We start from the raw sequence: 136,467 nt of genomic DNA, 5'->3' as shown, positions 1-136,467 counted from the left end.
AAAAAATTTTGAAAAATAGTCCATTTTTGACAAAGAATAATTTGAAAAATTTTGACCCATGCTCTGCACAGCCCAGCACAGGTAGTTCAGCTCCTTGAAACTACAGGTGTCCATGGGCTTTCTCCATCAGATCTCAAAGCATCTGTGGACCACCCCCATGGAAACTGCTCACTCAGGAGCTGTGCTACAGTGCATTTCCCAGTGCGAGCTGGTCCATATTCACTTTCACAGGGATTTCCTTGTATAGAGGGGGCTCACCATTAAAGTAACATTAGCCCACGCAGAGGAATCCCTTTGGGTTGTGGGGGGATGCTGCTATAAAGAGACACCCATCCTCTCCCTTTCCCAACCTGCACAGGGATTTCCATAGGACGGGGGAAGGGAAAGGAGCATGTCCCAGAGCAATGGCTCCCCTGACCACACTTACTCTTGATCCAGCTCCACTCTCCAGCTTTTTTCTCTACATAGTCTTCCCCCCCACCCCGCGCCCCATCTTGTTTTGTCTGTTAATCCCTCTTCCAACTGTTAGCTCCTTACCAGTCCCAGGTCTCTCTCCTCTCTTCTTTCTCTCCTCCCTGCCCCCCTCCCCCCCAATCCCTATCACCATGTGCTCTCTTGCATATTCTGGCAGGCCACTGACCACTCCTGTTTACATGTTATATCCATCTTCTGTGTTAAGCAGTGCTTCTCCAGATGGTGCTGCCCAGTACCATAGACCCATCAGGAACTATTGCTGGATGATCTGTCCCATCTATGTATTTGTCAAATACCTGAGCGAATGAGAGAGGAGGCTGGATGTGGTACCTGTAGCCAGCCATGGCTGCCTAGCAGCTCTTCCAGGGAAGCTTGTACCATGTTCTGGAGAAGTCTTGTGCCAAATAGGCTTATATGCAATATGAAATTATTGTAATGTGAAAACATCTCATTCATTTCAATAGGGCTTTGTAGAATAAATCACTGTCTTTGGGAGGGAAAAAAGGGCCCCAAGTTCATTCTACTAATACAATGGATCGTATCTTCATTATAAGACTGAGCTGCACCTAATTTAGTCAAAAACATAAAAATGCAAACCCCATACAGCAGTTATTAGTCACTTGAATAATTCACCTGAATCCAGTGGGGCTACTTGTCAGTAAGGACTGCCAGATCAGACCTGCTGGGAACACAGAAGCTAATTCAGATCACCATGCTTTGCTAGTTGCCCCTGCCAACCAGTCTTGTAAACTGAGACTGTCAATAAAAAAGGTCCATTTTGGGTAATGGAGGAAATTGGGTTTTATTGCTAGAGCTGAGCAGCTTGTTTTATAAATGTTAATATCAGTGCTACCCTCTGAATGCTTTTTCTTTACTAAGATTTTTGGCCCTATAGTGTATTTACCTGAGTCAAATTTCAGTGGGCCACATCCTCTACTCCAGCTGAGTGTTGCAGGAGAAGCCCAAATGGTCTTAGGACCTGGCACAGTAATGTACTTTAGCACATGCCTCACTCTGAGCCTGATCCAAACCTTATTGAATTCAATGGGACGGCTCCTTTTGACTTCAAAGGGCCTGCTCCAAGCACACAAGTAAATCCCATTGACTGCAGTGAGACAATTCTTGCTTAAAATGAGGCATGTGCTTCAGTACCTTACTCAGGGCCTTGGAGATGTTTGGACAGCTCTATGCCACTGGAGGATTCTCTTATCAGGAAGCCAGATGCACTGCGTTTACAGCTTCATTGCACCACCCAGCTGTGCAGAGAAGGCAGAGAGGAGACAATCATTGGGTCTGCTATGGGTATACCAAGTCACGGGTGATCTAGGATGTTGATGCAAATGGGAACCCTTCATCTTTGATTGTGGCTACTAGTAGCGGGTGGAGTTAATACAAAAAAATTTTCAGGGAGGTTTCTTGCCAAATTGTCGTCATATCCCTTACAACTAGAGCTGTGTGAAATATTCAGTAAGGGCCTTGAAAATTGTAGGGTTGTGATCACTGTTCCCTCTAAGCTGTGTGCATGTGCATGCGCACACAGATCCTAAACCCCATGCACATGGCAAAACACCACATGCACAAAAATTTGCACAGAAGAAATTTTTTGCACACACAGCTTGTCAAAAATTAGAGGGAACATTGGTTGTGATGGGGGTGTATTTGCCACACTGGCCCTTGAAAATAAGTTAGGCCAGGTGAGCCTAATTGGCAAATTAACAATGGGGGGAGAGGCTACAAGGATGCCACTAATTAGAGGCAGGTACAGCTGGGCAGGAACAGGAGAGGCCTGTAGAAAGCCTAGGAGCTGCAAGGAGGGCTTCAGGAAAGGTAGGCTGAAGTTGTTTCCTGAGAGGAGGGAGTTGAGAGATGGGTGTACCTAGACAGGGTGGGAGCCAGTGATGTAGGAAGAACCCCAGGGAGACAGCAGCAATGGTTAAGACAGTACAGGTCTTTGCTGCATGCCATAGGATCCCTGGGCTGGAACCCAGTGTAGGGGATGGGCCTGGGTTCCTTTATCAGTCCCTGGGTAGTGGCATAGGGCACTGGAGAGATCAGATGGTGTAGAGGGACTGTGATTTACCCAGAAGGGGAAGAACTTTGTTACCTGGCTGGAGGGCCAAGCTATAAACCAGAAGCTGCCTCTCTGAGAGGGGGAGAGAGACTGCAGACAGGAAAGAAGGAGGAAGCAGCTGATGGAGCTTATCCCCAGGATGGCCAGGAGGAGGTGACACAAGCAGTGAGGGAACCTTGTCACAAGGGTGTTGCTTGTTTTGCAGAAAAACCTGCAAAAGTTCACTAAGAAAAAAATTTCAAGTAACTGAATCTGAATTTTGAGATTAAAATTTTAATCTGAAATATTTATTTTAACATGAAACATGACAATTTTACTTTGTTTTGTAAAAACATTGTAAAATGTTTCAGGGGAGAGTAGGTGCCTTTCTATATAAGGAAGAGGCTATGCTATGTATGTGATTTTTCTATTGCTGATATTTGTATGCATTATCAGCCATTTCATGAACATTTCCTGGGAAGCAAAAAACTGATACTGTAAAATTGCATAGAATGAAGGAGAATATTTTTTCCTTGTGGAAAAAGATATATATGCACACATTTTCTAATAGCCCTATTTGAAAACTTTCACAGATGCAGCTGCCTATACCTATTGTCCCAGCAAAGCCAGGACTGACTAAATTAGCCTTCCTACTGCATTTAACTACAGTTACTCATAGCTTCTCAGGGTATTTCTGCTTGGGAAGCAGGAGAGCTTTATGGATCAACTCCCTCTGTGTCCTGGCTCTCATAAATTAAACACCAATAGTCATTAAGAATATAGGGCAAAATTTTCAAAATTGCCTTAGGGCAAGATGTTAAGGTGTCTAAATATGTAGATAGGCACCTAATGGGATTTTTCAAAAATGCCTAAGCAGGTTAATCACCTAATTCCCATTGATTTCATGATCTGGAAGGTGATAGCATAGGCTGAGCTTTCTGAGGACTCTAATTACCTTGCAGGATCAAGCCCTCGCTGGAGTTTCCCAGTGAGCTGTTGCATTAATAATAATAATAATTAATAATAATGATCTCTAATGCTGCCAGGGCCAAAGATGCAAAATTCAATGAGGTAGAATGAGTTGTCTCAAAGTAGTGCACAAATGGAAGGGCAGTAAGATACCATGGCAGAGATGCCAGCAAGGCCAGTGCTCTGCCAAGCCTTGAAGGCCAGTATGAGCAGCCTGAACCTGAGGTGGAATGAGATTAAGCCAGTGGAGGAATTTGAGGGTGAGTGTGTTGTTGTGATCAGGACAAATGGCAAGGAATATGATTTTGGCTGCTGAGTACTGAATGGATGGGAGAAGTGACAGGGGTAGACAGAAAAGTCAGAGCCATGGAGACTGCAGTAACCTGGTGAATGAGAACACAGATTAATGTTGTTAGTATGGGGATTAGAGAAGAATGTGTGGAAGGAGCGGCTACAGACCTGGGGAGGATTCTGGATGTGAGGAGAAAAGGAAATGCAGGATACTAGATAATCACAAGACTGAAGGGTCTTGTGGTTATTGGCCTTTTCACTTATGATAAGCGTGAATGGGTTTTGGAGGAAAGATGAGGAGTTTAGGCTTCACACCATACCTGAAAGATTCACCAATACTCTACTGTTTAGTAAATATTACTGATGTACAATTTTTACTGTCCCAGTAGCAGATGTGCAGAGGACTTCAGAGAAATACAAGCTCCATAACTCTTCCAATGTTCTAATCTTGCCAATGCTTAAAAAGAAATAGCACAAATAGACCAACTGTTAGGATCTCATGGGTCTCCCAAAAGCTGTTCTAGCCTTCAGCGCAATACTAATTAAGCAATCCACCTGCTCTTTCCTTTACCATGGTCCTCATCCATCCAAAGAGACTCATTGATGTCTGTGGTCATCAGATCAGGTCCCATATGACTGTCTGGAGCATGATGATGATTTGTGGTCACGATCTTGATTTTGAAATATTCATAGGAAGGATGCAGTTTACAATGCTTATCTTTTCTATCAAACCACCTAGACCATACAGAATGCTATACAGTTACCACTAAATTTCACATAACGTATGAATGAATCTAAAAGTTTCCTGCGTTGATAGCACATATGACTTGTGACACATTTTTGGAAGGTGAAATAAGACCACTTTGGAAGAGATGAATTCTGTTTACATATGAACTGAGACTTTCTAAAATTCCAGCATGGTTTTTTTCTGGAGGAAGAGGTCCGGGGGGGGGTGGAGGAGAATTATGGTTAAATTTTGGAAAGTGACCAAGACACAAAAGTTAAAGCAGATGTTACATTGAACAGTGTTAGCATGGTAAGATTTCAGTATCATAGACTTTATTGTCCGCTTATAAGTTATAAATGGATGCATGTAAGAGATCAATAGCTCATCATGGAAGAATACCAGCAACTTTTTGGGAAACAAGTATTTCTAAACTGTTCACTTGGGCCAGTTTTTGATATGGATTTTCAACAGCAAGTCGTAATGCATTCTGGCCTCCATATAGGACTGGGTATTTTTGTTAATATATAATGAGATACTGTGTGTTTTATGGCTGAATATGAGCAGGAGACATTGGTTTAATTCACTAATTTGGGAAATCTAGATTGTTACAACTGAAATTTTTTTCTCAACTGATACTATAGTACACTGTTCGGGGGGGGGACCACATTACTGAAACCCACTGAATAAAACACTTTGTTTAAAATAAAATCAATGCATGCTAAGCTTTGCTTCACCTAAAGATGGAAGTGTGGGGAACTTTTCTATTAGACACAGCTGATTATTGGTTGAATATTCTCAAGTTCAGGAAAGATGCAGAATCCCCACAAGAGTACAGTGGCCATTTCAGACTGTGGTATAAATGAACTATTTTTTTTGTTATGACTGCTCATTAGGCATTGTTTCCGATTGGTCACCTAGCTCATATGAAGATTGATTCTGCTCCCTGCGTGGATAACTGAAACTTTTACAAAGGGAAGGGAGCAGAGGGAACTCAGATTTCAAAAGGGCTGAATGAACACTCCATCCTGGTTCTGACATTACACCATCAACATAGTGTCTGAGCACCTCACAAAGTTATAACCTCTATGCACAAACACGCACTTCTTTCTCTTCCCTGCGGTAAGCTGGGACCAGGCTTGAGTTTTCATAAGACTTATGCTTTCTGTCAATGTTTTGGCAAATCAACAAACTCACATGAATCAGGGAAAATGAATAACCAGTTTGTGAATACCATCAAAGTGAGTTTGGGATTTTTATCTGAACAGGAGTGCTCTAACAGGGGTCTACATTTGGAATTCAGATTTATTTTGATAAACACCCAACATTTCAGATGTGCAAGCCAGATATGTTCTAAGCTCTCCAAACCTCATCAGCCTACAAGCATGATGTGGAACTCCCACAGAACAGGCTTTCAGATGAAAGTAATGTCAAGCTGTCTTGTTCTGGCCTCTTTATTTCTGTGAAGCACTTAGAAACCATGATATAGGAATTCTACAGAAACTAGAGATTGGATTAGACTGATGGGATGGAAATACAGTTGGAATAATCCTCATGGCATTTCAGTATTTCTCATACTAGTTTCAACTAGCCTCAGAACCAGAAATGTACAAAAATGAAAGACAGACAAAAAACTCAACAGGACGTTTCGGAACCTCAAAGAACTTTGGCTTGAATTACATTTGCATTTTGGCTGAATTTCGAAGTGGGTGTGTAGGAGAGGAGAATTGAATATTCTATCTGAACCCATTTCCAGTTTCTAACATTTATATCATGTCAGGTTTTATGCAGTTATAATTTTTTGACTGCCACTATCCATTCTTAAGATCAAGCAGGTCATCTCACAAATGGAATAAAGAAGTTTATTCGATATCCCTAGGGCTGAATCTTGAGCTGATGTAATTCAGCACAGCTACCCTGACTTCCCTGGAGCTTCTCCAATTTACACAATCTGTGGAGCTGGCTCGTTGTGAACTTTTAGCTCAGAGAAAATAAACACTGAATGTTATAGTTCAAGTTGAACACATTCTACAAATCTCATTGAAACCTTCTACGCCAGGGAGAGCAAAATGCCAAGGAGGGAAGAGTTAGTCTTATCGGCTCCAATACTGTATTGGTCATCTAGAAGCATCATTAGCCCAGACCAGGATAACCAATGCCAAATAATTCCTGCCTTATCCATTTTACATGTTGTATGAACAGTAACCGATCACTGTACTTTTGTACTAAATGCTGTAAGTGAATTCTAGTCAGACTGGCTATCTTCACATGCGAGAGCTCTGGGCTTGTATCTAGTGCTCATGAATTTTCTTCACAATGAGAGAGGACCCTAAATCCCTTTTCTGCTCTGTGTAAAAGCCCCCTCTGTTAGGCCAGCCTGAAGCATAAGTAATGCATGCAACTACTTGGGGCTTTTGGTGGGCTTGCAACTCCTAGATCAACTCAGTCTCTTCCCCAAACAGAGGGACAGTATGGGAGGCAAGCCTCTATCCTATCCTCCCATCAAAGATTGGGACTGACACCACACAAAATGTAAAGCCAGCCTGGATCTTTTGGGCCTGATTTTCTAAAAGCAGCCTGCACTGGTGCGCCATGTCCCTTGGCACTCTCACAGATCTGTGCAGGTATTTTGTAGATTATCGCCCACACCCAGAGGCGATAGACTCTACCACTGCACAGGCAGATGCTAGAACGTTCATAATCAAAACCAAGATGGACTGAGGAGGGAGGGAGGCAGAGTAGAAGCAGAGAGATGAAAAGGGAAGTGTGCCCAAGGAGTACAGGATTTGGGAGAAGAAGCCCCTGAGTGATGGAAGGTTGGTGAGGAAGATAAACTTGCCCCTCCTTGGAGGCTTTTAACAGGAGAAGATACTCGGGGCCTAGGGAAGGAATTAGAGAGAGGCAAGGCCCCCCCCCCCCCCCCGGCTTGGGAGGATTGAGGGAAGAGGGAGGGAAGAGCACCTGAGAAAGTGGGGGAGGGAAGACCTCCTGTAGTGTGTGAGGATCAAGGGGGAAGAGTGAAAGACAAAATGGGGAAGGAGAGCATCAAGGTGTCAGAAAGAGGGCATAAAGACTAATCACTGAGGATGGGAGAGGTAGAATAGGCAAGGATAGTGAATTAAGGGATTAGAGACTCGTGAAGGGGTGGGAGAAATGAGTCATATCCAGAAGGGAAGGGAATAAGGCTCTGTGGGAATGGAGTGGACAGGAGAGCTGTTCAGACCATTCATTATGAAACATTTATTCAACAAGTTGGGGACACAGAAGCAGCCCAGAGAATTTCAGGACACTTAAAGTCTTTGCCTGATCAGAGTTTACATTTTGAGGGGTTTTTTAGTTTGTTCTTTAAACATTTCTCTGTTTTCCTGATGTGGAATAATCCAGAGATGTAATGGGAATCCTGTAATTTTGGCTGGCAAACTACCAGTTGTATAGTTTAGTTTTGGCTTTGAAATATCTAAAATTCTAAAATGCTGACCATTTCATCTTGTATTTCACAATGTTTGGAGGACCACCCTGGGTGGGTAGTAGTTGGAGTGGATATGTGTATTTTACCTCCCGACAGCTTTTCACAACCCCCCACTTTTATTTATAGGCCTGGAAAGAAAGAAAGCTTTCCAGTTTCTTACCTGTGTTTTAAAACCCTGTAAATTTCCTAATCTGTATCCTGTCCTGTATTCCTCTACTGCAGTTAGAAACTATATGTCAAAGAAGCAAGTGTATACTTAGCCTTCCCTTTATAATTCCCACAGGATTCAATCCTGCACCCCTGAAGTCAATGGGAGTGTTGCCAGTGACTTCAGTGGATATAGGATCAGACTGCTAATGAACACAAAACACAAGGCTCAATCACCTTAAGAACACAATAAATGCACAAGAGAAGGAAGAACTTCACAGCACAACCATAAGTGTCTAGCTACAGTATAAACAGTCTTACATCAGAGCAACTTGGGAGTGGTCAGCCATAACATTTCATTTCAATAAATCCCCATAGAGAAGTAGTGATGGGTGAACTTGAAAAGATTTGGAGGTACAATCTGGATCAGCCACTAAAGTTCAGGTGCTTATCAAAACTTATTTGAATATGTGAATTATTTGAGGCAACAACATTGATGCAAATTTGGAAAACCCAGCAACTGCTTCTAACAGCACTGAGGTAGTATGGACATATTACAATGGAAGACCAATGCATTCCAAAGTACATTTACCATGGAATGCTGCTACATGGCTGACGATCACATGGGGCCAAAAGCTTCTGTGGTGCAGTAAGATTGCTAGTGACAGATCTAAACTGATGATACAGCCAGACTATCTTAAGCATTTTACCAGAGATTAATCCAGGTGGTCCTTGATCTGCAAGGAGACCAAATCTTTTTGGCATTTGCCATGACGATTACCTAGGGCTTGGTTCAGGCACCTTATTCGTGTTGAGTCACCTTAGTATGTGAGTAGCCCCAGTGTAATGAATGGGACTGGCTGAGGGGGACCATACTATTCAGTATGGGAAAGGCCCATAAAACTTTAGGGGAAATTGTGAACCCCTTTTTTATAGACTGTGAACCCCTTACACAAACTGGTGAGCAGCTACTTACAGGATTAGTCCCATTGAAGCAATTGTTCATGATGGCTCTGTATGTACTAATTATTCAGGTGTCAGTCCAGCTCCACCTGAAGTCAAAAATAAAATTCCCATTGTTTTAAGTAGGTACAGGATCAGTCTCTGGATCATTTGTTCCCTGTGGATAAATTTGTTTAATTGGCATAAAGCCTGAGTAATGAGGCTCTATGCAGAACTACAGTGGGGCAAGGGAGGTGAATTTTACATGTCCTATAGGAGCCAGAGCAGTTTCCCACCTGTAAAATGGAGATCACAATACACAACTTTTTGCAGAGTTCTGAGATCTATAGATGTAAAGTTTTTTATTAGTGGACACAGCCCCATAAAAGCTCTGTTACAGCCTTTAGGCTGAAGTAAGAGTTACTGCACCTCCACATTATTTGTATGGATGGTGTGTTGGGGACACTATATCCAAGTAAAAGCAGATCTGTTAGCCTATCTCCTTGCTGGTGTATGCAGCACTTGCACAGAGAACCTTTCTGCTGTGCACAGGGAAGTTTGGTGGCCCCACTGCAGATTCACTTATGGCCCCCTACATACCTCCAGAAAGGAGCTTAAGTAGAGCAGAGATAGAAAGGAAGAACGGTCTACTGAGTCAGGTGGGACTTGCTAGACCTAAGTTCAATTCTCTGCCCAGCTACAGACTTCTTGTGTGACGTTTGGCAAGTCACTTAATGTTTTGGTGACTCATTTCCCCAGCTGTAGAATGGGAATAACACCTCCTGTGAGGTAGGGAATGCTGTGAGAATAAATACAAGAAAGATTGGAAGGCACTCAGGTACCATGGCAGTTTGTAAGTACCTAAAATAGATAGTCCTTAGCTGGTCTTCAGCAGCACAAATGACTTACAACCCTACATGGATTTAGGAAGATGAAATGTACTTTTTTCTGGTGTTCCGGTCAATTTCTCTCCTTATCTGCCTGCTCTCAGAACCCTTCTGAAAAACAAGCAGACCATTAAAACCTGCTTCAAAGTGTGCTTTTAAAGCTGACCAACCTTGACAGGAAAAAAAAATCACAATAAAAAATATTCAATGCCATGTCTTTTCCTGAGCTTTGTTAGAATTCCTTTCAATCAGAGATGAGCAAAACAGTCCAGGTAAAAGAGTAGCTGACCCAGCCTTTCACCCAAACTTGACCTGAACCCCAAAACCATTTCTTGAAGTTTGAAGCTGTGCAGTTAACTTTATTATTTTATCTTTTCCTTTCTATGTGCTCTGCAAATTCTACAGTTGTATTCCCTCAGGGCATTTGTTCTGAACAAGATTATGTAAAAGGGATCCCATTCTAAATTATCTCAATTCAGCTGTGTGGAAGTAGCTCCCTTTCAGTCCCCAGCTTTTAACCATGAATTCTGAAAGTCAGTTATAACTCTGTACAATTTGCAACCAATTTAAGTCTCATATTTCATCCATATCTAAAGCTGAACAAATAATTCCCAATAAATAGCATGTCCAAAATAATTAGCTTTTTTCTGCTTCCAGATAAGTTTCCTCAAATGTATTCATTATTCTACCATTTTAAAAAAGAATTATTCTATGGAGTGATAGTAACAGGTTTTGCTGTCAGGCCCTCATCCTGCTAACATTACATAAGTGCTTAGATTTACTCACAGGCATAGTCCCAGTGACCTTCAAAGAGCATGTGCATAAGTGTTTGTAGACTCAGGTCCTGAATAAGAATTTGATATTCTAAATTTAAACTTGTTTTAGCTATGATTGGTCACACATGGGATTGTTTCTATTCCTTGACTGGTGATCAAATACCAGCATGAAGTGTGTGTTACAAATGTACAGTTTGGTTTTGTTGAATACTTATGAATGTGATTTTGAAGTTCAATTTTGCAACCATTTGTGTCAGTAAATGATGTTCGTTCGAATGCTTGTGGAAAGTGAACACAAAAGGAGGGTGAGCCTAACTGCCAAAACTTCATTTAAATACTCTAGTATTCATGGAAAATATTTTTGCAATATCCAGAACATAGGGCCTAAATCATTGCCCACAGACTCATTGACTCGGGAAGGATCATACCCTATGAACAAATGACAGTGGATTTATGAGCCTTCTCCAGCAAGGATGGAAAGGTTTGTTCACTGGCTCTTGACTCCTTGGTGAGCAGGTCACTCTAATGGGCTATCTACATGTACATACATTACATGTACACGAGTAAATGGATTTGATTTTATTTGTGTGTGGGGAAATCAAGTGGGAGTCACTATTCTCCCTGTTTATGAAATGGACCCTGGACAGCTACTGGAATTTAATATCAAATATATGTGATGCATGGCCAGAAAGGGTTAAGCATCCTGCACAATGAATGACTCAAGTTCAACCCTTAAAGACACATGGGGAGATAGTTTGTGGTTTTGTGTATTTACATATATATGGGGAGTGGTCAACAATGTAATCTACAATCCCTATCTATACTGTATTCTGTTAATTCAGAGATCAGAAGAACTTCTTCACATTTAAATAAACTATAAACATAGGATATAGCTGTATTCATCTCTCTTTGAAATGTATAGCAAATCATCTGTGAATGGTGAAAAAGCAGGCAATTGACTTATGTTAATTAATGACAGTGCTTAGGAAATGAGGGCCTATTGTTCCCCAAGGGACTCCAACTTGTCAAAGATCTATAAAAGATCCTTGGGTCCTGATCCTTTTTATTTCAGATCCACTTAAGTTTCATCTTGGGAAGTTTGAGTTGCCAGATTGAGATCCCAGTTATGCCGGTACTCCCAAATATGATATTGGCCATTGGACTATAACCGTTGGACTAAATTCTAAAAACTCTTTGCAACTACAAAGCTGCTCATCTCTGCTATGAATCTGAACCTAAAGAATTGAACTCATATCTGTATGTATACTGATCTTTTAACCATACTTTCTTTTGCTTTTTAATAAATTTTAGGTTAGTTAATAAGAATTGGCTGTATGCGTGTATTTGGGTGAGATCTGGAATATTCAGTAGCCTGGCAGGTAATGTGTCCGATCCTTTGGGATTGAAATAATAATTTCAGAAATCTTAAATCAAATATGATGAAGTACCTGAATGGAGGCCTCAGGCTGGGTTACTTCAAGGGAACTGTTGTCAGCTTCTGGGCAACCAGTGAGGTAATAAAGAAGCTGTTTTATGCTGTCTTGGTAAATCTAAGTGTTGAAAATATCCACCATCTTTGGGGATTATCTGACCATTCTTTGCAGTTCACCCTAACTGAGTGACCTCAGCAGGCCCCCCCTGGGATCCTGGTCACAATATATATTGTTTCATTGAAGACAAATGTGCATGTTAATCCGCTTACAGCATTTGCCATAATCAAGAACACGGAAAACTATCATGATTGGTATCCTACAAAATTGGCCATAACATTTATCCAAAATGACAACCCCCCTGGATATATATGGATTGATCATATTCAGTTCATTTTTTATTTATTGATCTTTAACAGCAGAACAGAAGAGACGAAAAAACCCTAACATAATATAAAATCCCTTCTTCTGGCTCATTTAATTAATGAAATGAAGTGCAATATTGGCTCTGAAGATGAATTCTGCAAAACTTTGTATGCCACTCCCTTATCAACAAACTCTACACATTTGCCACATCAAAGTTACAATTCAAATTCTTTGACCTATGTGCAAGATTTTCTTCCTCTTAGAGGCACTGAATGCTTGGAGCAGTTGCTACTAAGTGTGTTTTTTTTTGTTTGTTTTTAAGATAACTTTATTAGAGCTGGTTGAAAAATTTCAAGTTTTGGATTAAAAGAATCATTTTTCCCAAAAAAATCCCATATTTTGACCAGCTCAGCCTTCATTCTAGAAGTTTACTCTTCTTTCTCCTTCATCCTCACACCATCCACCTAAACATTTGAGAAAAGGAGTACTTGTGGCACCGAAAGCTTATGCTCAAATAAATTTGTTAGTCTCTAAGGTTCCACAAGTACTCCTTTTCTTTTTGCAGATACAGACTAACACGGCTGCTACTCTGAAACCTAAACATTTCTGGATCTGTTTTCTTTCCCCTTTGGGTACATACCATTTAATTCCCACACTAGCCTTTCAACTTGCTTTAGGAGACCATTCTCTGTTTTATGAATGTACTGCTTCACCAGATATGTAGCTGTAATATGAGAAAATTATATGCTATCCTCACCCAACCTATAATTATCCATGCCTTTGTCACCTCTCAGATGGACTACAGCAATGCGATATACCCAGGCATGACCTGCAGTGCTTAGGAAACGCCGGCTGGTACATAACACTGAAGCACATCTACTTGGTAACACAGGTTAGCACCAGTCCAGTCTTCTGTTCTCTACAGTAGTGTCTCATAGAATACTGAGTCAAGTCCAAGGTCTCCATCCTGATCTTCAAGGTGCTCAATGGCCTGATCCCAGGATATCTAAAAGATTAACAAAAGCTTTGCCATGGTCAACATCTTTGCTCCTCTAGCACTATAGAACTTTCTAAGTAAGGGTAAAGCTCATCTGTGCAGGAGACAGAGCTTTCTTCAGGGCCATACCAAGACCTTGGAATGAATTTCCCTAACAACTGAAAACCCTCACAAACCTTAGCACCTTCTGCATCAACTGCGAGGTTTGTTTCTTTGATCTTGTCTTTTCTAACATATAGCAACATGTGTATATATCTATATTAAAAAAAACCCAAACCAAAACATTCTATTGCACACTTCCCCCTTCCTCTCTCGGGGGGGGGGGGGGGGAGAAGAGAGAACAAATGTGTGACAAACATTACTTACATTGCTTACAGTGCTACTGGAAGGTGCTCCGACACCACAGTGATGAGCATGATACAAGAGCTTTTTTGAATAGAACAAAGTGCAATATCTCCAATTATGTAGGAATCAGAGTTGGCATTTGCTCCTAAAGTCCGCATTCTCCTTACTGGACAGTGTGATTGCATTAATAGTCTGCCACTTACATGATCCCATACTATTTTTCCCCAGGTTCCATATTTCATTCAGTTCATAAACTTGTTTCAGAGCCTGTTAGTCAGATTAAATAAAACAACTGAATTGGTTCACCTTTTGAAAATTGGGGAGAGGAAATATGAGCTATTAAAAATTCTCGTTTGTGAGAGCCACTGAGACTTACAAGACACACACTACAGTTTTTTCCTTTAATTTCACCCTACCCTTTTAGATCTGACAGATAATTCATGGCTTGTTTAATACATAGCCATAGTACAGTAGGTAACAATGGCTTACATTCCTGCCTTCTGATAGGATTAATACTTGTACATGGGTCTGACCCCACAAAGGATAGATACCATGGGCCAAATTTACTAAGGGGTTTCAAACTGGCCTCCAATTGGGTACCTGCAATTTTTTTCATCCTATCATTTATGCATCCGAATGATAGAATTTACATATCCAAACCCATGTCTATGGACTCAATTTTGCACCGTTTCAGTCAACAGGAGTTTTTAACCAACTGCAGTGAAAACATGACCAACGGTTTTTAAAACTTAATTGACATTAAGCCCCAAGAATGTTTTAGAACATCCTTTTAAAAAAAAAATCTTCACACACAAGAGAAGGAGAAAATGATTTTCTTACCACTTTTATTTCAAAAGTGGGAGGCCTCAATGTATTTGCCCCAAATACAATATTTGGCTTCCTGAAAGTTTTTCTTTATTTACCTTTTCCCTCTTGATACAACTTAAACATGGTCGTCATATTTAACTGAAATGTTCCATTTGATTTGCCCTTTTTGGTAGTTCATAGGGGTTTAGATGAAGTGATGGGTGAAATATGAGGAGGTTCAGTTCAGACTAGTGCCTAAAAAAACTTCTCTATCTGATTTGAATAAACCTGTAAAGCTGGGCTAGAAATCCTGGCCCCAACCCATCCATCATCCACTGAAGTCAATGGGAGTTGGATTAGGGCCCTTTTTAAAAAGCTCCATTCCCAAGACTGGACCGTTGGGTGAAAGCAGCCCAGACAATGTTTCAGCTAATGAACAAAATTCTACCACAAACACCCTTAGCATCTCAGAGCTGTTCACATACGTGTTTGTTTTGAAGTTATCAAGTTATTTTAAAACATGAGAAAGGGTTCAGTTTCAGCTTTGGGAGAATTTTTTGTTTTTATTTTACCTGAGCCAATTCACATAACTCTCTAAATGGCAGGACCTGGCAACAGCTACAATGGCTGCCATTTAAACATTCAGCATTTACCACGAGTGCTTTGGAGATCGGAAATAACTCTGCTATCTTAAGTAGGGGGAAACTGGGATGCATCAGGTAGCACCATGTGGCAACTCTTGGCAAATACAGGGGTTTTTCATGGTATATTATTTTACAGCTTCACAAGAAATATAACCACCAAGTTTTGGAACCTAGGTCCTTCAGCTCTGAGAAATTGGTTGTCGCTCCCATGAACGTTTATTGCCTAGTCACATTGAAAGAAAAAGTACAAGGGAAAATTGGTTTCTAGTATCTAAGCTCCACTCTGGCTAATTGAAAACTCACCTGATCTTCCACTATCTTAAACGGAGCAGGTTGCTGCTTCAAAGCAATCCCTCCCAGCTTGAAGAGGTTCCCCAAGTGTAAATAATGAAGCAGTAATCCCAGAACCAGGGATTTAAAGAAAAGAGGAAGCCTTGAGAAGAGCCAGTGGTGTGAAAATTATTTTTCTTTGGCGTGATCTCAAGAGAATTCTTTACATTCTCTACAAATTTCCTTTGAGATTTGCAATAGCACCAGTACTCAGGAAATTCCTGAGCCCCTTTGTGAGCACTGCTCACCGATACGGTCACTTGCCTCTCCCTGTGCATCAGCTAACAAAGGATAGAGTTTCCTCAAAATGTGTGCAGAGGAAGGAATAAAGAAAGAAAGAGACACATTGGCTTGCGGAACAAACGCCGCTTCAGCAGGCTCCTATGTAGGGACTCTCACATAGCACAATTTCCCTTTCTTTTGACATGTCTGTTTCTGCTCGTTCTATCCCAGCCAGCAATAATCTGTGCATAGGGCCCCACCAAATTCACGGCCATGAAAAACGTGTCATGGACCATGAAATCTGGTCTCCCCCCCGTGAAATCTATCCTTTTTTGTGCTTTTACCCTATACTATTGTTGGATCATATTAAAGAAGTTCTGTATTAAAATCACAAATGAGTTTGATTCCCCATAGTTTAAATTCCAGGGTATTACTAATTAAGAGGTCTCTTGGGTTTTGGTACTGTTTCTCTCCCTCTATGTGTGAAACTTGCAAGCTGCTAATTGTGTTAGTACATTCTAAGACAGAGTCTGTTCTCAAAGCAATTCACAGAGACTCAAAGCAATACTCTAACAACAGAAACAGCACCCAGAGACTCCCCGCCCTTTTGTTGTATTAACAATTGTGATTAAAATAGAGATAGAGGATGTATGTGGATGGATGCTTGGTGTGGATAATAACTGAATGATCAGGGAGGTGCCAGCCTAAGAATCCAGTGTCCATCGGCTGAAGAAGGCGTCAAGTGGAAATAACCAGAGGACCCCCGGAGGGCAGACTGGAATCCACCCAACAGCCTCAAGAATGGGAGAACCAAAGAACAAGATAACATCTAGCAGCACGGAGCCGTCAGGAATGTGCCATCTGCTGATTGATTCAGCAACAGCATGATGAAGCAATTCCCACAGACTGGCCTAGGAAGAAATTCCTATAAAAAGAGACTCTAAAAAGTGAGAACTTTGGGGTCTGATTCTGCAAACCAACTTCCAGGAGCATCAGATGAGCATCTGACAAGGCCCTGCTCCCTCCTCATGTCCAGGCCACCTGGCCAGTGGCTTGGCATGAGCAACTCTAAGGCTGGTAACTATGATAACAACCTTGCAGAACCTGTGTGTGTGTGTGTGTGTATGAATGAATGAATGAATGAATGAATGTGTGAATAAATATGAGATTGAATGGAATGTTATAGCTATAACTAACTGCTTACTATGATAACAACCTTGCAGAACCTGTGTGTGTGTGTGTGTGTGTGTGTTTGTATGAATGAATGAGTGAATAAAGATGAGATTGAATGGAATGTTACAGCTGTAACTAACTGCTTACTATGATTCTTTCTGTATTCACAATAAATGTGGTATTTTGCCTTTTTCCCTTTAATAAGATCCTGCTGGTTTTTAATTTATTGGTACAACACTATACCGATTTCATGGGGAAGACCAGAGTTTCTCAAAATGGGGGTCCTGACCCAAAAGGCAGTTGTAGGGGGGTTGCAAGGTTATTTTAGGGGGAATGGCGGTATTGCTATCCTTCCTTCTGCGCTGCCTTTAGAGCTGGATAGCGGGAGAGTGGGGACTGTTGGCTGGGCAGCCAGCTTTGAAGGTGGTGCCCAGCCAGGAGCAGCGCAGAAGTAAGGGTGGCAATACCGTACCATGCCCAGCTCTGAAGGTAGCACCACCACCTGCAGCAGTGCAGTAAGGGTAGCAGTGCCACAACTCCCTCTACACTAACCTTGCAACCTCCCCTCCCCCCGCCTCCCCGGCACAATTCCTTTATGGGTCAGGATCCCTACAATTATAACACTGTGACATTTCAGATTTAAATCGCTGAAATCACGAAATTTACTATTTTAAAAATCCTATGACCGTGAAATTGACCAAAATGGACGGTGAATTTCATAGGGCCCTACCTATACACTTTTCTTAGCACCCAAAATGTGCTAGAACTTCACAGAAGACCTAGAAAGACATACTCCCTGCTCTGAAAGCACTTACCATCTAAGTCTGAGGTGCAATGCAAGTGAAGGACGAGAAGCAGTGTGGAGAGGATGAGGAAGGATGGACAAAGGTTAATGACAGCGAGATCCCCTGATTGCTCAGGTTGGGTGTATGCACATCTTGGGGATTCCGCTGGGGTTTTTGTTGATGTTTAAAGGAAGACAAGGATGATGATGTGGAATATTAATGACTCACTATGTGTCTTGTGGAAGAAAAGAGTCTCAGCTGGATTCAGTGGGAGCAGTGCCTTCCCAAATTCTCTGCCCGTCTCAAGAGCAGGTTAGAGCAGCCAGATTCTAACCTATGTTCACTGGCTATGATCCCTAAGGGGCCATCTGCCAGCTGGGGACTGCTAAAATGCACAGTGCTCTGGCCCCACCCTCTCCCAAACCCCAACACGCTCCCTAAAACCAGGGCTGCAGAGAGGGAGGTATAAGAGCCGGCTGTATGCCTGCTGGGGATTCATCCATGCTGGGAGGTTTGGGGTCAGTCTCTGACCCCTGGTTTCTCTTTCTGGCTCTGCAAATGACTAACTGTTACCATAGGAAAATGACAATCTCTCTGTGCCTCAGGTTACCCATTTGTAAAACAAAGAAAACACACATCAGGTGAGGTCTGTGGGGTCAGTCTTTGCAGTCATGCCTGCAAAGCACTTAGCACCTTCCATCTGAGGATGTTATCTCTATACTTATAAATTGCAGGCCAATTATAGCCCTCTGAGAATTTACTGTTCCTTTAACAAACTTAAGTAGTGAGCTGGAGAATTCTGGGAAGAGTTTAGATGTTTCCAGAAATGTCTAGAGGGGTTAGTTAGTGGAGGATATGAGCTGGCACCTGTCCTTTAGTAAAAGCAATTTCTCATATTAACCAGTCAAGTTACCTGATGGAATTTTCCAAGGCAACAATGGACAAGCAGGCCTAGGTTTTGATTTTGATCATTAATAATGAATAAATGAATAGCCCTGACCATCTGAGGATCTTTACAAATGTGCTAAAGGAAACAGCACTGGTAGGTGAGAACTATTAGCATTTTTACAATACTTTATATGTTCAACGCACAGACATTAATCAATTAATCTTCACAACATCACTGTGAGATAAGTAGTATTTCTCCCAGTTTATGGAGATCCTGATCCTACAAGGAACTCCATGTGGATGGACCCCAGAGCCCACATAAAGCCTCTGCAGCACCTTAGACAGAATGGTGAACTGACATGCTCAGAGTAGCACGGTGGGTGACGTTTTAGCCCCACTCGCATCAATGACTTCAACCAGGCCAGGATTTCACCAAGTGAATCAATGGCAGAGCAAGGATTAAGAACTAAGACTCTCCAGATTCCCAACCCTGTACTTGTTCCTCCAGACCTGATAGTCACTGTAAAGCTATACTAGTTTTCCTGACTCCTAAACAAAGTTCTGTTTCCTTATGCAAAATAAAACTCCAATAGTTTTTTAAAAAACTAAATAAAACTTTAGTGTGCCCTCTGGTGGTAGAAAGTGGTCAAAAGACTCCCGTCTTCGCTCATACTGTGTTTCCCTTTCAATTAAAACACTGATTAGCAATACAATCATGTCACCCTTCCCAACTCACCCTATCCAGAATAACTGCCAATCAGCCCCCACGTTGAGAATGGCACGTGCATATTGCTGTAGTTAAGACTATGTTCCTTTACTTAAACTTCTGTTGTACCAACTTTGCGCTCTAGCTTCCAGCTCATTATAAATGCACTATGGATTAAACCTTGCTATAAAATGTCACAATGTGAAAGTGATGTTTTCTCTGTCAAATTAATGTTTAACCCCCTTTTAAAAACTCTATTAGCCAATTTCAATGTGACAAATGCTACAAAAAATTGTTTGACAAAATGTAGGAAATCCTTCCCCTTGGAAATACAAAAAAAGTTCCTTTCAACACAAAATAAATACATAAAAATAAAAATGCTTTTTCAAATAAATTACCTCTGACCACTTTGCTTTGTTGTGTACTTTAAACAATACACTTGGCCATTTCTCATAAAGAAAGGAATATTTCATGTTGGATTTTTTTTCCACAGAACACACTTAATTTTTGCCCAATAAGTCTAACTGGAACCAGCTGGATCAATAATACACATTTATAAATATCTTAATCACAAATTCATGTTGGACAGACAATTGTAATGAATTCTAAGAGAAGTTTAAAATAAACATTTCAAAAAATAACTAACTACTTAACTACTGGTGCCAGGATTTCACCCAATTAAAATGAATGGTAAAACTCCCAATGACTTCAATGGGGTCAGGATTTCAACCAATGTGTATTTAACTGATAGATAAAATAATGTGTGTTATGATCGAAATTAGCCAAAAATAGAATCATTTGTCTAAAGCTCTAAACTTAGACGGCCACTCCGGGATTTTTGCTATTTTACCTATATCTGCTTTAGAGCCTGAGATGGTGGAAGATGGTGAAGGGAATTTTTTTAAAATTAAATTGAATAAAGTTTGACTGTACCGCTACCAAACAGGAGTAATTAGCAAAGTGCATTCAGATACCCTCTTTCAGAAGCAACTCAAGATAAGCCAAATCCAAAACCTCATATTCAAACCCCTTCAAGGTTTCAGGGGTGGGGTTTCAAAAATGAAAGTCCCCCAGTGGTTTTTGTTCCTGACCAGATCCAAAACAGAAAGGATAAGACTTCTTGTGTTATTTGAGATCAAGCTGAAAAATCAAAAGAGCATCTGACTGGGGAGATTCACACTATTGAAGGCAATATCTCGCATGCACAGCTCACAAGATTTCACTGCCATTGAATCAGGAATTGAACCCAAGCCCTAGCCCTGGTTTGGCTGCAAATCCAGTTGCCTAGCTATAGCCTAAATCTGATCTAGAAGGAAACTCCTACCCCTTGGTCCATCTTTGGAAGCAATGACATTTCCATATTTGCAACAGATGTATCAGATGCTCTAAGGGTATGTCTACACTACGAAATTAGGTCGAATTTATAGACGTTGGTTTTTTAGAAATCGGTTTTATATATTGGAGTGTGTGTGTCCCCACAGAAAATGCTCTAAGTGCATTAACTCGGCGGAGTGCTTCCACAGTACTGAGGCTAGAGTCGACTTCCGGAGCATTGCACTGTGGGTAGCTATCCCACAGTTCCCGCAGTCTCCGCTGCCCATTGGAATTCTGGGTTGAGATCCCAGTGCCTGATGGGGCTAAAACATTGTCGCGGGTGGTTCTGGCCTTTCTTACCTCTTTTCTCATCTAAAGTTAATTGTTTATACCAACTGTTTCAGCCATCCCCAGCAGTCACTTTTTGGCAAACTGGAATCCGTCAGGATTGAGTTTGGTGTGAAATGGAGAGAGGAGCTCTCATTTTATGTTTTTGGTGGGCAGGTATTACTGTGGTTTTATATCACAAGGCTGCATATCTATAATATGCATTTGGTGGATTTTACTCCTTGTTCTGTATATATGTAAAAGCAGGATTAGAGTGAAGGCTAATTGCTTAAAAGTCACAATAAATAAACTTGTCTTTGCTTTCTCTCTCCTCACTATTCTTTCTTCTCCTAAAAATCATCTCAGAGATACTGACTCTGCTCAGACCTAGTCAGATGCTTAACTTTATGCACTGTGGATACTTGCTTTGAAGTCAGTGGGACTACTCGTAGTGTATAAAGTTAAGCATGTGCATAAATCTGTGCAAGACCAGGACCTAAGTCATTTTTTCTGTTGTTCTACCAGTTGGTTTGTCTGTTGCACTACTCTGGATGTACTGACAGGGCTTGAGGGTGCCACAACTCCGCATGGCCAGTACTTCAGAGCGCTGGAGATTTGCAGTAAGGTGCTCCGATACTGCAGTGATGAGGGCAGTATAAAGAACCTATATAAAATAGATTAGAATAGACTTGTGATATTTTCTACCACCTGCACTTTGTTATTTAACTAATGCAACATAAGCAGTATAAAGAAAAGCTACCAAAAATATTTTATTGAAACATGCTCAGTTCTTAACAGGGCCCCACATGTAAAGAGATGAAAGTGCCCAGCAACCTGTCTCCTCAGGCCAAGCACTGTCTTCCTTGTCTCGCAGGCTTATTCAGAACATTGTTTATGCATCACCATTGCTTGTCTACACTGGCACTTTACAGCGCTGCAACTTTCTTGCTCAGGGGTGTGAAAAAACACACCCCTGAGCGCTGCAAGTTTCGGTGCTGTAACGTGCCAGCTGCCAGTATAGACAGTGAGCTGGTTGTTATGCCCATCAGTTCAGGAGGTTCATTACCAGATAGCATTAGACAAGAGAAACAAACTACAAGGACATCAGGAAAGTTGCATTTTATGCTGCTCCTAAGCTGGACTGAGAGCCCCCTTGCTTAGTGTAGTATACAAACCCTATTAATTACAAATGTATATGCAGTGCAACACTTTACTAACCTGAGTTTCCCATTTGCACCACTCTTTTGCAGATGCCATTAATCTTTGTAATGCAAAGAGGAGGGGTGAAATTCAGATCTGGTGTAAGCAAGTCTAACTCCATTGAAGTCAACAGTTTCACCCACTTACACCAACCCTGAATTTGGCCTGGAGTTTGGAGCAATGTGAGAGAGCTTTTCCTGCTCCTGTCTGCACTCTGCATAAGCTCTGGATAAACCTTAGCCATTGGTGATTAACCTCTCGATCACCTTTCAAGGGCACCATGTTCATTATTCAGGAAAACATAAAATATTTTGATCCATTAAACCCTCATTATCTATAATTATTCTCCAGGGCACAGGAGATGTTGAGTCAGCTAGCACAGATTTAATTATCAATTTTTACTGTAAGAAGGCTGTTTATTGATATCATTATGAGGCAGACACTAAAATGAAGCAGATGCTAATCTGAGGTTAAGCTCCAGGAGGCGCCTAGCAGTCTGACCAAAGAGACTAATGATGTTCATCAGATAGTAAAAAGAGGAAAATCCCCACCCCCACCCCGAATGTCTGTATAGAAAGCAGGAAATGGCCTCCTTTTGGATATCCCTTCTAGTACAATTTAAAATCTATTAGAGAAAGGGGATCCCATTGCATTTTGAAAATTTTGCCTTAACAAGTAATCAGTTTTATTAGACATCTTAACATCCAATTTTCTTAATTTTTTTTAACAATTTTTTTCAACAAGTACTGGAGCAGAAAGACTTTATAATGTTTAAGGGTTTGGTCCTATGCCACTGATATCAAATTGAGATTTGACATTGACTTCAATGAGCTCATAGTCAGACCTTCAGTGAATCCATGACATTGCAAATCTCTGCTCTCAGTTCAAATACAACAGTATAACTAAAGGGACATTTAGAAACAAAACTGAAATTTCATCTGCCTTCTGGTTTCTGTAGTGAGCTGTCACTTTCTAGTGTTGATAGCAACTAAATTACTCTATATGATCCCTCTGCAAAAGTATGCTGTCAAACTGTATCCACTGATATATAGTAGCATGACTGTTATCCATGACACAGTGAACAAGGCCTCAGATTTACCTAATAAGTCAATGAAAATGATCATTTGAATTTATAATTTTCCACATCATATTTTCAATTTTATTCTGTATTTTTCTCTTAAGAAGTTGTGAACATAATTGGCTAGAGGATGAGTAGGAAATCTGCATGCTATGGTAATATATAATTATCAAGATTATATTTTACAGTAGCATAGATCAGAGTTGGGGCCTCCTTATGCTAGGTGCAGGACAAACACCTGCAAAGATACAGTCCAGGCCCTGACAAGTTTACAATAGATATATTCTATTTTCCCATTCAACCCCTGCCAAAATACATAGTGATATCTATTACTGTATTATGTGATCTGAGACTTGAGAATGAGGTAGGAGATTATTATCTTTCTGGAAGGTAATCCCTAGCCTTTAGATTATAATTTTAATAATAATAAATATTACTACATATTTTATAAAAATATTACTAATATGTAATGCTGCTCTAAGAGTCTAATCCAAAGCCCGCTGATATGAATGGAAGGACTTCAATGGGCTTTGGAGCAGGCTTTTCTCTAATAAAGATTGGGATCATTTGGTTGATGTGTAGATGAACAAAAGAACAAACGTAATTCGCTGATTAATATTCACTCACCTTTTTCTTTTCTTAAATCTGGCCCAGTCCAATGTATTCTAAAGTCATTGTCATCTCATTGGACAGTAACCCAGATAATGTACAGAATTTTATTAATATTGTTTGTTGTTCCCATAATGTAAACTAGCAGTCCCATTTGTGCTGGGCAGTGTACAAACACACTGTAAGAGAGTCACGGATTCGAAGAGCCTCTAAGCTAAATAAGCATTACAAACAAACTGTGGGAGGAGAAACAATGGTGAAGTAGTGATTTGGCCAAGGTCACAGAAAAGATCGGTGACAGAGATGGGAATGGAACCCAACTCTTCAGGGTCACCAGCTAACATGCAACCCAGTGGGCCGTATTTCCTCTGTTGGCCTGAGAGTTGAAAACTACTTGACACAACACTAATTATTCATTCCTTCAGGCCCTACCCCTATAACCACCAGTGCAAACTTGACAGAAACAGAACCCTCATAAAGTGGCATCAGTACATGTTTGATTTTAAAAACCATTTTAATAAAAAAGAAAGCTTCAATACCATTCAGACTTCAAAGAGTTAATGAGTTTTCAGGGAAAATAATCTGCTCCCCCCACCCGGAATTTCAAATTGCAAGAGAACATTGTGCCAGTCACATTTAATCCCTGAGCCTAACTGAACTGACTTTGTGGTTTCATTTCAGGTGATATTGATCTGTTTTTCATGTCAAAATTACATATTTGCTACAATATGTCTCTATTCCAAGATTTGCTGAAACAAAGGAAACATTTGAATGAAATTTGAGACTGAACCTACTGTCTCAGTCTTCAGGAAGGTAATCCTCAGTCTTTAGATAAATGCAGGCATTTGGCTTCCATAATTCTCTCAATCTGACTTCACAGTCACCACATGGATCTAATTTAACATGGACAATTTTTCCCCAGATCAAAAGGTTACAGTGATGAATCTTACCTAGTAAGATATGGTCTTTGGTCCATATCATGTCCTCACTTGCATTTCCACATATTGATACTTGGCCTAGAAGTCGGGAGGCATGGTTTTAGTTCCAACTCATTCAACTGTTTGTGCCTCAGTTATCTCATCTGTACAATGGGGATAATAATAGATTTTGTCCAATCTGGCAATTATTTTGAATTCAACAGATGAGAATCTATGTAAATACAAACTATGATTATTAACACTATAAAGCCCAAGTGAGAAAGCTATATTGATACCTGGCTGTTTTTTCTTTTAAGTTATAGGAAATCTCTCTCTTCTGCCAGCCACAAAATCATGTAAATCTTGTCTTCAGGAAAATTCCATTAAGCAGGGGTGGTCAGGCCAAATGTCACCTTTCAGTAGGGTTGGGAGGCACAATGAAGAGAGGGGGACTTAGGCAAGGTCTATACGAGGCGTGCTTTGCCAGTATAGATATACTGGATATATTATACTGGCAAAGCGCTCCCAGTGTGGACGCATTTTATACCAGGAAAATGGCACTTCTGCCAGCATAGCTTATTCCAGCCCCCCTGAGTGGAATGAACTGTATCAGCAAAAGGGCAGTTTTGTCAGTACAATTACATCTACACTCGGGTCTCTTCCTGGCACGGCTATGTTAGTCACAAATCACACCCATGACCAGCACAGCTATGCTGGCAAAAACTTGTAATATAGACCTGGCCTTATTATACAGCATCAGCACAGTTTATTTCTGTTGAAGAAAGGAAGTCAGATTGGAAACCAGAGGTGCCCAACTCTAAGCTGGCCATGGATAATGGGTAATGAGGCCAGCCCTAGTTCATACAAAGATTGTCAGCGCTGGGGGTAACATGACCTAGTGGTTAGACCAGAGGAATTACAATTGAGGCATCATCTAGCATAGATTCTTGACTGTCATGGACTTGGAATATGACCTTGAGTTAGACACTTAACCTTACTGTTACTCCTACTATGTGGGGCCAAATCAGTCCTCCGAGCAGGGGAGGAATTCTCCTTTCATAACAGTCTCCCACTAGATGTCTCCAAGTACATTATTTCACTTTCATTCCTTGAAAGGTTGTGAAACTGACAGTATTTTCCTTGACATTTCATTGAAGCGACACCTCAGAGAGCTCTGCTGGCTCCATGTAGTGTAAGTCTGAAAAGCCTCGGAAGTTCATTCGTGCTATGAGGGGGCTAGAGGTATGCATAATGCAATGGTACAAATGATGACAGAATCTCACAAGAATGTTTACATATATATTTTTGGGGCCATGAGAAACAAACATCCGTAAGGTGGTCCCATTAGAGATTACACTTGGCCCTTAAATGTCATCCTGAAAAACTGACCTATGTTTTTTCCACATCTCGTACATATTTATAGAGGGCAGTAGCATGTGGATTTGCACCTCAATTGTGTCTTGTGCAAGGTATTCCTATTGTTTTAATATACTGTGTTGGGGCACTGAAATATCAATATTGCAAAGTATTACTTTACAGTTCCCATTAGATTCATTTTAAAGGACAGATTTATTAAATAAAATATTGCTGTATTTACCCCTAAAACTCTGTTAGAACAGTAGTAAGCATCTGGTTTCAGGCAGAAGTCAGGAAATTCACAGTTAGAGCTGAAACTCCACCCTATCCTAATGCCATAGTGTGTGAATGTTGCGACTTACACATAGGGTGACCCTGCAGATTTTATTCAGGGAAGAGTCCATTGACTTTAATGGAAGTTTTGCCTCAGTATGTAGTTCAAAGGAGTGTAGGGTTGGGGCTATGCTATATAGAGTAGATCTTCCATTATTCTGAGTCCTCCTAACAGAGAACTTTATCAAAGTGAGAACAACAGGGCAAAAGACACAGCTCCAGTCATTACTTTATAGTTTCCTGAATTACGCTGATGTTGTGAAAGTATAAAAGTTTGAGAAGTAGACCCAAGCCATGAGGTTCCTGTCCAGATTAGAACTCTCCTGAAGTTTCAGATCCAAGGGTCAGTTCAAGTGCATCTCATAGACTTTAAGGTAAGACGAGATCATCAAGTCTGACCTCCTGCACATTGCAGGCCACAGAACCTCATCCACCCCTCCTACCCTCTGACTGAGTTACTGAAGTCCTCAAATCATGGTTTAGAGACTTAAAGTTACAGAGAATCCATCATTTACGCTAGTTTAAACCTCTAAGTGACTCATGCTGCAGAGGAAGTCCGGGGTATCTGCCAAGCTGGACCAGGGGAAAATTCCTTCTCAACCCAAAATATGGTGATGTGGTCAAGACCCCCCAGCCAGACACCTGGCAAAGAATTCTCTTTAGGAACTTAGAGCCCTCCCCATCTAGTGTCCCATCCCCACCCATTGGAGATATTTTCTGCTAGAAGTCGTAGATTGGCTACATGCCATTGCAGGCAGTATAGGAGCCAACTCTCTGGATGCTCCAGCCCTGGAGCACCTCCCACTCTCTCCCAGCACCTCTTGCCCATCACAATCAGCTGTTCTGTGGCTTGTAGGAAGTGCTGGGGGGAGGGGTGGCAGAGTGAGGGTGGGGCATGCTCGAGGGAGGGGGCAGAATGGGGCAGGAAGAGGTGGAGTAGGCGTGGGAAGAGGCAGGGGGGTGGATGGGGACAGAGCCTGGGGCGGGAGCACCCCTGGCACATTAGAAAGTCGGTGCCTCATAAACTTATCAAGATCAGTCTTGAAGCCAGCTAGGTTTCTCCCCTGCCCCATTCCCTTTGGAAGGCTGTTCCAGAACTTCACTCCTCTGATGGTTAGAAACCTTCATCTAATTTCAAGCCTAAACTTGTTGATGGCCAGTTTATATCCATTTGTTCTTGTGTCCACATTGGTGCATAACTTAAGTAATTCCTCTCCCTCCCTGGTCTTTATCCCTCTAATGTATTTATAGAGAGCAATCATAGCTCCCCTGAGCCTTCTTTTGGTTAGGCCAAACAAGCCAAGCTCTTTGAATCTCCTCTCATAACATAGGTTTTCCATTCCTCGGATCATCCAAGTAGCCCTTCTCTGTACCTGTTCCAGCTTCTTAAATATAGGAGACCAAAATTGCACACAGTATTTCAGATAAGGTCTCACCCATGCTGTGTATAATGGTACTAACACTTCCCTGTCTCTTGTGGAAATACCTTGCCTGATGCAGCCTCAGGCTGCATTAGCCTTTTTCATGGCTGTATAATATTGGCGGCACATAGTCATCCTGTGATCAGCCAATACACCCAGGTTTTTTTCCTCCTCTGTCACTTCCAGCTGATACATACCCAGTTTATACACTGCAAGTAGAATACTACTCAAACATTTGGACCCAGATTTTTAAAGGTATTTAGGTGTTGCTGCAATCAGCACTGCAATGCTAACTGATTTAGGAGCCTAAATCTCATTTTCAAAAGGGGTCAAGGCAATTAGGAGCCAAAATTCCTCTGACTATAGATGGGCTTTTTGCTCCTAAACTCCAAAATCCCCTTTGAAAATTAGATTTAAGCTTCTACATCAGTTAAGTTTGCAATGCTGAGTGCAGCAACAACTAAATATGTTTAAAAACCTGGGTCCTATGCACCAAATTCACTGTTGATGCAACTCAGTGAAATCAGTCCTGTATAGTGAATGGAGCACGGGTACCGGTGGAAGGAAAAATTGTTTGTAAGCATATAACTGAAGATCCTATCATAATGCATATGCACAAAAGGGCTAAATTAAGGTTGGATGAGCTAACTTATTTCTGACATTTCCTAACTCCTGAGTGCTTGAATTATGCAAGTAAAAACTCGTAACGTGGGGGAGGGGGGGCTATGTTATACCACATATTTGGCACTCATTTGTGCCAATGTAGCTTTTGGAGGATTCATCTATCCTTAACATGATGCAGCACAGACTTCCCGTAACTAGAAAAAAAAGTAACAATATTGACTCCTGCATGACCCCACTACCTCCAGCCTTGTTCTCTAAGACCCCCTGTGACCCAATACTTGAGGTGTTGCTCTCATTGACCCCTTTGTGAGGCTGATTGCCTCCAAATTATTCCCTATTGACCCCCTCAATCACCTCCACTACCTCCAGCCTTGATCTTCATGACCCCATGTGAACCCACTGCCTGAAAATTTGCTCTAAGTGACCCAGCCTGCATCCAAGTTTTTCATGGCTAACCCTTGCCTAACCTGACTATATCCTCCCTTGCAATCTATGAGTTCATTTGGACCACCTGCCTTGCTATGCCATGCGTTGACTCCTCTGTGACCCAGACTGGTCCAAATCTATGCTCAAATGCATGACCCCACACCCTTAAGCACAATAACTTTGTGTAAACCACACCCCCTTGATATGACACCCTCAGGGTCAAAAGGGGTCAATGAGAGCAATCCTGCAGGCAGTGGGTTCACATGGGATTATGGAGAGCAAGGCTGGCGCTAGGAGGCCATTCTTTCATCAATGGCTACATATTTGGAGGCAATCAGGGACACAGAGGGGTGATTCGGGGCGGGGGAATATCAAGGCTGTGGGGTCACACTAGGTCATGGGTTGCAGCTGAGGAGACAGAGAGTTGATGGGGCGGGGGTCAATCAGGCAAAACTTGGATTTAATCAGTGTCACAGAGTGGTGAAGGAGGGCAAGCCTGAAAGCAGTGGGGTTATTCAAGGTCAATGAGGATAAAATTGGGGGCAATCAGGGTCACAGAATGGTTAAGGAGGGCAAGTCTTAAGGCTGTGGGGGGTCAAGCGAGGTTAATGAGAATGAATTTGGAGGCAATCAGGGTCAGAGACAGGTCAATGAGTGCAACTCTGCCAGCAGTGGGTTCACATATGGTCATAAAGAACAAGGTGGAAGGTTGAGGGGGTCATGCAGGGTTCAATGAGGAAACCTTGCAGGCAATCAGGGTCATAGAAGGGTCACTGAGAGCATATATCAAGACTCTGGGGGGTCACATAAGGTCATGCATTGCAAGTGAGTATGTAGTGGGGTTATGCATGGGTCAATCTGGAACAATTTAAAGGCAAGCGGGGTCACAGAAAGGTCAATGAGGTGGGTGAATCAACACACTGGGGGTCAGATGAGGTCATGCATTACAAGTGCGTATGTAGTGGGGTTATGCATGGGTCAATCTGGAACTATTTAAAGGCAATTAAGGTCACAGAGTGGTCAAGGAGTGCGAGTCTGAAGGCTGTGGGGTTATTCAAGGTCAATGAGGATAAATTTGGGGGCAATCAGGGTCACAGAGTGATTAAGGAGGGCAAGTCTGAAGGCTGTGGGGGTCATGCGAGGTTAATGTGAATGAATTTGGAGGCAATCAGGGTCAGAGACAGATCAATGAGTGCAACTCTGCAGGCAGTGGGTTCTCATGGGGCCAGGAATAAGAAACTGGGAGGCTGAGGGGGTCATACAGGGGTCAATGAGGAAACTTTGCAGGCAATCAGGGTCATAGATGGGTCACTGAGCGCATATATCAAGACACTGGGGGTCACATGAGGTCATGCATTATAAGTGTGTATGTAGTGGGGTTATGCATGGGTCAATCTGGAACAATTTAAAGACAATTAGGGTCACAGAGTGGTCAAGGAGTGCATGTCTGAAGGCTGTGGGGGGTCATGCGAGGTTAATGAGAATGAATTTGGAGGCAATCAGGGTCAGAGACAGATCAATGAGTGCAACTCTGCAGGCAGTGGGTTCACATGTGCTCATAAAGAACAAGGTGGGAGGTTGAGGGGGTCATGCAGGGGTCAATGAGGAAAATCTGGAGTCATTCCAACTCACAGAAGGGTCAATGAGAGGGTAAGTCAACACACTGGGTTCACATGAGGTCATGCTTTGCAAATGGGTATGTAGTGGGGGGTCATGTATGGGTTAAGCTGGAACAATTTAAAGGCAATCAGGGTCATATGGTGGTCAAGTATGGCTAGTCTGAAGGCTGTGGGGTCATGAGAGGTTAATGAGAATGAATTTGGAAGCAATCAGGGTCAGAGACAGGTCAATGAGTGCAACTCTGTCAGCAGTGGGTTCACATATGGTCATAAAGAACAAGGTGGGAAGCTGAGGGTCGAGGAAAATTTAGAGGTAATCTGGGTCAGAGAAGGGTCAATGAGCGAGTATATCAGGACACTGGGGGTCGCATGACATCATGCATAGCAAGTGAGGAGGTCATGGGGTCATGCATGGGTCAAGCTGGAACAATTTAAAGGCACTCAGGATCACAGAGTGATCAAGGAGGGCAACTCTGAAGGCTGTGCGGTCATGCAAGATTCATGAGTGAATCTGGAGGCAATCATGGTTAGACACATGAGAACAACACTGTCCCATCTCACTGCCATGCTCTCTTCTTCCAGATAGAGACATGATTCGTGGTGCCTGGTATTGTGCATCAATAGCCAATGCATCTGACAGACCCCTAAAGTAGTTTGTTTCTGCATCTCTAATGGAAATGGGACCTTGATTTTTTTTTGGCACTTTTATGACTTGCATAATGAGCCCTCTGTATCTATCCCCGATAGCAGCACAGATTTATTGACAGATCACAAATACAATTTCACCATGAAACAGCCCAGGAGTTCTTGTGAGCATTTTCTGATATTCCCAAGATGGAGCCTGAGGCAAAAATCTTTTTATTAATATAAACATTGGAGGAAGACAAGTAAGAACAATGTTAGAATTAACAAACATGTCGGTTTGTAAAACCTCTTCAGCCTCCCTATGCCTTTGCTTTACCAACCAGATCAGTGGTTCTGCATCATTTCTGCTGTGTGACCAGCAAAATACATAGAAAATCATCCTGTGACTCACTATATTCTGCAATCATTGCTGATAGAAAAGCTTGTGAGATTTGGGTCACAGGACGAAACAATGATAAGTTTTGGGGTACTGTGGGCTAGATGAGAGGTGGCTGGGGCTCGGTAGTATAATGGTTGGCTGGCAGGGTTGCAGGGTGGAAGGCTGGTGCTGGGTTTGTAGCTAACACCTCCAGTGCACCCACCACAGTTCAGTTTCAGGATAGTGTCAGGTTTTACCTTAGCACGTGGAATCAAAACAGACTACGATATCTGGCTATAAGAACTGAGAGCTAAAGAAATTATTTCCTCTCTCTCTACCCCAAATTGAAGGTGTTTCATAGTTCCCAAGTGTTTGAGATTATAGCTAGTGTAATGTTCATCTGCATACTTGATTTAGATAGCTAGAGGTAGCAGTGGAGTAAGGTAATCAAGCTAATTTAAGGTCACATGACAAGATACAGCTCCACCTCTCTCACATATGAGTTTCACAGGCCTTGAGGTTACAGGATACATTTTAAAACATTCTTTACCCACAAAGATGCTTCTTTATTACTCTCCCTAGACAAAAAAATATGGGTTTAAAGTAGGGCTGTCGATCAATCGCAGTTAACTCACACGATTAATCATGATTAAAAAATTGAGATTAATCACACTGTTAAACAATAGAACACAAACTGAAATGTATTAAATATTTTGGATGTTTTTCTACATTTTCAAATATATCTATTTTAATTACAACACAGAATACAAAGTGTACAGTCCTCAGTTTATATTATTTTTTATTACAAATAGTTGCACTGTAAAAAAGAAAAACAAAAGAAATAGTATTTTTCAATTCACCTCATACAAGTACTGTAGTGCAATCTCGTCATTGTGAAAGTGTAACTTACAAATGTAGTTTTTATGTTACATAATTGTACTCAAAAACAAAACAATGTAAAACTTCAGAGCCTACCAAGTCCACTCAGTCCTACTTCTTGTTCAGCCAATCACTAAGAGAAATAAGTTTGTTTACATTTACGGGAGACAATGCTGCCCACTTCTTAATTACAATGTCCCCTGAAAGTGAGAACAGGTGTTCACATGGCACTGTTGTAGCTGGTGTCGCAAGATATTTATGTGCCAGATGCACTAAAGATTCATATGCTTCTTCATGCTTCGGCCATCGTTCCAGAGGACATGCTTCCATGCTGATGATGCTTGTTAAAAAAATACTGTGTTAATTAAATTTGTGACTGAACTCCTTGTTGGAGAATTGTATGTCTCCTGCTCTGTTTTACCTGTATTCTGCCATATATTTCATATTATAGCAGTCTCGGATGATGACCCAGCACATGTTGTTAGTTTTAAGAACACTTTCACTGCAAATTTAACAAAATGCAAAGAAGATACCAGTGTGAAATTTCTAAAGATAGCTACAGCACTTGACCCAAGGTTTAAGAATCTGAGAGGGACGAGGTGTGGAGCATGCTTTCAGAAGTCTTAAAAGAGCAACACTCCAATGCTGAAACTACAAAACCCAAATCACCAAAAAAGAAAATCAACCTTCTGCTGGTGGCATCTGACTCTTGATGATGAAAATGAACATGTGTCTGTCTATACTGCTTTGGGTGGTTATCAAACAGAACCAGTCATCAGTATGGATGCATGGCCACTGGAATGGTGGTTGAAGCATGAAGGGACAAATTAATCTTTAGTGAATCTGGCATGTAAATATCTTGAGACCCTAGCTACAACAGTGCCATGAAAACACCTGTTCTTCAGGTGACATTGTAAACAAGCAGTAGGCAGCATTATCTTCTGCAAATGTAAACAAACTTGTTTGTTTGAGCAATTGGCTGAACAAGAAGTTGGACTAATTGGACTTGTAGGCTCTAAAGTTTTTAATAGTTTTATTTTTCAGTGCAGGCTCTTCTTTTTTGTACATAATTCTACATTTGTAAGTTCAACTTTCATGATAAAGAGATTGCACTACAGTACTTGTATTAGGTGAATTGAAAAAATACTATTTATTTTGTTTTTTACAGTGCAAATATTTGTAATAAAAAATAAAGTGAGCACTGTACACTTTGTATTCTGTGTTGTAATTGAAATCAATATATTGAAAATGTAGAAAACATCCAAAAATATTTAAATAAATGGTATTCTATTATTGTTTAACAGTGCGATTAATTTTTTTATTACTTGACAACCCTAGTTTAAAGTACAGGAAGGAAGGTTTGTGAACTTCTTAGTGTATACGCAATGTGTCTCAGATGGCATGTGACCAGGATTCATCACCGAATTTGTTCCTCTGATTTGATCATTAGCTTCCCCAGTCCGGGCCAGGCACTGATGGGGAGCCTGACTTAAACACTGATCCATGCCCCCATTTGTGAACTCAAACACACTTAGAGACCTAGAGAGTAGATTGAGAGTTTTGAAAAACCAAACTCCAGTGGTCTCACCAACGCTTTTAAAATGAACCTTCAAATGCTTAGTTCAGATAAGAAATCACATGTTCTGATGCCTATCTGAATCTTAGCCAAATTTCTTGGATCTGCAAAACTGAGCTCTATTCTGCTGAGCACCACCAAAAATAACTGAGTTGAAAGTATTCTGGACCTCAGAGGATCAGAACCTGGACTAGAACTCTCACTCAGAGCTATCAGGCTCTCCTAATTCTTTTGATCTTCCCTGCATCCAGGGAATTGGTAATGCTGCAACAGCTACAGTTGTAAATAGCTTATCCTTGCTTATCTTTGTAGTGCCAGATGGAACCAGGAAGTAAAATTATATATTTACAATTATATTTTTAAAAGAAAAATTATGTTTCTTAAAATCTCAGTTGGAAGCATCAGACAGGTTCCTTATTTGTTTAACAAAACTCAGTGCACAGCCTTCACCCCATGCTCAGTCAAGGCTCGCCTCATGTCGTGCCCATCTGCAGACAAAACCTGGAGAGGACGGAAAATGAAACAATTTTAAAAACAGTTAAACCTCTATGAAACTCTAAAGTTTCCATTTTGGTCTGATGCGCATTTTGGGCAAAGATTTGGATCAACTGTGCGGCTTAACCCATTGCTAATTTTAAGTGATTGCATGACCATGTCTATATATATTGAAATCAATGGGAGCAGTGTTGGAGTAAGGTAATATTCAGCATGAGTAAGGGTATCAGAATCTGACTCACGTTCATTATTGAGCCTGAAATCAATGGGAACATGTGTAGCACACAGTGGTATTCAATATGAGTAAGGGTATTACAATCTGGCCCTAAATTTCCACTGGGATGCTTGGAACAGTACTGTGGAAAGTGGCCTTCCGCTCTGCTCAGCTTCTGGCCTACTCCTCCCCAATCTCCAGCACCTGAATCCCTCAGAAAACCCACGAACTATTGGTGTATGGAGGTGGAATGATGCACCCAGAGGTAGCATTGTCTGCATTCCTAGATCAGCTGGGGCCCTAAAAGCCCCTCTGTTCATCATAAAAGAGAGTGCAGAAGAGCACAATGTCCGACTCTGTGTTGAGATTTGTGTTGTTTCTCTCCTATATCCACTGGGCCCTCACAGGGGCCCTACTCAGTTATATCAATCTGCAAACTACACTAATGTTAAAAAGGAGACAGAGTGAGTTTTGGAGCCAACAAGTGTTCACATATTAGCGGCAAAGCAGAAATTATTATAACTGATCCCACTGAAACGATGGGGGAGTGAGTGAAAGAGTCATGGTACTTGTATACGTCAATACTGCATTATAATACATTGATGCATATATAATACAAGTGGTGTTCTCGTCCATCCTCCCCATGGAAGGACAAGGCCTGGGTAGAGACCGTCGAATTGTGGAAGTCAACGAATGGCTACGCAGGTGGTGTCGGAGAGAAGGCTTTGGATTCTTTGACCACGGGATGGTGTTCCAAGGAGGAGTGCTAGGCAGAGACGGGCTCCCCCTAACGAAGAGAGGGAAGAGCATCTTTGCAAGCAGGCTGACTAACCTAGTGAGGCGGGCTTTAAACTACGTTCACCGGGGGAAGGAGACCAAAGCCCTGAGGTAAGTGGGGAAGTGGGATACCGGGAAGAAGCACGAGCAGGAGAGCGCGAGAGGGGAGGGCTCCTGCCTCATAGTAAGAAAGCAGGACAAACAGCAAGTTCTCTCAAGTGCCTATACACAAATTCTAGAAGCCTGGGAAACAAGCAGGGAGAGCTGGAACTCCTGGCACAGTCAAGGAATTATGATGTGTTTGGAATAACAGAGACTTGGTGGGATAACTCACATGACTAGAGTACTGTCATGGATGGATATAAACTGTTCAGGAAGGACAGGCAGGACAGAAAAGGTGGGGGAGTTGCACTGTATGTAAGAGAGCAGTATGACTGCTCAGAGCTCCAGTATGAACCTGCAGAAAAACCTGAGAGTCTCTGGATTAAGTTTAGAAGTGTGAGCAACAAGGGTGATGTCGTGGTGAGAGTCTGCTATAGACCACCGGACCAGGGGGATGAGGTGGACAAGGCTTTCTTCTGGCAACTCATGGAAGTTACTAGATCGCAGGCCCTGGTTCTCATGGGAGACTTCAATCACCCTGATATCTGCTGGGAGAGCAATACAGCGGTGCACAGACAATCCAGGAAGTTTTTGGAAAGTGTAGGGGACAATTTCCTGGTGCAAATGCTGGAGGAACCAACTAGGGGCAGAGCTCTTCTTGACCTGCTGCTCACAAATTGGGAAGAATTAGTAGGGGAAGCAAAAGTGGATGGGAACCTGGGAGGCAGTGACCATGAGATGGTCACGTTCAGGATCCTGACACAAGGAAGAAAGAAGAGCAGCAGAATATGGACCCTGGACTTCAGAAAAGCAGACTTTGACTCCCTCAGGGAACTGATGGGCAGGATCCCCTGGGAGAATAACATGAGGGCGAAAGGAGTCCAGGAGTGCTGGCTGTATTTTAAAGAATCCTTATTGAGGTTACAGGGACAAACCATCCTGATGTGTAGAAAGAATAGTAAATATGGCAGGCGACCAGCTTGGCTTAACAGTGAAATCCTTGCTGAGCTTAAACACAAAAAAGAAGCTTACAAGAAGTGGAAGATTGGACAAATGACCAGGGAAGAGGATAAAAATATTGCTCGGGCATGCAGGAGTGAAATCAGGAAGGCCAAATCACACCTGGAGTTGCAACTAGCAAGAGATGTTAAGAGTAACAAGAAGGGTTTCTTCAGGTATGTTAGCAACAAAGTCGAGGAAAGTGTGTGCCCCTTACTGAACGAGGGAGGCAACCTAGTGACAGAGGATGTGGAAAAAGTGAATGTAATCAATGTTTTTTTTGCCTCTGTCTTCACGAACAAGGTCAGCTCCCAGACTACTGCACGGGGCTGCACAGCACGGGGAGGAGGTGACCAGCCCTCTGTGGAGAAAGAAGTGGTTCGGGACTATTTAGAAAAGCTGGACAAGCACAAGTCCATGGGGCCGATGCGCTGCATCCGAGAATGCTAAGGGAGTTGGCGGATGTGATTGCAGAACCATTGGCCATTATCTTTGAAAACTCATGGTGATCGGGGGAGGTCCCGGACAACTGGAAAAAGGCTAATGTAGTTCCCATCTTTAAAAAAGGAAAGGAGTAGTATCCTGGGAACTACAGGCCAGTCAGCCTCACCTCAGTCCCTGGGAAAATCATGGAGCAGGTCCTCAAGGAATCAATTCTGAAGCACTTAGAGGAGAGGAAAGTGATCAGGAACAGTCAGCATGGATTCACCAAGGGCAAGTCATGCCTGACTAATCTAATTGCCTTCTATGACGAGATAACTGGCTCTGCGGATGAGGGGAAAGCAGTGGATGTGTTGTGCCTTGACTTTAGCAAAGCTTTTGACATGGTCTCCCACAGTATTCTTGCCAGCAAGTTAAAGAAGTATGGGCTGGATGAATGGACTATAAGATGGATAGAAAGCTGGCTACATTGTCGGGCTCAACGGGTAGTGATCAATGGCTCCATGTCTAGCTGGCAGCCGGTATCAAGTGGAGTGCCCCAAGAGTCGGTCCTGGGGCCGGTTTTGTTCAATATCTTCATTAACGATCTGGAGGATGGTGTGGATTGCACCCTCAGCAAATTTGCAGATGACACTAAACTGGGAGGAGAGGTAGATACGCTGGAGGGTTGGGATAGGATACAGAGGGACCTAGAGAAATTAGAGGATTGGGCCAAAAGAAATCTGATGAGGTTCAACAAGGACAAGTGCAGAGTCCTATACTTAGGACGGAAGAATCCCATGCACTGCTACAGACTAGGGACCGAATGACTAGGCAGCAGTTCTGCAGAAAAGGACCTAGGGGTTACAGTGGACGAGAAGCTGGATATGAGTCAACAGTGTGCCCTTGTTGCCAAGAAGGCCAATGGCATTTTGGGATGTATAAGTAGGGGGCATTGCCAGCAGATCGAGGGACATGATCGTTCCCCTCTATTCGACACTGGTGAGGCCTCATCTGGAGTACTGTGTCCAGTTTTGGGCCCCACACTACAAGAAGGATGTGGAAAAATTGGAAAATGTCCAGCGGAGGGCAACAAAAATGATGAGGGGACTGGAACACATGACTTATGAGGAGAAGCTGAGGGAACTGGGATTGTTTAGTCTGCAGAAGAGAAGAATGAGGAAGGATTTAATAGCTGCTTTCAACTACCTGAAAGGGGGTTCCAAAGAGGATGGCTCTAGACTGTTCTCAGTGGTAGCTGATGACAGAACAAGGAGTAATGGCCTCAAGTTGCAGTGGGGCGGGGGTTAGGTTGGATATTAGGAAAAACTTTTTCACGAGGAGGGTGGTGAAACATTGGAATGTGTTACCTAGGGAGGTGGTGGAATCTCCTTCCTTAGAAGTTTTTAAGGTCAGGCTTGACAAAGCCCTGGCTGGGATGATTTAGTTGGGGATTGGTCCTGCTTTGAGCAGGGGGTTGGAGTAGATGACCTCCTGAGGTCCCTCCCAACCCTGATATTCTATGATGGTGGTATTAGAAATGATGTGTTTATTTTCAGAGAGACCCTTTCTTATGAACTATTGCTTGTCCCTTTTAAATGGAACACAAAAGTATTTATTTCTTCTGTCCCTTTCCACTTCTGATCCCTTTACAATACAAATAAATTTTGTTTCATTCCTGTTTTTACAATGAGGAGATTTGAAAATCTGCCCGCATCTCAGAGTCAGCTGTTCCCTTACTTCCTGACAGTTTGTTTGCCTTTTGGTTTTTGGATGAGTTTACTATTGCCAGTCATGATCTCATCATAATTTGCAGTAGAAGGCATGCAAATGCAAATATATGAATGCATATTCCTTTCTGGTCAGCGGATTTTGTAAATGCATCAGTTTATAAAGCCATCTTAATATAAAGCCAAGTGGTCTACAATAGAACTGATGCAGGAATAGGTAGCAAAACACACGAAGAGAAAACCCCCCATTAAAATGGAAGAAACTGAGACCTGAAATCTATCCCCTTTCTACAAATACAGGTGGAAACAATAAAGCCTAACCTGTCTATTCTGAGCTTTTTTTTCTTTACATTCCAAGAACTGATCTGCCAACTTTTGGCTGTTACCTTTTCTATTCTGTTGGTTGCCAAAGTTAATGCACTGTTAAACTCACATTCTTTCCTAAGACTTAAGAATGTATCATTTTTAAGGCCTAACCATTCAAAGAACCTAGCCACCTTTATCTGGCTCATTGAATTCTCCTGCTGGAGAGCCCACAATAGGTGTGATTTGCAAAGCATTTTGAAAGCTTACATCTATGTCTACTTATCACTTCTGTACAGAAAACTAGCATGACTTACCTATATTTTACCGTTTAAATAGAACTTGCATGGTGAATGGGCCCTCTACACAGGGGCAAATTTAACGCAAAGAGACTAGACTACAACAGTTGGAAATGAAATATACTTTTGAATGAATTAGGGTGACTATATACTTTACACATTAGTCACCCATTATGCATGTAACACTCAGACACTGAGGGCCAAATTCAGGTCTAGTATAAGAGGGTTCAACCCCATTTTTTCCCCAACAGGTCTGAATCTGGCACTGAAGCAGAAAGTCATGAAAATCTAGAGTAATTTTCAATTTCATTACAAATCCAGTTCTCTTTATTATTGCTCATTCTTCTTGCTCCACTGAATTCAGAGCGAACATAGTTTATGAGAATGATAGCATTTTGTCTTTCTAGAACAACTTCCATCAGATGATCAAAAAAGCAGCCACGAATTACTCCTCACAACAACCATGATAATAGGTAAGCATCTATACTTGTATTTTACAGATGGGGAAACTGAAGCACAGAAAGGTTAAGTGACTTGCCCAAGGCCACATACAAGTAGCACATCTAGGAACAAAACCCAGATTTCCTGACCTCAAGTCCTGTGCTTTCGTCTAAGACCATTTGTGAAAGAGTGCTGAGGCCTGACAGATGAGTCAGAACTCTGATCATTGTAGCCTCAATTAGTTTCCCCAGCAACATCTGATTGAGGCGATAGGGAGGAATTAGTTAATCAGACAGGGAGGTTGGGAGAGCTAAGGAATTAATTGGCCCATTAGCTAACTAGTTTAATAAAGGCAGAAATGAAGTGTTAATGTAGGGAGGACAGGGCTAGCTGCACCCAGGTTGAAGGCGATCCCAAGGAAGAGATTTCTCCTTTCCTCCTAGTAGCCTGATGAACAGGGACTGAAGGTTATAGAAATTAGGACTGTTGTGCTGTACTGTGCAGGTATTGGTGGTGGGACTTGACTAAAGTATACAGCTTGGACACAAAAAAGGAGTCTGAGCAATTCCTGGGGTGGCCAAGGACTGGAGGCACATGCACCCTGTCACATCATCCTTTTCCTTGAGGTGGCTGAGTCATAAAGCTCAGATCCAGGTCTGAACTTTCAAGCTTCTTGGGGGGCTGGGTGCATTAGCTCTAGGCTTTTTGGTTGGTTTATTTTAGTAGCCTACCACTAAATTTCACTTCAGATTCATAAACTCATAGACATTAAGGTCAGAAGGGATTCAGTTCCAAAATGTCTCAGAACCTAGCACTGTTCAGATCTAGGGTCTTGGTTCTCTGGCAGTGATAGGTTTGTTTCCTACCGTCATTTAGCATTACATTTTAATGTATGAAAAATGGAGAAATAAATGTACATAATCATAACGTACATATGGCTATAAATTCTGTCTCAGTATGAACATCCTGAAGGATTACATTTCCCATATGTGTCCCCCAAGATATAGATGAAGACATTTCTCTTTTCTTAGGCAAAGAAAAAATATTCTCACAGGTCAAAAGCCAAAATCACAGTATTGTGACCCTAAAGATAATCCCAATGGCATAGATTGGGTAGTTAATACTATAGTTAGGCCCTCAGCTGGGAGGTTTGTTACTTAAGAGAAAGCTGTTAATTAAAACAAACTGCTACTGACCAAGTGGCAAATGAGGAAAAGGTTCTACAAACTTAGGCAGTCCTGGTTTTGGCCTATTCCATTGACTGGATTAACCTTTTTCCTTTTATCTGTATTGGGATTCCAAACACCTAACCTGAATTTGACTGTTTCCACATCCCTGCAAAAATCATTAATAAGCAGCACCGGGGTCAATGGAAACAAGTTTGAACTCTATTATTTCATACAAATACTGTAGGGGAACCTCAGACATCCCAGAACGATTAGTGTTTTATGTCTCCGGTGAGATGTTCCGCATCTGGCTGTATTTCGTTTATTGATTCCTTTAGAAAGGTTATATTTCAAGAGTCGTTTAAAATACATGTGTCTTCCTCATTTTACTTTCCCATTAATTACAGACAAAAGTCCAAGGTAAAGATTACTTACATAAGAGACGGCAGTCTCAGGCCACATGCTACTTTTGCCCTCCCCCTCCCTTTAACAACTTGACACCCTTGCTTTAATCACAAAGAGAAAACTGGAAAATGGTTAGAGGGCTATTGAAATCTTAAAGTATTTTATTTGAATCATACTGCAGCATGACAGCGTCTTGGGTTGCTTTCCTTAATGTAACACCCCTAACTTTCTCCATCTCCCTCAAAGCTCTCTACAGGCTCTGGAAGAAATAATTCACTTTATAATTGACCAGGGGGGTGGGAGGAAGAGGAATCAATATATTAATACAGCATTCTTTTCACCACAATACATAATGACTAACAATGGTTAATAGGCTAATAAAATGCCAGTTATGCAATCTCTCCATTTAGCATAGCATAGCCAACTGCATTGTTTTGTGCAATCAATATTTAAGAAAGATACTGCCTGTTAAAATGCACATCTCTGCTGTACTGCTGAAAACAGTGCTTTAAAAATAAATTTTTAAACCAATAAATAAAGGCCTAGAGCTGCCAAAAGTGTGCTAGAGGTTATGAGTAAACCACAAAATTAATTTCAGGAGGGGTTGCAAGCACTTTGGAGAGCAGGTTTAGAATTCAGAACGATCTTGACAAATTGGAGAATTGGTCAGAACTCACCAAGATGAAATTCAATAAAGATACATGCAAAGTACTTCACATAGGAAGGAAAATTCAAATACACAACTGCCAAATGGGGAATAACTGGCTAGGTGGTAGTACTGCTGAAAGGAATTGGGGGTGCGGGTGTTTATAGTGAATCTCCAATTGAATATACACGTAAACAAAGTGATGTAGCTGCTAAAAAATATATATTCTGGGGTTATTAACAAGTGTGTTGTAAGCAAGATGAGGGTGGTAACTGTCCCACTCTACTCAGCGCTGGTGAGTCCTCCGCTTGAGTAGTGTGTCCAGCTCTTTTGGAACGATGTGGACAAATTGGATGGAGTCCAAAGGAGAGCAATATAAATTATAAAAGATTTAGAAAATCTGACCTGTGAGTTAAGGCTAATAACTGGGCATGTTTAGTCTTGAGAAAATAAGTTTTCTTGAGTTTGGACTTGATAACAATCTTCAAATATGTTAAAGGCTGTTATAAGGAAGACTGTAATCAATTCCAGCCTTACATTTCTATGGTTCTAAATTAATTTTAAAAATAAGTTAGCTTCCTACATAGGCAAGAGCAGCCAATTCTTTGATCAACTAATTATTTGAATTGGGAAAGCCCCTGTCATGGGCCATGACCCCCGTTGCTGTTTTACTGATACATATTCTGGCAGCGGCTTGTGAACCTTATCGAAAGTGGGAGAACTGCCTTATATGGTTTCTTTCACTTTGTCCTACAGTCTTACTTTAAACATTATTTCTAATGGGCTTTGACCAGAGCCTCTTGGATAAGATGAACTCTGCCTCCTGGACTGAAAACTGGCTGAAGGACAGTATGCATAGGGCAACAATAATCCAGTGGGGGTCCCAGCAGAGGAACCGAATGGGAGGCAGCAATGGATGAGAGAACGTGAAACTAGGCTCTCAGCAGGAGTGCAAGTGGGAAGGAAGAAGTTTGGCACTCATTGATGCTCTTACCCCTAAGTATGAGCCTGAAGAGCGGGGGACTCTGTACTCAGGCATACTCAATAAGCCTGGTGGGGTCATATTTTAGTTTCTTACCTTGAGAGCAGGGGGCTGCTGGGTTGTAATGTCCTGCTCAAAGAGGCCTGCCAGGGAAGCACCTTCTGGGCTTTGATTTAGTACATAGCTGGAGCCGGCAGAATGAAGAGTGAGAACTCATAAGGAGGAGTAGGCTGGCAGAAGACAATTGTTTCCATTGAGCCTCTTGCACCTGGAAGCTAAGGAGGAAGACAAGATAGTGGCTAAGGCACCAATAATAAAGGATTTCTGCAGCAGCTGCCTCAAAAGACAAATTCTATGCCTAGAATTTGCAGAACTTTCTCCAAACCTTGGTAGTAAAGTACTCAGGCTTTACTCTGGGGTCTGAATCCAGCCCTGCTTGGCAGTGAGTGGTGGCTGAAAGTCCTTCCCATCCTCTAAATAATGAATGGCCTGTCTGAAATTAGGTGGTCTCTGTCCAGTTCCTAGAGGACAGGTGTCCACATCACAACTGGTATTAAGTGACAGTCGCAGTAGAAAAGCCAAGGAGAGAGTGAGCACAACCGTTCTGCCATGCTTCCAGGTTGGGGCTGTGTGCAGAAGCTTTCACTGATGTTACTATTTTACCTTTTCATGTGGATAAAGATGGCAAATTGTCAGTCACTGAGGCAACAATACCAAGGATGTGCTGTAGGTTAACTGAGCAGTTTAAGCACCAGCTTGAAGTAACATGAGAGATAAAATGACACCCCCTTTAAAGGAAAACACAATACTTTGGCCAGCTGAAGCTTTGAAGGCATATAGCAATTGCCACACAGATCAGACCAGGGTCCTTTTATTCAGTATTCCATCTCTGACAGTGACCAGTACCTGACGCTTCAGGGGAAGCTGCAGGAAATCCTGTAGTGCACAATCAATGAATACCTTGCACATAGGGAAAGTTTCTTACTGATCTCCGTCAGCTACTGGTTGTCTTATGCCCTGAAGCATAAGGGCTCGTGTACATATACTTTTTTCTTTTTTAAAAAGTACCGAGGATTTTCTTATTATCCATATAAAAGGATCTAAATCCTACTGACCTCTTGGCCTCAACAATGTCTTGTTGCAATGAGTTCCACAAGTTATTCATTCTGTAAAATAGTTTCTCAGTTCAAAATGTGTGACATTTCAATTTCATTGACTCCCATTGTTCTTTCATTGCAAGTTACCTGCTTTATATCATATTACACAAAAAAAGACTCCATTAAAGGAATGTTCAGTGTGCAAAATCTAACATTCAAAAGCTAGGAAATGCCAGAATTAAGGTTGCTGGGGAAACCCTACTGCAGCCTCCTTGTGGGTATGCTTTATCACAGAGTCTTTAATTACATGCTCATATACTGTTTGTTCCCTACCTGATTCTGTACACAGACTGGACAGTGCTCAATTAATGAGCAACTATTCAATATTTTGTGTTCTCCTCATTGTTCAATGCCTTAGGCCTTATTTACTGCACATTATTCAAAACCTGCTCTGGAGACAGAATTATTAATTTCCTCATGGGCTTTTCTATAGTGCTCATCACTACAGCATCTAAGTGCCTGACAAAGTACCTACATGGGGAACAAATATTTAATAATGAGCTCTCCAAGCTCTCAGATAAAGGTATAACATGATCCAATGAATGCTGAATGTTTCAACTTCTAGCCAGACTGGAAATAGGGTATAAATTTTTAACAGTAAGAGTAAGAGTAACTAACCACAGGAACAATTTACCAATGGTCACAGGGGATTCTCCATCACTGACCATTTTAAAATCAAGATTGGATGCGTTTTTTAAAGATTTGCTCTAGGAATTATTTGGGGGAAGTTCTATGGTCTGTGTTATACAGGAGGTCAGACTAGGGGATCATAATGGTCCCTTCTGGCTTTGGAATGTATGAATTTATATACAAACATTAATGAATTTACTTTCACAACATTGCTGTGAGGTATAATGGACAGGGATGATGGCATTATTATTCTCAACTCAACTCCACATCCCAGTCCCCACCTAAGTTCCCTATGCAGCCGCTTAGGGAACCTGCCCGGTCAGGACCTGCCATTGCTGGGGGAAGGGAGCCCCTCCCTTGGCCCCAACTCACCTCCAGACCTGCCGCAGCCGGGCCTTATTGGAAATTCTGGGAGGCGGGTGGCCCAAACCCAGTCCCGGCCCAGACCTGCTGTGGCCAAGGCACTCCTCCCCCAGCCCAAACCCGCCCCGGACCTGCCACAGCCTATCCCACTTCTCCAGTCCCACAGCTGCTGCGGCAGGGAGCGGTGCCTCTCCCCCCCCCACCCCCAGCCCAGGTGTTGCTGCGGGGGGAGTCCTCTCTCCCTGCTGTAGCCCTGGGGCAGCCTGCACCTCAAATCCCTCATCCCCAGCCCCACCTCAGTGCCCGCACCCCCATCCGGAGCCCTCACACCCCTGCCCCAGCCCTGAGCTCCCTCCCACACTCCAAACCTCTCGGCCCCACCCCCACCCCATGAATTTTGTTATGTGCACCAATATGAAGGTGATGTGTCACACATCCCCTCCATATTGCTGCACGGAACACCATTCATTCTGCACATGTGTGGGGAAAATTAGAGGGAACACTGGTCCCCATCCCCACCTACCCTTCTTGGCTCCACATCTCAATCCCTCCCACCACAGCTGCAAACCACAGGCCCAGTCTCCTTATACTCCTGCTCCACATAATCGTCCCTCCACTCTTTTCCCCACCGCACCCCCTCCTTGCCATCTCCCCAAGCCCAGTGCCTGAGTATTTGAGTCAGGCTGATTATTACTCCTGCTCCCCACTGCCTGAGAGCACAGGAGATACAGAGTCTCTTTTCTCTCACTGCCTCTCACTTGACAGGCTCCTGACTACCAGGAGCAGCAATGGCAGAGAAAGCCCAGCTCAGCGCCAGAAGCATGTTCAGCGCAGCTAGAACCTTCAGATAATTTAGCCGCCAAACCCCACGGAGTTTCACTACTGAGAATATGCAAGTTTGGCTCAACACATGGGCAATTTTTCACAGTGCAGCAAAAGGGACATCCCTAAAACCAAGCTGACCCCACACCACCAAATTTCAAGTCCCTGCCCCAACGGATGAAAGCAATGCAGCTTCTCGAAGAAAGGGTTGTAGAATATTTGTAACAGGGGGCAAAACAATATGTCCGTTCCCCCCCGTCTCATTCTGAAAAGCCACTAAATCACTTTTGCTGAAGTTTTTAGAAAGAAAAAAAATCAGACTGAGGCAGACACCCAGTATGGAAAGTTTAAGCCTGGACTGGTAAAGTTTGGTGAAGGTTTAAGTAACTAGAAACAGGATCTTATAATAGAAAGTGTCAGGCAACCTTGCCTATAAGTGATACTACCTGCATTGCCTATAATGAATATTCGCTCTCTTGTATCAATGGGAGTTTTGCCAATGACTTCAATAAAGACAGGATTATACTCCTAAATGGTTCTCTCCTCCTGCAGAAATCTCTCTGTATCTAATCTTAGTCTCGCTTTTCACTTTTTGTTTTAAAATTCCTCTTTCTAAAGCTTAGCATGATGCATATTAATTTCATCTCATAAAACTCTAAGTTTACCAGTATATTTTTAGGGATCAGTTCTACATCTGCTCCATTTACAGAACTCTCATTATCTTCAATGGGATTTTGACACATGCAGTGGCTGATCAGACAAGAAAAGAGGTGAGCAGGGATATAGCTATGTGACGGTGTTGGAGGGAGCCTTCAATCTTCAGCGCACCCTTGTGGGAAAACCAGATGACACAACAACTCTGCCTCAGTTTCCCCTCCTTCGTTGGTGGACCAATTGCCATTTAGCCCATTTGCTGCAACCTCAGCCCTCCAGCCAAGTCACCGGTAGCCTTTTCCTCTCTCAGGGTGCTAAGGAGCCCAATAGATCAAGATGTCAATCACCTTAGGTGAAGGTAATACAATCCTTGGCATCTTCAAGTAACATCTTCGCTTGTTCTAGGCCAGGGGTCGGCAACCTTTCAGAAGTGGTGTGCTGAGTCTTCATTTATTCACTCTAATTTAAGGTTTCGCATGCCAGTAAAACATTTTTACGTTTTTAGAAGGTCTTTTTCTATAAGTCTTTAATATATAACTAAACTATTGTTGTATGTAAAGTAAATAAGGTTTTTAAAATGTTTAAAGAAACTTCATTTAAAATTAAATTAAAATGCAGAGCCCCCCAGACCGGTGGCCAGGACCTGGGCGGCGGGAATGCCACTGAAAATCAGCTCACGTGCAGCCTTTGGCACGCGTGCCATAGGTTGCCTATCCCTGTTCTAGGCCTCCTTGCTGGGTTTAAGCAGGGGCACCCAGACCCACCCATTCCTTTAGGTTCCAGGCCAGGAACCACATATAAAGACATTGGCATCAATCTTTCCCAACCCCTTGCTTTTCCACTGGACTACTTCCTACCATGTCCCTCTTGCAGATTGTTCCTTGAGATCACACCCTCTGGTCCTCTCCTCTTGGAGACTGAGCTTCCTGGGTAGCTTCTCACCAGTCTGCAGAGGAAGCATCCATGTTTAAGTAGCTTCTAAGCCTCTCTGGCAGTCACCTGGAACTCCTTCGCTCCTGCTGCCCTCTCCTTCAGGGCCAGCCCCAGGATATAAGTTACCTACTGCAGCTCTCCACTCTCAGTTCTCCCCTATTGGTCTTCCAGTCTTCCTTTACAGGAACTATCCAGTCCCCTTCTCCCCAGCTGGATCTAATCCTTAATTACCTGTCTCCCCTCCAGGTGCCACAAAATGGGCTAATTGGGCTTTCCAGCTCCCCTTAACCATGTTACTGCCAATGTGGGATTTTATACGCCCAGTTCACCAGTTCCCATTAACTTCAATGTAAATCCTAGGCTAATACCTTGGACCACTTTGAAAATGTAGCCTAAGACCATCAGTCATGTTTCCACACATGTAAGTAGAAAAGATCATTTTAGAAGCATTCTTGTGTGCACAGAAAGGAGTAAATATTCAGCAGAGTACATGAGGAATTAGTCATGCAGCTTCTCACTGCTTATGAGAGTTGTATAGCTAAAATCCCACATTGCCCATTGAACACTTACTCGATACTCTAGTAAGGCTGGGATCTAATCTTGAGGTATGGAGGATTTACACTAATAAGGATTATCCTTTAAACAGTCAGAGAAGAACCATATCCGTGCATGCTGTACATACACATTAGTTTTTGCAGCTATGGGATACCCGTTTGGATTATTAGTAAATGTGACATGTATTAAATCTAAGCCATCATTGTGCACTATGTTCTATCAAAACAATGGAAATGCTAGGAATTATTTATTTTATAAATCACAAAGTTTATAAACATACAAATAAACCAAATATATTATATTTATATATCTGTCTTTTCCTTGTGGTTTTAGCACTAAAAAGCATTTTCTGTTTAGATCTATGTGAGTTGAGGAAACAAACCAGTTAATGTTATCGTCACCAGTACCCCCACTGTAAAAATGTATACTTTTGACTTTCAAAACTCTCCAGTGAAAGCTACCAAATTAGAAATGAGATACTTCATACAAAACTAAGGCAGAAAGACTGTGAAGCATGGATTTGAAACTGTACAATTTTTAAGGCATTTGAAACACTTTTGTTTTAGAGATGGTCCAAACTCAAAATCTGAACAGTTTAAGACAGAGGAAGTTTAGATCCAACCTTCAATCCCGATTCAAGGAAGCACCTAAGTACATGCTTGACTTCAAGCACATGCTTAAGTCTCATTGAGGTCAATGGAACCTAAGTATGTGACTAAGTGCTTTGCTGAATCAGGACCTTTTTGTCTGTCTGGCCTCTGTTCTTATACTGAGACAAGCAAAATCACTGTCCTAAACAAATATCCCTGCAAAGTCTTGGGAAGTTTGGGTTCAGATACAAATCCACACTTGGAGACTATGATCCATCTCTACTCTGTTCAAAGTTTAGCTATTTACTTTACAGTCCAATCTACATATTGAGAACTTATGGTTCAGCACAAGGGTTGTCCCCTCTTGTATATTATTTAGTGTTCTAACACTCTTCAAATCACTTCAGTCTAAACAGAGGAGTCCATCTGTTCATGTGAGTAGGTGTAATTGCAATTAATGTTAATGGCAGTTACAAACACATTTGAGTATTTCCAAGCAGAAATGAAACAAATCTAACGCTTATGAACCTTTTATAAAAGATGTGTTTCATAACTTTGCATTGAAAGCACTAGCTCAATTCTCCTATTGCTTACACCAGTGGAGTTACCCAGGTATAAACTGGTGTAAGCGAAAGGAGATTCTGGCCCTGAAACTGCTTAGAGTACTTGCTTCTCCAATCACTACCCAAAACTTAATAAGTGGATGGGAAATATATCCTGCCTTTTTAGCAGAATTCTAAAAAAAGGATTGCAAATATATGTGAATGTATTTCATAACATTTTCAGCTATCTAGATTAAGAAATTATAACACTATTAATAGTGATGGGCAACTCAGTGGATATTAGAGATGAGGATCCATAAATAGTGCAGGACAAACCTCAAAAACATTGGAGGTTTGATTCTGATGAGCAAACAGATGCCTGCATGAGAGGGGTGGAGATGCACATGGGAATATTCATATTATAAGTAATATAGCTGATTTGCAAATATTTTAAAAACAATCTCAGCAATTCAAATAAGCTGGATTCAAATAATTTGAAATCATAAGCGACTAAGTGACAACTCTCTAAAAAAACAGAGCTTTACAACTGTTAAGTTTTACAACCTTAGTTTTACTTAGGTATTAAATAATTAGAAGTAAATTGTAGCTGCTTGGATGTCTACGATAAAAATAAATCCTCTTATATGTTTACAATCAATCCCATGGATTTAATGTGGCAGCACAAACAAGCCGGTTTTGTGTACATCAATCCAAACTGGATTTTTTTCTATTTTTTTTATAAAATGTGTGTATTTGATGTGATAGATGGTTGGAACTCTTTCCATACACCAGACCCATCCATAATGAGCCAGATTTCACTCTCAGTCACATCAATATAAAGTGAGAATAACTCCAGTGCATTTATACTGAGAAGAATCTGGCCCATTGTCACCCCAGGAACAAAACATTTCATGATCTGAAGGGACTTTGAAGATTTTAGATAGAAAGATTTATAAATGACATAACTTTCCCCAGAGGCTACATCTCCCTTGCTGGATATAATTGATGCTCATTTACACAAAAATTCTTATGGTCCAGCTAAATCTTAAAAGTATAGAATCTCAATTTGCTCTCACTTACATAAGTATCTATGAGGAATAACTCCACCAAAGTCAAAGGAGGTACCCTGGTATAAAACTAGCATAGGGGAGAGAATCATCCAGCCTACAGTGTCCCTGAGTAGTATTTTAATGAAGAAACCATTTTATCTGATTCTACTGCATCATCTTAGTTTACAGAATTATAGTAAATTTCTCCATATGCTCATCCTGGTTACCGTTACCTACTTTGTTTTCATGACTTCTGAATGTATATGACGAAAGCAAACACCCGAAAATAACAATAAAATCATTCAGAAGATGTTTGTTTCTAATCGTCACCACCTGGGGTGAGTTCTCATCCAGTGTCCTTTTACCTGCAAAGTACTGTAATTAGTAGGACCTTTACAGGATATTAAAAATGTAATAGAATATTTAGCACTGGTCTAGTCATCACGGCAATGCTTCCAAGCAGAGATGATAAGGAAAGACTGGCAAGGTATTTTTTTTAATGTACAGTTTAAAGAAAAAATATTGCTTCACTTTGTAAGTTTCAGTTCCATACTACCCCAGCTTCAGCTCAGTTCTCGGACCCTTTAATCAGGCTGCATTAACAGGCTGGATGGTGCTGGGGAGTGAAGGTCACTTTCCAACATGGCAATGGGGCTGATGCTCCGCTGAAGCTGGTGAGGGCTCCTCTCTGCTTCACCAAGCTGAGGCTTCCTACCATTGAGAAAATGTTGCCGGCAGCCTTGCTGTCTCTCCTCTTCCGCTAGCATCTGTGCTGCTTTGTTGTTTTTTGCAGGCTGAGGCTGTGCGTATGCTGGACGAAATGGATAAATATTACTCAGAGCCATCTGAGAACACGGATAGCAACTAGCAAGAAAATTCATAACAGAACAGAACAGCAGCCATACTGAGTCAGACCACTAGTCCATCTAGCCCAGTATCCTTTCTCCAACAGTACTAGAGCTTCAGAGGGAGTGTACAGAACAGGGCAATTTTTGAGAGATCCAGCCCTGTCTTCCTCTCCCAGCTTCTGCCAGTCAGAGGTTTAGGGTTGCCCTAAACATGGGGTTACTTACATCCCTGACCATCCTGACTAATAGCCATTGATGTATCTATCCTCCATAAACTTATCAAGCTCTTTTTTGAACCCAATTATACTTTTGGACTCCACATCCCATGGCAATGGGTTCCACAGGTTAATTGTGCATTTTGTGAAATAGTATTTCCTCTTGTCTGTATTAAACCTGCTGCTTATTAATTTCATTGGGTGTCTCCTGGTTTGTTTGTTTTTTGTATCATGGGAAAGGATAAACAACTATTTTCTATTCACTTTTTTCCACACCATTCATGATTTTATAGACCTCTATCATATCCCCTTTAATGGTTTCTTTTCTAAGCTGAACAGCCCTAATCATTTTAGTCTCTCCTTTTATGGAAGCCGTTCCTTACCCTTGATCATCTTTGTTGAACCTTTTCCAGTTCCATTATATCCTTTTTGCGATAGGGCAACCAGAACTGGACACAGTATTCAAGGTGTGGGCACACCATGGAATTATATAGTGGCATTCTGACACTTTCTGTTTTATTATCTGTCCCTATTCCAATAGTTCCTAACATTCTGTTAGCGTTTTTGACTGCTGCGGCACACTGAGCTGAAGGTTTCTGAGAACTATCCACAATGATTCCAAGAGCTCTTTCTTGAGTGCTAGCAGCTTATTTAGAACCCATCATTAGTTGGGATTAGATTTTCCCAATGTGCATTACTTTGCACTTATCAATGCTGAATTTCATCTGCCATTTTGTTGTCCAGTCACTCAGTTTTGTCAGATCACTTTGTAACTCTTCACAGTCTGCCTGGGACTTAACTATCCTGAATAACTCATGGGAACCTTGAGAGGGAGTGGATGTGAAACAAACAAAACTGGAAATGTATCATTACGAATAAAACCCTATGGTAAAAGAACATTAAAGGTTCCAGAGGAAAGCATTCAGAAGTGAGGAAAAAGCTTGAGATTTTAAGAAACAATTTTTCAAAAACTTATAACTTGGCCAGATTCCTGCTACAAAGCATTGAAATATGAGCACTTCAAGGAAATAGTGAAAGAATTCCTTTTCACATGAGCAAAACAACACACAACCTTAAGGCAGACAGCTGCCATGGAGAATTTCAGCCCAAATAGTTAAAGTTGGACAAAGTTATAAGCAGCCGAGAACAGGGTCTTATAATGGAAAGTGTCAGGCATCCTTGTCTATAGGCGATACTACTAGCTGTGCCTATAATAATGGATGGTACTACTCTGTTCCCATCTTGTAGGCTGACCAGATGTCCCGATTTTAGAGAGACAGTCCCAGTATTTGGGGCTTTGTCTTACATAGACACCTATGACCCCCACACACTCCTTGTCCTGATTTTTCACATCTGCTATCTGGTCACCCTGCCATAGAGAGTCCTTCATCTAAGCTTATCAAAGCAACTTAAAAAGTTGGATAAGCATTTAAGTATTATTCTCATTTATAGATGGAGAAACTGAGTTAGAGAAATCAAAGGGTAAATTCACCTTGTCCATGCGCAGCCTGAATAAATAAGCTTTGTACAATTAATTGAAGAAGGATTAAGGGTGGAATTCACCACCCATCGGTGCATTATGTAGGGCAGCTCCGCAGTCCTTCTTCAGCCAATACTCCAACAAAGGATCTGAACGTGGGGCTGTCAGCTCTGCACGCATCTTCCTTACGTGTTTGTGGCCACAATATGCATATAGCCTTGGGCCCCCTTCACCATGACACTGCTCCTCCTCCATCCCACCCCCAGTTGACCCACTTCCACAATAGCCATGTGGAAGCCCATCTCCACTTCACTCTCAATATGACTGCTCAACGACTAACCTTCCACACACAGAAGCATGGCAGTTTAACTGGACTGGGGGTGTCTGCTATCCCTGTTAGCATAGGGGTGAACTTTACCCTAAATAAATTGATCAAGGGCTCTCATCAAATAGGAGGCCATGTTGGGAACAGAACCCTGGTGCCATAGTTCCCAGTCTCCTGTTCTACCACTAGAATCCCCACCTCTCACAACATTCGTGCTTTGGAAAAATCGGAGGATTTAAAAATGCTAGTCTGGTCAGGCTCTTTGGAAAATCTCTCTAGAGTGTCTATCTGCATTTTTAGGTGTCTAAATACCTTTGCAAAACTGGCCCTGTGTGTTTATAAATTGTTGCAGAGAGAATTTGGTTCCCTGATAATTGCTGTAGACATGAGTTAAATATGAGCACTGAGAGGACTGGTTCAGTACATGGAGCCTTTCCTCCATCAATGAATCCAGCTGACAGCTGAAAGGCAGCATGCTCTAAATGAAAAAGCACAAGCGTCAGGAACTCCTGGGTTCCATGCCAGGACTGCCGCTGATTTAGTGTATCTTTTCCAAGGTCAGACTTCCCCCATCTGTACAACGCAGATAACGCCTGGTTGCTTGCATTACAGGGGTGTTGCGAGGAGGCTTCAAAAGTTAATGTTTGTACAGTGCTTTGAACATGGAAGTGCTAAATAAATACAAACACAGTGCTATTATTCTCAGAATCTGATGGCTGGTTATTCGGATGTCTGCGCGAAAGTACTGGTCTCTGCCCAGCTCCTAATGGATAATGTGTGTGCACATCACAAAATCACCAGCACCGGCACTAAACACACCACGTGATGTGTGTCAGCAGGGGTCAAGGACTGAATGGGCATTATGCAGTGAGGTAAGTGATGCTTACTCAGTGCCAAGTGGCCTTAAACTGGCCCCGGATTCCCATGGGGGACCCCTGTGCAAGTTGTCTCCTAGACCAGCTACCCCCTGCTCCTGATGTAAGGGGCAGGAGGGAGCATGTCAAGGATGGGCTAAGGTCATAGGAGCATGGCAGAGCTGAGCTCCACCTATGGCTGATACTCTATTGGTGTTAAGGACTTTGTGCCAGGGCTATGCCCTGAAATCAAGACACCTCTACCAGCTCCCTGGCACCTGCTGCCCTCCAATATGGTGGAGAATCAGGGCCAGGGAATGCAAATGGACATTAAGAGTTCAATATTCAGTGCAGCTTTCGACTCCTTAATCTAAATGTAAATGTCATTAATCCCAGCTGAATAACACAAAGTCATTGGGAGAGACTCAGTGACATAAACAAAGAAATACAGCTTTTGTGAAAAAAAGAACAAAGTTCTCAGTGTCTTTATGAGTAAAATTATCACATCTGCTCAGGCTCACTACCCACTAGAGGAGCAGTATTTTTGGCTCAAGGAGCACATCTAGGCTCCTTACTTCCTCATTATTCTCCTGGCAGAACTGACTACTGCATTTCAGGATGTGGCTCACTTATGCCTTGTCTTTGAATTGCCACTATAGGCTGGAACTGTTTACACTGTAACTAGCAATTTACCTCTATCTCAAGCAAGAAGATCCTTCTTAAACATCAACAAACGAGATCTCTGCAAGATGAAGACTGCACTTGTACATCAGTATCCCAAGCTGTCTGTGAAGCTGTCGGATTGTAATGCTGCCTCCTCGCTAAGGGCCCAGGAATGACCCCTTTTGTGCATACTATTGTATTGTAACTCTGAGGGACTGCTGTATACAAGGACACACTCTGCTGCGAAAGCTGTTAGATTTTTTCGAAGTAAAGCTGCTGCCAAAGATTAAAGAAAACCCTACTCACCGGACTCCGAAGAGCAGGAGTGACCGCGATCTGACGTCTCACAGTCCCTTAGATCGACATCTCTGCGTTCCCTGTGACCGTTTCGTGCCATCACAACAATGAACTGGAAAACATATACAAATCTAGTAGACAGTCTATTGTTCTTTGCAGAGTAACATACAGTGAGCCACACTCATAAGGGCAGGGATCGCTCAGTGGTTTGAGCCTTGGCCTGCTAAACCCAGAGTTGTGAGTTCAATCCTTGAGGGGGCCCTTTAGGGGATCTGGGGCAAAAACTGGGGATTGGTCCTGCTTTGAGCAGGGGGGTTGGACTAGATGACCTCGTGAGGCCCCTTCCAACCCTGAGAGTCTGTGATTCTAAACAGTAGCCATTGTGCTGCACGGGCAGCATGCTCAGCCCACAGGGTGGAGCAAAGTGCCTAATGTCCTCCAGCACCAGTCCCTTCTCTCCAGCTAATTAGGTTGCTGAACTAAAAGCACACCTGTTAAGTCTCCCAGTTTCCCTGGAAGTGTCTGCTCCTAGGTTCCTGAGCACATTTTCAATGAGCCTTTTGGGAACCTAGGAGAAGGCATCTGAAATCAGCCCACAGGCTCTGCCCTGTCCCAGGGATTTGGGGCCTAACTCCCCTTGATTTCCAAGCAAGGCACCTCGGCACTTTTGTAAATCTCCAAATGTCTATCTGCAACTTTAGGCACCTACATACCTGTAAAAATCTGCCCCCTACTCTTCCCTTCTCTTTGGGGAGTGAGTCACCAGCTGCTCAGCAGCACAGAGAGCCAGGTCTGCAGGCAATGGCCACTAAGCAGCAGCTCAGAACAGGAGAGAGAGGAAATCCTCCAGAGCGGGCGAGGAAGAAAGCATGATTGTGACTCCTAGTTCCCAGCACATACTCCATGGGCATAAGGGAGAAGGAGACCTTGTCCCTTCTGGAGGTTAGGAGACAAGAGTAATTCTGCCCCAAGGGAGATGGGGAAATTCAATAGAGCAGTGTGAGGGAAGAACCAGAAAGAACAGAGTGAAAAGGCGTGGGAGACAGAGATAAAGGGGAAATGGAGAAACTGGCTGTGAGGGATAGCTAAAAAGAGGGGAGGGAAATGGAAGAGGGATGTTCAGAGATGGGAGCCAGAGGGAAGGTAAGGAGGGAGAAATTAGAGCAATATTTGATGTTGGCCTGGGGGGCATTGATTCACATGCAAAAAATCTCCAGACCTACAGCTGTAACAGGCATCCGGTGGACTCTGCATTATGTTGCAGATATTTGAAAGGCTGCTTCAAAGTAGAGCTAAACTTGCTGGATTACAGGTCTCAGAATAAACTAAACCCAGAATAGGCTCGTCCAACAGTTTGCCAAGGATCCCACACCTCCTGAGTGAACCTGGCCTGGTTTATGAGATTGCCTACAAAAAAAAACTCTGCAAAATACACAGCTTAATGTGGGTTTGACAAAAACATGGTGAAAACTGACAGTTTCAATTGAGTTTTATTTTGTGTTTATTTGAATCTGAAAGTCTATATGAAACTCAAGGTTGTGAACCCCCTTAGTGTGAAAGTGAAGGAATTGTTGGCATAAACCCCACATGCAGGAAACTGCCATGTTTTGCACAATGCTAGTTGCAACCATTCTCCCTCAGCTGGAAGGATGGCGGCAGAGAAAGGACATTGGCATAGAGTGCGGGAGTAACTGAACCATTTTACCCAAGCAGTTCCAGTAACTGATGCCATGGCAATTGATTGCAGCTGGTGGGAAACGTTAGACCCCTTGCATGCATGTGGGCTCCACATCAACTCCACATATTTCACAGCTGGGGGTGTGCGGGTGGGCCCAAATAGGGACAAGGCATGGAAGCTGCCTTGCACCTGGCCCAGAGATCAGAGAGCAGATTCCATTCCCCCAAATCCTCTTTTAGCTACACAAACACTGCTTACTGGGACCATTTACCAGGAAAGGGGTGAATTTCATTAACAGTTTACAGCTCCAGGTAGCATCAGTAGCATTATTTATTACATGTATTCTCATAGCATATGATCGACCCACTATTTAAGTAAGTCATTATTAAATAATATTATTAACCATTTACACTTTGGTAGCACCCAAAGACCCTAACCAGGATTGGTGCCCTATTGTGCTGGGAGCAATAAAGGCACAGCTGAAGAGACAGTCTCTGCCCCAGAAAGTAACTGAATTTTCTTTTTAAATAAAATCCACAACGCTTATAATTCCGAGTGAATAGTAGGAGTGGATTACTGTCCAATGCTTTTCTTGGCAATAATGCTGTTCCCATGCCAAGTATGTGTGAAGATGCCATGGTACTTAATCCTCATGGCTACATCATCATTGAGCAAACTAAATGCATGATGCAAAAGTAATCTACTACTTCTAAGAGAAAGTAATAGTAGTGGGGCAGTGATTACTTGCTGAGCCAGTAACAAGTCATTTGAAATTAAATTACTTTATTAAATATATTTTTACAACCCCCAGTAGAAGAACGTAGGTGGTGAAATTCATCACTAGAATGTATATTAGGCAGGTCGGATTTGTTTCTGTTGACTCAGTTCATTGTTTAGCTGTTTAATTACCCCCATACTCAATGCAAACGTCATCAGCAGTTGATATTAGCTGCAGGGACAGATGCTGGTGAGGGCTGTGCTGATCAGCCGGAGGCCACCTAATACACAGGCTTTTCTCGATCCAAGCCAACAGGCTTTTCTCGATTCCAACAAATGTTTCTGATTTCCCAAACATCAGCTACTTTGCAAACTGTGTTTTTCTTCTCTGCCCATGAACAAATGCCAGCATGGCTCAGATTCATCGCATTTGCTATCTGATACCTGCAGGAACAAAGTGCCGACTGGCTCAGCAACTGAAACGCTGGTAATAAAAGGTCCACAGGAGCACGAGGCCTCACCAGCTAAAGAATTATTTCACGCTGCAACCATGGTCAAGTCAATTCAACATGCCTTGCATATGTTTAACTGCACGTTTCGGTGGCCACCCACTTGCAAACACAGCCTTCAATCCAGTCCATTTGCAAAATGTCATTTTACTGTTGCTTAAAACAATCTTCAGAGCAGATACATGTTACATGCTGTTTAAAATCTTCCAGCCCCTCACAGGTATTAATTTACAAACAAACCTGGCAAGGCCTGTAAATGGAATCGCGCTGGACTCGGAGACTTGATGCAATAGTTTCAAGATAGGAACTTTTTATTCAAGATCAAATCTAGAATTAAACCTAATATCTCAATTATTTAAAAAACAAAACAAAAAACATTTAGGGCCTGAGCCTCTTTTACACTAAGGCCTGGTCTATACACAGTTTTTGTAATGGTATAACTATGTAGGTAAGGGATGTGAGGTTTTTTTTAACTGAAATAGTTATACTGATACAACTTGTAATGTGGACACAGTTATACTGCAATACAGCTACCTTATATTGGTCTAGCTTATTGCCTTTCCCATACAAGAATAAATTATTCCACTATATAAGTGCTGAATCCACATTGCACAGAGGTGGGAGACAGGGGGGCAATGTACTGCTTTAATTATACTGGAAAGCTGTATAACTTGTGTGTGTAGATAAGACTTTAGGCCACTTTACACTACCCTGGCAGTGAAAAGCGGTCTTAAAGCAAATGTCAGTGTATCCATATTTGCAAAGTGTGTAATTTAGGACCACTTTAAGGTTCGGTTACTGTGTCAGAGCAGTATAAAATAGCCTTAGTGTAAATGAAAATCAAGCCCATAATGACAGGTTTCAGAGTAGCAGCCGTGTTAGTCTGTATCCGCAAAAAGAAAACAAGTACTTGTGGCACCTTAGAGGCTAACAAATTTGTTTGAGCATAAGCTTTCGTGAGCTACAGCTCACTTCCAATGAAAGCTCACGAAAGCTTATGCTCAAATAAATTTGTTAGTCTCTAAGGTGCCGTAAGCCCATAATGTAGATTTTATGGGGCCAAATTATCTCTATTACACTGGTGCAACCCCAGTGACTTCAACAGACTTGGACAAGTCCGACCATGAGGAGAATTTGACCCTCTGCATCAAGAAAAAATGGCTAAAAGAATATTTTATATTCGCTCACGCCCAAGCTGCCATAATAGATTGGATGTTTGTCTTTTCAAGCCTGCTTCTGATACAAAGGTATTTAACTGCATCAAACCCAAATATAAAGTTCGACATCTCGCCCAGCATGCAGAATACTTGGCTTCCAAGAAAACTTTTACAGGGAGGGCATACTTTCCTGTGAAAATAACTCAGTGATATGCCATGTCATCACTTTGCCATTTCCTTAATTTAGAACACAGCTCCAACTGTTGTGTTCAAAGCTAACAATAACACCGGCTAATGGTTGCAATACATTCAGGCAGCTGTGAACTTTGCGGGATAACAATGAGGTAAGATGAACTACGGTTCACAGCAAAGTATTTGATGACTCTAGCAGTTATTTAATATAGTTAAGATGAGAATTATTTGATGGATAATCTCAAGTGGATCCCTAATACCCTTTGATCCTTCCTACTTCCATATTAATATAGTTACCCGAGGCTTATTGCTAGTAGGTGTCACGTTCTCACTGTCGGCACTGCTCCTGGCATTTCTTATCGCTTCTGCGTACGGATTCTTCTTACAGAAGTTCTGACTTCTGCAACAGAACAAAAGCCCCGACAAATTAACTGTCACTGGGAGGAACAGATGCCATTTTACTTTTACGTTTTATTTTATTGGCGAAGGGTAATATTTTGCTAATACTGACAAATGAGTGGATGTATTTTGTTTTCTTTCATATAGACCAATTAGTACATTACTGCTAATTACAGATGTGTGGTTAAAGAGTCCTGACTTGACAAAAGTGGAATGGTTCAAACAGTAGTAGGTACAGTAATAAAATGTTTGTGACAATGTGCCTTCAGTATCATGTAGTTTATAAAAATAACAAGGATTTGGGAGGGAATAGTAAACAAATATAAGATTGTTTATTATTGTAATATTTGTTTATTTACAAATTTGGCTTTTTCCCTCTTTATTAAAAGGCCAGATACTCAGGGCTACGCATGCACAAATGCTATGACCGTGTGTCCAGTCCCTGTAATTGTGTGTGCAAGTCAGGGAAGTAAATATGCATGCATTCTTGCATGCTTATTTGAGCGTATACAATTCTGAAAATCCAGCCCTCCTTTTTATTCATTGGTTTTCATGAATGACATCAACAAAAGTTCAGAAAATCATATAGTAAATATTACTCATAATCTAGAGTACTCAAAATTCTAAGAACTAAAACATTTTCTGGAGTAAGTCTACCAGAGATAGTTATATAAGAGGAAAACTGTTTAGTTCTGAAAAAAGCCAATAATATTATTAAGAGGAGAAAAAAAGATACAAGTAATCAGATCTAAGTGGTCAATTTCACAATTCAAACGCACTATTTTAGCAGTTGAACAATGATCACTGTAGTATAAGACTGAAAATGACTATGACTCCCATATCGGAAAAGCATCCCTATTGAGGAAGAGTTTGAACACCTACTTCATTTTAAGCGGGTGCTTAAGTGGTTTCCTGAATTGGGATCACAGACAGAATACATTTACTAGAAAACACATACAGCTTTTCTCCTGAAACGTTAACTAGAGTAGTTAATACTTTAGCTATCATCCATGCTCTCTCCTAAACTTAACTTGGGAGATGTCTCCAGATTAATTCTAATGGAAAACGAGTTACTGCATCTGATAAGCTCTACTTTTAATGCCAGTTACCAATTGATCTTTATTAGATTAAATGAAAATTTTCCTCTTTATTTCACCTTTCTTTTACATGTTAATTAGCTATTTGTATCATGCCCATAACTATCATATTTTGTCACATTTATAGAAATTAAATACAAACCAAAAATTGTCTTCTGGTGGAGATAAGTCAGACCCATCCCCACCATAGATAGTAAGTACCTCCCTGTAGCTACTGACCCTAGAAACTAAATGTGAGACTTAGAGGAGGTGTCCTGCACTGCATCCTGCACCCTAGGCTCTGATGTATCGCTGGAGAAAGTTAATTCCAAAGCCAAGGACTCTCCCCCAAGAGTGATAGACTCCAAGAGGATCAAATGTAGAAAAATCCCCCTGACAGGGGACAGGATGGAAGAGAGATAGTATTTCATGAAGCCACATGTGAACCACTTGGCACTCTACGGACAACTGTCAAAGGGAGCTAGTGCCTGACAGTTCCAGAAGTGACTCAGGCCCACAGCAAAACTCACACACAGGAACTATGTGCTCACAACAGCCTATCCCAGTTAAAAGGATTGTTTGAATTCCATTGTTCATTTTTTAAGCATACAGAACAACACATGCTAGAACAACTAGGCAGGTTTGACGATCTCCATGTGTAATTTTGAGAACAATTTGAAGAGGCAGTGACACCAGTTGACTGAGCATGATCTTGGAACCAGGAACTTCTCAGTTCTAATCCCAGCTGTGCCACTGACTTGCCCTGTGACCTTGGGCAAGTCACTTTTTCTCACCTGTAAAATAGGGATATTAATACCTCCCTGCTTCAAAGAAGTGACATGAGGCTTATCCAGCTGCAGCACTATAAAAATATAAGGTGCTAAATATTAACAACAATAATTCTGTTTTATTTGACCATATCCACTAAACAAATTGACACAGTGCATCAATTCTTTTGCCTTCTACATTATAAATTTTGGAAGTGAATAAACATAGTTTTCCTTAGATCCTTGCAATTATAAAGAGATACGAGTTTGTGTTTTATGGGGGGAGAGTACGAGTATTACCAATCTGTTCATGGAATGTAATCAATATGTTTCAAAATATACTCAGCTACAAGAAAAAACAAAACAGCAATTTCAATCAAAATATTGGTTTCTACGCTCCACTTAAATAGGGATTTTAGATCAGTAGTTTCATTTTGATCTAGTTGGGCTAGTAATAGCTGTAGTACAAAGCCAGTCAAGCATATAAGTGAAAACTTGCTCTTGAGGTAAACAGTTATATTGATCAAAACCATCTGATAAAGAAGAAAAGTAAATCAGGGCAAAATGACAAAGATTTTGTTTTTAACAGAGTGCAGCTACGAAAGAAAAGGAAAAAAAGGGAAAAAAATATACTGTATCAGTGAATATCCCTGCACCTTCAAGCCATCTGTATTTTTCACTTTGTTAAAATGACAGCTTCAATTAAAGACACAGAGTTAAGAAACCCTAACTCTGTACATTTATTCTATATACATAATTCAGCTGACTTGTCTTTGAATCCCAAATCATGAACACAGGCCAACCTGCAATTAGGTTTAAATCCAGGACTCTAAAATCAGTCAATAGAACATAAGAAATATGGCAGCACTTCCAGTTGTTTGGTCTAATATACTATGAATAATTAAATAAGAAAAAAATTATGTTAACTTCAATGGCTATTTGTGTTTAATGGACTCTGATCTTAAAAAACATACACACGCATACATACACCCACACACACTAGTAGGCAGGTTTATTTCCTTCTTTTTGTTCTACGCAGGAGGAGGGTGTCTTGATTTGGCTGCTGGGTATTTTGCTCCAAGTACAAACTATAAGATTGTACTATAGCCTCCGAGAACAGTTGGGTGATGAGGTCCTTAAATACAGATACAGGTATTTGCATGAGAATTTCCTTTCCTAGAGTTTGATCCTGCTTTCTCAGCTCCCGGTGACACCCTGGCAAGTTGGGGGCTGCAATATATTGTAAGACTGAGACCCTCTGTCATCTATAGGAACAGTTTGTTTATAAATAACATGTTGATTATAGGGCATTTTCCCACCAAAAGGCAGCCCATCCCTGTGCAATCCCTAAGAGGCATTAGAGATTGATGGGAGAACTTTCCCAACAGAGACACCGTAGAAGACACATCCCTGTTGCTGATGCTTCCAGTACCTGATCTTCCCAGGCCAAGAAAATTCTCAGGCACAGCCCACTCCCCCCTCCTCCTCCCCCCCCCCCCCCCCCGCAACCTCACATGATGGCTATCACAGAAAAGGCAAAGCCCTACCAATTGCTTTGCAGCTCTGGGGTACCGAAGAGAAAACCTAGGGGAAAAATATGCATTATAGGGCATGCGTCTGAACTTCCTCGTCAATACAAATTATGGATCCTCTTCAAACCTAATGGGGTCTATTCTTCTTCTCCCTCAACACATGTAACTCTCATTAATGTCAATGTGTGTACTGCAAACAAGGGAGTGGAGCTCAGATGGATTGTGAATAATTCATAGGATAAATTACCGAAAAGAAAAAAAGAGCAAAATACATGTGGGGCCAGATCCTCAGCTGCTGTAAACTGGCATAGCCCCTATACTTCACCATTAGTTATGCAAAAACTGCTTGGTACCTCAGAGTTGTGTTGTAAATTTGTGATTGAAAGTTTTACCTGTAACAGTAAGCAGCAAGAGATCCCAGGAGGAGCAGCAGGATCAGCACAACTATACAAACTGCAATTGTGATGTTCCGCTTCTTCATTTGCTCCACATGCTGCTGTTCCCACCATTCCAAGTCGCTGAACTGACAGCGCTCCCCCACGTAACCAGTCACACAGCTATCAAAAAAGCAAATGAGCACACACAGTAACCAATGATGGAAAAGAAAAATGTCACTGTTTGAATCACCTTTGGTGTTGCTTCATCAAGTGCATCCCTTATGGAAGAGTCTTGTAAAGTTTAACAGGGATTAAATAAACCAAGAGGGTTTTACAGAAATTTCTCTAACCACCATTTAATAGCGAGATGTTATTTATAGAAACATCTTACAGAATTTTATAATAGGGATCTAATTCCTTATTCAATTCTATGAGGTGGTTAAAAAATTATAAAAAAATATTTTCTATTAAATTCTATAGGCATTTTCCATAAGGGAATGTTCCTCTGAGATTTTCAAAGTAGCATCTTCCAACAGGTAAGTTTCAATTTTTTCCCTATAAAAGACTGTTTGAAAATGAGATCTTGCTGAATCATTTGGTTTTATTTTCAAACTTTTGTTGTTGTTGTTGTTGTTAAAAGCAATGGGGAAAGAGGAAGAAGGGGCATTACGAAAGCTCTTATGGATAGAAAATATCTGCAGGATCTTTTAAAATTTTAAATGAACAGTTGCTGCTTTTTTTTAAAAAAAATCACCCTTCAGTGTTGTGACCCCAGACACACACAAAAAAGTTCATGAAATTGACTAGAAACTGAAAAATAAAAGGGAATCTTGCCAATCTAGTTTCATTGTCCAAGCTGAGTGAAATACAAAAAGGGAACAATGCAACATAAACAGCAAAAAGTAAACTAGATTCTTAAAATTCTTTCAGGGTTAATAATGTAGACCCAAATCCCACTCACCAAACTGGTCTTACTGAAGTCAACAGAACCACCCACGAGTAAAGCAAGTAGGATGTGGCCTATAGTACCCTTTACTGATGATCTCAAATGCTATGCAAACATTAATTACTAAATTAAGACCATGCACCTTGTTTCAGTCACAAGATATGACAAATACACACTAGAGCTAGAACAATGCTAATATGTTTATGATGTAAAACCGCAATAAATTCCATACAAGCCAAATGGATCACTCTCTAATATGAGCATTTGAATCAAATTAAAACAAATTATGTTTGGTATGTGCAATTTATCACTAAACACATAGTTCCCCTCTCACCCCTAACTACATTCTTGTATTTAATGTGAATTCTACAGTCTAAATGAGGGAATACTGCCATCTAGTGTGCAAATATAAAAATAATCATTCAAAAGGGAGCCCTCTGCCATATGGTATATAGTTTTAAACACAAATAATCTGTCTGCGGCAGCAGGGCCCACACGAAGACTTAGTGCACATCAGGCTAGTCCAAGGTAGATGTATAGCCCAGCTTTCCACAAACTAAGTGTTTGCATAGACACCCCCTAAAGAGAGCCCTGCCTTCTTGGGCTTTGGAAAGGATTCAGATGAGGTCTGATATGCAAACCATTTCTGTTGTTTTATTACCATTTTCTCTTTTTTCTAATGAACCCCTTGTTTTTAAGAGGACCGTTGTATTTGATAATTTCACACAGACTGCCCCAAAAGAGACAAAAATCCCTCAATCTCTAAGTGGAGGTGCTGAAGGCTGGTACTAGTCTGAAAGGGCATGGATGGAGGTGTCCTCTCCCATCACAGAGCACCACAGATGGCTGCAGCAAACCAACCCGGGGAGAAGCCGAAAGGCCAAGGAGGACACGTGAGTTGGCAGGGATGTGGATAACTAAGTATTATGATTGAAAAACACGTACAAAAATATATAAATACATATGTAGGAGTAGAAATGAAAAGCAACTGTGATGCATCCGGTATTCCTTAAAGCTGTGGGCACCTTGGTTTGGCCAGTTACCCTACAAAGGCTGTGTCTACACTGCACCTCTAGCGACTGCGTGTAGGGTACGTGTAGCTACGCACCGCAGAAAAAAGCAGGCTGCATTCACACTGTGGCGTGTAGCTCCATGTGTCAGTGAAAGGCTGTGGCGGGGGGAGGACAGCAGGCAAAGGCTTGGCAGTGGGGAGCTGATGGAGCCTCTCTCTGTTGCTGTTGTCTCTCCTTGCGGCTGGGAAAGATTCCAGCACTGGAGAGGCAAGAGGACACTACACTGCTAAAAACAGCAGTGTAGCTGGGGGAGGCACCGCTTGGATGAGTAGAGTTCACACCCACAGGGGTCAGATGTGTCCTGATTCTGCTCAGCTCATTGTCTTCACTGCCATGTATCTCTATGCTATAGGGGAGATGTAGTGTATGTACTCCACATGCCACCAACAGGAGTGTGCAGTGTAGATGTACCTATAGACTCTGAAGCAAATATGTGCAAAAGAATCAAGCACTCAAGGAAGAAATCAAATGCTACTGTTAACTGCAATGTTCGGGAACACAGTGAGCATCACTTATATCAACTGAATATAAAGGGCAGGCTCTGCTTACAGTTGTAGGAAATACAGAGAACATATATGGCAAAATACTTCATTGTTTGTCTTGAGGGAAATGCCCATCACAGTATCTCTAGGATGGCATACATTGGCACAGATGATACAAAGGTCTATACTTACGTGCACGCATAGTCTTGTAGAATTGAAACATAAATACAAACTCCACCATGAAGACAATAGGACTCGTATGAAGAAGGGCAGCCCATAAAACCATCTTGTTCAGAGGAAATGTTGTCATCACTGGTGCTCGTGGTAGAAGGCATAGCAGATTCTGAAATACAGTATTTCACATGCATGCACATCTTAGTCGTTGGCTAAACTGGCAAAATTGCTTGGTACAGAGCTTCAGCATTTCCAGGCAAGATAATAAGTAAGATTCTTTAACCCCAATAAACAGATTGTGATTCGCCCATCTGCACACGGTTAAGGTGGAACTACAATATATACTTTCTTTGTTTCTACAGTTTATGATGTTTTTCTATTACCACCACACAAACAACCAGAGCAAACTTAAGCTTTGGATTTTTAAAACATTATCTATTTCCATAGCTGAATCAGGCATAAAGTCATATATCATTTAATGTCACCATTTCTCGGTTACAGCTAAAACTGCTGAAAAATCGGATTCTTGCAAAGAGGGCATGAGAATCTGCTGGTCACCTTCCATTGTCATAATTTCCTTCATTTTTCTGCACAGACGGGTCTCGGAGAATTTTGTAGAATGCTTTCTGTCACTGGACAGTATACCAGCAAGAGGAAAATTCACCTCTAGGTAGGGGACCAGCACAATGACTATGCTTCACTTAAAGCCACATTTTCAAAGGAGATCAGCTCCCATTGAGGCACGTCAGTGAAGCTCAGCTCCTGTTGTGACACTTATGGCCAGATTTTCAAAAGAGCTTAGCAGTCAACACACCCATCTCTGCTGAAAATCTGGCCACTTATTCTGGTGACTGAGCTGAGCACTCTTGAAAATCTGTTCTTTATACTCTAGTTGAGGGCTTAAGTAGGACTTAAACAATAATAATACCTAGCTCTTATACAACACTTTCCCCCAATAGATCTCAAAACACTTTACAAAGAAGGTCAGTATTATTATCCCCATTTTACGATGAGGAAACAAAGGCAGAGGGAGGTGAAGTGACTTGCCTAAGGTCACACAGCTGGTCAGTGGCAGAGACTGGACTAGAACCCAATCCTCTCAAGACCCAGACTAGTGCTGTATCCCCTGAGCCACAACACCTTGTGCTGGCTCTGTGCAGAGAGGCTGAACCCCTGGAGAACCTGAAAAATGACTTGACATGATGAGTCTTAGGTCATCTCACAAGAGGGGCATGGTATTACCCAAACAAAGAACTATATCTGCTCTTAAAGAAGACAGTGGTTATTAGCTGTAAGCTATTATATTTAGAAATTAGAGCTGGCCCTGAATGTTGATACTTCCAACAAATGGAATCAAATACTCATGATGCCCAGCTTTGTAAAACCAAAATCCGGTCTCCTCAGCCCACCTCTTCTTGGGGAAGTGCAATTTGCAAACAGCAGCATCCAGAACCAATTTAATTGGATTCACAGGCTGCCTGACATCATTATTCAGCAATTTCTGAATTTCCCAGGATGATTCATCTATTGGAGCACTCAACCTTCCTTACTTAGGGACCAGGTTATTTGGCTTATTCACTAACTTTACTCACCAGCACAGTTGACCTCAGTTCCAGATAGACCATTAATGCAAGTGCAAGTGTAGTTTCCTTCAGTATTGGTGCAGACAGTGTTTTCTGCACACGTGTGTGTCCCCAGCTTGCATTCATCGATATCTGTTATCCAAACAGTCCGCAGTTAGAAGAACGAATGCCTCTGAGTGTCATTCTATACAGGCAGCAATGGGCTCAGCACTACTGGCGCTGGGACGAATGCTGCAGAGCTTCGATCCACAGAATATTCTTGGCAGCAAGTGGGATGAAAGAGCAAGAAAGTGTGCTCTCTGTGAGAGGAGGACAGGTAGGCTTATCCATCCCTGCACCTCAGAGGATTGCAGTGTTGGGAGAAGGACAGTAGATCCTCCACTGGAAAGAGAAGGCAGAAGCTTCACCGATAAAATTAAAGGACAGTGGGATCAGTGGATCTGATTATTAACACGTCTTTAAATGTACTCAGGGTGTAAATGTCAACACCTTGAAGCTCATGCCTATTAAACTAACCTAGAATTATTTGAGGAGTATTATGACACACTGAATACCTGCTTTAGTTTATATGCATGGTAATGATTTCCAATAAATCTCTGTTGGTTCACCCATTTTTTCCCCAGCATAGCCACCAAAGTGTAAACACCAAGGGGAAGTATCCATTGACAACTAGAGGCTTTGCATATTGATCAGCTGCTGATGTTGCCACACATCAAACAGTAGGAAAAGAGCCAAAAAAATTGAGATGATAAATGTCATCCGTCTTGGGGAGCTTACTAGTCTAATATTAGTATGCAGGCTCCAATGCCATTTTTCGACCAAGTAGTGGGATAGATCATTATAGACACTTAACACAACTCTCACATCTTGACACATAGCCGATCCAAATCATTAGACACGTCTCTTACTTCCTCATTCATTCTGTCACTGCCTCTCACTCCCCCTGTCACCCTCACACTCCCCCTCACCATAACAATGAAGCCCATCTCCACTGTATCCCTCCAGACACTTGCAGACATAGCCACCTTCGGTATTGATACAGTCCGATAGGTATCGATTACAGCGGTCCATGTTAAGAGCACACTCATCAATATCTATGAGAAAAACAATGTTAGGAGCCAAGGGACGCATTATTCATGGAGTAACATGCTGAAATGATAGAAAAGAAATGACTGTATGAGACCCACCCGCAAACAATCCTGTTACCTTTACTTGGGGCACGTCTACACTAGAAAGATAAATCGACCTATGTTGGGTCGACTTACAACCACCACACTAATTGCACCGAGACTCTTGGCTTCCCATTCCCCACAGGGGCCTGGCGGCTACACCGAGGCTCCCAGCTCCCCACCAGGGGCCCAGCTGAGGCAGGGAGCCAAGAGCCTGAGGGCAGCCAGACTCCAAGCAGCGTGGAGCCAGGAGCCTCCATGCCGCACCAGGGCTCCTTGCAGGGAGCAGGCTGGGCACAGCCTGGCTGGGAGTGGGGAGCCCAGGAGGGCACAGCCTGGCTGGGAGTGGAGAGCTCAGGCAGCAGCTGGGCTGAGAGCAGGAAGCCTGAGAGAAGACAGGCTCTGAGCGGGGAGCATGCAGCCTGGCTGGGAATGGGGAGCCCGGGGCAGCTGGGCTCTAGCTGGAGCCCACCACCTGCCCCATGGCTTTCTTGTCAATTTCAGGGCTTCAGCATGGATGAAAGTAGACAAGAATGACAGCCAACAGCCGATGTAAGTAACACAGTGTCTACAGGGACTTTACATCCCCCTGATCTATCCCGACATGAGCCTATGCCTCCAGTGGAGGTGGAATTATGATGTCGGTTTAATAGGACACCTACATCAGCTGGAGCAAGGCTGGAGTGTGTAAACTGACATAATTAGGTCGACATAAGCTGCCTTATGTCAGCCTTACTCTGTAGTACAGAGCAATCATTTTGCTTCTAAAGTACTGGGAAGAGTGAGCAGGGGATCTGAGGTGTCCTTATTTGTGGCCATGAATTGAGGCTGGGGTTTTCAAAAAAGCCTGAGTAAGTTAGCCACCTAAACCCCATTCAACTGGATGCCTAATTCCCTTAGGCTTCCTTGAAATACCTGGCTTATTTATGGATTGATTTTTATTTCAAAGAAAAAGAACTTTAGCCCAAAGGGCACTCCGAAATAAAGCTCTGGATGCCCATGTCATATGATCAGTATGATTTAAATCCCACCACCACACATTCCCCCAAGGCACCCTCAAACACATTAGCCGTCCCCCAAAGCCCGCTCAAACAGGTGGGCTTTGCAGAGTATGTGCAAGGCTATTTTGGACTGGCAGTGGGTGAGCATTCTAAAGTAAAGGTGGAGAATGCTCTGCCAGCAGCCCCTCTTTTATACCATGGGGGTATCAAGCTTGAGCACCCCTGCTGATCTCAGTTGTGGTGCAAAATTGCTTTAAAAACATACTTGAGTAAATTTCTATTTGTGCCAAAAAAGGGCTGTAGGTAGAACCAGGCACGATAAGGTGTTTATCTCTGAAATTGCAATGTTCAGCTTCAAAGTCTACTGTCCTATGAGGGTGCATCATATACACACTCTCTCTCTCTTTACCCGTGGCCTCCCCTCTGATCTGCAGTGCCTGGCTTTCCATTTAATTTAAGTGACAAATAAATTCCCTGAATCATGAGTGTATAACCTAATCTCAAAACTGCCTCCTTTCTTGCTCTCCAGAAGCACGATATGAAGTGGAATGTAGACTTTGAAAAGAGGAACAAGGGTTAAGAGGAAAAGGTACAATAGTTCAATGAAACAAACATTTCATATCTATTCTCCCTCCCAATTACTATTATTAAAATAATGCTGCAAGTGTCCTTGGTGTTTTACAGTCAATTGATTGCCTGTGCTTTATTTCCAAGGTCTGCCTTGTCTTTATCTTTGTGGTAAGATAAAGTGCTTTTATTTATTGTTTATGCGAGTGCACAAATGGGCTAACTGCACTGTGCTGTAGCTGGTCTCATCACAAGAGTACCCAAGAGCACATTCTAATACCAGAAAGAGACAGGCAGAGGAGCTCACATAACTATACAATATAAACATTGCATTAGACCCATTAAACCTTAAGAGAATCCACAATGCTAAATTATACATCAACTATAATATCTATGTGCCTTGAGCTTTTTGTAATTAGATGCATTTTATAAATAAATATATTATACTTGTATTTCTATTGCCCCCATAATTTGTATTTGTTATCTCTGCTCTCTACTGAATAGAATGTCTGACGTGTCATAGGAACACAGAATTGCAATACTGGGTGAGAACAATCTACAGTTGTTTTGTCAGGAAGAATGGCCAGTTCCAGGTGCTTCAGAGGGAGGTACAAACAAAATCATACTGAACAATTGACATGCCTTGAGGAGAAGTGTCTCCCGAACCCCAGGCAGCCAGTGATTGGCTTATGCTGGGAAGCACGAGGATTTAGGTCTGATGATTATTTTTTTTTACCCTGCTGATGTTGCTGTGGATGTTCTCTATTTAAATACATAAAGTGATTTTGATTACCACCAAGCCCTTGTCCTCAACAAAAGACTGTGGCAATGAGTTCCCTAGGATAGTTGGTGTTGTGTAACAAAGTATTTCCTCCTATCAATTTTGCTGTCTTCCAGTTTCATTGGATGTGTCCTTGTTCTAGCATTATGTGAAAAGGCAAGTAGGTCTCTGTAGCATTAATTATTTATCACCCTCTACCATATCCACTCTTATTGGCCTCATCTCTAATTACATCGTCTGAATCTGTCACTCCTGCTAATCTTTTACATCGGTTAAAGTGTGCATATTTAGTGGTTGCAGCCTGCAGAAACTATAAACGCTAATGTTACTACAATGAGCATGAATGTTCAGTGGATCCTATTTGCTTTCACATTCCACACTGAGCTCAAGGGGAACTCTCCTCTCGTCTGATAACGCTGCCACTTACACACTTGAGCTCTCTCTTTCACAGTGTTCTAGGAAAGTCACGGGACCAGGCTCCCACATATTCATGAGAAGAGCTTCTTCAGCATTTTGCTGCATCCTCCATTGCTAAGGGCATTGTAGCACATAGTTTCTCTCTCTATTCCCACAACAGACTAAATTCATCCCTGGTATAATGTTTATGAATTAAGAGCACTAAAGTCAGAAGAGTTACACCTGCGGCAAATTTGTCTTACTCATTGATATTAATAGGATTTACACTCATGATTCAAGGGAAAATAATGGATGTAATAATTAACCGTTCCATTTCATGGTCTCTGCTCATTATCCTTTTCAATGGAAATGATGTGTCTAAACACAGCGGTCTTGTCGACCTTCCTGTGATGGCTCATGCTGTGGATATGTCAAAGACAGACGGCTTTTTCAGTTCTATCATTTTCTAGAACATTTTAATACTTCCTCTTACCATAGCATGATTTATCCTCCCTGGTAAATCCTTTCAAACACTGACACATAGCACCATCTTCCAGGGGAACACACTGGGCGTTGACATTACATTCTAACACAGCACAGTCATCTCGATCTGTAGCACAAACAAAATCAAAGTCCACCACACTGACGAGTTCAGTTAATCAAAGGAGCAAATGGACTTTTTACACAAAAGCGTGTACAGCCAAAGTTTTAAAACATGGCCCCCTAGGTTTAACAATGACCAGCTAACAATTTTAAACACAACTGTCTTTGTCTACACTAGGTATAAACAGTGTTTAACCACTCATTTTCCCAGCGTAAGCAAAACCTTACAATGCATCAGAGTTGGGTGAATAACTGATTTGGCTGAATCCCAAAATTGTGTAAAATTTTGATGAATCAAAAAAATCCATTTGGGGTTGAGCTAACATGATTTTTTTGGACCCAAAATGAATTTTTCCAGGCAGGAGACCAGGCCGCTGTTATAACCATTAGCCCAGTGGTTAGAGCACTCTCCTGGGACATGGGAGTCACAAGTTCAATTCCCCCATGCCTGATGAGAAGAAAGGATTTGACCCTCATAGTGGCAATTCATAAACTAACAGATTTTTAAAGTACAAACGTTCATAGCAATTAACTTGAGATAAAAGTGTCTAGGCAAGAAAAGCTGTTAATCCCTTTTTGGTTTTTCTGATCCAGTTCTTTGTGATTTACAGTTTTCCTGTTAAGCAAAAGCCTTCTGTCCATATTTAATCCAGTGCCCCTCTGGATCCCACCTGTGGTTGATTCTGACTAGACTTTCTAATTTCATATCATCCATACCTAAACCTTGATGTTTGTTTCTTCTCCCTGGTGGTGTTTATAGGCAGCATGACCATTACAGATTGATCCCTCCTTCCTCTATGTTCCACCACTCATCTCTGATCCAGTTGAATAAACCAATTTGTATCCAGCTCAGAATTTCACTTTCAGTACAACAGCCATGACCTTTGTGAACCATAAAATTGTAGACCTTACCAAACACCATGATTTCAGCCATCAACAAGTGTTGGGTCTGTAGCTCCTCCCCATTGTTAGTATCCCCATATGTCCTACTATTCAGTGGACTTTGGTATACGGTTTCCAGTGTTGCTGTTTTATTCTGTGGTGCTGCCTTCTTCTGTACAGAGATACCCCCTGAAAATGTTGAAGACAAGTAGAACAGGTGGTTGAAGTCTACTGAATCAAAGTTCTGATTTTTAGTCATACATAAATCGGTAATTCACAAGTCACAGAATCTGTGGCTTTCTATTTAAAACAAAAGTCAGATTGTTCTCATTCTGGCCTGTTCCCCCAGGCCTAAAATCCACTCAGTGGTTGGTTCTCTCAAATACAATGGGAAGGAATTAAATTAATTCCCCAATTGGACTTGTCAACATTGAAGGTCCATACTTTGATGTCTGTGTGTCAAGGTCCAATACTATAGAGGTCAGATTCATATGTTACTGCCCCAGTGGTCATCCACTGAGGTGTAAAAGAGTGTGATTTTTTAAACTTTTTAAAAATGCTAAAGATGATACAGCAATTCACTTCAAAGGCACAGCAATTCACCTTCACAAGATACTGGGATGTTCAGGTGAGCCTGACTGTATAAGCCAGTATGTTATAGGGTATGGGAGAAGAAGGTAGAGAGTTGATGCTTTTTTTCAGTCTGGGGGTACCATATCAGAACACAGAATCATAAAAATCAGAGGTACAAAGAACCTTTGATCCATCCTGAGGGGGGATAGTAAAGAATTGTAGCCTACAGTATATTGACTAGCGAATGTGAATCATTGCTCCCCTACAGGATAGAACATGTCAGATTTGCTTAAGTTTTTAGTGGCTGAGTTAGTCAAGCTGCTTCTTTAAGTTCACTGAGGAAAAGCCTTAATTTTCGGAGACAATTGTTGTGACTTCTAACCCCTTATGTTGAAATATGTTGTTAAATACAGGACCTTCCTACCCTTAATAGAAACATTGCACATATCCAGGCTCTGACACAGGCACAGCTAACATGATTCATGCAACCACAAAGCAGCATTTTTTCCAGCTCAACTGTGTGCCAACCATATTGGCTTGTCCACACGTAGCACAATGCAGTGTGGACATACACCAGTGTGTATGAATGCACTCCTGGAAAATATAAGCAGTTTTCCCATATGCCTCAGCTGTTGATGCCAGGGGCAGAGCAGAGAGTTGGTGTTTTTCCACCTGGTGCAATGCACTTTAGTAAATTGTCAAGATACTTTGGGAAATTCTGCCCTGCAGAACCCGGTTAGAACCTGACAGTCATGTAATAGTCCTGCTCACACATGAAGTCAAAACACGGCACATCTATGTGGTTAGGAATTGTGTGTAAATCGTTTTGCATGAAGACATGAATTATATGCAGAGTCAAACTGGTTACATGCTGACTTCCATTCAAAACCCAGAGGGGAAGGAGAGAGAGAGAAGAAAGGCAGGGGAGTGACAGAGTAAGAAAATGCCTATAAAAGGGAAATAAATGCTGTTTTCAAATGTCTACAAGGCTATCACAAATTGTGAAGAGTAAGAAAAATACATTACATTATTATTTGATAGTATCTTTTGAAGACAAGTTTTTTTTCATGACTAAAAGAATATGATACCTGCTGCTGTCTCAGGAATATTCAGGGCCTGACAGGTTTTTCCATTTTGGGTTTTCATAAAGCCTTTGTGACATGAGCAATGAGCAACTCCAAATCTGTCTTCACAGATCTGATCACAACCTCCGTTCTCATGAAGGCAGGGATCTGCCCCTAGGGGAGAGACATATGTGCACCTTAGCAGGAGGCAGCCATACGTTCGGAGAATCCTCAACTATTAATGATCTTATCTTGTTGGCAGTGCAGATATGAAGCAGTTAAAAAATTTAAAACTGACACAGAAGAGAATGCACTTTTTTTTTTGTTAAGATGAGACATGTACAATAAAGTATATGTGTTCCTTAATGACAGTAAAGCAGAACTGCATGCTTTCCATCATACACAGATATACTTACAGCTATTATGAATGCTTTTTATTATTGGACACCTGGAGCCCTATCATCCTCTATAAGGCTTACTTCTGTGCAGAGGATAGTAAGCACTGGGTCAAACTGTGACTGTCTTATTTACACAAGGAGTCGTATCTAAATCAATAGGACAATTCACTTCAGTAAGGTAGATGCAATATGAAGCTTCCTGCAAGCTCTTCCAATGGGTTGGAGTTTGTCCCTTGCAGAAAAATCAGGTGGTTTGGCCCTCAAACCAAAGAAGCTTAGAGGTTCCACAGGTGCCTTTTTGGTGTTACACATCACTGTTATTTGTATAAGGAGAAGGTAGCTACACAAAGGAGATAGATGGATATCAAGAGTGTGGTCTCATGGTAATTGGTCAGGTTAGTGCTACAGAAAGTATTATATTCTTAGCTTGAAGCACATGGCTTTAGAGATGCAAGAGCTATTAGCATTAATGGGGGAGCTGCATGTCCAAAGTCTACACACCAAGCTGAGAACAAACCCACTAATGCCCCCATGAGTTCCAGAGTTCCAGAAAACAACAGTTTTCGCATGATTCTAATAAAAGCCAGTCTGACTGTGCATGTGGAGCCTTTTGAAAATTCTATTTCAGAGATGAACATTCCCTCCTCTAAATGTCTATTGTACCAATAGCAGCGAACAGAAAAAGAAGCCCGTAAGGGAATGACTGCTTAACTTTTGCAGTATACCTGGTTTCGCCAAAGGATGAACTACAACCACTGACGAGGGTCTCAGCATGCTGCCTCGGAGACGTACCCTGTTTTGGCCGGTCTTCTTGTCCACCCTCGTTAATGAAGGCTTAGCCCAGTCAGAGAACCAAATGTGATCCTCAAATACTGCTACATCAAATGGATGGCCTAGAAAGCAATTATACTCGTCAATTCCAGTTCAGGTTCAAGTTACACAAGTCAGCACATAACCAAAATAGGTATCCACACACGTCTTTCTAGAAACACAGCAATACCGTAGAGATACCCAGACTTGCACTTTTATGTATCTATCAGTAGATGATGGAAAATATCAGTGCCCATGAATGGTTGTTGATGAGCAGTCGCACCCTGCTCTTCCTAGTCCAAAAGCACAGGCCCTTGCCTCTCAAGATTCTCTTTTAGCTGCTACCAATGCAAAGTTGTGATACAGCTGGTTCCATTTTGATTCCATCCTATGAGGGACAGTGCTATGCGCATGTGTGTACATGCACAAGCCAGTATACTACACCATTCACCTACACGGCTTAGAATGAACCCTTTCATTTTCAAAATAGTGCATAGAATAGCAGTTTTTCCCTTGGTAACTCGAGCCTTGCATGGACACAAAATTTATATGTGCAGATCCAGATATCGGCAGATATAAATCATTATCCGCAGAGCTGCAAGGCGCTACCGGGACCCAGAGCAGCAAAAGCAGTAGCCTGTCAGGCAGCCACTCTCAGGAGCCAGTGCCCTGTACCCAGAGCTCCTCCGGCATATCTGTATCGCCCCCAGCCCTGCCCAATGCATTAGCACGACCAGAGACAGCTGCGGGTGAGCCTGGTGCCTGCCCCAGTGGGCGGGGTTGTGGCGGAGCTGGGGGCAGTACAGCCACATCAGAGGAGCTGCCAGCACAAGGCACTGGTTCCTGGGAGTGGCAGCATGACAGGCTACTGCTTTCATTGTTGTGGTTCCCAGCAGAGCCCTGCAGCTTCGCAGATACCAATTTATATCCACGGAGATACATTTTGTATCCGTGCAGGTCTCTACTGGTAACGGAACATATGCTTAAATTTTCAAATTGGAATAAGGGGATGATTTCCAAACACAAGCATGGCAATTCAGAGTTAAGGATGCCAAGTACTGTTGTCTAGATTTTTAAAAGAAATCTATGCTATCTAATTCTGGCTATTTGAGTATCAGTGTCAGAGTTAGAGATTATTGTTAGGTTGCTATGGGCCTATACATTTAGACAAGTATTCCTCTCCTCAGTGCACCCACAGACAGATCACATATACTGGACCTGCATATATTTTTAGCTGCTTTTGGAGGGAACTCTAAACTCTTGCCAGAGTTTGGATATTTGCCCCATTTTATCAGCCTGTAGCATCAGGTATTCCTGTTGAGTGACAGGTATTTCCTGTAGTAACGCAATTTACACTTAAGCCTTTGCCCAACTGGAAAAACACTGTCTATATGAGAAACATATTACCAGTTATACCACCCACATTTGGATACTTATTCCAGGATAAATGTGTCTTTCTTTCAGTTTAGCTTAACCCCTTTCCCAAGTGACATTAGCTAAACTAAAAAAAAAAGCCACTTTTATACCAGAATTAGTGTGTCCACACAGGGGTTTTTAACCAGTATAACCATATTGGTTTCAATTCACACTTCAATTTATATCAAAGAAATGTTCCGATGTGGACAAGACTGTTTACTTTTTCTTAAATGTTGTTTTGGGATTTAGGAATCCTTTTCTATCCCATGAGCATATATCCTGAAGTCTTCTGCATCAGGCTTACTCCCTTGGCCTGATTCTCTTCTTATTTCATTCCGTGAAGTTTGAGTAACCTGCCAACATCCTGGATAATGTCTTCATCCAAATAGTGAATAATTTTATTACACATAACCTGCACCCCTGGAAGACCACAATCCTCCCATCCCAATGGGGACATCAGTAATTTAGCCTTCACAGTTTTCACTTATACTTAACCACAACTTAAAAATCAAAAATAAAAGTGGGAAATGATCCAATAAAATTAAAAATAAGAAATAAGGATCCATCCTACAAGAATCATGTAGAAGCAGGACTATGTACCATTACTATGTATCTCCAAACACAATAGGGACTGTATAAACAGAGACCTTTACTGTTGGTCCCCTAGAACAGGTGCTCACATCTTTGTTTTTACTCAAACTACAAAACAGTCATAATGATGGAACAGATCTAAGAAACCTAATCTGCCTCGCATGCCGCTGTCACCGGATGCCCGTACATTCTACTCATTATTCACATATGACCTGTAACTACAGCGACACTAGATGGCACCCGTGCATAAGAATGCATACTTACCCAAAGTATGTATAAGGTATTTAGATACCGTTGGGAAGGTTTGAAGTTATATTTGTCCAGGGTACAATGTATTAATCTTAAAATGTTCATGGGTCCAGCTGAGTGTTTGTAAACGAATGTCATTTAAAAATAATATACAATTATATACATACAATACTTCACACAGACTTTCTCAGACCACACATTTTAAGACAGAGACAATTTAAAAAAAAAAAACTCCAAATAAACCAGAGAGAAAGAAAATTAATTTTTAGACAACCCTCCCTTGGTCCCATTTTTAAGCCATAAAACACCAAGAGTGAAATGCTTGCCCTACTGAAGTCAAGGGCAAAATTCCCATTGACTTCAACAGGACCAGGATGTCACTCTGTATCTCTTTCCCCCTTCCTATGCATAGGTCTGATGCTCACCAGCCTAAACACAGTCTCATGTCTGATGTCACCTCTCTGTCTCCCAATACACACACCATAGTCTCAGATCCATCTCTTTTCCTCCACTCTCCTGTGATGTTCCTTTCTCTCGTCCTCTCCTTTGCTCCCCGAGAGATGCTACCCCTTTGACAGCCACTGGAGAACAAAGTGAAACTTACAAGAAGTTGTCAGGTTTTTCTTTGCAGCTCAGCTTGCCTGACTCAGCTGCAAAGTGGAGTTTACCACAGTTTGTACTTTTCACGGTCAAACCTATCACAGAGGGGACAAAGAAGAATGACAGGCCAGAGTAGCACTGTGGGGAGGGGGAGGGGAAAGGAATGCTAGAAGGGCACTCCATTCAGCCCTATTGGTACCCAAGGGACTGGAGAGTCCTCCCATCTTTGCAGGCAGCCCTGCACATCAGTGATGGGGAATCTGGCACAGAAGAAGCAACACAAGCCACACCAGGGAAAAAGAGCAGCCTAGTACTATGAGATGGCTGCCTAATGTGGTCTCTGGCAGAACAACACTACCACAATACGGTGATAGTGTGGTTATTTCTAAATAACCACAGTGTGATAGTGTGGTTGGACTAGATGACCTCCTGAGGTCCCTTCCAACCCTGATATTCTATGATTCTATGATTATACATGGAGGTCTATCTGAACCCAGCCGGCAGTCCTCAGTTGATCCATGACCTGCCTTTTGGGCAACACTGCTGTAGACTGACTACACAGTTACAAAATATATGTTGTCAACAATGTGACAGTGTCCAAGGGCAATCACTGCTCTGTATACACACACAATGTGTTTGTTCTAAATGTGTTAGACTATCAGTTATCCTGTGCTGAGGCTTCTGTTCTAGCTCTCAAGGTGATCTTCTCATCTCAAATCACAGCAAGGCTGAGCAGGAATAGCCACCAGCATCTTGCAAAGATCATCTTTCCATTGCTCACAATGTGTGTATTATGTATTTAGAGATGTCTGCATGTTGAAGACTGTATAGACATACTCCTTGATACAAAAAGAGTTTAAAATCTAAAGGTCTGTTTTCTCCTCTCACTTACATAGGTGTAACTCCACTGATGTATGTATGCAGTGAAGCAGTAACTCAAGGAACCAACATATCATTTTCTTAATGGGGTAGATCTTCTAAGGAAGGCAGCATGGAACTCTGTGCACTAGATTTGGGGTGGTCTCTTACAACTAGAGGGTGATTAATATGGCTTATCTCTAGTACAGGTGTTGCTGAATATACTAAATTCTGCATTGACTTACCTACTACAATCCCATTAACCTCAACGGAGCTACAAAGGACGTAAATTAGTGAAGAATCTGGCCCATAATTCAGATTCACATACACACAGAGACAGATATACATAACAAGTAATCATCAACCCGAAAACCTCACCTACATCATACTGTGTAAGTATTCGGCGTTTAGAACCATCCAGACTTGCAGTTTCAATAACAGACTGTTTAGCATCACACCAGTACAACTTGTCAGCTAAGCAGTCGACAGTTATTCCACTGGGCCAAACCAGGTCAGTGCTAGCTATAATCAGACGATCAATGCCTTGTAGGGAAGCACTTTCAATCCGTGGGTTGACCCCCAAGTCAGTCCAGAATAATCTCCTTTAGTGAATAAAACACAAAGGAGTCAGTAAGCAAATATGTTTTCCCTTCACATTTATCTTGTTTTGGAGAATTCTTTCATGGCAGACTGACTGTAGCAAGTCAGGCACATGGAAGACATAAGGCACCTATCCTCAAAACAAATACTTAGAATACTGATCTTTTAAAAATTGGTTTATGATCCCAGATCATTATATTAAATATATGTGTGGTTGTGAACATAATTCCGTTTTTGCAGTTTAAAATAAAATCTCTGAAGAAACATTTCCTTCATCTGCATCTTACTGAGTTTAGGGTTCTCCGTTTCCCTTGCAACAGATGATAATCCTAGAACACTCTATAATAATGGAGCGATTGCTGCTTTAGGCACTGTGATAGCAACAGCTGTTACAGGGCACACATGGAATCCTGAATGCACATCTCTGTAAGCAAGTCAGCAAGGAAATTATTTTCTTTTATTTTGTTTTATATATTAAAAGAAACCAAAAATGAGCCCTGTCCCAAATTTTTCAAACTAAGTAAAGATTCTTGATGCTCAGTTTATGGGTGCCCAACCGAGATAGCATAAAGAAGCCTGATTTTCAGAGGTTGAGGGCTCAACATTTTCTGAAAATCAGGCCCCTTTAAAGTGACTGAAGTTGGGCACTTAAAAATTAAGGCATGCAGAATCACTAATCATTTTGGGGCCTCAGAATTTCCCTGGTGTAATCCCAGTGACTTCAGTGGAGTTACATCAAAGGATGAATTTGGCCAAGTTATCTGCCAAGTTAAATGTACTCATATAGGCCCCAAATCCTACTAGCCAGACACAAGCAGTTCCTCTGTCATCAAAGGACTGCTAATGGAGAGTATCATCTGTCCCACAATTTCTTAATACTCTTGTTTGACTTTGAATTTCATCTTTAATACTGACATTTACCATCATGGAAACTACCATAGTCCTTTGTTGTTTCTTTAGCCTTTAACTTCTCAACAGGGACATTTTCACTAGGCTCTAATTCCACACCCCACCATATCTGTCCCTCTCCAATACATCTTTTGCTTCAACTTTAAACAATGATTCATCAGTTACTGTTTCAAAAATAATCATCTTGTCAACAGTAATCAAAACTCGCCTGGACTTCTGCCTACTTTTTCAGGAACTAGACCATAAAACTCCGACATTCTGTGACACACTATATATAGGTCAATCTTACTTTCAACTTGAGATTTTACTTTATTGCCATTGATAACTTATAACTAGCTTCCCAAACTCAGGTATTCCTAAGTGTTTTCCCTAGAGACCCTCTGTGTTCCATACCCTTGTTCCATCACCACTTTCCAAAATCTTTTATTTCCTGGATGGGGTTAACAAGGTCCACCTACTCTTTTCACTCAGCAGTAATTATAGTGCACTTTCCTGCAGGATAAACATACCTGACATCAAAATGACTCCGAAAAACCCTGCAACACTAATTCAGGTTTTAGAAACCATCCTGTTACAGACAGGGTGAAATCCTGGCCCAAATAAAGTCCATGGGAGTCCATTAACTTCAATAAGGCCAGGATTTCACCAATAACCCTAATCTATCACTTGGTGGTTCTAATGTCCCCATCAACATATTATGTATGCACCACCAGATATGTAGTTAAGATAAAAGTGCAGATATATGTTTATACTCGTGCACCTTCACATCCAGTAGATTATTGTGGATATGACTTCAAAGACTGCAATGTTACTTAAACGTGAATATGATAACTGCAATAAAATTCCTTCCCTGGTGAAAAGGAAAAATTACTTTCAAAGCTGAGCATATAGTGTCCTGCAAAAGATACAATCCTTTTTAACTAATAACATTTACCAGTGAGGGTGACTTTAACTATATATATATAGTTAAATATATATATATATATATATATTTGCTTAGTTTTATTTATATACAATTTATCACCGGTGCCAGGTGATAATTGTATAAAACGTATAGTAATAACATAATTCCTGTAATTAATCCTCAACTAACAATAGCCTAGCAGTGAAAAAGAAGCCATAAGTATTTTTAAAACCTGCTTCTAGATTCCCATTGCTACAGCTGCCCACCCACACAAAACCAGACAGATGGCATGTGTGGTCACAGAGTGTCCCAAAGGGAAATGGGTGTCTTTACAATAAAAGTCATAGTTACTTGAAGAAGAAAAAAGTCATCTACTGCTTTCTTCCCGTTCCAAGGTGAATTGGGTGCTGATTGATGAAGAATTGACAGAACTGGATAGAGCCAAGTGATGGCAGGAGCTCTGCAAACTTCTCCCACTCAACTCCATCAATCTTCACTCTCAACACACCCAATTACTGCTTCACTGGGCAGTCCACTTCCAACAGTGAGAAGTGGACAAGTATCCTAGGATGAGATCAACAAACTCAGTTTATGTGGGAAAAAGGCAGGACCTGAACACTGGTTTCCTAATTAGAGAAGGGGGGAAAAAGCTTTAATATTTACCTTCCTCACCACCTACTCTTAGATCAATAGTATCTATTACTTCTTACTTAGCTAGTGGGTGAACAGCAATCCCTCGGGGCTGGAAGATGTCCTCCTTGATGATCATTTCTCTGTGCATTCCATTCAACTCACTCCTCCCAATGTAAGACTTCCTGCAATATATAGGACACAATTTGAGCCATTACTGTTATCTTCATTCCCTTTTTTAGCAAAATATACTCACTGAGTTTTTAAACTGTCATTTTCTTTAGCTGACCATAAAGTGTAATGAATGGCATTTCAAATACAGAAGCTAGTCTTGCCAGCACTGACTGGCCCATTGTTTTAATCATTCATGTCATAGCTCCATTATCTGGTCCAATAGAATGATAGCAGGAAATTGATTTCTCTGCAGGAAATCAAACTACTTTTTTCGGGTAGGTAGAGAATTGGATGTCTGTTTATTAAGAACATTAATTGGAATCAAGGAGAGAATAAGCTCCTGAATGAGGAAAAGTGTTAAAGAACAAAAGTAATAAATACTTTTCTTGTATACAGCACTTTTCATCCATAGGTCTCAAAGCACTTTACAAAGCCAGGTACATATCATTGTCCTCACTCTACAGACAGTGAAACTGAGTCAGAGTGGTGCCCAAGCAAACACAGAAAAAGATGGCCTGACTCCCAGTCCTGTATTTTATCCAGAAAAGATTGCAGAAACTTTACTCTCATAAACGTTATCCAGGGGAACAAATGTCAGAATAGTATTAACATCTGACTGAAGGGAAACCTACATCCTTCCATTCCTAGCTGACTCAAAAAGGAAAGGGCCAGCAGTGTCAGGATGGAAGGAGGAATGTAGGCATGGGAGAAAAAAAGCAGTGGCTCAGAATGTGTGAAAGGTACAAATCCATCCATGAACTTCTGGATACCTTCTGAAGGAAGGGCATAGGAACTTTACTAATTTTTATACAGGAAGTTGATCCACATATTTTCCAGACAGTTCACAAACAAAAATCGCCTGGGTATATACATCACAGAATGAGGAAGGTGCAATTCAGAGTACAGCACATACAGTAGGAAGATGATCTGCATATTCAGAATCACTTTTTATTGTCTAGTAAAATGTTGGTCATGCTATGCAGCCCTCCTTCATCTTTCATATAACCACTAGGGTGTTGCTCTAATCCAACACTGCCTTTTTGCCAAAGATGGGCTTTTTTTCCCCTCCGTGAATAGTGTGATGTGCTGGCTCACATGTGTGATCATATTATCCACTAGTGACTAAGCCACAAAGAGGACATAATCCTTTCTATGACAGTGAGTTAACAAAGAGTCTCCTTTAACTCAAGAAGGTCTGTGATTAAGGAGACAATGGTTCTGTGCTATGTCCAAGATGTGTCATGTGTATAGTATAGTATCGTAATGTTCATGAGCTTATATGCAGCACATATTCTACATTCATTGCAATTGAGCCTGATCACCTGGTCCTCACAAAGACAAATCTCCTGCTGAAATCAGTGGGAATTTTGTCTGTACGAGAAGTATAATATCAGAATCACAGAGAATTGTTTTTTTTTTACACACTTTCACATTTTTTACACACCTTGACATTGATTTTCAGATGCTAAGCTTTCAGTCGGTAATGACTTACAATTACTTGATAAAACACTACTGTATTTAAAGTAACATCTCAATTATTCCCACATTACAGTTCAGTTATTCCATATATCTTATGACAATGTTATATGTGCTCTGGCATCAGTGCAGAGAGAAGAGCATACCCTCTGTCTGTCCAATACAATTTACGGTTAATCCAGTCCACAGCAAGACCTTCAGGTATATCTATAGCTTCACAAATAATTTTTTCACGATTTGAGCCATCCAGATCAGCTCGTTCTATCCACTTCAAGGCTGTGTGTGCAAAATAAATCTGTTAAGAGGAAACATAAGAATTATTTTCAACTATTTCACAGATCATTTCTGTCCAGTTTCCCTGATCTTACTGTTTCATCTCTGACTATGAATTTTCTTTTTGGAAAAATCCCTATTCACTTATTTATAAACTGGTATCCTGTGATTATTGATCAAACAAACAGGCACTTATCTTCAACCAGAATGACTTCTGCAGGCTGAGCATGCTTAGTAATAAATCCTAGCTGCCCTACATACCACCTCCTCAATAACCTAAGGTTCTCTTTTACACAGCAACCTCCTAAAGTGGAACACAGCCCATGAAACAACAGAAGGAGGAGGCAGAAAGAAATGTGTTAATATTTAGTTGCCAGATCATTTAAGTAAATGAAAGCATGTGTGTGGAGGGGGATGGATATAATTTCCTCCTGTTCCACCTCTTTTCACATTTGTCTTTGTTATTTTCTTAAATAACAGGCCCTGTCCTGCAAGGTGTTCCAGGACTCAACTCTAATGGGGCTGCAGACAGGCACAACGGCCTGGCCTACACAGAGAACCTTGCAAGGTCTTAGACGAAATCTGAAATTCTCCACTGTTTAGAGTTATGGTTACCACCATTCGTAGGAGTGGTGGTAACCACCATTTTATATTTGGTATCAGCAGAGAATTGTATCCTGAACTGCAAAACAGCATACAAAATAACACTAAAGCTTCACTGCAAATGCTAACAACAACATTAATGCCTTTGCACTGACTGTAGATTTTTCTTGAGCCTTTAAAAACTCAACTCGAGCAAACTCTCACTAACTTCAATGGGTATTTTGCTTGAAAGAAGAAGGCTCTATCTCCTAGAAGCTACTGCAGCCAAACTGGGAGATTTTAGGCTACTAAAAGTCCAGCGGCACCTGGCCCCCTGCCACTCCCGGAAGTGGCCAGCACATCCCTGCGACCCCTGGGGGGACAGGGCACTCAGTGTGCTGCCCCTGCCTAGAGCACCAAGTCTGCAACTCCCATTGGCCGGGAACTGCCACCAATGGGAGCTGTGGGGGTGGTACCTGCAGGCATGGGCAGCATGCAGAGACCCCCTGACACCCCACCAGGGGCTGCAGGGACATGCCGGCCACTTCTGGGAGTGGTGCGGGGCCAGGGCAGGCACGGAGCCTGCCTTAGCCCCACTGTGCTGCCAACCAGGAGCCGACCGAGGCACCCCTCACCCCGTCCTGCACCCCAAACCCCTGCCCCAGCCCTGAGCCCCCTCCAGCAGCCAAACTCCCTCCCAGAGCCCACATCCCCTCCTGTACCCCAACCAGCTAGTCCAAGCTCAGCCTGGAGCCACCTCCCACCGAACCTCTCAGCCCCAGCCCAGAGCCTGCACCCCCTCTCGCACCGCAACCCATGCATCAGCCAGTGAAAGTAAGTGAGGGTGGGGGAGAGCAAGTGACAGAGGGAGGGGGGAATGGAGTGAGTGGGGCGGGGCCTCGGAGAAGGGGCGGGGCAGGAGTGTTTGGGTTTGTGTGATTAGACAGTTGGCAACCTTACCCAAAACCAGCTGCCTGTGTGCAACCTCCCAGTTAGCCACTCCATGCAGCTGCCAGCATGCAACCCTCCAGTGAAACCCCCTGCTCAGTTGCCACCTTGCAACCCTCCCAGGGAAGCCCCTGCCACCTGTGCCCAGCTGCCTACATGCACATCCACTTCCCCCTCACTGCCTCCTCTCACCTCTGCCATGGAGTTACTCTTCACTGGGGCAGTGTTATAGCTCTGGCCCTGGCCGATGCAGCACAGAGGTGCCCAGCTCCCTCTTCTGCGCAGCCTCCATGCTGCTCCCTCAGCTGCCCCCAGGAGGTAATGCTGGGGCATGTGCGCGCCAAGCCAAGCAGCCACAGGAGCCAGGTGCTATGGAGTCTGCTGCCTTGTTGTTACTGCCCATGTGCTGTGACAACAGCAATGTCTATACCCTGTTAGCTGTTTCTGACAGCAAGGAAGACCACTGGGGAACTGGGGCGAGAAGCTGCCCTCTCATTTATCTGAACTCCCAATTATCCAAATAAAATCTGCGTCCCCCATGGTATTCAGATAAACTTGAGCATACTGCATTATCTTAGAGAACAGTGGAGATAAGTCTCATTATAAGGAGAAAACTGTCTGTTATACAAGGCTTAACAAAGCAGCATTCGACTACCCCTCTTCCAAATTCACCAAGCTTAGAGCACTGGGATGAGGCAGTACTCACTGGCCCTAATCTGGCAAGCTGCTCCATGTGGGCTGACTCCTGGGTCCAGAAGGACCACCAGGCAGAATCAGGACCACATTCTGTAAGGCTAACACGCTTGCCACATTTGCAGAAGGTTGGTTTAATGCTACTAGGAGAATTGGGTGCAATGCTTGTTAAAAGAGCCTCTACATATTGTATGGGTTTTGATATGTATCAGTGGTAAAGATGCCTTGATTTTCTATGATCCCTCAATAAAAGCACCCGATATATTTCCAGGAAATGATTCTGAAGTTTAAAGTGAGAAATCAATTGATTACACAAATGTTTTTGTTCTAGACAGCGTCTTTTTCACAAACAGAAGTTGGTCCAATATAAGAGACCCACGGTATCTCTTTGTAGTCATGCTTAAAACTATGTGGGAAATCCAGCCATTTTGGCATATGGACTACATTAAACTAAGAGACAGAACTGAAGGGTCAAATTTAACCGGTGGGCTTGTGTTTAGCACCCTACTCGAGACAGAACACCACACCAACTGTGTTGCTGGACATTCAACGGAATAATAGCAGCACAGCATGTCATCTGGATCATTGGCAGCAAACAGGTTAAGGTACAAGGAAGCACAATCCATTTGTCCTCACACCACTTCAAAATCCTCTCATTTTTAATGCCTTACCTTACTTTCAACTGGGTCATAGTCCAGTGCTAAGACTATGCCCATCTGCCAGTCGAGTAAACTTGTGTAATCTGTTCCATCAAAACTGATGCGGCGGATGTCCTGGCCATTTGCAAATAACAAAAATGGCCTGGGGCCTGTTAATGAAATTTTGCATGCATGTTAATTCTTCTAGGCCCAAAGTAATCTGTAGATAAGATGCTTTATGTGTGAAAAAGCAATTAGAGTGCACATTTCTCCTCTCTGTCTCTCCTCGCTCTTTTGTTTCCATCATCTTAATCAAAGTTTAACATCAACAAGATCTCATCAATGAAGAAGGAAAAAGTTAATTGTCTATCACTGAAAGAAATTGCCTCTTTTCCTTTTATTGCTAAATTTTAAACTGGCACTTAACTCTTCTGCACAGGTGACTGCATAGATATGCTGGACATGCACAGGGCAAATCATGAAGTCCTTACTTAATTATTACTCAGTCCTTTCCTCAGGCAAAGTCCTATAAAAGTCAATAGAAGTTTTGTCTCAGGAAAGGCTGAAAGTCTGGGCCCAGGTATACACAAGCTGAATCAGGATGTCTTTTATTTAACAAAGAAACAGAAAGGGAAGTGTTAAAATACAGAACATAGACTGAAAGCCACACTCCCTCCTTCCCCCACAGCCCATGCTGTGGGAACCGCTAAGGGCACGTCAACACAGCAACCAAAATTAGGCATACTCGTGCTAGCTTTAACCTAGCTAGCACATGGATTTCAGAGCAGATTGTACAAGTCTGCCCAGAACCCTGGGTACATATTTGCTTTGCTAGCACACATGGGTGTCTGTGCCATTGCATCTTCATTGCTCTTTTTAGCCACGCTAACTAAATTAAAGGTAGCACGGGTACGCCTACCTGAGCTGCAATCGGACCTCCGATTGCAGCATCGACATACCCTAAATTAGCATTTTACAATGCAAAGGAAGGGAGCTTGGTAGTGCTTTAGTTTATTGAACTAGCCTTTCACCCTTGGGTCCTTGACTTAAATCTCACTTACTTCACCAATGAAGTTAGTCTGACAGTCTCAATTAATCCCCCCAACATACATTAATTATTGCTGCTGTCGTCATTTGCATTCCAGTGTTGCCCAGAGGCTACAAGAGAGATTAGGGCACCACTGTGTGAGGCACTGTACGTTATAAGAGAGACTTTCTGCTCCAAAGAATTTATAATCTAAATAGAAATAGTGCATGTCAAAGGATGAAAGGAAGGGTGGGGAAACTGAAGCACCGAGCTTTAGGTCCTGATCCCGCAAGCATGTACATGCTTTCCACTTCACAGGAGAGTAAAAGTAAACATATGTTAAGTGTTTGCAGGATCAGAGCCCTGTCATCTGCCCAAGGGCACACAGTCTGTGGCAGAGGCAGAAATTGAACCCACATCTCTTCAGTGCCAGTCCAGCAACTCAGCCGCAAGAAAATCCTTCCTCGTATAAAGTGTCCATCACAACACCACCATACAATCCAGTTCACTTGACAGTGAAGGACCATAAGGAGCTTTGCACTGTAATAGCAAAGACTGCAGATTGGTATTGACATGCACGGAGTAAAACTGCACAGTGCAGATGTGCACACTGTCATATGCCTGGTGTTTGACAATGCAACTTATTCGTTTTTAAATTTATAAAATGCAACCTCTCTGGGCATATGTATAATACATAACATAACATCTAACACTGACAAAAATCTAAAAGTAAAGATTCACTCCAAAAACCAATCTACTATCTGCCCACCACCACTATCCTCACCCCAAATAGATGGGCCTTGCACTGGGACGTACATGTCAACAAACTTGGGCTTTTTTGGATCAGTGGTGAAAATAACTTATGCAATAGAGGGCCCTCAGCTGGCCATGCCTTGCCCAGCCCTCACATATAAAAACCTAGACCCCAATCCTGCATTGTGTAGCACATCAGCAGACTGCTGCACACACGGCTCCCCATTTACTTCTGGGACACAACAATCCCCTCCCCCATGCTACACAATGCAGGATGGGGCCCCTCAAACGACTGAAGTTGACTAAAAGAAACAATCTGTTGCAAGGGAGACTGAACTATGTAGTTATGTACGTTGTGATATATTTCACCATGTTTTATTTTCCCAAACCACCAATATTCCTCAAATTCATTCCAATGAATTAAAAAATGTTAAAGAGTGATCCAAAATACCCAATCCCCTTTAAAAGTTGTTATAACTTTCTTGTTATATGGCCAGGAATATCCAGGAACACTTCAATACTGACCTATAGCAGTGCAGTGTCTTTTATCCCCCTGCAGCTTATATCCAGGAAAACAACCACACTCCCAGGAAGATGGACTTAAAGAGGTACAAATCTGGCTACATCCACCATTATCCAGAGATGTACAACCTTAAACAGAGCATTTTTTAAGAATTAAACTGTAGTTATAATATAAAACACTATAAAATCACAAGTATCAGCAACAGAACAACCCACACAATTGTGATTTCAACTATGAGATAGATTTTATTGTTGCCAAAGATTTTCAGCATGATTGTTAAAGGCCAAAGGTTACCAACATGGGTGAACATGATCAGCTCCTTCTGTTACATCTCCTCTTGAAGATTTACAACAGGGGCAGTAGGACATATGAACAGAGTTTGCAGGTGTTGATTATTTAAGTCAGCTTATTTTACTCAACAGAACTCTAGTCAAATCTACAGAAAGTAACGACTTCCATCAGACACTGAATATCTGTGCTTCGTCCCATGGTACAGCAAATTAAAACCATTCTCTCACCAGAAGGTGAAATGGGTTAGGGTAATTAAGCAATGAAACCCATTGATCTTCTAACTTGACAGGCCAGAGCACCATGTTTCGTTGTTTCATTTTCTAAGCTTAAGCCACCTTGTTGGGAGAATGAAGCGTGCAAATGATTTACTAGATTTAAAAAAAATTAAATCACTGCACACCCTACCCTACCAAAAGCCCTACCCACACCAAAAGAGACCATTCCTCCACACGAGCTAGCGTGATAAAAATACCTGGGTGGATGTTGCAGCACATGCCAGCCACCTGAGGACAGACCGAGGGGGGTTGGTTGGTCTTGTACTTGAGCAGCTAGACCAAGCCACTACCTGTGCCACAAATGTCTAAGCAGGGGTGGGCAAACTTTTTGGCCTGAGGGCTACATTGGGGTTGCAAAACTGTGTGGAGGGTCGGGTAGGAAAGGCTGTGCCTCCCCAAACAGCCTGGCCCCACTCCCTATCCACCCCCACCCACTTCCCACCCCCTGACTGCCCCCCTAAGACCCATCTAACCCCCCTGCTCCCTATCCCATGATGGCCCCCTCCCTGGACCACCCGCCCCTATCCAACCCCCTCTGCCCCTGACTGCCCCGACCCCTATCCACTCCCCCGCCCCTTGACAGGCCCCCTGGGACTCCCACGCCTATCCAACCCCCCCTGTTCCCTGTCCCCTGACTGCCCCCCCCCAGAACCACGACCCATCCAACTGCCCCCCTGACAGGCCCCTCGGGATTCCCACACCTATCCAACCGCCCCCTGCTCCCTGTCCCCTGACTGCCCCCTGGCACCCCCCAGCCCTGGCCCTCTTACCATGCCACTCAGAGCAGTATGTCTGGCAGCTGCGCCACCTGGCCGGAGCCTGCTGCGCTGCCCTGCAGGGGCGCACAGCCCCACCGCCCAGAGCACTGCGGGAGAGGGGGACTGCAGTGGTGGGCAGGGGGCGAGCCTCCCTGGCTGGGAGCTCAAGGGCCGGGCAGGAGGGACCCACGGGCCGGATGTGGCCCGCAAGCTGTAGTTTGCCCACCTCTGGTCCAAAGGCACACACCCAGCTGCAGTGCAGACATACCCATTGGCTACATAAACTGACTCAACTGAGCCACACTGCCTAAAACTATCCCCACCCCCTTGACCCTTCTTAGATCATGGCTCCTATAACACTCCAAAATATGGAGGAGCTGTAAAGGGGCCCCCAATGGCCCTGGGGGAATTCCTGTGACACCAAAACTTCACAGGGCCGGCAAAGTAGCCCTACACAGTTTTTCAGCTGCCTTGCACAGTCATCCACAGCTGCACAAAGCTAGTGTGAAACACCATCATTCAGCTTTGGTGCTCAGCACCAGCAATAAACACAGACTTTAGCACCCATTAAAGCAAGAAAAATGTTAATAATCCTACCTGAGCATGTTTTGCCATCTACTCTGAGCACTGATCCCTCAGGACAGAAGCAAACAGGCCCTCTAGACGTTTCAAGACAACCATGGCTGCATTCAGTATGATTATTTTCACAGGAAATGAGCTCTATAGTAATTTGAAAAGGAAAAGGATTCAGAACACATACTAACTTGACAAAGGTTAATCAGCATTTTTAAACAGGCACAACAAAGATTCATGTGTGGACACAGCCAGGATAAGATTTCTATTTGCTTTTCAAAATCTCTATTAAGTATAATGGAGGAGAAAGTTGAAATAGTTGCTGTGCTCTGAAGCTGTTAATATGTACCCTGTAATTTTAAACTTTCCAAAATTTTACTGTGGTGTCAGCAAAGCAGCAGCAATTAAAGACACACTCACCTGTTGCACGTGAAACTGACCCAATAACTGAACAGGGGCAGGGGCTCTGAAACTGTGAGGAAGGCTCATCGGAAGAGAAGGATGGTCTTGTGGGTAAGGCACTGAACTGAAAATTAGGAGATCTGGGTGCAATTCCCAGCTCTGCCCTGTATTCCCTGTGTGACCACGAGTAGTTAATCTACTCAGTGCCTCAGTTTTCCATCTGTAAAGTGCTTTATACTGGGACAACACTCTTTGTTTTGTCATTAGACCATAATTCAGAAAGGCACTTAAGCACTGAAGTCAATGGGAACTACTTATGTTCTTCGCGTGAGGCATGTGCTTAAGTACCTTTATGAATCAGGACCTTAGATCATAAGGTTTTCCCGACAGGGACCATCTCTTACTTCTGTACACACAGTGCCTATCTCAACGGAGCCCTGATCTCAGCTAGGGCCCCTAAGGGTATGTCTAAACGGCAGTTAAACACCTATGGCTGGCTTGGGTTAGCTGGCTCAGGCTGCGGGGCTGTAAAATTGCTATGTAGACATTTGGGCAAGGAGGGAGGGTCCCAGAACCCGGGCTCCAGCCCCAGCCCAGACATCTACACAGCCTGAGTCCTGCAAACCCAAGTCAGCTGACCCAGGCCAGCCACGGCAGTGCCACAGGTCTTTTATTCCAGTGTAGAAGTTCCCTAAGGGTAGGTCTACACTGCAATATAAGCTCAGGCTTAGCAGGACTCAAGTAGTGGACCCTGGGTTACAGAAACCAGGGCTTGAGCATCTACACTGATTGTCAACCCTACATTAAGAATTTTCTAACTTGGGTTCAAACCTGGGGCTCTGGCATCCACACTGCAGCATGCAGAACTGAGTCAAACCAACCATATCCCAGACTCCCTAGTGCCCTCCTGAAATGTGGCTGCTCTCGCCCTTTGACCATGGTGTACTGTGAGAAAACAAGACTGTCCACCCTGTACATTACAGGAAATTTGAACAGCCAACCCACACATCCTGCCGAGCCGCCTTTTTAGTCTGTACGCTCCAGCTAGTAGAGCCAGCAACACAGAGGAGGTGCCATTTGAAGAACGTCTCTTACTTGCACTTTAGGCAGAGCTTCTGTGAGTTTCAGGTGGACATTTTGGCAGCGCTTTCTGACCCACCAAAGACACCTGACAGAGCTAACGATGGAGCAGGAGGAAGAAGACACAGACATGGCAGACTCGAACTGGCTGATGCTGCTCATGACACTTGGCATAGCTGCTGAAGCCCCCTACGTAGGCTGGGTTTCATTAGGCAGGACCACATCATCATGCACACCTGGGATGACCAGCAGTGCATCCAGAACTTTTGGATGAAGAAAGCTACATTCTAGAGCTCTGCGAGCAGCTTGCCCTGATCCTCCAGTGTAAAGACACATGAGGGTAGCCAATGCCCGTCCAAAAGTAGGTTGCTATAACTGGAAGCTGGCTACCCCAGAATGCTATACATCCGTTGCCAACCAGTTTGGTGTTGGAAAGTCAATGGTGGGTAAAGTTGTGGCAAAGGTTTCTGAGGCAATCAGGCATCTGGTTTATCCCAAGATGGCAGGCATAAAAGATATTCCTGAAGTAATTGCTGGCTTTGAGAGAATGGGGTTTTCAAACTGCATTGGGGCCATTAATGCAACTCATATGCCCATAGTTTGCACTCCTCAAGGAGTACACAAACCACAAAGGGTACTACTACATTGTTATGCAGGCCCTTGTGGACACAGAGGTGAATTTATGAATGTCAACAGGGGGCTGCACTGGGAAAGTTCATAATGCCATGGTTTTCTGCCCATTGGGAGTCTGCATTCATGGACAGGCTGGTACACTATTCCCACCAAATGACATTGTCATAAACAGAATTACTGTCCCCACTGTTATTCTAGGGGACCCTGCATGCCCTCTTTTGTCTTGGCTTATGAAACTGTACCTGACTCCAGAGGCCCTGGCAAAAGATGCATTGATTACACTCTGAGCAGTTGCAGAATGCATTTGGTAGTGTGAAATCCTGCTGGAGATCTCTACATACTCTTGGATTCCAGTGTCATCAATGCTGTGAGCATTACTATGGCTTGCTGTGCTCTTCACAATCTTTGTGAAGCCAGAGGTGAACCTTTATTATTTTAAATACAAAGTGTATGAAGTGATGCAGTGACAGCAATAAACTTTCTTGACAAAATAAAGAGATTTATTTATAAATATGCATTCGAAAAGTACAACATTCACCCATTGCTAGGCAGGCCAGCTGCCCTTATCTCACCACTACCAACAGAACCTTAGCAAAATCAAGAAGTGCATGGACAAGGGCAAACAGTGAAACCATATACAAGACAGAAACCCCCTACCACTACATGTCCCTTGGGCCCCCATTCTCCTTTCCCTTCTTTCCCTATTTGCCAGGCACCTGGCACCGGGGGAGAGGTGGGGCACCCCCTGCCCTGCTCAGCCACTCATGGAGCCCAATTGCCTGGGTCACCCAGCCATGGAGTTTTTCAAGCTTTTTCTGGACTGCATCTCTTGGTACCACACAGGAGACTCACGCTGTGGTGTGGGTCATGCAAGCAGAAACCACTACTCTTGTTGCTTTTAGCGGTATTAACCGCTCAAACCGTTCTTTCTCCCTTAGCCACCATTCCTGTTCCAGGAACTGCACCGAAACCCTGTCCTCAAGCTGTGCAGCTAGCCTGAGCCTTTCCTCTCACCATGCCTTTCCTCTAGCCACAAGTTCCTCTGTCTGATACTGGACCTGCTTGTTGGCCCTGTCCAGAATTCCAATCAGAAGTTCAGCATGGAAACACTTCCTCTTGGAATGGCTCATGAAGATACACTGGCTCAGACTTCTGTTGCGGTGTGGGTGAGCTGCAGAGGTACTGCAGCCAGTAGATGTTGAGGGAGCTGGAACAGGACAAGACACGAGGTTATTGTCTCAAATAGCTCAATGCAGGAGCACAGAAAAAATCCTTCTGGAATTTCAAAGACATAAAATGTTACTTTCCACACTAAACTTCAATATTTTGTGAGAGGGATACTTCAGATCACAGAAGGCCTCTGGACACAGCCTGGTTAATCACAGTGAAGTAAGTGCATAGACCATGGTAAGTTAAAAATGCAAAATTGTTTTTCGCTTTCTTAAACCTTGCAGAACTATTTGGGTTGGGTGCGGGTGGGTGCCGCTCAGTGGCCACGCTGCAAAAGCTTCTTCTATCATTTCAGGCCTTCCAACATTTTGGAGGACATAACAGTTCTTGTGGCTGATTCGTAAAGGGAGATGTTATCCCGAACTGCTGGTGGGAAACCTGCAGTGTGTGCAACTGAAATATTCGCACATATAGTGACTGAACAACATATCTATGAGTGAAGTGGGCTGGTCAGCTACTGAGGTGGCCCTGGAAAATATTCTCTTCTCCAAAATGCTACTACGTATCTGGAGTTCCTGCTTCAGGAAAAGTTTGCAACTATCAGCGCCTGGGATTGGGTCAGAGTTCATGAGGGAAATCAACAGGATGCTGCATTAGCTTCCACAAGGCTTAGCCTGTTATGGCTGCATGGAAACACCCAGAACTGCACAGCCATCTTCCTTACCCCTCTGCCTCCTGCTACGTTTCTGTACAAAATTTCAATGCCCAGTCAAATTTGGCACCTATGGATTTTGTCACCTATGTTGCATGGACTGCCTTTGGCTGAAAATGGACTAGAATCTCTGTTTCCAGGTGGCTTGTTACGTCGTTCAGTGGTTACAGAACGGCATACTTACAGACATGGCGATGTACGATTATTATTTTTAAGGAACAGGAATGCCCTAGCAAAAATCTGTGCCGTCTCAAATAAATATTCACTTTCAAGGTGTTTTTACTGTTTTGCATTTTCTGGTCACCATTTTGAATGCCACGCAGTGGAGGAAGAGGGAGCCAAGCCGCTGGTGGCAGACAATCGGCCATTAGCAGATATATGTGCTGGGGCTTCTAATAACTTTTGCATTGGTTCATCGAATGGAAATCCCTCCCATTACAGTATCAACAAACATTAAAACGGAGCCGGAAACTTACCACACTCAGGGCAGTTTCTGTTCCTTCTGTGTCTGCTGTAGGCTTCACAGCAGGCTGCTCCCCAGGGATGGCATCAAACAGCTCCTCAGAGTATGGCCCCTAAATGTGCTGCTGCTGCTCCTGCATCAAAGCCTCCTCTGGGACCGGTTTCAGCAACAGAGTCACTTCACTGTCCGCACTCAGCACCTGCTGCTGACTCCCATCCCAACGGTCCCCTTGCTGGATTCTGGGGCCAGCAGAGCATTGTCCTGGCTGACCATCACGTACCACAGTTGGGTCTCTGCTTGGCACACTGTCCAGCACCTGATCAAACGCTTCATAAAATGGACATGATGTCAGCGAGTCGCCTAAGGTGTGGTTCTTGTTCCTGGTTTTCCTGTCAGCTCCATCCTAAACCACTTCATCTGCTCCCTTCGCTCGTCACCACTCCATTAAATTTGCAATACTGCCAGCTTCTTTGCTATTTGCTGGCATGTGTGGTTATTCCTGGTACTTTTACTCAAGTCCACAGTTTTGCTGGCCTCACACCAAAGATTTACCAACATCCGACTATGTTCCTGTGATCATGAAGTAGACATGCAACAGACCTCTTCTGCTCAGTCTCTATTGCAAATACAGAAGGCTGTCGGATGGTGTACTTGCCCCTGAGTGTTCAGACGACAATAGAAGGGTTAAACGCTGACTCACCGAGCTGCTGCACTACACCAAGGGGGGCTGCGCTTCCATTTCCCTGGAGTCAACTGGAGATTCTTGAGATAAAAGGTTAAAGGCAGCTGGGCCATGGATCGTAGACACGGATGCAAGGCTAGTCACCCGCTGTCCTGAGTCTCTGTCATTGTTACAATGTCCTCGCTGCTATTTTTAGCTCAGCAGCTCAAGCGAAGCTAGCACAAGTCTGTCTACCCCTGCTGGGAGGCGCTCTCTCACCTGCAGTGTAGGTATATCCTAAGTGCTACAGTAATGCAAACAATAAATAATAATAGTAACTAAAGGGAGAAGTACGTGGTGGGAAAAACCTAGAGCTACCCATGCATGCCCTTCCCCCATTCAGCCATCATAAGAAACTGATCACATGGGATACAATCACCTGTGCCCAACATTTGATCCAAAGAAGAGTGGGGGGGGAATAAAAAAAAATTAAGTTCCTTGCCAATATGCCATGAAGGAAAATTTCTTCCTTGCAGTATATTGTTGATTAATTCAACCATGCGCATATGAATAAAAATCACCAGGTTAGCAGCTAATCCCACTAATATCCAATTAATATGGTGTGGTCCTGGTTACTTACGGTGCTGTCTGTCTCTTTAAATCACAACCACTGTGATAATTCCTCCAGACATAGCCTGTATTTAACCATTAGGGATTGGAAATGCAGTGTTCTGACTCTGGAACACATTCTCTCAGTCCACCAGAGTCTTAACTATTGATCTTCCAGGCACACAGGAAAGGTGAGATACCATGTAACTATTCCTCTTGGCAAGGGATTGTAAATTGTCATACTGTCTATTGTGGGCAGAAGACTTGTTATGAGTCTTTCAATTCTTTTGGTAAATTCAGGAAGAGGTTCATAATATGCATATATTTATAAATAAATACAAAGAACTATTCCTTTTTTCTTGAATATCGTTAAGGTAAATTACTTCCTGTGGGAGAAAATAGGCTTTCCAGAAAACACAGAACTGACAGGACTTTCTATCACAACCTTTGACAGCGCCAGCTACTGTACATCTTTAGGTTTCCTTCATTAATTCTCTTTTCCTTTCAAGTAATTAGACAAGAACAGCTCTAGATGTCCTCCTTCCAGCCAACATTTGTTTCTTTACACTGTCTTAGTACCGCATGGCAACATCTGTTGGGAGGGACTGAAACTGGAACAAAAGCAGGTTTCCCACAGATGCTTCTGTGCCTGCTGGCTTGAATGGTACATAGCTGCTGTAAATATTCCTTATCCAAGGCAACTGTGCTCTGCAATGCATTTTTCTGACCTCTTAAGTACCTTGAAAGAGGTCTAGAAACTGACCTTACATTAATACCCTAATAGGAATTTATGGCTTTAGAATGAAGAGACTTATATAATAAGCAGGGAATCATTAAAGTTTCAGGCTACTGTGTGGGCTTCCACTATTCCATCTCGCTGCTTAGTTGAGAGAATGTGCTGGTGTTGTGATTATGTGCGCACTATATGGGGTGGGAGTCCTTTTGTATTATAGAAGTTATAGCAATAATCTAGGGGTTAAATTAATCCATGCTTGGTCCGTTGCCTGTCTCAGAAGCAGATTATCTTCGTCTTACCTTATATCACTGTTCAGCACTTAAATACTAAGCTGATAGGCGCCTTGGATTGACAGAGTGATGAGCAGCGTTGAAAACGTTTCCAGTCCCAAGTAGTTGCATGTAAAATAGTACCACAAATAAATCACCCCTAGAGAGGGATAGATTGCAATAGGGCCTCCTCTCTAAGCCTTTGCATTCCATGCAAGGGCCTGTCACAACCACAGTCCCTGAGCTCAGTAGAGCACAGCAACTTCTCCTCCCTCTGTGTGCCTCTGGGTGCACACTTCCTCCAAATGGAGGTGCAGAGAAACAGAGCAAAAGCTCCCAAGCAGGCCAGATGCACCAAGAGAAGCAGACTGTACCATCCTACAGAACCATAGTGCAGCCTCCCCCATCCCACCGGGCACCAAAATGGGCTTATGCCTTTTGGAGCATGCTACTCCTGGGAGAGAGCAGTGCCTCATCCCCTATGCCTAAATGTCACAACTAAGCCCAGGACAGTTTGGGGATGAGTGCCAGACTAGCTGTCTATAGTAACATGCTGTGAGGGTGAGATTTCATAAGATGCACAACACACCCAAATTGCTAACTTGCGAAAAATAGCAGTGGCATGTACAGTGGTGAAATGAAACCCCTTTAAAATACACCTGGGAAACAGAGGTAGCACTGAATTTTCACAGGACAACTCCGCCCCACAGACCTATTATTTTAAACAAATTTTCTTCTTTCTCCCATGGGTAAGTGTAGCATGTAAAAGAAAAGGCATTTTCCAACCACAGTCTGAAAACAAACACAGCACCGGTAGCATCAAGGGGACGTAATACACATGCATGCTTATCCTAATCAAGCATGAAGGGAAAGCCAGTTAAAGAGCCCAGTTGTACTGGTAACCACACAGACTTTCCAAGCCCATGTTTCCAACCAGCTTTCCAAGACACACCTAAGGATCATTGTATCTGTATAAATCTTGAGTGGAGGGTTACAGAATTTTAGGGCTTCAACAAAGGAACATACTAGACTGCACCACAGGCAAGACTGCCCCATGTCCCCTCCTGGTCAAACACAGTGATGCAGTCACTCTTTGCCTCAGTCTACTCCTCTGATGTAGGTTCCCTCAGCCTTCCCCTCACAGGGCAGAACTGGTGAGGTGGCTGGGTCCTCCAGCCAAGTCACAAAACAAATGTAACCCCTTCTGAGATAACAAAAGTCCAGACAAACAAAAGATTCCACCACCCCTCCTGAGCTACCTTTAAATCTTCCCTGCTCCATCAGAGAGCAGATTCCCAGGCTGCTTTTCCTAGAATCACCCTCACAGCTGTCTGGAATTCCCTGCTTCTAGCAAACCCCCTTCCATGAAAGCCTAACCTGTTCCCTGGAGTTCCTCCCTGTCAGCCCTAGAAGACCCAGGTGTTCATCAGGCTATCTGCTGACCCTATTTTTCCCTCCTCCTCAGGCTGGAAGGCAGCTAGTTATGGCACAGGTAGGGGTGATTGAACAGGGCTGGCTCAAGGCCTCTAGACCTTTAAAGGGGCAGGCTGTTAAAATCTGTTGTCAGCAAACTTATGCAAAATCACTTTACAAGAGATGCAAAGCATGGTGCACATGTCACACCCTGCATACCCCACCCCACATCAGCTGGGTTGGGAGTTTAATGGGACCAGCAGGAGGAATGCTGCCCGGAGTCCTGACTGGCTCAGTCCTGGGAGAGGAACACTCACCCCTCTCTCTGTAGGCATTTCTCCTGCTGGGCCAAGAGCAGCCAGCAAAGACAGAGAAAATGTGGGTGTACTGGAGAACTCCCTCTTGCTAGTTATTGTGTAAAACTGTGTCCTCTCATCGTGACCCCTCTCATCACCTAGTAGGGATTAAAACACTGTTTACCCTACAATTATGTTAATCATACCTCCATGATGCCTGATGCTTTATCCCACCTCTGTGCACTGTGTGGGGTGGGGAGGTTCACCTTTGTTTCCTGACCAAATTAGCTAGGTACACAAAATTACTTTCGAGTTCCCACATACAGTAGGGATTTAGGTGTTCATATTCCCAAGTCTTACACTCAGCAGCTAGATCTGCCTCACAGAAATGGGTGTAGAGGAACTTAGGCTCGGATCCTCAATGATTCCAATGGAAATTAGGAACCCAATGGGCCTCAGATACTATGGTGAGTATGAGTGTGGTAAAAGAACCTATGTAGAGCAGAACAGAATAGAATCATGGCGAGGAATAAAAACTAAAAGAAATATGTGTGTGGCCAAATGCCATCTTGGCTGGGCAACTCTAAATGAATGAAACTATGACTAAAAAATTAGACCAATCAAACATAAATAAAACACTGTTGAAATTACTTGATTGATCCAGATCAGTTACTAAAATGCTTCTAAAGACCTGGAGTAGCAAAAAGGGAAATTTTAAAACGATATCCCATTAGACCAACTGATTGGGAATATATGAGCTTGTCAAATTCATAACCCTGCAGAGAAACAAATCTAGAAAAGTGTGTCATAAGGAGATTGTTTCACATCACAGCCAGAAGATATGAAGGGTCTAACACAAGGATAATATTACACAGAAAAACAAAAAAAGCAGACTTCCTAACCTTTCGAACTACAAAGGTTATGATCAGAACATCAATTTTTAGAAGATATTCCAAGAAAAAGAAGGTTTCAGAGTAGCAGCCGTGTTAGTCTGTATCCGTAAAAAGAAAAGGAGTACTTGTGGCACCTTAGAGACTAACCAATTTATTAGAGCATAAGGTTTCATGAGCTACAGTGAGCTGTAGCTCACGAAAGTTTATGCTCTAATAAATTGGCTAGTCTCTAAGGTGCCACAAGTACTCCTTTTCTTTTTTCAAGAAAAAGAAATTATCCTACTTTCCATTTTGATATATCAGAGCATATTGGATACTTACTCCAAGAGTACGCATTATATGTATTTCATATAACATAAATACTAGGAACTGTAAGATGTGAATCTGTAGAAATGATTGGCTCAGCTTCACAATGATATACGTCAGAAAATGACAATCTTTCTATCTCTGGGGAATGAAATTGAGGTATGATTTCAATTTTCATGCTTTGGGGATATATTATTTCCATTATTAATCAACCACAGGAATCTATATTATGTTAAACATTATGGTTCATTGTACTATCTGCAAGCTGGTTTAAGCTGGATAAGCACACAACATATGTTTATATGGCTAAGAGTATTTGGCATCTTTCCTACCCACATATGCTATGTTCTAAATACATGTTACTTGTTGTCTTATATTAGGGTTATACCACCTATAGAATACCTCAGTAAATGGAAAATAATACCTCACTAAATAAAACAAAAATCACTCAAAAAGAGATTTCTTGGATATAATCACTTCTGTACATGGCCATGAGAAGTGAGAGGATGTTGTAATTTAACCTAACTGCTAGAAATGTTTGTCATTTTCCCAAAAATCATCTCAAAGTTGCTATCATTTGAAAAACTCTTCAGGAAAAGTTCTCCAAATAAGTCAGGAGTCCAAAGTCCACAAGACTCCTACCTACCCACACAAGTGAAATCTCTGTGTGCATGTTGGTGAGTTTTATATTATTTTATATGATTACCTTAATTATCATTATCTCAAAATGGATACTCTCTCAGGTTATTCTTAAAGATCTCTTTAAGATCAAGCAAGATAAAAAAAATCACTATCTCCTACATTCTTTACCTTATATATTGCATTGTGATATTTATCACCACAATGTTGCAAAAACCCATTGTCAACATTGCAAAACTATATACACAGTGAGGAATGGGAGAACCCCAAAAGTTGAGGTTCATAGCTTGGAACTGGTTCAGGTAAACATCCTAGGATTTGGATGCTTAGTTAACTCCTGTAGGCTCCATGAGGCTCACACTTGATTATCCATATGTAATTTAAAGTTGGTGCTTAATTTGTAATGAAAGAGGTGCCAGGGCTCAAGCAATTCTTTTTACATTCATAAGTGGAACAGCAAGCTCAGAGGTGCCAGGGCTATGAACTGCCAAGCGTAGAGGTGCCGTGGGGCTCAGCCCTGGCACAAATTAAGCACCGTTTATACTTCCTCAAACATGACCTCTAAATTTGGTTCACTGGGTCTAAGCTGATGTGATTACACATTAAAGGGCCGGAAGAGAGAAATGTAGCAACAGTGGAAACACTAGGTTTGTGTAAGTGAGGATTCCAGGAGCAGTCCTTAAATGTTTGTGTATTGCAGCTACTTACCATGACATGTTTTTCTATCAGGCAGCAGAATAAAACCTCGTGGGCATGTACAGTAATACGAGCCAGGGATATTTACACATCCCAGAGTGCAGCCGTGGTTCCAAAAAGCACATTCATTGACATCTGACAAGAGAAACAATTGTATGATAGAGTAGGGTCATTATATATTCAATACATGCAAGGTCATGGATTAATAAAGCAAAGTAACACAAAGTTCAAGAACACGTTTCAGAGTAGCAGCCGTGTTAGTCTGTATTCGCAAAAAGAAAAGGAGTACTTGTGGCACCTTAGAGACTAACCAATTTATGTGAGCATAAGCTTTCGTGCGCTACAGCTCATTTCATCGGAATGCATCCGATGAAGTGAGCTGTAGCTCACGAAAGCTTATGCTCAAATAAATTTGTTAGTCTCTAAGGTGCCACAAGTACTCCTTTTCTTTTTGCAAAGTTCAAGAAGAAATTCTTATTTAGTTGTTCTACTGAAGATAGGATATTTCATTTTGTCAAATATGCTGCTCTTAATCTATGAAAAACAAGCTTGTAGAGTTCAGTCAAACAAGCTAGTTACTATACTGATTTATAATTATGAAGGGTACAAATTTTAAGTGTCTAAGGGCCAATTCTTTTAAAGGTCTTTAGGTGCCTCAGTGACTCAGGGCAAAATTTTCAAAGCATCTTAATGATTTAGGATCCTAAGTTCCACTTTCTAAAGTGATTCAATTTTATTTCAATAGGATTTAGGCACCTAACCTGCTTAGACACTTTTGAAAATCCTACTAGGCACCTATTTGCATCTTTAAGGGCCTAAATACCTTTATTAATTTGACTCCTGAGTGATTAGTGTGCTTTTATAAATTTTATCCTAAAACAAGTTTTACAAATTAAAGAAAAAAGTTCAAAGAAAAATACTGGACTGTTTAATTTGGATTAAAACAAGTGAGGTAAAATTTTGAAAAGTAACAGGTTTAGGATCTTGAGTAACTTTTGAAAATGTGACTGAGGTGCCTACATCACTTAGGCATGTTTTGACCATTTTACCCTTGGAGTTTGATTCATTTGAATTCTTATAAGCATACAAAATTATGCACGCTTATCTGAACATCATTTGACTAATCCAAACTGAGACTGCAACATTTCACAAGAATAGACTTTATTGTGGTATTTTGGTACTTCTGCTTCTAGACTCAATCAGAACCCAGACACAAGAAAATGCAATATGATAAGGGGAAAAAAAGATAGTAAACTGGAATTTACAGAACCTTCAAAAGAAACATAATTCAAGATTTGAGAAAAGGTAAAAGTGTGGGAGAAAACTTATCCAGCTGCCCCATCCATCCCATGTTTTGAATCCATATATTACCTTCACAGTATTGCCTACTTCTACTTAAAACAAATCCATCTGAACACTTGCACCGATGGGTCTTGGAGTCATCCCTGCAGATGCTTCTCTTGCAGTTTTCTTTGTTCAAATGGCAGGATCTGTGTTCTGGAAGAGTAAATGTTTTCTAGGATGGAGATTGATTTATAAAATATAAAATTCAGCTTTACATACAGAACCTGATTTCATAGTCCCTTCTCATGTGGAAGTCCCATTGATTTGAAAGACAGTTTCATACATGGAGCTACTGCACAATCAGATCCATGATATTCAGTGAGAAAGAAGGACACAAGCATCTTTGATCTCCTCCTCCAAATCCTGCCTCAAAACCCATTCACCATGCTTTCCACCAATGATTTCCACCTTGGTGTTGTCTACTCATTAATTAATTATATTACTTATTATTATTATTATTTGCATTGTGGTAGTACCTAGGAGCCCCGTTCTGGATCAAGACCACAATGTGCTAGGCACTGTACAAACACAGAACAAAAAGATGATCCAGGCCCCAAAGAGTTTACAATCTAAAGTTTGCCTTGCCTCAGTCTGTCTTTTAAAACAGCAAAGGAGTACTAGTGGCACCTTAGAGACTAACCAATTTATTTGAGCATAAGCTTTCATGAGCTACAAGTGAGCTGTAGCTCACGAAAGCTCATGCTCAAATAAATTGGTTAGTCTCTAAGATGCCACTAGTACTCCTTTTCTTTTTGGGAATACAGACTAACACGGCTGCTACTCTGAAACCTTTTAAAACAGCAGAACTCTTGTTGTATAAACTGACATTTGTATTTGTTTTAACTTTTATTGCTCCTTTCCTGACAGTCTTCCTTTGTTACTTTCATGTTCTATGTTTGTACAATTTAGACTATAAAAATTCTTTGGGGAAGGGACTGTGAAGACATCCAAGATTACGGTGCTATGTGTATGTTTAGTATTCAATAATCATTATAATAACTAATGTGAAGCTTCTTTAATGAACAGAGAATAAAGCCTACTAAGTGGGATCACCTTAGAAACAGTAACAATACTCCAGATGCCCTTTAAAGACCCCTCAAATTCTTCCAGACAGTCCAGGGAGCCACACTAGTAATGGAACCCATGTGCAGTTTATCTGGATATTGCTTTGTGATATTTAAAGTAGCTGAAGAAGTTGATTGTTTGTGTACTGAGATTGATGTTAATATCTAATAGTGTAGGGTGCCTCTGTCAAAAGTTAAAAATACACTTAATTGAAATAAACCCATCAACTAACCAACCAGCACAAAACAACTCCCAACTATATTTATCCTCATGCTAAACTCCTCTCCTCCAAACAACCCCCAAAGTCCCCACTAAAGCACGCACTGACAGTCAACAAACAGAGGTTATTTTGGACTTTTACTCCAAGGGTCCAGCTAGAGTGCCTCCACCCATCACAGTTGTGGCGGAAAGGCCTGGGAGGAGGGAAGCGGGATCTCCAGTATGTAGGCTCCAAGTCTAGTTAGTGTGTACTGTATTCATCTGCCAATTCTAAGGAAATTCCTTCTCTTTAAAGTTTTGCTTTTTCTAGTGGAAGGCTATTTTAATCCTGCCAGTTAAGAGCAGAGATGCTCTGGGCTCTAACTTGTGCTTCTCTTCAGCCATCTCCACAAACTAGGAAAATAACCTCATCGTCATTTTTGACTTGTAAAATCAAGTCAGCAAGCTACTGTCTAAAAATGAAGCTCCTTGTGCTCCAAAAGGAGAGTGGGGGAAGGCTAAAAGCCATGACTGTGTAGGATCATTTCTGGCCACCTGCCAACACAGGTACTTCCCGGAGGCATCAGGAGAAGGGGCAGAACTGGTTTGGCGGAAGACCCATGGTCGACAGTCAGAGGCTCACAAGATGATTTTTGTTGGTTTGCAAAGTCAGAGGGGTGAGACTCATCTGAGCCAAATGCAAAATGATCCCTCAACCAGAAAAGGATTGTCTGCGTCTGTGATCCACTTTGCTGTCTCCACCTATCTGCACACATACAGAAAAGTGGTCCCTTTACAAAGGGCTTATCACCTTGCCAACAGCGTGTATGATATTGCATTCTGTTTCATATGCTAATTATCATTTTATTGCTCTCTGTTGTTTATAGATGGCTAATAATTAATCATCTACTTTGTTCTGCTGCCTGGACTTCATGAACATTTGCAGTGAATTGTCTTCCTTGTCACGTTCATTGTCACTTTGGAGGATGGGGATTCGTTTACCTTATCTACTGTGCGCTACTTATGATGAGACCGTAAAAGCGGCAAAGAGTCCTGTGGCACCTTATAGGCTAACAGACGTATTGGAGCATGAGCTTTCGTGGGTGAAAACCCACTTTGTCAGATCAGGCAAAGCATAGCTGTACTGTTGTTGCTGCTGCTGAAGATTAGTATGCAACCATCCCCACCCACACACATGCAGCAAACAACCCTCATGTCACCACACAGGTGAGAATGTACAAGAGAGCTCGTTCACATGCCCTATTTCCAATTCACCCTCTAAATTCAACCACATGGAAAATAGCCTAACAATTGTATTTCATACGTTTTATTCTGCCCAGCCATAATATGGAAAGTGCTGGCCAACTGGTAGAAAGGCACATCAAGAATTACTATTTAATCAAATATGAAAAAGGTTCTTGGTTCAGGTTTGGTTGGAAGTGTCAAAATTTGAGCTGCTTGTCTCAAAGAGATTAGCAACACTATACACTGCTTCCAGTGGACTCTTGTAAAAAAATATCATGGAAATATTTCTATTGGTCTCATGAATGAATGAATCATATAGGCCATTTTCTTCACCATGTCTGCTCTAAGGATCAATGGGAGTTACAGATACTCAGAACCACTGAAAATCAAAAGATTTTTATTTAGGTGTCTATATATGGATTTAAGAACCTAAATTTAGATACCCATATTTGAAATGCTTGACTATAAAAGCTAAAATTGGAGCTAAGTTTTGCCTGACACTAGTATCCCTTTAAACAGAACAGTATTTACGGGGAAAAAAGATAATTAAAGGAGAATTCAGTCTTTGAGATGTTAGGACAACGCTGACAGTCTATAAACCGTAAGTAGAAGTGGCAAGTATTCCAGAGGGGTTATACATTTATCAGCAGCTGAATCTGAAGCTATTTAACTCAGATTCTTTATCATGTGGGAAGAACACTTCCACCTTTCACACTTTGCCCCACAGAACAAAGTTGTTGCATCAGAAGGTTGTGGTATTTACATCATGACATTGTGTGAGTACATTGCCTCGAACCCAAAGCCAAATTAATGTCCTGTTAGTTGTGAAACAAACAGTCATGACAAGCTCAAGACTGTCCTGTGAAAGAAAAAGGGGATAGTGGAGGACCTCTCCCAAGCAAGGCATTAATCTAGTGAAAAAAGCCTGCAGCATATAACCCAAATTTGATCTTTGGCAGGAATTGTAGCAGTTAAATATTTCCTGTCAGGTTCTTTTCTACCTGAGGAGAACTTATTTGCCATCTGTGTTATTGTTTTAAATAAGGTTTGATCATTCACATTTAATGCTGTGTTGCAACAAACATTGACTTAGCCTCTACAGGGCGTCCAGTTAGAGCCTACATGCTCTCATCTCCAGGTTGCCCTGTTGTAAGATCCCCTATAAATCTCATTTGTGCTCCGGGCTAATTAACCTTCTCAATCCTGGTTCTTGGGCTGGATAAGCTAAGCGATGCACATGTAAAGTCCAAAAGGTTCATCTGGATTGGGCAAGGTAAGCTTCTTTTTCTCCCCATGTATTATAAGAAGCCATTTGGGAGAGGGAAAAAACGCATTACAAGCACTACTTACTTTCATGCTTCTACCAAATTATCCTTGCAGTAAAGCTACAGACAGCATGGTGCATTTAAAAACATTGACAATTTATCCACTAAGAGAAGCGGGGGAAAAACCCTTTTTCAGTTGAAAAGTGGACACTGAAAAGCAGTATATACTCTTTGGGGGAAAGGGGGGTGAGAATACATTTAAGCTCCGATGAGAAGAGTAAAAGCAAAGTGTCCAGAATCAATAAGCTTTACATTATGTACTTTGCCTCAAGGGAATGCTTATAACCCAGCTGACAGCCCCTGGCATTCATTGTGTCAGCAATTATGAGCTAGCCAGTTTCTTCTCCCCCGACCCCTTCCACATGCAGACACACCCTATTGGTCAATACCAGCTCAGGATTTAGGAGAAATTATGCAGTACCTTCCAAACCTGGGTCAACTAGTTGCATCACGCTAAGCAATATGCAGACGCTTCACCCTCTGACCCACACCTACCCTGGTCCGGTGGCTGTGTGTGTGTTTTTTCAAAGGGAATGATTCAGTCCGCCAGGTTCAAAGTGATATGTTGTACAGAGCAGTGGAAAAATCTCTGAATAAAGGGACAGGCTCCTTCAGGTCATGGCTGTGTGTTTTGTTGTCATGCAAGCACTTGCCATTCGATTTTAATTGCTAGCATCCCTGCTGCAGCAGAATAAATGCTTGAAGTGAAAATTAAATATTTCCACAGGCGATACCTCTTGAAGATCTTGGTTTCTACCACTCCATGGTACTCTCCAAGGGGAGAGTGGGCCCAAATATGGCATCGGATGGAGTGAAGGGAGACGAGGGTCAATGGAAGGACAAGAGATATGGGGTAGTTTCCAAGTTATGTTTCAAGAGGGTTTTTTTTACATTATAATTTTTGTTAAGAAATACTCTGTGTTCCTCACCACCTGAGTCGCTCAGAATCACATGGTTCTTCACCTTCCATGGGAGCTGTGGAATTACGATAGTACGCTCTCAGGTGCCTGATTCTCCACTGTCCTGCACTTTGTACAAAAGAAGTGCAAAATGGCACTGCATCTCAATAATAACCATTCACACCCAGTTGGATACGAATAAATGACTACACAAGGGGCAAGACAGTGGAGAGTCAAGCCCCGTTTTTTTTCTCCTCTCCCGGCATTTATAGTGCACCCACCACTGTGGTATTTAGGTGCCACGTTGCAATAGTGGGGATCCTTTCACCTATATTCATCTGAGATCGCACAGTAAAATACCCATGGTGTGGTCACACTTTGAGGTGACTTACTGTAAATCACACAGACTCACGCTTCTTATTTAAAAGTTTCTATTGAAATTCCATATCAGTCCTAGGGTAAACAGTGTGACCCTTAATCCAGTTACTTCAGAGTGGGACTGAGACATACATACATCCTATTGGTTGGAAATTTCATACATTTCTCGGAACAACTTAGGACTGATAGCAAGGTTTTCAATTATGCCTTAGAATGAAAGGTCCACGAGGGGACAGGAATTGAGGAAGTTAGCCTAGAAGGGGTGTTGCCAAGGTGTATGTTTGATATACTTAGGGATATACACACACACACACACACAAAGAAATTAATTCATGTGGATGTTCCTCATTCGTAAATTAATAGAATTAGGATTGTTCTCTGTGTACTTCCTAACTGAAGCTCCTGTTAAAGCCATGCATATTGAGTGAAACCCTGGCCCCAGTGCAGCCCATGGGAATTTTGTCATCGACTTCAAAAGGGCCAGAACTCTTGCTGAAGAAAATTCCATCCTGAAAAATTAAATGAAGTGTGTGACAATATTCTTACACACATAAGAATGTCATTATTTGGTCACTTACCAAAATCTCGAGCATCTGTTCTTGCACCAGGCTGTTTAAATGGATGTACCACTTTTACTTCAGCAGGTGGCAAAAATGATGGTTTCAGGCTGATTGTGACTATAACTTTTCCTGTAAATTTATTGGCTCCCTGGATCGTGCCACTTTTCGGCTCTGAATAGTAGAAGTACTCAGTAAACAGAGATATGCCAAATAAACGGTGTCTGGAGTGGAGAAGAAATAACAAACAACATTTGGTTTCATCCCTATTTAATCATTTGCTTAATGTCTCCTGAAAACATGGAACATCTAGATCAACCATGTTTGCTTCAGATACCCTGACGTACTTTTTAATCAGAAATTAAAATCTGTGAACACGTGATTGAATGGTTTGTGAGGTATGGTATGACCGTTGAAATGTCACTATGGACACAATATACTGTTGTTCACAACACAGCACACAACATATTGCAGATACAGTGGGGCCAGCCAAACAATCACTAACAGCTCCTGCAGCTTGAGTGACTAGTTGACCAGGACTGCCCTGTTTCACAGAGAAAGTCCTGGTATTCTGGCTAACTCTATTGAGCCCATGGTTTAAAACAGACAACACATTATGCCATGTGCCTTTGTGGAAGGAACCATGCCTGTTAAGCATCCCCATTTCTTTAGGAGACTACTGATTTCTAGCACCCTCAGCTGGGTTCCTGAGCCTCTCAGGAGCAAGAGAGAGGCTAGAAACGCTGCATAGATGGCTAGTAAGAGCAGTATGCTGGTTTCCATTTCCCAGAACATACACATGGGGAGGAAGGAGGAGACTCTGCCCCTTCCAGAGCTCAAGGGAAAATAATTTTTCCCCTGAGAACACAGGGAAACTCAAAGGAGGAAGTAGGGAGCTAGAGAGACTGGGTTGATGGGATGTGGGTAAATTCAATGGGAGCAACTGATAGAGATTTGACAGTGTGCAGGGAAACTTAGATTTTATGGAAATTGTATGCAAATGAGATGACGCATACTGAAACATACAATTAGGTGGCACTTTATTTGCATAAAACCTCCCAATTTCCAGATCTACAGTCTTAACAGATATGTTTTATGGACCAGACATAGGGCAGTTGATACAAAACACAATTTTGCTAAGGCAGGTTGTCTGAGGAGTATATCATATATACCAGGATGTGATAAAACCTTGTCTACAACAGAGAATTGTACCATTGCAACTTCCATTGGTGTGGCTCTATTGATGTAAGTTGCAATGATGCAGGGCATCCATAGTAGGGATCCTTTTTTCAAGTGCATTATTGCAATCTGTCCACACAGTAATCCTGTACCATTGCAGAAGCACTAGGGGCCAGATATTTAAAGTGCAGATAGGCACCTAGTTGGATTTTCAAAAGTGCCTGAGTGCCTAATTCTCAAGTTCCATTGATTTCAAAATTGATTGAAACTCAATGGGAGTTAGGTGCCTAGGTTCTTTTGAAAATTCCCACTGGGTGCATATCTGCATCTTTAGGCACTCAAATACATTTAATAATCTAGCCCCTAGATAACAATCCCACAGTTCCTAGAAGATCCCCAGGACTGGGCCTTAATACAGGAGATATAGACTTTCTAAAGTCCACTGTCCTGGTCTTTCTTCCGCAACTCTTAAAATGTATGCAAAAGGAGCTCAGTCTTGTACAGCTCCTAAAGTGTCCATCATTCGAGGGCATTAACCCTTCTCAGGAAGTGAACAGGATGGCAGAGGGGGCAGGTATTGTAGTATTTGACTGGAACACAGGATGGGGAGGACTGATATACCAGGGCCCATGGGGGACAGTTGGTACTGAAAGAGGGGATTTTCCCCTAGCATCTTGAGGTCTATAGGTGAAGGGAACCATTCCTGAGCACCTCCTACACTGTGTAGAGACAGATCTTTGCTTATACAGACCTCAGGAAGAAGCCATTGGAAGGGTAAAAGGAACATTCTGGTACACTGCTGGCAATTACAGGAGAGCAACTGGCAACTACAGGAGTGCAACTTTCTATCCATGTTGCAGTCAGTTCATTACTGCAGAGTGACCCGACACAGAATGCAACAAAAACGAGCCTTGCTCCAAGCAAAAGCAATCTGTACAGTTGCAAGCACTCTTGTGTGTTCAATGTCACAAGTGCTTGTAATGCCAAAATTCTCTAGTATAGATAAGGCTTATGATGACCGTTGATGACGGAGACACTCATTGTCACTAGTTCTGTTTCTCTGGAAATGACCAGAGCAATAAAATCAGCGGAGAATTGGACAATGTGTAGATCGAGTGCTGCCAGGGTCAGGAAAGCCTCCAGATCCAGCAGCTGAAGAGGACAGCAAGATTGTATATGACTATCAGACAGAAGAGGAAGACAAGACATGATTGGTGGTCTGAGCACAGGCTGGAAGCCCACACTCCTGAGTTCTCCTCTGAGCCCACCTGCTGTGACCTGTGGCAAATCAATTAACTTCTTTGCCTCAGTTTCTCCATATATAGGAAGGAGCTAATAATAATACATACCTACTTAACAGGAGAGTCCTGAGGATTAATGAGTTGTCCTTTGCTAAAAGCTTTGAAGATGAAAAGTGCCAAGGAGGAGGAGTATTCAGACAGCAATGAAAATGGGTTGTTTATTCTATTTTCCTATCATCTTCTGAAAATGTTGTGCCATTTTGTCTGTACTTTACAATCTTTATTGTTTCCAGACTCAAAGAAGAAGGGGAAGAGTTTAGTTTCCTTCTATCCAACACAGAAAAAACTTACCGGGCAGAATGTTTGGGCAAATGTATAGAGCCACCATTATAGTCACATGATCCAATGCGTGAAACATCTTTCTCACTATCATACTGGATCCAAAAGAGTCTCATGTCAATAAAATCCAATGAGATGGTCTTTATTTTTTCTGTGGTCCTCAAAACACTTCTCATGTCAGTTCCATCAAGGATTGCTCTGTGAACGCTAGAAAGAGCACCATCTGAAGACCAAAATAAAAACCTAAAGACAAAAATGAGTCGTATTTTGAAAGAACTATTTGCAAGATCGTGCAGCAGCTGATGCGTATTATCTGTTATTAACCTCCCTTTTTTTCAGTATTCATTTTTATCACAGTATTCCCAGAACCGAAACGTCTCATTCAGAAGTTGAGTAATACCAAGATATCTGTTGCATGAAGGAAAAGTCAGATATGCAGAAACTGGCTACCAGAAACAGAATGTTTACAAAATACCCTTCTTTAATACTTATGCAGTATCACTTGAAAGTCCATAAAAGATACATATCTAAGCAGATTTGAGTCTTGCTCTTGACATACTGATGCCGTTATCCTTTACATCTCTTAAAGACCTTTGAGACTTGCAAGCTTCAAGGCTCTCTGTCATTTAGGCAAATAATTTTAATACATTTGTTGCTTATCAGAAACATTTTTAAAAATACCTTTCCTGCTTGTATTTTTTTAAAAGACTGCAGATGTATCAGAAGTGTCAAGTCTAGTCTCCCCTGATTTTGCTGGAGGAGAAGTTGTGGGTCTGAGAGTTTACATGTTGGGAGCTCTCTCACTTTAATTGAATGGGTGACCATAATTTCTCCAAAATGTTCATTAGCTATTGGAGTTAAATAGATGTTAACAATTACAAATAAAAAAGAAGTTTTATAAAGTCTGACTAAAAACGGCCCCTGCACTCAGTTCTTAGCTTTCTGCCTCTTGCTCCCCATAATATCATAATTTCACAAGTTCTTCAGTCACTACAGAGACTTCCAGAACAGATAAGATCTGAGTGTTTAATGTATAGGTTAGCAGGAAAATATTTTCCCCTTTATTGTTTTTCTTTATACATAAAAAGTAAATAGGGCAAACACCTTATTTTACTCCTTTTTGGGACACCTTTAAAATAGGAAATAAGTTTGGTTACTGCGTTGTATCTTTTACCAACTGGTGACTGTCCAGTGGCAAGCATTGTAGAGCTAAGATTCAGTTTATCAATTTTTTTTCACATTTAAAAATGTTTTCAAGGGGACTGGATGGCGGAGAGAATTAGGTAACAAGACACTAGAAACTCCCCAAGGAAGATCCAATTTAGTAGTGATCAAACATTGTTTCCAAAAGTGAGTCATGATCTAGCAACACCCTTGTTGACTCTCCCCAGCAGAGAGGACGGTATTGTCCGGGAACCTCTCACCCCTACAGGGATGCCTCCAAGTCAGGGAAAAGGCACATAACTGGGGGAAGCCTGCACTGCTGATGCCTATGTTGTACCTCTTCTGTGGATAAATACAGCTCTTCCATTCCAAGCAATTTTAATCCAGAATCTGTTTTACAGGCACTTAGCTGAAAAATACCATTTCTACTATTTTATTGATTTGTTTTAATCTAAATGTTAGGGCATACTCAAAATGTGGCCTTTATCCTGCAGACACCTATGCATGCCCAATGAGATTATTCACGTGTGCAAAATTACTTGTTCTCCTTGAGGTTTGAAGGATCAGGGCCAATATTTGCCAACACCTGGCTTGGCCACACTTCCTCCAACAATAAATGGATAGTTGTTTTATTTTACAGGGTTTGTTTGTTTTTTAAATTCTGTTTGCTTCTTTCTTTGTTTTACAGTTGCACACAGAAATTCCAAGAAGTATTAGTGCATTGTTTGGCTTGATAGCACTGAAATTGTTAGACATAAATATCCCATTCAGACCAAAAGTGTCAGATCATACTGAATTTGAAAGAACTACAATGCTTCTTAAATGTACAAAATAATATACCACAAAGCCTGTGTATCATCGTTATTCTTATTTATATCATGGGAGTACCCGAAAGCCCCAGTCAAGAAAGGACCTGACTGTGGTAGGTGCTATACAAATGCCATAGGAAGACTCAGTACCTTGCCCCTGGAAGTTTACAATCTAACTGTTGTGGTATGTGCTAAGTCAATTGGAGATTATTAACTACAGATGAAAAACTGTTTTAGTAAGGACAATACGAGGTTGCTACTATTACAATTTTCAAACACGGCAATAATCATCATTCGCTCTTTTATAGTACTGGTTATCTCAGGATACCAACATGTTTTAAAAGGTTGGTTAAATTCTATAATCTCCATTTTACAGGTGGGGAAACGGAGAAACATAGAGCAATTAAAGGCCCAGTCAAATTCACATGAACTTCCATTAACTTCAGCACGAGTTGGATCAGGCCCAAGTGACAAGTACAAGGTCACATAGCAAATTAGTGGGAGGAATTGAAACCAGATTGCCTAACTCACAATCCATTGCAGTACCCCTAGACAGCAGCGCCTCCTCTTACAGATTCTTGACCATGTCTAAACTCCACACAGGAAATAGCGGAATACAGGAAAAAGTTGCTTTATTATTATTCTGTAGCAAAACCAGCCAAGCTTATTTTGAGAAAAATGTGATTATTAATTTAGCTATCATGCTGAACTTCATTACTTGAGAGTTGTACACATTTTCAGGAAGCTATATTTCTTCTTAGTTTCTGACACTGCATATGTTTGTCCCTCTGGAAATTAATTTACCGACTGCTTGACTTCACTATATTAATATTAAAATAGCACCATCAGGACTTTCAGAGAAGCAGAATGTGCTAAAATATAAAAATGATACATAAGAAAGTAGACTTCTAGGAGGACCTAAACAGTTTATTAATAGCTAACTAGTCTGACACGACAGCATGTGAGTAATGCTTTAAAATAAATCCCTAGTTGATCACACATAGGTGTATATATACACCTTAGTCTGTCCGCAGAGTTCATAACAGTTTAGCAAATATATTTCCATTATTCCATTCATAAAATGTTTCTATGTGGCTTTAGGCTGAAAGAGAACAAGGACTTGTGAGAACTTCCAAATTGGTAAATGTGACATTCAGTACAGAAAACAAATAGTCTGGTATTCAGCTTTTCAAATCATACTCAAATGGCAACCCTGTGAGGAATATAGATATTGTTGGTTAGCATGAAAAGAAGGTTAATGTGTAAGTGCAAAAGAGGAGAACACGTGAGCCTTAACATTAAAATGTCTCAACAGCAGCGATGAGTGGCTTCATTATAAATTAAAAGTGCCAACAAAAATATTTTATTGCCATATCAATATGGAGTACCTCAATGTCTCCTCCACTGCTATTTTAAACATTACCAATGAAAGAGCTTTGCACAGTCAAGAGAAGTCAGCACAGAGTATTCAGGGTGATGATACAAATACAAATATCTCTTCAGAACAGCCAAATCTCCCTGCGTGGATGCATCTATGAATGGCTCTCTATGTAAATTGTTTTGAGCCTAGAGAAGCTCCCTTATCAAGTCTAAAACACTAGTATTTATAGTACGGTAACAACAGTCATTAGCTTTATAACCGATATTCAAGCTGACCAAAATCGGAGACAAACATAATAGAAAGAAGGGAACAAAGAAAACCACTATGGCATTAGCTCTTCTCTAAAAGTCACCTACTTTTAAATAAGTACTATATGCCTAATTCAAATTATCTTATAGATTGGGGCTTCTCAGCGTTTTCAGCCATCATTCCTGCTTTACCAAATGAAGATCAAGCTCATTCCCCTTAAGTCCTCCACCTCCATCAACTGAGGCCTCATTGGCTCCTTCCCCGACAGTCAAAAACCTCCTCATTCCTCTTCCACCTGGCTAAGTCCACCTTGATGAACTAGGGGGGTCAGTCTCTGTGTTGGTCTCGGGTATGCTGCTCCCACCTGCCACCCTATTTATCTTTACTGTGTTCTTGGGGAAGCTGTAACAATCACTTGACATTTGATCAACATACTGTACGCAAGCTGTTCTGTTAGCCTACAAGAAGCCATCAGAGCATTTGGTTTATTTTGAGACTGATTCAAAGAACTTATAAACCCAAGCAGAGTTACCTTTTCCCAGGGTCAACAGCAATACTTGTGGGATGACCTATGTCCTTTAAAAGGACTCGGGAATTGTTTCCATTCATGTCAGTTGCTTCAATAGTTGCTTTCCGGTGGTTGGCCCAAAGAATATCTTGATTTATCCAGTTGATGGCAAACCCCGAAACACCATTTTCAACATAGCGTAGTCTCTGTAAACAGAAATTAAAAACATAAAAAAACAACAACCCAAATTACCATCCTAAAGTTGTCACCAAACAAAATAGTGACCTGCAAACACACTGAGGCTTCCTTTAAATCCATTGGCTGGCCTCTTTTTAATAGCACCACAGAGATTGGATTTCCTTGCTTGCTCTTTAATCACCTTGATTTGTGCTGCATTTCTCCCCTCCTGTCACCTACATCTTTAGGCGCAAACCATTGAGTTAAGTCATGCTAAGCAAGGATGAGCTGTTCTCAAATGAAAATAGATCACATCAGGCAGAGGTATCCCAATGTTGCCCAGATTTTCCTTTTACCTAAATTTATCTTGTATTTCCTAAGCTATAAAATATCCATTCACACACTGGAAAAAGCCCTAATCCTTCAAGTTCATACATGCAGGATAAGTCAGTGAGGCTGCATGTAGACACAGGAGTTCACCTGTGAGGAGTTCATTGTAGTCCACTGCAGAACTGGCAGCATCTCGGGTTCTGGAAGTGCTGAAGTTCCTTTGTCTTTGCCACACAACCTTAGCCAGATATAGAGCACAGCTGTTTCTGAGCAAGAGAGGTAATGCTGAAAGGAGTGTTCATGTAATCTTAGCTCTCAATTAGTAGTTTCAAGAAAAATGTCAGGGGAGTTACGTACATTCTCTTCATACAAGCTGTGCAAGCTTGGATTTCTGAAAAAGTCTATTTGAGAAAATCCCACAATTCCAGTGATATATTTAAAGCTGGTAGAAAGTAGTACTGTCTGCGAGAACAACAAACCTAGATTAGTCTAAATTTCCTCCCCTTAACCTTTATTCTATCACCATCCCCTCACCTTATTAAAGAGATTGTGTGTATTGTGGATGCCAGTGGGGTAGCCCACTGAACCCAGACCCCACACCCCCCCGTTGCTGCCAAGGCTAGCGTGCCAGGGATGCACACTTACAATTGCAAATCTGTAAGCAGAAACTGCACCACTGTATCTGAAGAGTAGCCCCCTCACATCAGATTTGTCATTATGCATGGTTTCTTGGAGAATCCCATGGCAATTACCACCTTACCTCTTGTTTTGTGCCATTCAGGTACACTCGTTGCAGAAGCCCTTTTTCAGAGTCCACCCAATACATTTTCTCTTCTTTGTAATGAAAATCTATGAGCACTGATACGCCAGCATTGGCAACTAGCCGTTCGTGATTGGTCCCCTCTCTGTCAACTCTAAAGATGGCATTTCCATGGCTAAAAATTAAGAATGGTGCAGGATCTGGGGTGGGGGAAAGAAATGTGGTCATACATAGGTATTTTTCTTTCATGACACTAAATTCTTTTCAGCACTATGCCAGTCACAGAGTTGGGAAGAACTTATAATACTCATACCTCACAATGTTCTGCATTCTAAGGGTCACTGCACATTTTAGTCCCAGAAGTTATCTATGTTTCACACAAATTCAATGCCCCTTCACTTTTTATTGTAGAAAGTCAATTGAATCAAAAATTACAGACTCATGAAACAGAGAACACAGAAAGAGCTGTTTACACTAAAAGACGGAATCCCACAGCATTTTAAGTTTCCTGGATGAATACTAATTTTGGTGACCCTCATTTTGGGTCTTAGTGAAACTGTGTGAGGCCACCTTTGAGCCTTAGCAGGTGAGAGGTATGATGCTACTAAATGGAAAGTCAAAATAAAGCAATTACTGAGTAAAGTCAAGATGCTCAAGAATTGAAATGCCTACGTGTCTACTATAGCGTGCCTGTCAGAGATGAGGGCCCAGAAATCTGAAGACTTCATACAAATGATTCAATGCTTTAATCTGGATATTTGATAAATGTGGAGCTCTTTAATAACACAGACAACAGCAACTCTCTTGATAAACCTGATAGGACTGCAGCATAGAACAAACTTTAGGAACACAGGAATTCCTATGTTCCTGCTGGCTGCAGGCTCTCCCCTGAGATTTCTAGTTTCCCCTTGAGGCTCTGCCACCAGTTGCCTTGGGCTGGGCATGGGATCTAGCTGCCTCCTGCCAGCAGATGCGGGATGCACTAGCTGGGCTCCTGGCCCATTGCTTGGTGTTCTGGTGCTGGGGGCTCCCACTCTCCTGAGCCTAGAGAGAGATAGCAACAGCACTGACTAGCCCTGCGTGGCTGCATCTGTATGAAGAAAAGGAGTACTTGTGGCACCTTAGAGACTAACCAATTTATTTGAGCATGAGCTTTCGTGAGCTACAGCTCACTTCATCGGATGCATACTAATACAGACTAACACGGCTGTTACTCTGAAACCTGCATCTGTATGGTTAGTATCCTCCCAGATCTCTCTCTCTCTCTTTGGTTAGAGCAGCCCCAGCCCTAATCACAGAGAGACAACCAGAGTGTCAGATCTCCACACTGGGGGATGAAGGTCCTGGCGGGAAGTAGCGGAGACTGGCCAGGTCTGAGCATAGGTAGCTCATGGGAACCAGGAAAAAGCTGCACATACAGACTCATGCAGCCACTAGTTATTACCATTAATTCCCAGACACAATCCACATTAGGATGGAGTTTGGGTTGAGAGCACATCACTAATTTAGTGCTGCAAGTATCCTAAACTCAGGAAATCCAGAACTGAGGTTAAAGGTAAGGAATGGAAATGCACAGTTAGGGCACCCAAACAACCTTAACTCTGCCCTGTAGTGACATCATGCAATAGCCATATGACTTTGATTCGTACATTAGAGTATCTGTGGCCCCAGATTACATTAAACCAATTTATGGTCTTGTTAGATTTATTTTACCCTCATGGTTCCCCCTATAGGGCAGAGTTAAGGTTGTTTGGGTGCCCTTACTGTGCATTTTCATACCTCAACATGTTTGTGGATTTCTTTTTCAGGGATGAGGGCTTTTAGCAGAGATGCTTTCTACCCTGATAGAAAAGTATCACAATGCATTCCCAACAGCACAGCCCTAGAGGCACTAGCCAGAGTCAGAAGGGATGAGAGAGGTATGACAACCCCCTGACCATGCCAAGACAGGGCCAGTTTGGCATGTGCAGTGTTGCAAGCAGTACACGTTTCTTTTCACTCAGGTAGTACAAGCAACTGCTTATTGACTGGTATGCTGGTGAGAGAAGGGGCTTCACTATACCAATCATAATTCAGCCTTTCATTTTTTAAAAAATGTCTTGCATATCAGGCGGCTGCCTAATAATTAATTTGCCACCAAAACCACATTTGGAGGGGAAAGCAATAAAAATTTCAATGGCAGTTTGTGTGCATATGTTTAAAAGGTGTCTGAAATGGGTCAGAGCACATGAAGAGGGGAAAGATGCATGAGAAATCTATTAATAAAGTTATCCTGAAATGTGTAATATGGGTATCACTCCCATATATATTACAGCTATAATAGCCATCCAGTCACCTCTTGAGTTTAGTTTCCAATACTGCAGGGGAAATTTTAAATCCCTCAAACCCACACCCTCCCACCAGTTTTCACACATACTTTTAATATTCACAAGGATGAATAAGTACATCAGTTTTAATAATAAGTTTCATAAACTTTTAAAAAATTCTTATTAACAGTAGTCATAAGCTTTGGTTCTAAACTCAGTTGTCATAATTCCTATAAACTTGAACGGGATGTCCTCAAGATGCATAACATTTGCAAGGTGAAGGTGGACAAATAAAACTCTGTGCCTGATCCACCTCCCATCGAGATAATGGGACTCCTTACCCCTCAAGTTTCTGAGTTTGATTCTGCTTTCAAATAGCAGGCTAGGCAGCAGTTTTTGACCAGAACCCAAGATTTGGTTTACTGTTGTACAAGAGGAAGTTCACCAGCACAGTGATTTGTATCATAGGCTCTTTTGTACTTGGAGTTTTCAAGGTATTACCCAATTATAACAGCTGCTTCTAGGATGTTAGTGACTCTCTTTTTCTGCTGTTTGCACTGAGCAAATCCATGTGAGACTATTTCAACTATGTAGACTTGGTTTATGTAAACGGTAAATGAATGTTGAACTGCAGCAAGGTTGATTTGTCTCAGGAACCTGACAGCTGTACTACTTGCACTTTTGCCAATTACTCCACTGACCAAGAGTTTACATATATTTTGTTTTTGTCCTCTCCAGTAAGTGAATTTCTCACAACAGTAGTTTAATTAAGGGCTCTAACTGAAGGGGAATTGAACGCATTGATGAATTTTGTTTTGTTTGTGTTTCCTGTTATTATTACTATTATTATTTCATATTTATACTGCACTATCATCCAGAGACACCAATCAAGTTTGGAGCGTCACTGTATCAGGTGCTGTACAAACAGACAGAAAGAGACAGTCTCTGCCCCAAAGTCCTTACAGCCTATAAAACATGGAGGAATTTTGTTTGGTTGGCTTCCGACTGAAGAATTTATATCCAGAGATGGAGATATGAGCTGCAAGGTTTTGCCCCATGTTGACAACCCCTTAAGTGAAAAGCCACCTCTCCTTTGACTGTCCACACATCATATCTGATACAGATTGTTTATATCTGACATAAAATATACAGGACTAGGGCTTGACACTTGTATTATTCTTACAAAGAAGCACAGGAAATTACCCAAACAACAGTTCCAGAAGACCTCTTGGGACAGTGTTTTAAACATTGAAACTATCCCTTATAAAAATGATGTCGTTCTCTGGTATTGTTTTCAATTTAATGTGGGACTGTTCTCTGAAAAGCATCTGTGCACAAATGGTATTGTGAAGCTACATTATTTTCCTCTCCCTGGTGTCCGGATCAAATGTACATAGTTTACAAGTAAATATAAGATAAAAATACTTCTTTTAAACTGTCTGAACCGCTTGTAGCCTTGTGAACTCAGCCTGGCTTGCTTCTTTCTGGCTCACATGTCATCAGCAGTGTGATGAAGATTCTAAAGCTAGAAAAGAGCTAACAATTCTGTTGTTGATTTGTGAGCCAGACACAATCCAGTTCAGTCTTCCTTAGCTATACTGGCACTGGGGAGCTACCAGGAGTAAAATGTATTCAAACTTGATTTGGTCATAAGTGCTCAGATACTACAGTATTGGACATGAGAGAAGTTATTATTAATCATGTTTATTAAGGCAGTGCCTAGGGCCCAACCAAGACTGGGAACTCCATTGTATTAGGATTATACAAACAAAGGTGTAGACAGTTCCTGGCTGAAGAGCTTACATTCTAAATAGACAAGACAGACAGAGTGTGAGGGAAAGAGGTAGAACATACAGACAGAATGAGCAATGAGATGGCAGCAAATGTCATGTTAGTGTCATGATTTTGGGGGGAGAGGGATAACAGGAGGGTTAGTTAGGAGATGGATGGGTGAATGGATGGATGCTATGACTCTGCATAGAGACAGGGAGCTGATCCGTTAAGTAAGGAGGACTCATTTTACATGCTCATTTTTCTTACCACAACCACACTTTATATTTTGTCTGTGAACGGTCATGCTAACACCAGAGCATGGGCCCATTCCAGTAAGCTCACTTTCCACTTTAATTTTATGTTAGCTGTGACAGTTATTTAATCAGCACGTGACATTGTCCCACGCGTGGTCCAGGAGCCGAGTTATGTCATGTCAGTGCTAGGAGCAGACTAGCCTGGAATATTTTCGCAGTGTGAACTGATGCTAAACTGCTAGAGAAAGTTATAAAGCTCCTTTCAGCCATTTAAAAGTATGATCTTACCATCAACATAACAGGACCACTTGTCATTATCCAGAGTGTAGCCAGGCAAACAGGAGCAGAAATAGGACCCTGGAACATTGACACAGGTTTGGCCACAGGTACCTAGACCATTTTCAAGGCATTCATCAATATCTGAAATACAAGTACATAAAGGAGAATTCAGCAAGCAAAACAGAACAAAATACAAAAAGAAAGCATGTGTATGACTCAGCTAGTCAATACTATAATGTGTTAACTACAGATTTTTAATCTCCCATTATTAAAAGAGTAGGATGACTATATGGTATCATTAGCAATGGGTCTGTGGCTTTGCCAGTCAAGTATATGGCAAGTATAAGTGAGGGTGGGAAAATGTAGGTGTTGTGCCGAGAGAGCTGTGTTGATTTGTTTGTAGATTGTGTTGTGCTGGAAGTGCATGAAATTTTTGCAGGTTGTGAATGAAGGGTGTGTGCTGCAGAGAGGGCATGTGTGTATTCGGGGTTATTGTGTGTGCCGGTTGTGTTGTTGTGTGTGGGTTGTGTTGCGCTGAAGTTGTTGAAATGCAAACTAGCCATAGAGTAAGGGTGGTGATTGGTTGTGTTACCTTTGATATCACAATGGTCTAGAGGACTCTTGGCTTGGCATCGACACATGCCTCTCTCTACGCTGCACAGGTGTAATTCGTAAAGTCAAAATAGCTGAGAACTTCAAAATTGGACAGTAACAGGCCTTGAGAAGTGATGATATATTGAGCAAAAAGAACTCTAAACCATACTTGCAGCTATTTTCATTGCTGCACACTGACTCAACTGACATTTTAGGCTTCAGAGTGACCACACAGAGTGATATTCCGTTAATCATATTATATAGCTTCTTTGTTGCTACAAGGGGTTTGTTCAGTTGTAGGGGACAAGCCAGGGAAATCCCCCTTCTACCTAATGACTATCCATTGTAACTAACAACTCTCCATTCTAAACTAACGTTCAGTAGCTTCGCGGACAAAAGGAATGTATTTGTGCCCTGCTCTTGTTTGTTTCTGAGCTTGACATTATAGTTTGCTGAATGAATTTTGACACACTACCTCGGTCCGCAGCTGCCTGACTTCTCCCTGCCAGCCCTCCCCCCACAACCTCCCCTTCTGTGGTAGGGTTTGTAAAACATGCCTGAATGCCAAGGAATTCCCATTTCAAACTGGATCTAGTACATTTGAGATTCAGCTGAGTCTTGCATAGAAAAATCAGACCTTTGAAATTTTGAGAGCAACTAGTCCAAACCAAACACCAGTTCAGTGCAACCAGTGAATCAGTTAGAAATGTTAACTTCTAACTGACAGATTCGTCTAGAGCCTTCGGGAACCAACAAAACGCTTGATGTATTTATGCTGTATTATCGGGGCTTGATGAAACAGCTACACAAGTGAAGGACTTTTGGAAAATAAGGTCATTCCTGAAGAGCAGGTTTTATTTGGGGTTTATATGGGAAAAGGAATTAAACACTTAGGGACCACTCCTGCAAGGAGCATATCCATAGAAATACAGAGAGCCCTCAGTTCCAACTGAAATCAAATGCAGCTGATGGCAACATCTCAGTAGGTGTTCAGCGCTTAATACCATCAGGGTCTTATGTATTTATTAGCATACATCAGAGGAAGCTAACTGGCACAGACATATAAGGGGCTCTTAATTATTGACTTTTACCCTGCATAAAATCCATTTTTCTGTCCATTATGAAGGGAGAAAAAAGCATATCAAAGGCTTCTTTTGGGGGATTTATCAGCACAGTCAGTACATGAATGTACACAAACGAACAGAAAATGCAGCAAGACAGCATTTGAAAAAGGGTTGCAATTGATTGCAAGTGCAAAAAGGACATTGATTCCTGAACACATCTTTTCCTAAAAAGTCAGGAATACAGGTCAGAGAATGATAGTCACTGCATAGGTTGCTGAGGATTTTCCTTCTATACTCCTGACCAAGACTTTTCAACAACCAAACAAGAGAAAGCCTGGAGAACCCACCCCAAATTTTAACATTAGCCCAGTGCAAATTGAAAGAGGGCTTTGGGAATTCACTGAATGCTGTGTGAATACTCCTATAGTTCAAATATGATCAAGAAAGCTCCTAGTAATGCATCTCACTATAACGGTAGAGAGACTTGATTTAAGGTGCTTTCAATAATCAGGCACACAGCTATTGCACTTATTCTCCAGATAAGTCAAGAAACTGACCTTGATCCTTGCAACATAACAAAGGTTCAAGTTTTTCACAAAACTCAGCTGTTCTTCAACAATTTCTCCCATTAATTAGGTGGAGCAAACCCAGCATTAAATGACCAATATTAGGTGTTACATTTCCTTTTTCTATCCTTTATTTGCAATTAAGAAAACTGCCTCGCTTACATGGAAGTGATCCAATACAGGCAATCTCACTTCCACATTAATTGGCTTCTACATTCCCCTTCCTCAGTAATTCCATTTCAGCCACTAGAGAGTGTAACCTCTGCCCCAATGTCTTCAAGCACAAAGTCACCAACAGCAGATACCAGAGAGGCAGCAACTTTCAGTGCTTCAGATATGTACGAATCAGAACCATCAGTATAAGGTAACTATGCTCGGAGGTGCTTCAATCCTTTTCTTAGCTCCTGGGCTGTGAAGGAAAAGCTGCTCCTCGGTGGGTAAAATAAATCAGGTTTACATTTTGAAACATTGCTTCCCTTGGGACATGCACGACTGTGTGTGCATTAATCATTTTTGTGCACAGGTTTCTCACACTATCACTTTTGCGCACAAACAACAGACTTTACAAATACAAATCCTCTCTGTGTGTGCAAACTAAGCACAGACTTCATGAAACTGGATTTTGAACTTATAAGTTCTATAACTTGTGCGAATAAGGGATAATGCACCAAAAAGGGTGATTACAAGTGATTGTGTGCAGAAGTGAAGGCTGAATTGAGACTTTTGAAAACATAGCCCAGATCTAAACTCATTTCCCCTTGCTCCAAACTCTCTTCGCTCAATCTCTGCTTCACACCTTCTATCATGCCATCCTACTCCCATGCTTTGAACTTCCTCTCACTTCTCTGGTGAGAAGCAACTTCCCTTTCTCCTTAAAACAAACTCCTGGCATAAAACTCAATATCTGCACCTATTGTTTATTAAACTGTTATTCGGTGTGTTGTGTTTCCCTGAGTTAGACAGCATGATCCTTACAGCAGTATGTACGTGACAAATAATAATAACTGAACATAAAGCCCACCCCAAAAGTTCTGTAGTTGCCCATTATAGAGAAAAACAAGAAATGCCTTCTATCCACATAGAAACCTTTTACTCAAATATGCAGTGAATCACACACCGGTATGTTGTTATGTACAGATTGTTCAGAGCTGACATGCGGATTGCCAACATGTTTAGCTGGCTACACAGAGGAACTATGTAACATAAAACAAAAGAGACCCTTAAAACCATACTTCCTCCTGCTCTTTACCAACGCAAAATCTAGTGACAGAATCAGTGACATCATTTTTTTTTATTTTGAATTCATAAAAACTACCCATCAGTCACTGGACAAATTTACATATATTTTATGCATAATATTATGCTGGACGACATTAGCCGTAAAGATAATCCAACCATCACCATAAGCACTTAGGGAAAAGCCTGGGAAAACAGATGAGCAACGTACTCTGCCCTGTAGGTGAATTGACTCTCATTTTTTGTCACACCAATGGGAGAACTGAATTCCAGAGCCAGTGACGCTCTACTAAGTAAGCCATGGCATTCAGATCTAGGAACTAGGAGCCAAAGTGCCCCATCTTATTTCATTCTCAATATGCTGCACACTGAAGGAAAATAAACAGCAAATTTTGATCCAGCTTCTGAGCAGTGTCTGAAACGTGCTTAGCACAACTCTAGAAGGCATGGGGTACAGGTAGTTTTTTACACCACTTTTGTGATCCCCCTGGATTTGGAGGCCTGTTAACTCCCCAGCATCGTTACAGTAGCTTAAAGACTGCTCTAATTTACACCCAGATGCCCAACTATGCTGTTCTGGCAACTGGAGATAGCTGGAGGAAAGATTCACCCTGGCCATGCCACTCATCCCTCAGACAGGACCCCTCCGCTAGGAGCTGGGTGGAAGGGGCACAGAACTGCTCCTTTGGCTCTATGCCATCTTTATACAATGGAAATACTTCTGTTTGGTTCCTTAAGTTCCCAACTGCAAAATGGGAGTAATAACTTTCCTAGAACCTGGCTTTGTTGTGAGGATAAGTTCATTACTGTTTGCAAGGTGCTCCCATGCTACAGTAGTGGGGACTTCATAAGTCTCTAGCTAGACAGCTACTTCCTCAGAAAGCTTAGTAATAATTATTATATATCAAGCCCCTCTCCTCAATTTTTTCTAAAAGTTATCTTTTGAAACATCCTGTTATATGATTGATTTTGATAGTAGTCTTTTGAGACAGATTCCTACCACGCTGTCCTTTTGTATATCATTTATTTCAATATGCATCCTTTGCAAAGAAAGCCTTCCTTTCCTTCTTCCTAAACCTCTACATGAAGGTTATTAGCCTACCACACTGAACTCTGCAAAATGCTACACTGAATGTCCCCTAAACTTCACAGTATTAGGCCAGGTCAAGCAGATTCATTGTCCCTTCAAGGCGTACATGCATTAAAATGAGTTAGACAAAAGAGCAACCTCAACAAAAGTTTTCTTACAACATGTTGCTAAGCAGATTCTTAGGACAGTTATAGCTATTAAGAAGCTGCATCTAGGATGCTTGGGACTAAACCCTGCAACCCTTTGTCAGTCAAAACACCCATCAATGTCAGTGAGAGTTTCAAATGAATAAAGGCTGCAGGATTTGGGCCTTTAATTTGAGTGCTAGCAGTATTGCCATTTCAGAGGATCACGTTATAGAATCATAGGAAGGTAGGGCTTGAAGGGATCTTGATAGATCATCAAGTCCAGCCCTGCTGAGTCAGGACCAAATAGACCATCCCTGACAGGTGTTTGTCCAACCTGTTCTTAAAAACCTCCAGTGATGGGGATTCCACAACCTCCCCTGAAACCTATTCCAGAGTTTAACTATCCTTATGGTTAGAAAATTTTTCCTAATATCTGACCTATATTTTCTTTGCTGCAGATTAAATCCATTACAACTTGTCCTATCTTCAGGGGACATGGGGAACAATTATGGTCCTTTTTGCATATCTGAAGACTGTTAACAGGTCCTCAGTCTTTTCTCAGGACTAAACAGACCCAGGTTTTTTAACCTTTCCTCATAATAGATTTAGGAAATCTGGCCTATCATTTCTGTTGCTCTCCTCTGGACTTTTCCCAATTTATCCACATCTTTCCTAAAGCGTGCACCCCGAATCAGCCACAGTATTCCAGCTGAAGCCTCATCAGTGCTGAGAAAAGTGGGACAATTACCTCCCTTGTCTTACATATGACACATCCCAGAATGATATGTGCTTTTGCACAACTGCATCACGTTGTTGACTCATATTCACTTTGATCTCCACCACAATCACCAGATCCCTTTCAGCAGTGCTACCACATAGCCAGTTATTCCCAATCTTGTAGTGGTGGATTTCAAAAGTGGATCATTTGAGGCACTGCTAATGGGCTACAGGACCATTTCGCTCTAGCAAAGAAAGGATCATAAGAACCAACTGCTGGAAGGCAAAGCAAAATAAATTAAAATTAGAAATTAGGCACAATTTCTTAACAGAGAGCATGATTAAAAACTGGAAAAAACTATCATGTGAAGTGGTAGATTCTTCGTCTGCTGATGTCTTCATATCCAGACTGAATGCCTTTCTGGAAGATGTACTTTAGTCAAACACAAGTTGCTGGGCACAAAACAGGGGTAACTGGGTGGAATGTTATGGCCTGTGTGATACAAGAGGCCAGACTAGATGATCTACTGGTACCTCCTGGCCTTAAACTTGATGAATCTAAGAAATAGTTCCTCCAGGCAAGGGCACACTGGCTGGTCGGGTGAGGGAACTTACACTGCCTCTGTTGTATTTGTTTTGTGGACTGACAGCCGTAAATACTGAAATTCCTTGTCTATCCGGCACCTTTCATCGCCACCAGAGTTCACATGAAAAAGAAAATCCCACACACGCCCTAATGAGTGAACAAGCACCTTAACTGAAAGCATGCTTTTGTGAAAGAATAACTGTCGAATATAAAATCAGAGGCACATTAATAACTCCCTTCTGCTATCAGAGAAAGTTTATTACAATGGCAAAGATGAGGTGCCAGTAGTAGCCGGGGTACTACTGAATGTATTGGATCTCTGTGTACGTTCTCAGCATATTGCAGTAACAATAGATGATAGCCCAATACTGAATATGGTCGCTCCTCTCTGTGCAAAGTTTAAGAAGTAAAAAGGTTATTTCTTAAACTCTTGGAGAAACTGATCCTAAAACTGCCCACCAGGTGCAACATAAGTATTCTCCTTCACCTGCACTATTAGTGCCAAAGGGAAGTGCAGCTGCCATCCTGCCGGAGCTGCTTTATGTATCCCAGCAACAACTAATGAGAACTTTTCCCTGTGAAAGAAATCGGCTTAGTGAACACAAAGGCTGTCTGCAGTGCCCTGACAGGCAGCTCTAAATAGAAGAATGAGGTGCTGCTCTGTATTCAAAGACTTCTTTATGCAGAGAATGCCTTGAGAATCGGTGAAAACAATGAATCATGTCTTCATGATGCTGGCAGTCCTCAATGCCCTTACACACAAATATTCCAGTTTATTGAGAGTCCTGAGAAATGCTCTGCTCAGAGAAGGTGAAGCATTAGCATGTTTGGCAGGGATGCAGAGAAGCAGTGTGTGTGTGAAGGCTGTGAGTCAGAGTCTGCCTTCATTTACTTACAGATGCAACCTCACTGAAGTTTGGCTCCTGTGGAGATCCACCGGAGATTAATTCAGCCCATTATATCTAGTCACCATCACAATTTTATCAACAAGCACAAACATACAATTCATTTGAAGGATGAAGAAAATCCCCGTGGTAACCTCTTATGCTAAAATTGTACTGTTTAAAGGCCTAAGGATAGCAAGAACTGAAAAAAGAAATTGCACTACTATGAAGTAGCAGCAGAAACTGGCATACCAATCTGAGACTGTAACACAGACCTCTTGAGTCTTAGGCTGGTGGAATCTAAGGAGCAGGTGTCAAAATCAATTCTGATGAGTTAATTAAGCAAAACAAACAAGTGTGCTGCTTGTCCATCTGTAAAAGACTATGGGCCAGATTCTCAGTTCTACTTGGGTTACTGTGTGCCATTCAGACATGCGGAGAAATCTCCAGTGGAAGGGGGACTCCCCACTGGCAAAAGCTGCACAAGTTGCCCTCCGCTCAGCATGGGGGGAGAAGGCATTGGCACAGCAGGGGAGGTCATTTGGTTAGGGGAAAGAAACAGGCAATTTGCCTATCCTCCCCAGCTCCATTAGGAACCTTACTGGTATCAGTCACGGCAGCCCTAGATTCTCTAACTCATGCAGGAGTCTCCCAACCCAGAATCAGGGAGCCATAATGAGCTCCCTAATGTTCACCCCCCCTACACATGAGCTCAGATGCAGTGGAGGATCAAGGCTAATATTTGTACTGGGCGTTGGTAAAAAGACCCCAAGAATCAGCGTCTTAACCTTCCTCTGACATATGGACCCTTGACCAGCTTCTCTTGACACATATACCATATATACAAGGCTATTCCAAATATATGCAGTAACACAGTGAGCTGTGATAAGCTTGATAGTTCTGCTAACCGTACATCGAGACTGCATCTACTACAACACCCACAGCAATAAAGTACTTGTGGCCAATCTAAGAGACATGAGCAATACCCTGGTGATTCTTGCCCCAAGGAGCTTATATCGTTTTCATTTGCTCAGTGAAGCACCTAGCATACTTACAGGAATCCTGATTTTGCTATAATAATAATTGCAAACATGTATATCACCTGTCCATTGCTCCCAGAAGGAAGGATGGTCCAGTGTTTAGGGTGCTAGCCTGGAACCGGGGAGACCCAGGTTTAATTGCATTTATACTACATGCATATATTATATTGCTCTGCCATAGACTATTTGTGTGACCATAGGCAAGTCACTCAGTCTCTGTGTGCCTCAGGTCCCCATCTGTAAAATTGGGAAAGAAGAGCACTGCCCTACCTCACAGGAGTGTTGTGAGGATAAATATATTAAAGATTGGGAGGTTCTGATATACTATGAAAACAGGAGCCATGTAAGTATGATACAGAGATTATCGATCCTTGGACTTTTTCAGTGGAGTTGGGCCAAGGAGATGGTGTTTGGATCTGAAAGCAGAGTGAATTTAGGCTTTGGTTTGGGTATGAAACTGAATCAGGTTTTGGGCTGAGTATCAATGGTGCAAAATCTCTCAAGCTGCTTTCAAGGGCTATCAACTGAAAATGGCAGAAATCTCACAGAGAGAAACTGTACTTATTAGGCTTTTTCAATCTCAGACCCAAATCTCAAGAGCGTGGCCATGTCTGGGCCAGAACTGGCAAACAGGCTATTTTCAATTTGGGGAAGGATCAGGAAAATAAACTGTAAGGGCAACTTAGTATCCAGGCTGTCAGATACAGAGCCCTTACAGCTGTTCTGAGTCAAACATCTAATTTTGATGCTTCTCTACTAGAGCTGTGCAAGTAATCAATTTTTTGGTTCACTGGCTGAACTGAAAAATTTAAAACAATCATTTCAGGGCAATATGAAATGAAATTTTTTCAAATTTTTTGACCAGCCAAAAAAGTTTAAAAAAAAATTTGTTTTGGGTCAAACAAAAAATATTTCATTCAACCCGAAATGCAGATTTATTTTTGAGGGTTTATTTTTTAAAATAAAATTGAACTACCATTCTAAAGCAAAAAGTTATTCTGAATCAAAATGCTTCATTTCAAAAACACTGAAACTAATTGTATCAATTTTTTTAAAAAAGGTTTTTTTGTTTTTTCGACCAAAACAATTTGGCAAATTCAGCAAGAATTCACTAAATGTTTCAATCAACCAGAATCTGCATTTTTCTGCAAAAAAAAGTTTTGTCTGAAAAATGTCACCCAGCTCTAATCATTACTTCCCACATTTCTCTGTTACTGAATGCATTGTTAATTTTATTATTATTATTAGCTTGCCTTAGGTACCTTTCCAAGGTAAATCTATTTTTGCCCCTTTTTTTGAAAGAGCTCAGCACTTTCTGAAAATCAGGCCTTTTTAAAAGTGTCTCAAGCTAGACACCCAAAATCTGAGGCTCCCAAAATCACTGGCCACTTCTGAAAATCTTGACATAAGACTGGACACAACATTAATGCCTGCTACTCCTCACCAAACAAAATATTGATGAGGAAAGCTAAGATCGCTTCATTCTATCAGCCTGACTGACCTGTCTCTAGTAAAATACCACCCAAAGCTCCTTTGGACAAGAAATGTTATCCTTGAAGTCAATGTGAGTTGCGAGCACTTGGCACCTTCTAGGAGAAGGCCCCATGAGAGATGTGATATTACTTTCCAATATTTCCTGGTTACTTCTTGTTCATACCTCATTTTCAAAGATGCTCCAAATTTTAATCCATAAAGATGGTATTTATTCATATAAAGCCTGATGCAATGCCCACTGAAGTCAGTGGGAGTCTTTCAGCTGACTTCAGTGAGCTTTGGATAAAGACCCCTATGGAAAATATCTTCTGTTGAATATTTTCAAGATTCCCATCAAATGTCCTGTCATGCATTATGAAGGTGAAATGTTTAATTAGCATGGCTGGCAGAAAGTTACTAAACATAAGCAAACAACTGAAGTAGCGTAGGTACTGCAACTCTTTCAAAAATATGAGTGATGCAGGTAAATGATCGTCTGCTGTGCTGGGCATTAAAGCTCCTCTGAAAACCTGACACTGGGTATACATTCTGACTGTGGTACAAAGTAGCACAACGCCTGTATGGCTGAAACTGCTTTTCCTGTATAGGTGAAAGTTTACATGTATTCACTAAGATCTATGAGAGAGAGAGAGATGAGTTACCAACTGGTAACTAAGGCCCCAGTCCTGCAATCTGACTAGGTGCTTCCCTACCCACAAGGGTTCAGAGCCAAAAACCATTAATTTTTTGTAAATGATGATATAACTTTATAATGTACAGTATAAAGTATATAAAATCCTCTTCCTCATGTACAGTTTAGAAGATTTGGTCTCCCTGTTTTTTTTATTGCTTGTTCCCAATTATCTATGGAGTTCTGGGCTCTGTGGCCCCTCCCTCACTTGAGGGGACAGGGCCATTCATTGATTTGGTGGGTTTGTCCACCAACCCAGGATTCAAATAAACTGCCTTACAAAGCTATTTTAAAACACTTAGGGCCAGATTAGGATAACTTTACCTTAAGTAGCACCTTGATCTTTGAACATCCCTTGAAATCAACGAACAATTCAAAGAGTAAAGTACTACAGTGTGAATAAGGATATCACAAGCTAGCCCCAAATCAGTAGTAATAATATTTAACAACAGATCTAGAAAAGCCTGTGTTCTTTCCGATAAAGAGAGAGCTGTTGCAAAAAGGACTAATCATAAAGTTGTTGTTGCCTTCTCATTTTGGTGAAGGCCTTTATGGCTGACGTGATGCTGGTACATTAACAGGAAAACAGACAATGTCAGAAGCATGGATTAATAACCGGTGTATTTGTTATGACCTACAGATGACAAAGATGTTTGTCAAGCCCTATCCAGCATTGTCATTGTTCACAGTTTGCCAGTCTGAGTCATGAGACCCACTCTCCACATTTGTCCTTTCAGTTGCCTTCAGCATCTGCCCTCAGCTTCCTCGCATGTGTTTGCACAGCATCTTTTATTTGCTAATCGGATTCATGTAATTATTGCAGGAAAGCAAACATTAACAGTTCTACGGTCACACAACCAGAATCTTGTGTCAGAAGAATAAAGAGAGGGATTTAAAATATCTAAAGTTATTCCACGTAAGTGTTGTTCTTCACTGCTATGCACTGTGCCAAATTCTGCCCTCAATAACACTGACGCAACCCCAAAAGGCTATAACTGAGGGCAGATTCCAGCCCATTTCATTTCAATTTCGGTATACTCTGAACAGTAACATGTTACTTGACATCATCAACACCTGGGATCACATTATCTACTCATTGGCTTAGCTACTGCACAAAATACATACTTCTAACAGGTTACCCAGAGAGACTTTATAGCTACAGATTGTATGACTATTTCTTCAGTGTCTTGCTGAGCTACTCGCCAGCTGCTCTGGTGGTTGAGGTGTTTAAAAAAGAAATCTCTCCAAGTACAGTATGAAAAATAGAATGGAGTGTCTCTCATTCTCTATAGAAAAGAAGAGGAGACAGCAAAGCATTTCTCACTTTCTGGAGATTAATAAATATAAAGTAAAGGTGCAACTGAGTCAACTGCAAGAAAATGAAGAAAGAATGCATCTTTATAGACTTTTAAACTTCAGTGGCCAAAGTCTGCTCTAAATTATACCTAGGAAACATCCTTCAGTCCAATGGGGTTGTTGTTGTGTAAGTGAGGACACAACAGGGCCCGTACAATGTGTTTAGGCATCATACTGAACTCCCAAAGGAGTGATGAAACGCACTTCAGTCTCTGAAAGGCCTTCAGGTAAGTGTATCATTTGTATACCTTGTACTTGTATGCCTTGCTCCTTTTCTCTTAACAGTAAGACATTTAGGATGCATGCTTTTGTCTTCTGTTTACAAGTTGCCATTTCTTGCCAGAACATACCAAGACACATCTGTTATTAAATCACTGGAATCCTGTCAAGAACTGAGTCAGAGCTTCTGATGCACTAGAAAACCAAGGAAAGGGGTTAGCTTCTAACATTTGGGTTCCCTCCTTGAAAACTTCCAGAATTTTTCCTCCCTCCCTTGCCGTATAGCCCAATGCAGCACTGGCTCTGCCTTTCCACAATCTTAAAGTTCTGTCCTCAACTTCAGGCTGTCAGGAGAAAGGGCTCCCAATTCATAAATCTTAATTTCACTAAGATTGAAACTAATATTCCTATGACATCCATTTTTACCAGTGTCTTTTAGCATACATGATACCAAATAGGTCCTTGACTCATGTAGCATCAGATGTAAGCTAGATATCTTTAAAAAAAGTTCTCTATATATGCATGTGTGTATATATATATATACATACACTATGACTGGCTTGATAAATCAGCTTATATATATTTTTGTTTCCCACAACTAACAGGACTGCTATTCCTTTATTTTTATATCAGAACTAGCCAATGCCAATTTAGCTATCTGAAAGTAATCTGTAAGAGAAAGATTAATATTATTAGTAAAGAGATTTGAACTGTCCCTGGTTACCCCGTTCTGTTTTTATATGTGTCTCTGTAGTGTGTGTGTGTATGTGTACATACACTCATATATATAAATATATATATTTGTCTATATATGTGTTATTCTCTGTGTGTACATATATATACACACACACAGAATAGCACATATATAGACAAATATATATATTTTATATATGAGTGTATGTACACACACACACACACACTACAGAGACACATATAAAAACAGAACGGGGTAACCAGGGACTGTTCAAATCTCTTTACTAATAATATTAATCTTTCTCTTACAGATTACTTTCAGATAGCTAAATTGGCATTGGCTAGTTCTGGTATAAAAATAAAGGAATAGCAGTCCTGTTAGTTGTGGGAAACAAAAATATATAAAAGCTGATTTATCAAGCCAATCATAGTAACACATACACATTACATAAAAACCAAAAGCACATGAAACTCAGGTAAGAGGATAAAAAAATGCAGCTTCCCTTAACATTTGAATGTCTAAAGTAAAAGTCACTTACTTACCTATACAAGTGGAGTTTTCATTCCCCAATCGGTATCCCCTGGGACAGTTCCAGTGCTGTAAAGCTGAGAGGCTAACAAAACCAATTTTGAAAAATACTGGCAAAAAAGCAGGAAGTACGAGAAACATAATCTTATGTTTTCTGAACTGTCAATAGAGAGCAACTTGCTTGTACTCAGTCATATCCACGACAAGATGAACATGTGTATTCCCAGCGCGTTTCTACAGCAGCCAGCTTTATGCAATGGGACATCCTTTCACAATCCCCCACAGTTTTATCCCTGTCTTGCTTTTCTTGTCACTTCAGTCCATATTACAACCTTTGAGGAAATTCCAGCAAGATTTCTTCCACACACACAATGTTTTCTCTCTCTCGCTCTCTTTTTTTTTTTTTTAAGTCAAGTATGAAATGCCTGACACCCTTGCCACAAATTTAACACAGCTTAAAAGCTAATCTCAGGAGGATCACTACAAATTTCTTTGCAACAAGCAAAGCTGTGGAATAAATCTTAAAAACAGAAAAGCTGTAAAACTGCCCACCACAGACCTTAAATGAGTTTGTGGGTAGATATCTATAGGTATTATCCCTCCTAAAACATAGTTTCTCTTTATATACAAACTTGGAATGACTCCCCATTCCTTTTTAAAGCTCTGCTTGCCCCACCTCTTCTCTTTTTAGTGCCACTTGAGTGAAGCCTGTGTTTGCAAATAGTAATGTTGTCAGTTCTATACTATAGGGAAGCCAGCCAAAGTGCAGATATCCCACCGTGCATAATAAATACTCAGTATCTAAAAAAAGCAGTCCCTGGTGCCTAGCAGGTACCTGCTTAACGCTGGCTGTACTTTAGCTTCTCAGAGGCTGTATCCAGACTTACACTATGCTATGTACAGTCATGATTATGAATAACTAGTCACTCATCTTAAACATCATGTGTTTCATTACCACAAACAAACTTTATCCTAAATACATATTTGTGCATAAACAGAAAAAATATACTCTTCCAGTTTCCCTTATGTATATTTTTGCCTGGAAAGGTAAATTATATTAGAGTCAGAACTGGCAACCACTTACATCAGTCTGAGTTTGGCCAATCATTCTTTCACAATCACAGGCAGATAGCTATGGTTAGGAACTGAGACAATA

General features: G+C 41.8%; 1 protein-coding gene and 1 long non-coding RNA gene across 4 annotated transcripts; one reads left to right on the top strand and one right to left on the bottom strand.

Annotated features, from left to right (window-relative positions):
• Positions 1-48,471: 48,471 nt before the first annotated feature.
• On the bottom strand, positions 48,472-135,976 carry EGF (epidermal growth factor). Of its 3 annotated transcripts, XM_074950741.1 has the most exons (25): positions 135,326-135,976; positions 122,455-122,586; positions 117,834-118,033; positions 116,591-116,772; positions 112,468-112,698; positions 109,718-109,920; positions 104,057-104,182; positions 102,698-102,820; positions 91,732-91,854; positions 89,813-89,938; positions 87,541-87,677; positions 84,520-84,668; positions 82,804-82,908; positions 80,059-80,282; positions 75,882-76,049; positions 74,783-74,932; positions 73,152-73,310; positions 72,130-72,246; positions 68,691-68,816; positions 67,732-67,854; positions 66,158-66,308; positions 63,480-63,644; positions 59,611-59,713; positions 55,070-55,172; positions 48,488-51,189 (listed from the first exon to the last, which is right to left on the bottom strand). In XM_074950741.1, exons 1-25 carry the CDS (start codon positions 135,450-135,452, stop codon positions 50,963-50,965), a joined length of 3,780 nt encoding a protein of 1,259 aa, XP_074806842.1. In that variant the 5' UTR covers positions 135,453-135,976; the 3' UTR covers positions 48,488-50,962. The 3 variants fall into 3 exon arrangements, with proteins under 3 accessions (XP_074806843.1, XP_074806842.1, XP_074806844.1); XM_074950742.1 differs by lacking the exon at positions 74,783-74,932 and having other exon boundaries at positions 48,472-51,189; XM_074950743.1 differs by lacking the exons at positions 117,834-118,033; positions 122,455-122,586; positions 135,326-135,976 and adding an exon at positions 117,224-117,339.
• LOC141986345 (uncharacterized) lies at positions 59,016-85,200 on the top strand. Its single transcript, XR_012639253.1, has 4 exons — positions 59,016-59,465; positions 63,945-64,000; positions 65,140-65,303; positions 85,127-85,200. It is a non-coding gene; the product is annotated as an uncharacterized LOC141986345 (long non-coding RNA).
• Positions 135,977-136,467: the final 491 nt, after the last annotated feature.

This window comes from Natator depressus, chromosome 4 (assembly GCF_965152275.1).
Source record: "Natator depressus isolate rNatDep1 chromosome 4, rNatDep2.hap1, whole genome shotgun sequence".
NCBI classification, from domain to species: domain Eukaryota; kingdom Metazoa; phylum Chordata; order Testudines; family Cheloniidae; genus Natator; species Natator depressus.
The sequence above is the reverse complement of the archived record's forward strand: the minus strand, read 5'-3'. Positions and strand labels throughout refer to the sequence as shown.

Bases quoted from the DNA above. Each gene is read 5' to 3' on its own strand.
- EGF (XM_074950741.1), bottom strand. From the start codon at position 135,452: ATGTTTCTCGTACTTCCTGCTTTTTTGCCAGTATTTTTCAAAATTGGT. The intron at 87,678-89,812 runs GTCAGTATTGAA...TTTCATTAACAG, and splicing joins AAGACACTGCACTGCTATAG to GCCCCAGGCCATTTTTGTTA. The intron at 80,283-82,803 runs GTAAGAAGTAAT...TATTCACTAAAG, and splicing joins GCTGTTCACCCACTAGCTAA to GAGATTATTCTGGACTGACT.